The sequence below is a fragment of the Cyprinodon tularosa genome, unplaced genomic scaffold (genome assembly GCF_016077235.1).
Source record: "Cyprinodon tularosa strain WSP-4 unplaced genomic scaffold, ASM1607723v1 ctg170, whole genome shotgun sequence".
NCBI classification, from domain to species: Eukaryota; Metazoa; Chordata; class Actinopteri; order Cyprinodontiformes; family Cyprinodontidae; genus Cyprinodon; species Cyprinodon tularosa.
Window position 1 is genome coordinate 162,376 of NW_024038532.1, and position 144,179 is coordinate 306,554.

At 39.7% G+C, this 144,179-nt stretch overlaps 1 protein-coding gene across 1 annotated transcript; it reads left to right on the plus strand.

The window, feature by feature from the left end:
- The first annotated feature begins 600 nt into the window (after positions 1 to 600).
- Positions 601 to 84,886, plus strand: vwc2 (von Willebrand factor C domain containing 2). The gene is made up of 5 exons (XM_038281399.1): positions 601 to 847; positions 937 to 1,019; positions 30,931 to 31,648; positions 36,386 to 36,515; positions 83,335 to 84,886. The coding sequence occupies exons 3-5, from the start codon at positions 31,010 to 31,012 to the stop codon at positions 83,475 to 83,477; spliced, it is 912 nt and encodes a 303-aa protein (XP_038137327.1). The 5' UTR covers positions 601 to 847; positions 937 to 1,019; positions 30,931 to 31,009; the 3' UTR covers positions 83,478 to 84,886.
- Positions 84,887 to 144,179: the final 59,293 nt, after the last annotated feature.

Consider the following 144,179-nt stretch of genomic DNA (forward strand, 5'->3'; position numbering starts at 1 on the left):
GGCAGAGAGAAATAAACAGCGGCGAAGAAATAACTAAGGTAAAAAAATACAAAGGAAGAATAAAACAGACAAAAATATAATAACATGCACATAAATAAATACTTAAAAATATAAGTAATTAAAAAATAAAGTTGAAGATTATAAAGGACAGAAAAATAAATAAGGTAAATATTACAAAGGCAAATAAATAAAGAAGCTAATTAACAGTTATATACATTTATGTCTCACTTTTTTGTTGGCAATTAATTGTATGCTTATACATTTATTGAGCATTTATTTATTTCTGTATTTATTTTTAAATATGGCAGAGTTGGTCCTTCATACACATCTCTCCACAAAACACGTGCAAATAATTTTGCATCAATATTGCCCCCATAAGTGAACTACTGAACAGTCTGGTGTCTCGGTGCGCTTTTCATATCTAACAGTTGACTTCCGCTCCTGCTTATAAATTTTCTCTCCAGCTCTTTGGGCCACCAGCTGATTCATGTGTCTCTGCAGGAGCTCACAATTATCACAATTATCTACATTTCTCAGAGCTCATTTTTCTGGCCTTTTGTCAGTCTGCACCAAATTAACCCTTTGACCAAGCTGCGTGACGTGATGCGGCTCTCTAATTCCGGATAATTATGCAAAGCAGTTAATCACAGCGGTGTGTGAACCACCTAATTGACTGCCTGCTCGCGCTTCCCTGCGCCACCTAGTGGCCGCTTTAAGCCCCCCATCCTCCTATCCTATTTAATAAATTATTTTTCCGCCGGGAGAAATAAAGTGCCCGTGCAAGCGGAGCGGGGACATCGGTGGCTCTTTGGAACCGCGGCGCATCGCTTTCATTCCCGTGACTGCGGTGATTAAAGTTCAGCTGCTCGCAGACGCGCTTCCTCGCGGGAAACTGCGCGTTTTAATGAGCGTCAGTTTTCCATTTCTCCACTTCAGATCATTTGTTGCTGTCCTACAGTCGGAGAGCTGCGTCTCAGCCCAGCGCACTGACGGATACGGACCGACTTCAAGGATCACAGGTACAGTTGATTCATTTGGATTGATCTGAACGCATTTAGATGGATTCCACTGGCTTCACATCAACTTTTACCACTGCGTTTCAACTCTTTTTTTAATGCTACAATAGTCACTCTAAAATTAGTGTAAAATTCAGTGGCACGGTGGAAATAATGTTAAAAAAAAAAAGCAGAATGAGCTCCATGCATGTTGGTGGAACCTGCGGAAGAGGATGCACCTGTGGAGGCGGCATCAGAGTGACCGAACTGTGTCTTTATAAGCTCCATAAGAAAAGGAGATTTTTTTTTTCTGAGAAGCATCTGAGGTTTCATTGAGCACTTCAGGGCGCAGCATCCACCCAGCAAAGAGAGCAGACAACATGCAACATGTTCATAAAACCAGCTCAGATAGTCCAGCTAAGCAGATGGTTTCTTTATGATACAGTCCAACTCTGCTTTTCTGTATTGTGTGTTTATTATTTTATATTTCTGGCATGCTGCTGCAATATCACAGCTTTTTTTCTTTCCTGTCCATCACTGTCAGACATTCATCTCTCTGCTTCCTGCTGGTTTTAACCTCTCTCCATCTCCTCCATGCGTTCTGACTCTTCCTGCCAGGCACTGTGTATGAGCAAATGTTCACCTTGCTGCACTGCACATAATCCTGAGATTATGTGACAGTTCTGCAAGGGTTTGGGTTTTTTTTTGTGTTGTGGGATGTTTAGGCAAACTTTTGTCCGATTTGGGTCACTTGGAAGATTTACAGTCAGAAGATAAAATATAATTAGACAGCCCTGCAGCATTCTGTAGTTGCTGGCAGATGGCTTAATACTCTTGGATCGTTTCTCGGTGTCCCTTAATGCTCTAATTGGGTTTCATCACTTCATGATGTGTGTACACATGAAGAAAAGAGATTTAAAACACTGTTGATTCAATCCTAACTCAGCCTTATCAGGTCCAACTCGGCTTTCTAAATATTTCACATCTAATCCCCTGTAATTTCCTTCAAATGAATGTGAAATCCTACTGTAAATAGCTTCATCGCTGTATTTTGCCTTCTAGATGTGGTGTTGGGGTTCGGCTCAGTGAAGTTGCAAGGACTCTATAACGTGCAGCCAATGAACTGTGCACCCTGGTCAGGGCATATTTGTCTCTCCGAGTTACTTCCAGCCCAAGGAGATGGTTTTCCCTCTGAAGGACATCCACTCAGTGTTCAGAGGGACATCTGTAGCAGTTTTACTGCGAGTTGATAGGAATCGGATTACTCCATGTGGAATAAATGCTTCCTGTCACCAGAAGGTTTTGTCAGTTTGATCATTCTTCCATCAGGAGCATTGCAACCTGGATTCAGATGAGGATACTAGATTATGTCTAAATTCAGTTAACATTTAGATTAAGCCACATTGTTACATGCATTGGCCACTTTGTTAGGTACACCATGTAGTTACTAGTTGCTTCCGCTTCAGGATTTTTTATGGCAAATATGACAACATCACATTTTTGGTGATTATTTTTTTAAGCTTTACTCCCTTGATGCATATCTGCTGCTCATTACATCCCAAAGGTCTTCATTTAGACTGATCTGGTGACTTTGGAGGTTTTAGGAGAATAGAAAACCCTCTGAAAAGTTTAAGACATGGTGCATGAACCTGCAGGAAGAAACTATCAGAAGCTCTGCTCTTAAATGTAATTACTTGGTCAGGAATAATGTAGTGGTGTGGAAAGTGTAAAGGATTCAAATAGTGTCAAGGAAGTTAACTCATACCATTATACTACCACCAGGCTTAACTGCTTATACTAGGCAGAACCATGTTGTGTTGTTTATGCCCATTTCTGACCCTGCTATCTGAATGTTGCAGATTCATAGGTAGAGCTTTTTTTGCAAATTGTTTCGAGTTCTTAGCGGACAACTTGGCCGCCGTTGGGGTTTTCTTCTGCTGTACATACCTCATCCACTTCAAGGTTTCTATGTGCTGTGTTTTCAGACATGGTCTTCTGGTTATAAAAAAAAAAGCGTATTTTAGGGAGTTTTTCCTCTCTACTGTCGCTACAAGCATGCTTAGTGTGAGGGGTAATCTTTGAGTCAATGAGTCGATGCAATCAACTGGTTTTCCTTGGATAGAAAACTTTGAATCAGTTTGACTATGATCTGGGTGAACTGTAAAGTGCCTTGAGATGACATGATGTGAATTGGAGCTATATACTGTATATAAACTGAATTGAAATTGAATCGGATTTTAGCTTCTGTTTTCTTTGCATCCCTGTGATGCGACCTGTCCAGGTTGTCCACCCCTCGCGAACCTGCTTGGGATAAGTGTGACAGAAAATGGAGGGATAGATAGATGTCTTTGTATCCTACCCAATCTCCTTTGATCTCTTAAATCAAACATATTTTGATCCCCTCAAATGCGTCTTGCTGGATCATTACTAGTTGTTCCAATATTCTAGAGAGTAGATCAGTAGTTTCCAAATGCTCAGAAGGACCCATCTCGCACAACGCTCGTTTTCAACTCCAGCAGTTTTCTTCTACATGTCTAGATGCCTTAATCCTTTTAGACGTAGATATTTGTGAGTTAATTAAATGTTTGAGCCGTCATTGGGTTTCATCCATACTCTATATGCATGCCCTTGCAGGGACACTGAGAACAAGCCACAATGCACTCACCTTAAACCTCACTGCAAATTAGAGAGACCAATAAACCCAGCAGGTTTTTTTATTTATTGTGGTTAGAAGGCTTGAGTCGACAGAAGGAGAACATGCAAACACAAAAAGGTGTGCGATCTTCCTGCTAAAGTGCAACAGTGCAACTTCTGAATCACCCGGAAGCCCCATGATTGAACATACATTATGTACTTAACCCTATAATGCCAAATGTTTCATATTTGATACATACGGTTTCTGAAATTTTTGGGTCTGACACCTTTTGCATAATTTAATGGTAAAAACTTTGCTTAAAATCCTATTGTACACAATCAGATATACCTGATAACAGCCAGTGGAAGACTACACAAAAAATAATCTTGACTTATCGCATAGTAATAAATTATTAATATCAAAAATTTATTTCTGTTTTTTCTTTTTACATATTTTGTTAAAAGGCCAAATAAGGACTTCAAACCAAAAAAAAGTAATTATCTGCTTTGTTTTATTCTTGGATCGGGCTTTAAAGGGTTAATATAGTAGACTGTTATTTTATATGAAATTGATTGTTTAAAAAGTCGTGAGGACCGTAAATAAAGTTTGTAAAACACACAATACCAGCAAGCACATAATAATATTTGATAATATTGTTTAATTTATTCAGGAGTTCAAATGTAACATCTCAGCATTTGGGTTTTGTTTTTTTTCTAAATCCACGTTAATCTTAATTATAATAGCAATTAAACATGTGAAACATTTTAAAAAAAAATTAGCCGTCTGAGTTTCATCCTTGACGTTTCAGACATAGACTTGATGTCAGCTAAAAAATGCTCACTGGGTTGTGAGATGGAGCCCATTTGTCTGTTTTTTTTTCTTTTTTATCAGGACACGGATCATGAGTATGAAAAGCTGTAAATGTTTCTGAACAAGCTTTGGAAGGAAGCATGTTGTGTCACAGCAGGTTTTGTTCCAAACTTCCTTTTCTTCCAAAGTTCTTCCCTCCAGGTAGGCAGTAAACATTTACCTGGATGGCCCTGGGAATCAGACTAAGGCCCCGTCTACACAAAGTCAAAACGAACACTAAACGCTAATATTTTCCAGAACGTTTGTCGTAAAGATGGAGACGTAAAATAAATGTGATCGTCCACACAAATGCAAGAAAACGCTGCAAAGTGTATGCCAGGCCTGTAGTGGCGCTGTGGTGCCAAAGCAAAAATAGCAGACGAAATGTTGGGCATGCGCACTAATATTTATACATGGTTGCCCTGCGGGTCCATTTTCGTGGTTCAGTCAAATTCAGGTGCTGAACTATGTGGTCGATATTGCTCTGTTCTTCCTGGAGATATTCCAGAAGAAGAAGATTCTGTTGTAAGCCCGACAGCAGGGTGAGTAGCATGAGCAGCAACCATTCAACACAGTACGGCGCAATTGTTGTTGTGATACTGTGTCGCGCATGCGTGTTTAGAGGCGACGCTATGACGCATGCGTGTAAGAAAAAAATGCGGCTAGAGCTTAAAGATGGAAACGCGAAAACGGCGTTTCAAAATCTTCCCACTCTGAAGGCTTAATAAAAAAAAGATTGTTTACAGACCCCCGAAACGCCGGCTTCGTATGGATGAGAGGCTGGTTTGGTGAAAAATTTGTGCGTTTAGGCCAAGGTTTGACTTCGTGTGGACTGGGCCTAAGCCGCCTTGATAAGCCATAGTTTTTTTTTGTTTTTGGTGATAGACAGGGCTCAGCCTGACACCCTGACTGGTCTGCAGCCAGAGCAGAGGCAACCACTTCAGCTATATTACCTCTCCTTTTGAATCGAAACACAAAGACCAGCACTTCTGGTTTGCAAATCTAAAGGGCTGGTTATCCTCCTGCAGCAGTGTGTCGCAGTGAGCTTGTCACAGATATTTTTGATTTATGCCCAATATTGAAGCGTTCTCTGCGCTATGTTATTCCAGGCCACAATGCAAGAGGGGCAATCACGAACTAGCTGTGGGTCTAGATACGGATGAGGCTGTGAGAAAGTGGGGGCAAGTTTGAAAAAAAAAGAGCAGGGATCCAGGTGGAAAAAGGGTCCCAGCGTTCTCACGCACCTCGCTCTTCTAGCTGGTCCATCTTCAAGAATTGTTTTCCACAATGGCGGTCATACAAACAAAACAAGCCGGTAAGATACCAAAGAGGAAATACACATAGTGTATAGCAGATGTAGATCTGACCAATCAGAGGCCTCCTGTCTACGGAACTGTCTGCGGTCACCTACAAATTTTGTGGAGGTGCAGCAGAGTGTCTGCGGCGGGGGCGGGGCATATCTGCGTTAACTGCGACACGCACGCAGACGACTTGGCTTCTGAGTATAAATCAGTCTTAATTGATAATCACCAGTAGCCTCGTGAGACCATCCTGATCTCGCGAGCTTTCAAGGTTTCACTCGCTAATCAGTCTGGAGACTCTCCGTTGAAGAAAATTTGGAGCCGTTCACCAAACGAATATCCAATCAGCGTTGGCTTTGAGGCGGGTTGAGGTGTGACGCAACGAGAAGCGCAACAGTTCAATCTAAAGAACATGGCGGCTTCAGCCAATGACACTAGCGTTAGCGTGGCTATCGAGCAAGTTTTATTGGAATTACAGAGTATTTCTTCACTGAAAGAAGAGCAAAACACTGCTCTGGAGGCTTTTCTCAGAGGAAAAGATGTTTTTGCTCTTTTCCAGACTGGTTTAGGCAAGAGTTTGATCTATTAATTGGCTCCTCTTCGTCGTCGCTCTGTTAGTACGTCATATGCTTCGTTGATCTGATTGGTTTATTTGGCCCATCTATCACCAACATAGGCCAATCAGCTAACCAGTATTTTCGCCCCTTCCCAAAATTACTCCAACGGAAGGTTTCCAGATGGATATGCGGAGCAAATCCATCTGGCGGAGTCAGGTTAAATCACCAGTAGAGTCTTGGTGCAGACCTGGTAAAAAAAAAAAAAAACAGCAATTCACTCCTGTTTTAAAGTTTCTCAGATCCTTTCCTTTATTATCCTGCTGCATTTAATCTAACAACAGGTGCAGTGATGAAGAGATGATCAGGATTATTCACTTGACCTGTCAGTGATCATATTATTATGCCTCATAATTTTAAATCAGGCTTTGCTCCTTAAAATCCATGACTATAAACCAAGACTAAATAGTAATTATGAATTTATAAATGGGTGGAAACGCTTATTCTGAAGTGTGGAAAATTCCTGAAGATGAAAGCACTGCCTCAGTGCATTTTGCTCCTATTTATAGCGTTATTGTGTCAGTGTAGGAGCCATCAACCTCGCTGGAAGAAACCTCCCTGAGTGACATCAGAGATGAAAGAGGGTGGCAGGTCAGTGTTTACTCAACTTGATTGCTGCCGTTTATGTTGGCCAATTCTTGCCGGTTTACTTTTATATGAACAAGAAGGCAATTTAAACCCAAAGCAAGATCTTAGGCTGTTTTGTCGAGACGTATCGTCCAGATTAAATTTGCTCCGCAGTAAAAATGACAATAATTCCTGAGTCACACGTCTGTCGGACGGATGGCGTCACTGAAAGGCTGACCTGGAAGCCAGGTTGAATCCTCATGCTTGATTAAACTCTGCTGCCGCGCTGTGGGTGGTCAGGCGCTTTCTGATCCGCCATCGGAGCGTTGATGGGAGACTGGCCTTTGACAGAGGGATTTATGAGAGCAGTGGCTCCAGCTGCCGAACGCTGAGGCCGATGTTGAGTTCATTCCTCTGCTAGAAGCAGAGACATTTAAATGTCAGTTGTAAGTGGAAACATTGTTGGTTCTCAGAGATAATAGCAGAGGGACTGGCAGCATTTAAATGCGCAATGTTAATGGGGGAGCAGAATAATAGAATGCATTTTGTATACTGGATTATGATTATAATTTTATCTTACTGCATAGTCTAAATTCCAGCTTTTATCATGGAGAATAAATGATGATAATTGTCTAGAGGGTAAAAACGGTGCAGTGGATAGTGATATTTGAGAATTATAAGGTCAAATTACTTTGAGATCTTCAATTTAATACCAGAAAACTTAAATTCAGTTTCTACTACCGTAGCAGCAAAACCCTTTTTTATTCAGAGAATTCAACATTTAATCTAAGTTCACTTATTTTTTTAGGGGGGGAAATATGCTAAAAATTACTTGACTTTGAACAAATTACTGGTGTTGCGATAATTGCAACTCAAACAAAATTTGTCAGATAAATTTAATTGGGGCATTTTTTATTAATGCTCCCCTTTTTTTTAAAATTAATCACAGTTTCTAGGAACTTTTGATTAGTAATCCATGAATTTGTTTCCTGGGGCATAAACTGACGTGACACACAGGTCCATTTACTTCAGCCAAAGGCAATAAAATCTGAATGTCATTGATGAAAGTGTTGATGGATGATGAGAATAATGAAAGAGGTTAAACATGTCTCTAAAGCTCACTGTTAAAGATGGGCAGCAAAGAGGGGGCTTTTGGGGTCACCAAGTTTCCATCACAACTATTAGATGCTGTTTACACATGGACAAAAGAAAATGTGTACCCCTCATTTAATGAAGGAAAACCCAGAATGGTAAAAGAAATAATTTGAATCAGGCAAAATGTCTAAGAACTAAAAAAAAGCATCAGAGCGCAGACCTCCACCAAGCAGCAAATTTTGCCCGATTTTGTGACTTAAAGCTATAGCTAAAAGTTGCATATGCTCTGGATCATTACCCTATTTTAATGGATTGTTCCTTGGCATTAGGTACACCTCTGATAAAAATTTCATTAAATCTGTCTATAACTTTTTAAGCTATCCTACAGACAGACAGACAGACAGACAGACAGACAGACACACACATATCAGTCGTTCTGCCATCGTAGTGAGGATCATGTGTTGACTTCCATTGATTTTTTTTTGTGTCATTTTAAACCCTTTCTATGCACTAACCCTAAAACTAACCCTAAACCTAACCGTTACCAATGCATACCTCACTGTGAGGGACCAAACTTAAAGGAACAGTACACCCAAAACATGATTAGCCTTCATTTTCTACTCACCCCCATGCTGAACAACACTCTGGAGTACTTTTTTGATATCTCAAATGCATCTGGAGATCTGGGAGGCTTCTTGCTGTCTGCTGACATTCAAATAATGGAGGTCTATGGCGCCCGAGGCAGAAAGGTCCATAAAAGTCCACAAAAAACGTGTCAATATTCCTCCATACTGCTCGTCCAATGTATTCCAAGTGTCCTGAGTGGGTAGCATCCAGAATTTACTCAAAACGAAGTCATTTAGAATGTTTTTAAAGCATAAACAGTAGTGTATAGGATTTCCTAAAAGCGCGTTCACGAGTCTACGGAAACCGCGGCAGACCAAACCAGAGGAAAGTGCGCATTCAGCTCGGCAAAGAACTCATGCTCTTCCTCAACACTGAAGTCCTCAGACATTTTTCTTTCGTTGTTTCTTTCTTTGCACAGGTAAACAGCACATTTCTTCTTCTACACTTGCATTATCGGCAGAGCAGACGCTGAATGCGCGCTTAGATCTGGTTTGTTCTGCCAGAGTGTTGTTCAGCATGGGGGTGAGTAGAAAATGAAGGCTAATCATGTTTTGGGTGTACTATTCCTTTAAATGAGGACAAAAGGTGTTCAAAAATTGAAAAAATGCTTTCATTTAATTGTGTCAAAATGGTTAACAAAGGCTCAAAAGCAATACAAAATAACTTAAATACAAAATAACATGGATCTGGGCCCAACTTAACTGAGGTCAACTGAGGATTCAACTTAAACAAAAAACTGACCTGCAAACAAAGAACTAAAGGCTGCTTAAAAAGGGATGGAGTAACCCAAGTCAGGATGAGGGATATGAGGGAAGCACCTCAAACTAGGGATACACGATATAATCGGCCCCCTATCGGTATCGGCCTTAAAACTGAATATCGGACATCGGCCACCCTACCGATATTTAACCCGATATTTGATCAGCTTCTGAGTTTCTAAAGTCAAATTTTTTTTTTTATAAATACTACTTCTTCTTCTTCCTCAAAAACTTATTTTTTACAGACTTAAAAACTTCTAAAGACGAGGGAAAAAATATTGATGCATTAAAATATCCCAATATCTTCATATGCTGATATATTGCCATTTAAAAACACCATATCAATCTCTTTTACTAATGAAATATTGCTATATGTCATCGTTACGCTACGAAGTCCCCCGAAAATTCACAAAATTTTGCCGTATTTTTATATGTTGATATATTGACGCGGTATCGACCTATTTTACTAACACAATCTCACAAGAATTTGCAAAATATCACGAGAGTTTGTAAGAGATTTTGAAAGTAAAATAGATCGATACCGCATTTTTAAAAATCTATTTGATATCAGCATATGAAAATATATCTGAGTATATTATTTTTCAAAGTGTCAGAAATGGATAACAAAACTGCTATTTTCAATGACTACTTATTTTTGTCCAGCTTTAACATCGGTATCGATATCGGTTATCAGCTACATGAGTTTTAAAATATCGGCATATCGGATATCGGCCAAAATCCCAATATCGTGCATCCCTACCTCAAACAAAAGAACAAGTGTAAATAAACCATTCAGACAGACATTAACTAAAGTGTGCACCCATTAAAAAAAATACCTGTCTAAAAGAAATAACCAACTTAAACAGAAATTGTATTATAATATAAAACAAGAAAAGAAAATACTAACACGATGTGGTGGTGGGAAGATCATCCACCACCCTCACCCTAATTCGATTGACACCTTAGCCCTTAACTTAACCATTTGCAAAATAGCTTGTGAGGACCGGCAAAATATCCTGAATTTGATGGTGAAATTGGAAAAATTGTCCTCACTCTTAGGGCTACAAAGGTGCCCACAGACCCACACAGACACACACACTCTCCTAAAAACAAACTCCTTGGTAGAGGTAGTTAATCTGTCATACTCAGTACTCAAGTTGAGGGGGGATGAGGGGGGACGGCATCCCCCTTCTTAAATGATCATCACCCCCATACCATCCCCTGTGACATTTTATTACTGAATGTGTAAAATTTGTACTGTATGTTAACAGCAATAGCAATAATATTGCCTTTTCGACATTTTGCTGCCTGTGGGTTTACGAGTTTATTTATTTATTATTTATTGTTTATTTGAAAGGGGACAGTGTACATTTATCAACATTAAAACAATGAAAATATACCAGAGTTAGCTAAGGAGTGCTAATTTTCATCGGTAGTCCCCCAGCCAGGTATAAAAAAGGCAACCTTAGAAATAAACACAAGTATAAAATCACAAGATAAAATTACAATACCAATTACATAAAAACTGCCTCGGTCAAGGTCAATGACCGGCGTACCTGACATGTACAGTAGCAACCATATGCATAGTGCTTTAGGTTAATGGACTATATTAATTAGGCTATGCATGCTTCCAAAAATAATAAATACAACTACTCATAGTTCAATAGAAGGGAATGTCCAGGAGACCTTGACAAAGATGACGGTACCCTTAACTTAACATTAAGTTGCACAGACTTTTGAGGCGATAACTGCATTAAAATGATTCCTGTATCTGTCAGTGAGACCTCTGCTCCTCTCCACGGGAATTGTCCCACTTCTCATCAGCAAACTGCTCCAGTTGTCTCAGGTTTTAAGGCTGCGGTTTCCATATGGCCTGTTTCAGCTCATTACAAAGATGCTCAGTAAGATTCATTTAAGGTAAATGCGCTCACAGAAAGCCACTTCAGAATAGTCCATTATTTTAATCTTAGCCATTCTAGGTTGTTTCTAACTGTGTGATTTGGGTCATTATACTGTGGAGGACCCGTGACCTGCGACTGAGACCAAGCTTTCTGACACTGAACAGCACATTCCTCTCTAGAAACCATTGATAGTCTTCAGATTTCGTTGTACCCTGCAGAGCCCTGAGTGCCAGAAGGATTAAGCAGCCCAGAGCATAACAGAGCTTCCTCCATGGCCGCTTTACCACTGGAAACCAGGGTTTTTCAAAACTTGTTGGACTTGCTAACAATGGGCATTTGGCTCTTTTTGCATTTTGACCGAAAAGCAGAGTCTGACTAACCTGACTCCGCCAGATGGATTTGCACCGCATATCCATCTGGAAACCTTCCGTTGAAGTAATTTTGGGAAGGGGCGAAAATACTGTTTAGCTGATTGGCCTATGTTGGTGCTAGACGGGCCAAATAAACCAATCAGATCAACGAAGCATATGACGTACTAACAGACCGACGACGAAAACACAAGCCTGGCTACTCTTGCCGAAACCAGTCGGGAGAAGAGCAAAAACATCTTTTCCTCTGAGAAAAGCCTCCAGAGCAGTGTTTTGCTCTTCTTTCAGTGAAGAAATACTCTGTAATTCCGATAAAATTTGCTCGATAGCCACGCTAACGCGTTTCATCGGCTGAAGCCGCCATGTTCTTTAGACTGAACTGTCGCGCTTCTCGTTGCGTAACACCTCAACCCGCCTCAAAGCCAACGCTGATTGGACGTTCGTTTGGTGAACTGCTCCAAATTTTCTTTAACGGAGAGTCTCCAGACTGATTAGCGAGTGAAATATTGAAAGCTCGCGAGATCAGGATGGTCTCACAAGGCTAGAGTCTGACCCCCTGCTGGTAAGCTGCATTGCAACTGTCCCCCACCACCTCATGTCTAATGATGGCATCACGCTAGGTGAGAATTGATGATGTCAGGGAAGTAAATAATGGAGAGCAACATGGATGGGAGCCACAGCATAGTCGGCATTCTTTATTGTTTTTCTCTTTTATCTGTCCGAATCCCCATAAACAGAGTTGTTCCGGCTTGTTATACCACTAGCGTCTGGTGCGGTGTGCTGATGTTTGTACATAGAACTCAATGGTGTCACGTAATTTACTGGTGTTCACGCAGCATGCCGATCAGAGCCGAGGCACTTTTAATACGGGTCGCTTACCGAGTCATTGGACCCAGGTAGACGTGTGTCAGTGAGCTGTTCACACTGCCACTAAATGCCGATTGTCCCCAGGTTGATATGGTCTTTTCAGCCAGTGTGAAAGGGGTATATGTTTGACAGAAGACGCAGTGTTCTTTTCTTGATATGCGTCATTTTTCCATCTGTGAACATAAAGCTGATGTGCCTTCACAAAAAGTCAATTTTTTTGTCATCTGTCCAGAGGACGTTCCCCAGGAGCTCTGTCGCTTGTCAACATGTAGTTTGGCAAATTTCAGTCTGGCGTTTTTATGATTTGTTTTTCTGGGGTGGCACCCTCCTTTGTTGTTTCCCATTAAGTCCATTTTGGTTCAAACAAGGACTTATGGTACGATCACTGATGTTCCTTAAGGTTGAAGTTTGACTCTAACCTCCGGTGACCCAGTGGATCTTAGGGCTCTTTTGTTACCTTATCCATCAGGAGGAAAACTGAAGACAAATCCCTTGATTTGTTATCAGGTTTCCTCCTGCAACCACATCCAGGGAGGTTGGCTACTGTCCCGTGGATCTTAAATGTCTGAATAATATGTGCAGCTGCAGCCACAGGAAGATCAAGCTGCTTGGAGATGGTCTTATAACCAATACCTTTAACATGCTGATCGATAATGTTATTTCTATTGTGCTGAGAAAACTCTTTCCTTCTCTAACTCTAGTCCATGTTGAGTGTGTTACACACCATGTCACCAAACAGCACAGTGTCTACATGTAGCCCGATATATAGGCCCTCTGACTCATTATAAGATTGTAGACCATTGCGAAACTAATTAATGGACACACCTTGATTTAACTTTCCAATTGTTTACTTTTTCAGTCTTTTAGACTTTAAAGAGTCTCTAAAGTAATAAGCTATGTAGTTAGAGGTTATAATGTTAATCGTTCTTCTTCTAAGAGTACTATCATTTTTGTCAAGGGTTGTTTTATAAGTGTATTTTTTTTATAGCACTCTGTTGAAGCAGTGTTGAAAAGCTTTGACTTTTATTTGTTCATTCTCATAAAAATTTTATTTATTATTGATTTTCTTAGATTGAAGTTATTTCTGTTACCATTGTGGGGTTTTTTCTTTCATTAAACAAGGTGTAACAACAAAATGTGTGAAAGCCAACTGGTTGTAAGCACATGGAATATCTGCTGGGACTTTAACTGGATTTCTTGTTGAGATAAAATAAAGACTGATGACTGTGAAACAAGATGAACTTACACGATGCCCTATGTTAAGCAAAGAGGAACATGTTTTGATTCTATTGGTCAGTTTTCTTTCCAAATGCCCTACTTTAATCCAAATATTTGGGATCATGAATATTTTAAATTACATTAATAGTTTAGATCAACTCTGACAGCTTCAGACGGGAAATTGCAAACAAGTCATCAATGGGTCCTTCTGCAGGATTATGATTCAACACATAAATTCAACGCCAAATCAGTACAGAAATAGTCCAATAAACATACAATCAACTTTCTTGAGACCCTACAGCTAAATACTAAAAATAAATAAAAGGATGAAATAATCTAAGAAGAAAAGCACATTGTAAAGATCTCTGGGTGCTGGATCAGGGGTCCTGTGACGTTTTTTAAGCATCCCTTCTCGGGTAAACCTGAATCAAGTGGTTAAATTAATTCCTCAGCATGTCATCATGTTCTGCAGAGACCTGCTAATGAGATGTTTATTTGATTTAGGTGTTGGAACAAGGATCCACTGAAATGTTATAAGAATGTGGCTCTGAAGGACTGGAGTTGGAGACCCCCAATGTGGAATCATCAAACGTCCCTCGCTCTGTATGATCCAACCTTATGAAATGTTGGAGAGAAGACAGGATGTTCTGCTCGCATAAGGAGAGAAAAAATATTAACAGCAGGAGGGAAAATAATTATACCATCTACAAGCAAGTAAAAAAACTGAAAAAGTATTTTTTTTTTTCTATCTTTGGATTTAAGTTTCCCTGTAAAGGTTTGCTTTTTCTTAAACTTTCAAGGTGAGATTAATTAAATGCAGTAAAAGATAGCTGTATTTGATTTGGTTTGATTTTGGTTTTTCCTCTTCTTCATTAGGCTTCTCCAATAAACGTATTTGGCCTTTTCAAGGTGTTTGTAAAAGAATAATCATCTTAAAAAAAAAGAAAAGAATATCAAAAGACTTCTTGGAAAACTGATTTAAAATTATGCTAAACGTATAACGCTGTGTAAGATTTATTCTTATACCGTATAATGAGTATCAATTAAACAAAACAAATAACAGCAGGAGGGAAAATAGTTATACCATCTGCAATCATGTAAAAAATAGAAAAAATTTTTTTCCCCATCTTTGGAATTTAATTTAATTCAATTTTGCTGTATTTGATTTGGTGTTTTTCCACTTCTTCATTAGGGTTCACCAATAAACGTGGCCATCACATTGAAGTATTTGGCCTTTTCTAGCTGTTTGTGAAAGAATAATCTCAAAAAAAAAAAGAAAAAAGAAAAAAATTATAATATTGAAGGACTTTTTGGAAAATTCAATTAAAATGATGCTAAAAGACTGAATAAGACTTAGTCTTATACCCTATAATGAGTATACATTAAAACGAAATCTGAAAGCTTAACACAAAAACCTGCTTAATTATTTAATGGTTTAAAACAACAATAAAAATACATCATTTTGTTTGTGATCTCAAATAAAAGCAGAAGAATTACATTAATTACCGCTGAGCATTGCAAAGCATGGCATTAGTTTTACCGTGTCATTTACAAGATCAGGTAATTAATTTGGCAAAGATGCTCAAGTGAAAAAGCAATCCCCACTAAATGTCGAAAGCATTTAGAGAACTTAAATGTTAATTACTATATAATATATTCACATTGTAAAAGTACATCTGCATCATTTTTTTCTGACTCATGAGTTTCTTCCCTTTTTTTTGTTGCTTATATCAGATTGAATTTTTATGGAAATTGGCTGTGATTGACCGTTGATCGACCTGTCAGGTACCAGATTTGAATGGACCACATTTCAATCCCCGGTTCAAGTGCCAGCTGGCTCAGCGGTGCAGGAAACACAACATAATGCTGCGTAATTTAAAACGCTGGTGGAGCTTAGTCATTAATCTCTAATGATATGATCGGACAGTGTGCACTATTAGCCTCTGTTTTGTTTTGCAGGGTTTGTTTGCTGGTTTGTTAGGCTCACGGCAGTTACTTGAAGCATTATTTATTAATCAAAGATGTTTTCAAAAACAGCGTTGGATAACAGCTTTTTGAGGCAACACAGGGGTCAGGGTTGAAAAAAAATGGTGTGAGGACATTAAAATGACATCTGGCCCTTACTAGGGTGTTCAAATGAGGTAAACAACAGGTGTTTCACTCTCATCTCTTTGATGGGAATAAAGAAGGTAAATAGCCGTCTTGTAATGAAAACCGGATGCATTTGTACAAGCGATCATCTATAACTGTAAACAAACCTATAAAAGGAGGAAATCCAGGGATGGAACAAGTGAAGCAAAATCCTTCGCAGGTCAGTAAATATGCATAAATTAAAAACTAAAAACACAAGGACACTGCAGGTGTCTTAGCTTATTTAACAGGATGTTTGCAAAAAACAGCAACAAGGATTTGTTTTTTCTGAGTAATACTTTAGCAAACCACAAGAGACGTTCATAAAATTCTTAGGATATCCCCTAAAAAGTGGAGACATCTGACATTAATGCCAAATCCATAGGTTGCAAATAATGGGGTGGTACATAGAATGATTACACATGCAATGTACCACCTCTGAGATTCCAGAGGTGGTACATAGATTTTGTGGGAAATCTACAAATATTACTATGCAAAATGGAGAACATAGTGTGCCATAGGCATTTTGAGGGCAGCAGTAACTGAAAGATGAGGTTATAAGCTATATAGTTAGAGGTTACAATGTTAAACATTCTTTGATAATACATTATTTAAAGTGCCCTTTACATAGTTTGTCTATCTCAAATGGCTAAGAACAAAAGTTTTTGAAAATAAAATTGACATGTGCACTTTCGTCTGGTTTGGTCTGCCGCGGTTTCCGTAGACTCGTGAACGCGCTTTTAAGGAAATCCTATACACTACTGTTTATGCTCTAAAAACATTCTAAATGACTTCGTTTCGAGTAAATTATGAACGCTACCCACTCAGGACACTTGGAATACATTGGACGAGCAGTATGGAGGAATACTGACACGTTTTTTGTGGACTTTTATGGACCTTTCTGTCTCGGGCGCCATAGACCTCCATTATTTGAATGTCAGCAGACAGCAAGAAGCCTCCCAGATCTCCAGATGCATTTGAGATATCAAAAAAGTACTCCAGAGTGTTGTTCAGCATGGGGGTGAGTAGAAAATGAAGGCTAATCATGTTTTGGGTGTACTATTCCTTTAAGAACATTAAGAAATATAGTTCAGTTGCTGTTGATAAAAGTGTCAGCGACAAAAACTTCAGAAAACTGCTTTCTTTGCTTCTACATACCCGGAGCTGTATTAGTTTTGTTCCTTCAAGAATCAAAGTATTTCATAAGATGAGTTAAAGAAGTTATCCAGAAATGTTGACCTGCTGAAAGTTGTGAATGAATACATCCGTGTAGAGCAGCATGAAGGTGGTCAGCCTGTGGTTCTGCTTAAACCCCATAGAGTTTCTATGGGCTAAGGTGAAGCCAGTTCTCCAGCCATTCAGGTTTAAGCGGTTTGGCAATCTGGGCTGGTGCCAAATCCTGCTGGAAAAGGTAAAAATGAAACAAACCATCTCACTAGACCTTGTTAGTGGAGTCAAGCAAGAGTGCTCTTAAATTTCCAAGTATGTGACGTTGGACTTAAGGAAACTCAGTGATCTGACACCAGCAGATGACATGATACCCTAGATCATGGCTGACAAAAAAAGCCAAACTGGACCTAAATCGAATTGCATTCTTTTCCTCTCCGCTTTACCTCCAGACTCTGGGACATTGGGAAATTTTACTTTGAGTTAAACTAGAAATGTATAACCTGTGAGCAACAGCTCCTTTTTCTAATGTTGTCTTTGGTTCAGCAGTGGCTCACCCTGCTGTTGTCTAAACCAGCAGTCCCCAACCTTTTTTGCACCACGGACCGCTATATGTCAGACAATATTTTCACGGACGGGCCGGGGGGGGGGGGGGGGGGGGTATGATCAAGTAAAATGATACGACATCAAATACAAACAGCATAAAAATAAAACAACAAGCCGGGCCCATCTAGGCGTAATCGGAGAAAATGACGGACGAAGTGTGCTCCTGATGTCCAGTCTGCTCCGTAGCTTTGTTTTGGTCGCTGTAACCGCAGAAAATCCCGCTTCACAAAGATAGGATGTTATAGACAGGATGAGTCTTGAACTGAATTAACCTGTGTCAAGAGGCACAGATGCACCGACTGATGTAATTGGGAGAGAATACCGCAATTTTTTATATTTTTCAAAATAAAACATCACTCAGACTCTGATCGTCGATAAATTTTATATATATATATATATATATATATATATATATATATATATATATATATATATATATATATATATATTAGGGATGCACGATATTGGGATTTTGGCCGATATCCGATATGCCGATATTTTTAAACTCATGTAGCCGATAACCAATATCGATACCGATGTTATAGCTGGACAAAAATAAGTAGAAATGAAAATAGCAGTTTTGTTATCCATTTCTGACACTCTGAAAAATAATAAACTCAAATATATTTTCATATGCTGATATCAAATTTATTTTTAAAAACGCGGTATCGATCTATTTTACTTCTCGTGAAATTTCATCGTTCTGTTACAAACTCTCGTGATATTTTGCAAATTCTTGTGAGATTTTGTTAGTAAAATAGATCGATACCGCATCAATATATCAACATATAAAAATATGGCAAAATTTTGTGAATTTTCGGGGGATTTCGTAGCATAACGATGACATATAGCAATATTTCATTAGTAAAAGAGATTGATATGGTGTTTTTAAATGGCAATATATCAGCATATGAAGATATTGGGATATTTTAATGTATCAATATTTTTTCCCTCGTCTTTAGAAGTTTTTAAGTCTGTAAAAAATAAGTTTTTTAGGAAGAAGAAGAAGTAGTATTTATTTTTTTTTTTTAGACTTTAGAAACTCAGAAGCTGATCAAATATCGGGTTAAATATCGGTGGGGTGGCCGATGTCCGATATTCAGTTTTAAGGCCGATACCGATAGGGGGCCGATTATATCATGCATCCCTAATAAATATATATATATATATATATATATATATATATATATATATATACTTTTTTCTGTGCGGCCTGGTACCGCGGCCCGGTGGTTGGGGACCGCTGGTCTAAACCTTATAATATTCCAGAAGCTCTTCCCTCCACTAAATTTTACGCTAATATACTTACATCAAATTGTAATCACCCTTTGCGGCTTACTGTTGTATTAGACTCTAATACAACAGTAAGCCGCAGTACTTTCCTCTAATAATTAGAGGAAAGTCATTACAGGATTTTGTTTCTAATATCTTATTTTTTGGTCTTATATTATTTAAAAAAAATATGATTATTGTTTGCGACATTTGATATTAAATTGAATATCAATTTAAATGCTTATATTACTCTGTGTAATTAACCTATTCACCTATTTTACCACTTTAGTTGAAAGACTAACATGTCATTTTGCACATCTCTGATGTTGCTGCTATTTGCAAATATCCATTACTGTACAAATTTCCACAGCCAGTTTTTATATTGTTAAAACACTTTACAGGACAGAATTTTATTGTTCATCTTTTAACTCTTCATATGTTATTTACATTTTTTTAAGGTCCACATTTCTGTGACAATTTTTTTCTATAAACTTTTTGCTGCTTTAAACACCAGGATTTCCCAATTGTGGGACAATAAAGAGGTTTTTCTATTCTATTTTAAAATGGTTTCTCTTTACTCCAGTGGATTTATATTTTACCATGGACAAGAAATAACCTGATGGTTTATTAATGTATAGCTGAGTTTGCATTCCAATATTCATGAGCCTATAGAAATGTAATTTTATTCTTACAGTGAGGAGTTAGGTTTGTGGGAACAGTGAAAGCCCTGCATTGCTCTGCGTGGTTAAAAAGGTGTCTGATGGTAATTGTCTAGCATTAACAAGTATTTGTTTTCCAGAGATCATTATCAGAGTAGCCGAGTGTTAATTGGAGAGATGTTTTTCCACTCACATACCTGAGTTTTTTTTTTATCTATGAAGTGGGTGTTTAAATGTGTCACTAGCACAAATGAACTCGATGATGCCTGCTTATGTAAATTTAAGCGTGCCTACAGAGCCATGGCTTCAGCCAGACCTCGGCATCACTTCTACTCCACGAGGACACCATGCAAATTATGTGTGGGTTAGGACAAGGAGGTCACTTCATATATGCAGTAATCCTCCAAGAGATCACAGGAGCAAGGTTGCAATTTATTTCATACTGGAAAATGATTCCACAGAAAAGACTTGAGCTAATTTTACATACTCTGTTGTGTCTTCAAGTCACTCCAGACTTGCTTTTTGTGACTTCTCTTTCAAAATGTCCTTGAGAGCCTTGAATATAGAGCAGATGAGCAAAGGAAAAGTCTTTGTGGAGCTTTGGGGCAGAGATAAATCGCTGACCTTTTACCAGATGGCTTATATACAAGAATATAAATAAAAGAGTGTTTGAACATGAAGAAAGGGGGAAAGAATTATCTGCAAACAATCTTAATAAGATTTTACTGCACAAGACTATAGAGGGGAAATACCTGCGTTTTCATTTAAATCTACCCTTTTTATGGCACCGGCTGGACAGTATTCTGAAAAGTGGAAATTATTTAAACATTTAGTGGAGATAAGCTCTGCATTAAAGCGAAGAGATTGCTTATGGATAGAGTGTGCTGTGGGGGAAAGGGGGTAGAGATTTATATTTGTTGTGTTTTATTTTCTATTTCTTTATTGCCAACACATGCAAACTGAAAGCAGGAGCCGCTGGTCTGTGCAGGAAGTGTAATTTGGTTGCAGTTCAAAGTGAAATTGCACGGTTTTAAAGAATGTATGCCTCAGCTGTCAGTTCTCAAAGAGAAAAAGTAAACAAGTGAGAGAAAAAGAAAATCTGCATAATTAATAATCATATTAGTCACATTTCTGTCACTTTCCCAAACCGGATAAACAACCGATGGGTGTAAACTCTCACAGTCTCACAGAAATGAAAGAAACTGTCACCCATCTGTTGATTTCTACACATTTTCTCTTTTTAATGCTTTGTAATAAATGCATATCAGATTATATTTTGAGCGATATGTTTAGAACAAAGTGAGTAAAATCTGTATTTGGAGAGCAAGTGAAGTGGAGAATGAAATACCCCGGAGTCTTTCTTGGGAGTGATTAACAATTAAATGATCTTGCAACGCAGGATTATTGAGCTTCAAGGTAAATGCTCTGTCTGGTTCAGGCTCACGACTGTTTCAAGGGGAAAAAATTTGTTTAAAAAAGTGAGTTTGATTTAATGGGTAAACTAAATATGAATACTAATGCATTTCTATGCCTCTATATAGTAACCACCAGGTTAAAGGGGAATGCCGTTTTTTTTTTTTTTTTTTTTACAATGGCCCCTTGATTTTACGTTATTACATCATGTTCTACTCACCCATATTAGTTTTGTGTCATTTGGAGCAGGGACGGATTTACCATTAGGCAAAACTAGGCAGCTGCCTAGGGCCCCAAGTTCATGGGGGCCCCATAAACCTCCTTTTACATGTATGGTTAATACAGGCATTACTCATTTGTGCACAATTATGTTTTTGATACAAATCCTTTCTCTAAAATGCCATCAGAATGCTTGTAAAAGTAAGTCCCCCTTCCCGACAACCCCTTATTGTCCACCACATTGGATCAGTCTATTTGCTGCACAAGTGCAGCAAAGCATTTGAAAACAAACGGTGCCAAGAGTACTGTTGCAAGCTTTGCGCTTTTGTCGCTTTATTAAGCAACTTTTCAGACCCCTCTATCACTTTTAAAAAAAAGTGCTTATCTATAAATAATAAAAGTTAAGATAGAATTATTTATCTGTATAATGGGTCTGTTTTATGTGTTGTCTTTTATATTCAAGGGGCCCTATGCATGTCTTTGCCTAGGGCCCCAAATTTCCTAAATCCGCCCCTGATTTGGAGCCGTTCTGAAGATATTCCGTTAGGTTATATCCAAGTAACGTCTTCCTATGGGCAACGACTTGAAGGCACAAACTAAACTGTTGATAATTTATTCTTTATGGTACACCAGCATTCATAACATGTAGGCGAATCTCTGTCCCTCAGACATCTGTGGTTATATTTTTTATATTTCTTTTAAACAAATTGCCGCGTGTATGACGTCATCTGCGTGCGCGCCGGCTACCGTTGATTCATCCTGTCCGCTGAACCGCTGCTAGTTTTCCTCACATGCCTGGAAGATGTCTAGTGCTACTACCACAGATGATCTCGCTCTCCAAATGGAATTGAACGATTCAGATTAGCTAGACAATTTAATAGGAGTAGAGCGTAGCCACCTGTGGCCCAGGCTGCCTCTTACGACTTCAGTCCGACGCGCTGATGATGTCATACACACTCCGCTTTGTTTTAAATCTGCAGGGTTTCCTGGAGATTACAGAACTTTTGACCACATTTTTAAACGTTTAACTTTTATGGCACCTCCTGAAAGGTAACAGGTTTTACTATGACCATCTGAATCTAAATGTGTTCTTTTTTTCACCTAACTTGATTAACAAGTTTGAACAATGAACTCACAATTACACATAAGAACTATAAAAAGTACAGTACTCCAAGGAAATTAAAATACACTATATTGCCAAAAGTATTTGCTCACCCATCCAAATTATTGGAATCAGGTGTTCCAATCACTTCCATGGCCACAGGTGTATAAATTCAAGCACCTAGGCATGCAGACTGTTTTTACAAACATTTGTGAAAGAATGGGTCGCTCTCAGGAGCTCAGTGAATTCCAGCGTGGAACTGTGATAGGATGCCACCTGTGCAACAAATCCAGTCGTGAAATTTCCTCGCTCCTAAATATTCCACAGTCAACTGTCAGCTGTATTATAAGAAAATGGAAGTGTTTGGGAACGACAGCAACTCAGCCACGAAGTGGTAGGCCACGTAAACTGACGGAGCGGGGTCAGCGGATGCTGACGCGCATAGTGCGAAGAGGTCGCCAACTTTCTGCAGAGTCAATCACTACAGACCTCCAAACTTCATGTGGCCTTCAGATTAGCTCAAGAACAGTGCGCAGAGAGCTTCATGGAATGGGTTTCCATGGTCGAGCAGCTGCATCCAAGCCATACATCACCAAGTGCAATGCAAAGCGTCGGATGCGGTGGTGTAAAGCACGCCGCCACTGGACTCTAGAGCAGTGGAGACGCGTTCTCTGGAGTGACGAATCGCGCTTCTCCATCTGGCAATCTGATGGACGGGTCTGGGTTTGGCGGTTGCCAGGAGAACGGTACTTGTCTGACTGCATTGTGCCAAGTGTAAAGTTTGGTGGAGGGGGGATTATGGTGTGGGGTTGTTTTTCAGGAGCTGGGCTTGGCCCCTTAGTTCCAGTGAAAGGAACTCTGAATGCTTCAGCATACCAAGACATTTTGGACAATTCCATGCTCCCAACTTTGTGGGAACAGTTTGGAGCTGGCCCCTTCCTCTTCCAACATGACTGTGCACCAGTGCACAAAGCAAGGTCCATAAAGACATGGATGACAGAGTCTGGTGTGGATGAACTTGACTGGCCTGCACAGAGTCCTGACCTCAACCCGATAGAACACCTTTGGGATGAATTAGAGCGGAGACTGAGAGCCAGGCCTTCTCGTCCAACATCAGTGTGCGACCTCACAAATGCGCTTCTGGAAGAATGGTCAAAAATTCCCATAAACACACTCCTAAACCTTGTGGACAGCCTTCCCAGAAGAGTTGAAGCTGTTCTAGCTGCAAAGGGTGGACCGACGTCATATTGAACCCTATGGATTAGGAACGGGATGTCACTTAAGCTCATATGTGAGTCAAGGCAGGTGAGCAAATACTTTTGGCAATATAGTGTACATTTCACTGAACAAAAACTTAAAGGGGAACACTTTAAGTTTTTTTTTTACATTGGGCCCTTGATTTTATGTTATTACATAATGTTCTACTCACCCATATGAGTTTTGCAAACTCCGCTTTGTTTTTAAAAACATATAAATATAAAAAATATATTTATATCCTGTCTGGGGGACAGTGATTCGCCAACATGTTATGAATGCTGGGTACCATAAATGCTAAATTATGAACAGTTTAGTTTGTGCCTTTAGGTCGTTGCCCATAGGAAGACGTCACTTGAATATCATGTTTTGAACGTGTAACTCTGAATGGGCGCAATAACTGAGACAGTAGGTATAGTTGAAAAGTTTATTGAAATAATGGAGATGAACTAGATTCAATTTCAGCTGGTCGGGGGTCTTGTGAGCTCTGCAGGGAAAGATAGGGAGGATGGTGAAAAACTTTAGCATTGGGATTGGTGAAAATATTTCTGTATGATAAACTCACTGATGTGGTTACTGTTTGGGTTTGTTGGAGGGTGGACAGGAAGGCGAGCACAGGTAGGAGGGCTGACCGATGGATCAGGTGTTCTTCTCAGGTATGAGAATGTTCCAGGAGTCTTTTGATTCAGATCCCCAGGTGTGGGTTTCCAGGTCTTTCACTGGATGGTTTTCTAGAAGGAAACGACAAGGACGAGGTTAGGATAAGTTCGAACAGAAAATAGGGTTAACAAGGAGTAGGTCTGTACCACGCTGAAGCGTAAACGAACTGACGCCCTCCTGGTTTCAGCTCCGTATGAAGGCTGGTAATTAGCTCTGATGGAACGCACCTGCCCGTCCAGCCCTGCAGAGGAGGGAGAGAAAGAAAAAACAGACTTGCACCTAGACCACAGAGTATGACAGATATAACCTAACCGAATATCCTCAGAACAGCTCTAAATGACACAAAACTCATATGGGTGAGTAGAACATGATGTAATAACGTAAAATCAAGGCGTCAATGTAAAAAAACTGCCGTTCCCCTTTAATCAGAGGAAATTGCAATGACTATAACAAGAAGATAAAAAACAACAGAAAATACAAATATATGCATATAAAAGATGTACGGAAGAGGATTAGGGGCACTGGAACAAAAAAAAAAAAAGGTTTACTGATTTTAAAATTTTATTTCAATTTAGTATGGGAAACAAGTCAGAATTCTGACTTTAATCTCAGAATTCTGACTTTTTTTTCTCAGAATTCTTAATTTAATCTCAGAATTCTGACTTTTTTCTCAGAATTCTTAATTTAATCTCAGAATTCTGACTTTAAACTCAGAATTCTGACTTTTTTTCTCAGAATTCTTCTAAAGAATTTCTCAGAATTCTTAATTTAATCTCAGAATTCTGACTTTTTTCTCAGAATTCTTCTAAAGAATTTCTCAGAATTCTTAATTTAATCTCAGAATTCTGACTTTAAACTCAGAATTCTGACTTTTTTTCTCAGAATTCTTAATTTAATCTCAGAATTCTGACTTTAAACTCAGAGTTCTGACTTTAATCTCAGAATTCTGGATCTTAATGTAGATGGGCACCGTGAAGGAAGAGATGTGGAGCACTCAGCTTCACTGACAAAGATGTGAGTTGTTTGAGGTGGCCAGTGACACATTGGTGGAAAATGACGGAATTAGGCAACTTTTTACGTGGCCGAGGGGTCCCCTCATTAATGGAGGAGCAGAAGGTCAATCAAACAAGAGAGCTAGTCTCTAAAACAGACATGGCTATGGCTTGATGCTAACATGTTTGTTATCTGTCAGAATTCTGGGATTAAAGTCAGAATTCTGAGGAAAAAGTCAGAATTCTGACTTTTTTCCCATACTAAACTAAAATAAAATTTAAAAATCAGTTTACTTATTTTTTTTTTCAGTGGCCCTAATCCTCTTCCATATAACAGTGGTAGCTAATACAATCCATACTAATCAGATATATGTGAAAGTCTCGACTTGAATGTGTCCAGGTCAGATATCCGTCTTATTTTATCCAAAGTCTGTTAGCCGCCACAGAAATCCCCCTATTACCTCTATTAAACCTAGCCTCCTCCAGTAGCTGCTGATTTGAGGTTTAAAGGCTCGGTCATGCACTCCGACAGTAAAAAGAGCAAATACCATGGGGCCAAACCATTTAGAGCTTTAAAAGCAAGCATTCAAAGTTTAAGCGACTGTCTGAGTCAAAGATTTGATAAATATACTGAGAGAGGAAGTTATTCCACAGAGCCGAGCATTTAAACTGACCTCTACTTTTATTGGTAGCTGTTGTAAAGAACAAATCCATCTTTTTTTCCCCGCAGTAACAGAATTTATATTGTTTTGATTTATTCAGTGGAGGAAAAAAAAAATCCCACATTCAAAAATAATTTGTGTGGGTTTGGAACTGGACCAAAGCAGAGAGAGGAACTGGGAGGGGAACTGATCCACACGGATGGAGCTGAACTAAAACACAAAGAAACTCTTTGATCAAGCGCAGGAGACCACTAAAATTCTTACAGAAACGAATCCAAATGTGCAAAGAAAAAAACACAAAGAAGTACCTATGGTTAAACCTTTTACATTACAATGTGCAATAAAAATAATTAGAAAGCAAAAACTGATGGATCATGACATTTTTTTTTATCAATTCAAGCCCTATTTATAAGCGCCCCTGAAAATTCCAATAAAAGCATATTTTTATTTCTTATTTTTGTGTTGATTAGCAATCCGTCTCGTGTTTTCATCTTTCTACTGCTGTAAATGAACACGTAAAGGCAAGACCTTTTGCTCTCAGCCTCGTAGTCGCGGTTTAATTTAAAAGGAAAATAACATTTTTAAAGCTCTGAATAGCATTTCTTGTCTTTATTCAGAGTGTCTATGAAACAGGCAAGGTGACAGTGATGGGTTGGCAGCATCAGAGTCTAAAACATGAAGAAGAAAAAACATTTTGCTTTCTAGCTGTAATCTTTTCCTTTGGATCCAGCACACATTTCAGATCAACAAGTCGTTTTTTGTCGAGTGCTCGGCTTATTTTCCAAGTGGGCTGTTTTATATTTTCTTTTCCAATTTACAGTTTTAAAGTGCATTACTCAAACTTGTTACTCAGCCAGCCATGACACTAACATGCACTCAGGGGACATTTTGACATGAATTTGTGGCACAAGAAGCTGCTGTAAACTGTCTGCTTTCCCATTACGAGGCAAAGCTAAAAAAGACACAAGCCGTGAGAAAACCGGTTAGTTATTTATCGTCAGCGTCGTGCTGCAGAGGCCAGTTTACCTCCTCTTGCCAACCACCCTGAGGGCCACCCGGAGCTCCATCCTGAGAGCATAGCAGCAGCAGTGGCGGCGATGGCGACAGTATTAGAGTGACAGCTCATAACAGCTGTTAGGGTTGAGAGGTGAGGCTGAGAAAAGACAAATGAGGTCCTTTTACTAATGAGGCAAGAGCTCATCCCTCCCCGTCCCTCTCAGCTGCAGCGGCGTTATCGGTATGCATCTCGCTCTGCTTCCTCTTTGTTTCCCGCCGCCTCCGAGGATTCTGCCTCCAGCATGGCAGCTCAGAGGAAAACTCCTAAAAAAACCAGCGGTGTGATGGCAGTGACGTTTGAATGAAGCCTGGTTCTTTATTATCAAAAGGCGCCACTTTAAACATATGGAGGAAATCTGATTTGCTTCGTTCACACAGAATCTGTGTCTCATGACGTCTGCTTTGTTTCTCTCCATGTAGCTAAATGTGTTTGCTGACTGGTCACCTTATGCTAAGCTGCCCTTTGATGCATCTACACATGCATCACGCTAAAGTACTGAAACCCATTAAGCCCTTTCACCTATTCTTTAGCTATGAATACAAACTTTGTGACAGATCCACATAAAGAGGGAAATGATTCAAGATTTTTGAAATATTTTACTTCCAAGTGCATTTTTATTCTGTCCTTCAGAGTAAATGCTTTGAAATTACTGCCTTGCTATTATATTACAATTGCAAATAATTTGTAAATAAGTAGTTTCTGTCTACCAGCTTTGCACATTTAGATTCAGATTATTTTCTATTCTTTTGCCAAATTATAATAAAGAGAGAACTTGGTGAACATCAACTCTTGCCATAGATCTTAACTGGATTTAGGCCTGGACTTTGACTAGGTCTAAACTAGATCTAAACCAGTCCATTGCAGTCCTTTTGAAAGCCTCTAAGGTTTTCTTCCAGTACCATCCTATGTTAAGTGTAATGATCTTGGTTCTGTTGGTTTTCTCTAAGTTTACAGTTTCATGTTTCTTTTCTAGCTTTATTGATGTGTTTTGGATTTATTTTAGTTTCTTAGGTTTTTCATCGCTTGTCCTCTGTTGCCCCCTTGTGTTTTCTTTTTCCTTGGCTTCCTCGTCAGCCCAACTCACACCTGCTCCTTATCAGCTCGTTAGTCCTGCCCTTTTTTTCAGTCAGCCATAAATACACTCCCTGTTCAGTCCCTCAGTGCTGGTTCCTCGTCTTACTTCGTCTCACCCTGGCTCCTTGTGATGGTTATCCCTTGATGTCTCCATGGTTCTGGTTTGTGTTTTCTTTTTATGTTGGATTTTTGGATACCTGTTTTTGTTGCCTGATCTTTCATTAAATACCGTAAATTCTCTAATATAGGCCCGGGCCTTTATTTCACTCAAGTGCATCGCGGTCCAGGCCTTTATTGAATAGAGGCCAGAATTAGAGACAGCCCTCTATTGCTATTTGAGCAAAACAGACTACCAGTGGAATGAATAAAAATGAGATTTTGTGTCTATTTGAACCTATAAAACACTAGGTTCATTTATTGAAAAAGTACAGTTACCATGTCTCGCTTGGTTTGAACTAAAAAAAAAAAAAAAATCCTCCAATTCTGTTTAATTCTCCTCCTCAGTTTTTCTCCTCCTCTTCATCTCCCCCTTTAATCTCCTCATCACTCACGCTCCTCCTGTTCTGCTGCGTGTCTGTTCTCTTCCTCGCGCCGACGGGCAGCAGTCAGGGCCTGTCGTCCAGCTGCGCAGGGCTGTGGTACTTGTATGTTACTTACTACCACAAGTATAATGTTGAGGTATGCCCAGAAAAAACGTTTATAGCCCCGGCCTGTATTAGAGACCGGCCATTATTTACCTCCTCTGACAGCGAGACCGGCCAATGTTAGAGTCCCGGCCGCTATTGGAATACAGGCCAATATTAGAGAATTTACGGTATTTAAAGAACTCACCCCTGCCTGTTAGTCTCTGCATTTGGGTCTTCACAAAATCCTCCAAACAAATCGTAATGTTTCACCGTGTCTTACGGTTGTAGTTCTAAATGGCATGTAGTTTTTAATTTTTTTTTTATTTCGGCCAAACGGTTCAGTTTTTGGCTGATATGGCCAGAACATCTCACTCCAAAAGTTTGTTGTGTTTTAAGCATAGCATGTGGCAATCCTCGAAACCTATGTCATGTGTTTCTGCCCTTTAACCCTTGCTTTTCTCTTCCCACTCTTCTGTAAAAGCCAAATTTGTGAAATGAAACACTAACAGCTGTTCAACCTTTAATTTTCTCTTCCCGAGTTCTTAATCTCTGCAGCTCCCCCAGAGTTACCGTGGGTCTCTTGGCTGCTTCCTGAATCATTTTAAGAGACACTTTTGCCTTTTATTAAAGCCAAAAAGGGTGTTTAGTGCCACAGAAAAAAAGCATGACTGTAGATTTTTGTTTAGATTTTTAAATGAAGGAACAAGAGTTTTTGATTTAATGCATTTTCTTTAATGGGACATTTACTAATTAGAATAAAATGGCATCGAAAGAAGCATATACCATGCTATTAATGAAGTAACCTTAATTAAAATATATCGTTTCTTTGAAATGTAATATACAATTTGCATAGAAATGTCTGGAGAAATAAAACGCTAAAATAGATTTCTTTTAATGACTTTTATATTTGAAAACAACGCTCAGCCCTTCATGAACTTTCGTGACAGAGGTCTTAAGAGTCATACAGGAGGCTCTAGAGTTTGCAACCACTGGTCTAGCTGGTTGCCAGACCTCCATAGGTTGTAGACAATGGATTGCAATGTTGTTTTTTTTAAACAAATCTTCCAATAAATGTGTGAAAACCTGTCTGCACTACTTCTTGGTCTTTCTGAACTTTTTCTGTATAAAAATGAGAATACAAGAGTCTGATTATAAATGAAGATCTGCATTTTATTTGTATAACCTTTTTAAAATCACTAATCATTTTACTTCGATTTTGTATTGGTCTATTCGTTAAATTACTTTTTTTTAATTAAGTCTGTTCTAACTAGATACAGGTTTTCATTATTTCAAGTGATATGAGAGATAGGAACATTTCTGCCAGGAACTATAGGGACCCCATTTAGGAATGGCTGTCCTTTGTTAATAACTTGTCATTCACAGGCTTAGATACAATTTTGCAGTTAATAGTTTGGTTCTGTCTGTGCAGAGTAATGTATTTTTTCTGCAAAATAAGTTGTGCGTCAAACTGACTGCAGCCCATTAAGGGGAGCTCAGCGATCACGGCAAACATTGGGTGTGAAGGAATTAAATGAAAGTAGGCCACCAGACACAGCAACGCATCATAGGAGGCATTTGAATTTCCAGGCGCTGCAGTAAATCAAGTTAAGCAGCAGAGAAAAACAAAAACCGACCGTACTGCTTTTTAAAAATGTGCAGTCTCTGCAGCTGATCCGCGGGCTTTTAGTCGGCGTATGTCAAATCCTCTGTGCTGAAAGTCGTTTAGAAAGTGACATTTTACAAAATGGTGGAGCAGATTGGCTTTTATTTTGAAATTGACTGTGCTGCTCTTCTGTCCCTGAGAGCTGTTGTAAAGTTATCTTTCCAGAACTGCATTATGCACTATTTTCAAATCAATCTCTCTTTATGTACCATTGGCTGTGATTCATTTAAAAGAATCAGATATTGATCCCAGCTCTCTTGTCCATGAGATGCTTAGCAGGGTGACATTCAGTTCCCTCATTGCCCATTTTCCCCTAACTCTAACACTGCAGAGACGGATTGATGCTGCGAAGTGTTACAGTACCAAGCGTTATCGATTTCCTAACAGAGCTTTGTGTCTACTTCTTTTCCTGATGATCCAATTCACTGATGCTACATGCTTTCCTCACACCCGGTGGATTGTTTGCTTGACGAAACGAGACTCATGCAGCTCCAGAGGCTGAGCGAGGCCGAGTCAAAGCTGGGATAAAAAGTGTCAGAGTACAGAGCGCATAACCCCAGTTTAATTTTCTCTTTCCAGATGGACTGGCTCGCACCTGAGATGTGAACTGTGTTATGTGAGCCGAGGTGTTTTCCCACCTTGCCGGTGGTGGGAAGAGATGCTGCGCGCCGTTACCATGGCAGCAGAAGTTCTACTTCTTCTTGGGTTCCTGATGAGCGGCACGCTGTGCAATCCCATAGCGACCCTACCGGTGAGCCGGGATCGTCTTGAGAAGGCGCTGACCCAATCCAGGGACGACAAACAGCAGGACAAGCAGGGCCCCGAGGAGTCTCTGGAATATGCTGCTCAGGAAAGAAATACCTTTGGCCCCAACAGGACTGCCCTGGATCTCAGCAGGCCGAACTTTAGCTCCCTGACACAAGGGTCCAAAGTCAGTACATCCCAGGAACAGTGGACCGAGCAGGACGCTCTAAACCAAATAGATGAGGGCCCCACCAGCGACGTTGCCCGGTCCCTGGATGCCATTGACGAGTATGCCTACCCAGACTACAGAGGGAAAGGCTGCATGGACGAGAGCGGCTTTGTGTTTGCCATCGGCGAGGAGTTTACCCCGGGCCCTTCAACATGCCCTTGCCTCTGCACAGACGAGGGCCCTCTCTGCACCCAGCCCGAATGTCCCAAGGTTCACCCTCGCTGCATTAAAGTGGACACCAGTCAGTGCTGCCCTCTGTGCAAAGAGAAAAAGAACTACTGCGAGTTTCGAGGCAAGGTCTACGCCTCGCTTGAAGAGTTTAAGGTGAGCTCTTTTTAACGCTTTTCCTCCTCGTTCACATGCTCCGACCCGAAAGAATTGCTGACCAAACGCTCCACGCTATCAATGGAGTTTATCGCCGGCACTACACAGAAACAAGTAACCTTGCCTTCCAGCATACAAGCAAGCACTCAGGCAGATTTATAATGGCAAAGGTCAGCACATGCTTTTTTCTTCTTCTTTTTTTTTGTTCCCCCTCACAAAATGTTACCGGAGGCTGAATTTAGCCACGCAGCTTCAGCAGAGTGTTTCCATATTCAGTTAGTCGATCCAAAGGGTTACAGCGCCCATAATGTTCCAGCTCTGCAGGGCACACTCATACGTGTGGGTGTTTGGGAAAGACACTGAGACACATCACTGAGGTCTTTACTCTTTTATCTTCTGTCACGTCTTTATAAAGAAGCTTGACTCTGGATTGCACCACTGTCTCAGTGCTATGTCTTTTATGAGGCAATAGATTTAACCCTAATGCTCCTTTTTATGTATGTAGCGTCTCCACAGATGGTTAAGCCTAATATGGAAAATCTGCCTCTAAATCTGCCCCGCTGGCATCTCTTCGTTAAGTCTCAGCTCAGGGGATTCTAACAGAGGGCTCTACTTCCAAAAGCAGCATACGTCAGGCTTTGGGCTGTGTGTAGGGGAGGTTCAACAGGCTGTTTTTTTTATGCTTGATTGCTACGTTCTGGGGCATTGTGCTAAGTGCTACCTCACTCCATTTTTCACAGTGGAGTGCCGTGCGGAGGCACAAGCTTCAGCAATCTGCAGCAGCGCTGGCAGAGTGAGTCTGTTTTTAGGACTAGAGGTGTATGACTTCATATAAGCAGCTGCAAAATGAAAGCTGCACGCACTGAATGTAAATCAAACTGTACCCCCTACACCCCCCCCGACCCCCAGCCTTTGTTTCACCTTTTCTCCCCCTTTTTTCAGACACACCGAAACACTCGGATGGCCGATTCTGTCAACGCTCAGGGGAAATGGAAAGCATCTCTCTATTGTTTCCCAGTTCCTATTGATTTCTCCTTATCTTCTGATTGAATAGCGTAGTTCAATTCTCGGTTCGGCCCTCTCAAAAATGAGGCGCTCATTGGCAATAAAGCTGAGAGAACTGAGACTCCCCGATAGATGTAGCTTTCTGATGTTGAAAGCATACTTTCTTAAACAACAAAGGCAGCTGGGAATTTTTATTTCTTCGTGTGTTTTCAGGAGCATTAGATACACATCCTTAGGGGGACCTTCACATCCCTCGAACTTTAACACATTTGGTCACGTTTCTATTAGAGGTAGACAGTTCCATCAGCCGGCTGATATTTTTGGCCGATATTAGTGTTCTGTTTTTTTTGTATTGACATCGTCTGCCATGTGCATGCTTTCACTTATTCGTTAGAGCGTTCAGTGTTGCTGCTCCATACATCTGCTTGTTAACTTTTTGTTTGATTTGTTAACAAATGTTATTTTTGTTCAGATTGAGACTTGTGTAACATTTGTTATTATTTTGGCAATAGGAGCTTCAAAAATAGGCCCAAATATACACAAACAAGTATAACTGTTCTATAAAGGTGGCATTTTTTTATTTGACGGAGATGTAGTTTATTTTATATTTATATATAAAATAAACAATGAGCAATAGATATTTCTTTTTATTTGGGTATTATTTTATGTTAAATAATATTTTATTTTAAGATATTATTTTATACCGTGTGTGTGTGTGTGTGCGTGTGTGTGTGTGTGTGTGTGTGTGTGTTTATATATACATTTATATATATATATATATGTATATGTATATGTATGTATATGTATATATGTATGTATATGTATATATATGTATATATGTATGTATATGTATATATATGTATATATATACACACATATATATGTGTGTGTATATATATATGTGTGTGATAGCAGTGTTTAATTATTCACAGTAAAATAAATGGAGGGATATTGTAGTTTTTTTTATAGCAGTATGCAGTTTAATGCAGTTGACTTTTTCTTTGTTCAGCTGTTGAAAAGCTTGGTTGTGCAGCCGAGAAGATTTGTGAAAATGTTGTTGTAAACTAAAGTGAGACCAAGTAAGAAAAACTTTGTGTTAGGCTGATAATAAAATAATCAGCATCCTCATAGCATCCGCACTCGATCGACCAATTGATCTATGATGACAGCACCAAACTTTAAAGTCCAAAGAGTTTAATCTAAAAAAGGCCTTGTGTATTTATACTTCGCCTCCATTATTCTGTCACCTCTAAATAAAATCAACCTCAACCAATCACCTTCACAAGCCTCACAGGGAATTTTTATTTTTTTCCCATAGACGGCCACCCTAAAGTGCCAGATTGGGAAACATCCCCACCTGGCAGCACGTAAGATGGTAAATGTTAGCCTCTAAATCCCATCATGCACCACATATTTTTACAAGATATTCAAACATAAATTTGCCAAATATAAGAGGAACATCATAGTTTGGTTTAAAGAAAGCATTTTAGTTTCATTATAATTTAGTTTGTTGCAAGGATTTCACAGATTGAAGAAATAGAAAATTACACCATATGCCAACCGTCACAAGGATGTGCATGACAAGGAAGGGCTATATATACTAGCCTCGTGAGACCATCCTGATCTCGCGAGCTTTCAAGGTTTTACTTGCAAATCAGTCTGGAGACTCTCCGTTAAAGAAAATTTGGATCCGTTCACCAAACGAACGTCCAATCAGCGTTGGCTTTGAGGCGGGTTGAGGTGTGACGCAACGAGAAGCGCGACAGTTCAGTCTAAGGAACATGGCGGCTTCAGCCGATGAAACTAGCGTTAGCGTGGCTATCGAGCAAGTTTTATCGGAATTACAGAGTATTTCTTCACTGAAAGAAGAGCAAAACACTGCTCTGGAGGCTTTTCTCAGAGGAAAAGATGTTTTTGCTCTTCTCCCGACTTGTTTCATCAAGAGTAGCCTGGCTTGTGGTTGTGTTTTCGTCGTTGCTCTGTTAGTACGTCATATGCTTTGTTGTTCTGATTGGTTTATTTGGCCCGTCTATCACCAACATAGGCCAATCAGCTAACCAGTATTTTCGCCCCTTCCCAAAATTACTTCAACGGAAGGTTTCCAGATGGATATGCGGAGCAAATCCATCTGGCGGAGTCAGGTTATATACAGTATATATACTGGATGCATCATTTTGGTAGGTAAAGTTGTATTACTACTTAAGTTATCTACTGTCACAGGTAGGTGCTTTGGCTGGAGATGAAGTGTTGGGGCCGGTATGATTCAAGGAGGGCCGGCCCTCGCATGCTGAAATTAGTAGCGGCCCATCGGGCATATGCCCGGTATCACCGATTACCACTCCAAGCTGGCCGTCCACCTTCACTGACATGCTGATTGAATAGAGAGTCTGTAGAAAACTCTCCATATACCTCCAACTGAGCTGCTTAACCATCATGGACAACAACACAATCACATTTCTGCTATTTCAGGCACTGCTGAACACATTACACTCAGGTGTCTCCAGGTTTATCAGACCATCACAGGTGATGTTATTTACCATCTATACAGGCAAAGAGAAAACATAAAGCAGGATTTCTTCCAGAAATATCAGTGCAGTTTTGGATCAATGATAAATTATCAGCATATCTCTCTTCAATGTGTCTCCCAGACATATATATTTTTGTACTTCCTTTCTGTTCATGATCTGTTCATGATCTGAGCATTTTTATGTAGTGTGTTTGGTGCTCACTATACCACTTTAAATGTCAGGTTGGTCACTGAAATCTGCTGTGGTGGGCACAAAATGCATATTAGGCCCGCCTCAAAATGTTGCTGCATGCCCCCTGAACAGACCTTTCCCATGATAAAGCACGGCGGTGGCAGCATCATTTTGTGTGAGGCTTTTTATTTATGATGGAAAGAAGGGTGGAGCTAAATTAATAGTTACCCTTGGGGCGTGAGGACGATCCTAGACATGCAGCCAGAGCTACCAAGGAAGGATTGAGATCAAACACATTTATGTTAATAGATGTTCACGATCCTTGATAATTTTTTTTTTGACAAGGCAGTTTACAAAGTCTTACTTAAAAAAAACTCTGATTTAGTTTTCAGCTATTTGACAAATAAACAGGTGAAAAATGTTTAAACTATAGTTGTGCAAAGGTGGTAGAGAAATGGCATGAAAATTTTTATTTATTTTATTTTTTTTACAGTGTCCTGTCTGGCAATGTGGCAATAAGAATTATTGTCTTGATGCCAAAAAGAGCCCAACAGATTTTACTTTCACAAGTGTAGCAGTATGGCAATTGCCATACTGCTCCACTTGTTTCATGCATATAAATTGCTTTATTATAATTATGCAGGGAGTTTTACAGTTTATATTGACACTGCAATGTAAATAGAACAGAACAGGGAAAAACAGAAGAAGAAAAAGAAAAAAAAAAGAGAAAAGATGAAAGAAAGGAGATCGAAAGGAGACAATGACAAAACATTTTCAGTCTGCTTCATCAACTGCAACGAGATGCAAAAAGAATTGCAGGAGACGTACAATAAAGCAACACCTTGAAACTATCGCTGAAGTAGTAATATTTAGTCTGGCATGAAAGATTTTAAGCTTGACTTGCAGGAAGGTGAACATAAAAGATACTTTCTTGGAGGGAAGATGTAAAAAACTTCTTGTTTTGTCCCACTTAAGCTCTACTTAATTATCTTTAATCGTGTTGGTTTTCTGCTTGTTTGTCGCTGTTATCCAGGTGTCTCCATGTGAAAAGTGCAGGTGTGAGCCCAGTGGAGAGGTGCTGTGCTCGGTGTCTGCCTGTCCTCAGACGGAGTGCGTGGATCCTGAGTACGAGCCCGACCAGTGCTGTCCCATCTGCAAGAGCGGTAAGTGACGTCTCTGTCAACAAGTGGTGAGGTTGAAGGCTGGACTTCAGCTCCACAAGCCTCCTAGTGGAGCACAGAGCAGAATGCAATGCTTTTTTTTTTTTTTTTTTGTTGCTCAGGGGCACTTCAGCTGCAGTAATGAGTGCTTTGTAGCTCAGTGTTCATTCTGCTGACACAGAAACACAGCATGCTGCACTGCAGTGTGCAACATCTTACCATATCAGGTTAGGTTTACTCTACAGGAGCCAGGCTAACCTTTATCTAACGAGGCATGCTATTCTTTTTGGAGAATAAATTTATATAGATGTCAGTTGGTCTCTTCCTTTAATATCTAGATTCAGACTTTCAAATACAACGGAGCAGGGGTTGTTTGGTATGTTTGCATCCCGTGTTCCTGTTTAATGATCTCAGAAAGCCTTAGCCTCTCTGAGAAAGAGGAATTCTGCATCTCAGAGTCGATTAGCTGGAAATGTTTCCGATGATTCCCGACAGCTTGTCCTAGATTATGTCCCCTTGTTTTCGTGGTGTGACTGTAATGCAACATGGCAATGTCAGCAACGCTGCTTCCTTCAGCAAAAAGAATGATGACTTGCGATATGTATCTCTGACTTTGAATCTTAAAGGGGTGTGGGCTGTTTGACATAAACAACAGCAAACAATTTGCATGAAGAGAAAGGAGGTGGAAAAAAGGCTCCTGCTGCTTGGAGTGAAGTGCTTTGGATGGCTAATGTAGATTTCTTTTTATTTTTTAGCTTGTTTGTTGTTTTTTTTTATTTCACTGTATACAGATTAAAGTATAAACTCTCCAGGATGTGAATTAGAGGCTGTTTTTTAAGGGTTGTCAGTAAAAATAAGTGGATTAAATGCATAAAACAGTCACTCAGTGACTTATTCAGCACGTGACATGCATCCACTTCCTTTAACTACACCCAAAAAAATTGCATTAGGATGATTTATATTAACTCAGAAAACATTTGCATCTAATGAATGCTCATGATGAGGTAATAATCAGACGTTGTTCTGCTCTTAATTAAAGGCTGCATCACAACCTTCACTGATAACAAGTAGGAAAAAAAAAGAATAAAATATTGGACGTCACTGTGTATTATGCACTCTATTAATATGTGCCTCCTGTAATCTCGGGGATACGTATTGGTCCCTTTTCCCATTTTTTTTTTTTTTTTTTTTTTTTTTTTTTTTTTCTGCTGTACACTGACTTTTTACATATGCACATATTGATCATGCTGAGGGAGCTTTGCACAGAGCTTGGCCCGTGCTCCATCTTTCCTCCTTTGAAATGCCCAGTGGATTTGCAGGGTCGTGTTCCAAGACTCATCAGTCTAGCAGACACATCAGGATACGATGCAATATTGTGCAGGGAGGGCATGCATTCGTCTTCCAGTAGATCCCCTCCCAAATCCATGAGCTCAATCACCCGTCAAGGATTTTCAGACAGCGTCAGTTGTTGTTAGCATAAAATTAGCACAGTTTACCATAAACAGAACTCGCCACGTCAAAGAGGCCAGGTTACATGACCACGACGAGCACCGCCATGCAGGAATGCATACAATCCTGGATTCTATGCTTAGAAGATTTCAGCAGAGTTTTAACAAATTGGCCTGAACCAACAGCTGCTTCTTGTCACTTCAAATTTATGCCCTGATAACCTCATCTGACTCATGCTATTCGGGGTTTTTGACACTTTCCATTTAATCTGGAAATAAAACTGCATTGTACAGAAAGTTTAATTTATAATTAGCTAACTTTTTTCCAGACAGGTAAGACTGGAAGGAGTTGTATAAGGGGGGGGGGCTGCTGGTTGAAGCTGTTTTAAAATATGATACATTATAGCAGTGGTTTAGTGTGGGGTGATCTCCAGAATGGAAGTATGTGTTTGAAAATGTTGCCATAAAAGGCATATGGTTACAAAATTATTTAGAATAAGAGATGTTTAAAAACTTAAAAATGAAAAGAGGAACCAGTTAAACAAAAAAAAAAAATCTAATTTCTATCTACTGCTGAATAACACCAAAAGGAAAATAAATATTAAGACAAATAAACATGCAACTAATGCTAATTTAATCAATTTAAAAAATATAACTGGAGTATAACTATGAACACCTTTTTGACTGGTGAAGGGAAGCAGTTTGACATAATTAAAATAATTTCTACAGTGCAAAAAATAGAAATCTCAATAAGTTATTTTTTCTTAAAATAAGTGCTTTTTCCTTGAATTGAGGAGATAAGTAAGACACTTTGCCAATGGAACAAGACAATTTCCTTTTAAAATAAGAAAAAACTATTTTATCGTCTTATTTCAAGTAAATATTATCTAACTATCTTATTTTAAGAGTAAAAATACTCATTCCATTGGCAGATCATCTTAAATTTCTGCTCAAATTAAGGGTAAATATACTTAATTTAAGAATTTTTTTTACTTATTTCTGGATTGTTTTTGCAGTGTAAACATTATTCAGTTTAATTTTCTTAGGTTTTCTTTCATACCTAGATGTAATTTTGTTCCAAAGGATGAGGACATTTCCACCTATAGCTTCGTAGTTTAGCTATGGTTTCTGCTCCAACCAGAAACACAGCAGCAGGTGCAAAAATGATCAGTGAGATCAAGAGAAAAATATTTCCTCAGAGAGAACTCCAATTGCTGGCCTCACCTGCAGAGCTCAGTGGTAACAGGTCTTCATGGCAGAGTTAATTTATTCCAGCTTATTAACCTGAGCATGCCCGGCTCTTTCAGCTGGATGGTTCCAGAACCATAGCCTTTATAAATTCAATTAGAGAAATCATTCTTGAACATATTATGCTCACGCCAAAGGGAATGAGAGGATCGTTTCTACCTTCTCTGACATCTCTGCCCTGTTTGTTTTTTGTTTTATAAAGCGGCATTACGGCAGGTTGCCTTCCTCCCTTTCTTCATCCTACAACATTAACACCAGCTTTCAGTTGAGAGCTTTATTTCCACCAATATTTATGCCACCAACGATGCAGATTGATTTGGACTATTTGCGCTAACCATCATTTGCATAAGTACACAGAGATTTGCGTGGATCTTCCACTAAACAAACCCTAATACCTTATTAGAATTTGTGCAGCTCAGAGGAACACTATTTATTCAATAGTAGAATTTTACAAACAGCTCATGCTTTCAACGTTGTTTAAATAATCACAAACTTTTGCTTTTGCTTATCAAACTCTCACAAATATCTTTTTGAAGCACTTCAAACCAAACCATTTTATGCTGCTGGAGTCTGTTTTAGTGGTATTGACTCTGTTAGACACAAATGAGTTAAACTATCTGATGCCTGTTTCCTAAATGTACTCAACATGATGCAAAAAACCCCCAAAAAACAGGTGATTTTGCACAAACATTAGTTTGGTCGTGGTCGTTGTGATCTTTTGCTGTTTTGCTGCATGGGAAGCAGGTACCTTAAATCAAATTATTCAAAACAGATTTTACCTCTTATGAAGGGCAATGCTTAAAATGACCTGTATCTAGATAAGTCAGGGACGTTGCAGATTATCTGAACAAAACCCGTCTAGATGAATTTGCTGACAGATTAAATTTTCCTTTCAAACAACCTCATATGAGAAACCTGCAACAAATAACATCCAAACCAGCTGGTTTAATCTCAGGGTACTGATGCTTCTGTAATGAGTTCAGAACATAGGACCCAATATTCAAGGTGAGACAGACCGTAGCAAGATTGAAAAAAAACGTTTATTAAAATCAGAAGGATACGCAGAGCTGTGGATCTGCGGCGGCTGTGGGGGAAGGCGGGGCACCGCTAATCACTGGCAACTCTGGTTTGAGAGAAAAACAGGTAAGTGACCATGATAATCAGACAGAAGAGGATTATCCTTGTGAGTCTCTAACCCGGTTTAACAGTTCAGTCCATCTCCTTAGAGCTAGGTAAAATCCAGCCGATGGACTGCCAACGAGATGCTGCAGCCCCTGTGAGCGGGCAGGTATCTGAGCCAGGTCAGGGAAACAGTTATGAACCGGAAGGATCAGAGATCCGGGAGTCCGTAGCCCGGTCAGCGGTTCCAATCAGAACAGGAACAGGCAGGTTCAGGGTTCCAAGATTCTAACAGAAAGTTCAGGCAGAACATGCAGATAGGAACAGGCAACCCCAGTAGTTGAGAGGCAGAACAAGGCATGATAACAGGAAAACTATGGAATGCTACAAACAAGCTTGTTCCACTGAGCCAAGACAGGAACAGCTCAATGGATAAGAGACAGGACATGATCAGGAACTCTGTGATACATTAGAAACCTCTCGGCACTGGCCTCAGAGAAAGAGAATATGAACTATGGCCTCATCAATAGTCTTAAACTAAAGTCAAACACAAAGTCAATGATCTGGGCCCCAATAGCTGGGAATAAACCGTCTATAAAGCAGCAGGAGCAGGTGGATAACATGAGTGATAATTAGTAACCAGAGTTAAGCAGGTGAGTGAAAAGAGCAATTAGGTCAGCCATCAGAGTCATGATCATGACAGCTTCTTACACAAACTCTCATTGGATACGTTCACACTGCAGGCCTTGATGCTCAATTCTCATTTTTTTGTGAAATCCTATTTTTTTCCGTTGCCGTTCACATTTCCAAATATATGCAACTTGTATGTGATCTCCTGTGTGAACTGCTGCCATACAACGCAATTGTCCCGCATGTGCAGTAGAGGACGCAATGACGTCACAGGCCAGCGTGCTCTGTGTTCACAGAACTAAACATGATTGTAGTGCTGGAGCGTATCTGGTGATCTTTCCCAACTATAAAAACACAATCTTTTCTAGATGGTTAAACATAAATACTGCTTTCCGCATCATCGCCTGCCATGGTTGTTGTTTTTGTTTGCCGTTTCTTCATAGCAAAACCCAGAATAGTGACCTTTGTCGGGTATTAAGGTCGGATGAATGTGACCTGGCCGTTCAGACACAGGTCGCATTTGAAAAGATCAGATTCGTATCGGATTCAGGACCACATAGCCAAGTGGCCTGGGTCGGATTGGAAAAAATCGGATGCTGTTCCATGCAGTGTTGTACAGTAATGAAGTAAAAACACTTCACTATTGTACTTAAGTATATTTTGGAGTACTTTATACTTTCCAAGAGTATACATTTTTTTGAGAACTTTCACTTTTACTTCACTACATTTACAAACTTAATTGCGACAGAGCGAGAGAAACGCAAGTGTTTTGACCCCACCTACTGACTACAAAGTAGGGTCTTGCCTGGGCTTGTTCATCAACACCAAAAGGATACACCTGTTTCGCAAAGCCAGTCTAAATTTATCCTACACTTGGGCCCCGTCCACACGAAGTCAAACCCTGGCCTAAACGCACAAATTTTTCACCAAACCAGCCTCTCATCCATACGAAGCCGGCGTTTCGGGGGTCTGTAAACTATCTTTTTTTTATTAAGCCTTCAGAGTGGGAAGATTTTGAAACGCAGTTTTCGCGTTTCCATCTTTAAGCTCTAACCGCATTTTTTTTCTTAGACGCATGCGTCATAGCGTCGCCTCTAAACACGCATGCGCGACACAGTATCACAACAACAATGGCGCCGTACTGTGTTGAATGGTTGCTGCTCATGCTACTCTCCCTGCTGTCGGGCTTACAACAGAATCTTCTTCTTCTGGAATATCTCCAGGAAGAACAGAGCAATATCGACGACATAGTTCAGCACCTGAATTTGACTGAACCACGAAAATGGACCCGCAGGGCAACCATGTATAAATATTACTGCGCATGCCCAACATTTCGTTGCCTGTTTTCGCCTATTTTTGCTTTGGCACCACAGCGCCACTTACAGGCCTGGCATACAGGTGCTGGTCATAAAATTAGAATATCATGAAAAAGTAGATTGATTTCAGTAATTCCATTTAAAAAGTGAAACTTGTATATTATATTCATACATTACATACAAACTCATATATTTCAGATGTTTATTTTGTTTAATTTTGATGATTACAAATGACAACAAATGAAAATCTCAAATTCATCATATCAGAAAATTAGAATATTGTGAAAAGGTTCAAAATTGATGGCCCCTGGTGCCACACTCTAATCAGCTAATTAACTCAAACCACCTGCAAAAGCCTTTAAATGGTCTTTCAGTCTAGTTCTATAGGCTACACAATCATGGGGAAGACTGCTGACTTGACAGTTGTCCAAAAGACGACCATCGACACCTTGCACAAGGAGGGCAAGACACAAAAGGTCATCGCTAAAGAGGCTGGCTGTTCACAGAGCTCAGTGTCCAAGCACATTAATAGAGAGGCGAAGGGAAGGAAAAGATGTGGTCGAAAAAAGTGTACAAGCAAGAGAGATAACCGCACCCTGGAGAGGATTGTGAAACAAAACCCATTCAAAAATGTGGGGGAGATTCACAAAGAGTGGACTGCAGCTGGAGTGAGTGCTTCAAGAACCACCACACACAGACGTATGAAAGACATGGGTTTCTGCTGTCGCATTCCTTGTGTCAAGCCACTCTTGAACCACAGACAGCGTCAGAAGCGTCTTGCCTGGGCTAAAGAGAAACAGGACTGGACTGCTGGTGAGTGGTCCAAAGTCATGTTCTCTGATGAAAGTAAATTTTGCATTTCCTTTGGAAATCAAGGTCCCAGAGTCTGGAGGAAAAGAAGAGAGGCACTTCATCCACGTTGCTTGAAGTCCAGTGTAAAGTTTCCACAGTCAGTGATGGTTTGGGGTGCCATGTCATCTGCTGGTGTTGGTCCATTGTGTTTTCTGAGGTCCAGGGTCAACGCAGCCACATACCAGGAAGTTTTAGAGCACTTCATGCTTCCTGCAGCTGACCAACTTTTTGGAGATGCAGATTTCATTTTCCAACAGGACTTGGCACCTGCACACAGTGCCAAAGCTACCAGTACCTGGTTGAAGGACCATGGTATCCCTGTTCTTAATTGGCCAGCAAACTCTCCTGACCTTAACCCCATAGAAAATCTATGGGGTATTGTGAAGAAGAAGATGCAATACACCAGACCCAACAATTCAGAAGAGCTAAAAGCCACTATTAGAGCAACCTGGGCTATCATAACACCTGAGCAGTGCCACAGACTGATCGACTCCATGCCACGCCGCATTGCTGCAGTAATACAGGCCAAAGGAGGCCCAACTAAATACTGAGTGCTGTACATGCTCATACTTTTCATGTTCATACTTTTCAGTTGGCCAACATTTCTATAAATCCTTTGTTTTTATTGGTCTTCAGTAATATTCTAATTTTCTGATATGATGAATTTGAGATTTTCATTTGTTATTTGTAATCATCAAAATTAAACAAAATAAACATCTGAAATATATGAGTTTGTATGTAATGTATGAATATAATATACAAGTTTCACTTTTTAAATGGAATTACTGAAATCAATCTACTTTTTCATGATATTCTAATTTTATGACCAGCACCTGTACATTTTGCAGCGTTTTCATGCATTCGTGTGGTCGATCACATTTATTTTACGTCTCCGTCTTTACGAGAAACGTTCTGGAAAATATTAGCGTTTCGTGTTCGTTTTGACTTCGTGTGGACGGGGCCTTGGTATTTTATATTATTTTAAGTGAATTTAACCTTCAAAGTTTACTAAAATGTAAAAAAAAATGTCATTCAAACTGCATTTACTTTTCACTACATTACTTGAGTACATCTATTTTTACAGTAATTCTTCTACTTAAGTACATTTCAGATACTTTAAGACTTTTACTCCAGTAACATTTCAGTGACTTGGACTTTTACCAAAGTCATATTTTGGAGACGTACTTATACTTTTACTGGACTCCAACATTTCAGTACTTTATACAACACTGGTTCCATGTTGTTCAGACTGCCATGAAAAGATCAGATACAGGTAGCATATGGGCAAAAAAATCGGATTAGGGTCACTTTAGGCTGCAGTGTGAACTTAGCTATTAAAAACATCTACCTTTTTAAGATGTTTCCCTCTAAAAAGAAAAAAAAATTGATGAAATTATCTTTCTTTCTCAGCATTTTGTATAAATCAACCATTGAAGCCGTTCCATCAATAATACAAAAACATTATCAGCTTCCATCTTTTGTTATTTCGCCCTGTCCTTTTACATCTTTGGTCACTTTTCCTGCTAATGTTTATTTAGGAGTGTTAAAGGAAAGGAGATGAAAGGAGCCATGTAGCAGATAAATATGTTATTTGTAAAGATTGTACAAACATGCCACCCTGTAATATTATAGCAATCGTATACCTGCAGTTTCCTTACAAGTTCCCATCAGTGTGCTAAGCACGCTCTGAAGCTTTGTAAATTCAAAGCAGCTGTGAGTGGAAGATGCGGACAATATCAGTTTTCCACATGTTTAAGCTTTTTAAAGCGAGCTTTACTCTCCCCAGGGTTTAATTGGTCTTCTACAACATTTTTTTTTTCTAATCTGAAGCAAAATGTGATTTCTCTCTCCTTACTTCACCTATGGGCAAAAGAAGGGGCTTGCACCACCACTCAGAATTCTGCACACCCTTCCTGACTTACATTTTGCTCATAACAACACATCAGTTTTCCATAAAATTAAATTTCAAGCTAAGAGGCAAGCAGCATTGTGGTAAACAAAATGATGGAGGACAGGAGCGGTTGAAAATATTTATTTGCAATCAGAAGAGCAAATTACTACGCAGCCGCTCCAAAACTTTTAATCAAAGTTGTCTCCCATTTGTTTCACTCAGACAGTGAAAATATGGCAAGGTGCTGCAGGTAACAAGTTGAGGGTAAAACAAGGAGAACAATTATTTAGACATGGCAGCTCTCTATTTAATGATAGGATTAGTGTTGGTTTTTCTGTAAAGTTTCTTAAATGAAATCAATCTTAATGAATCTCTAGATAAATCCCATCAGCGTTGATGTCATGTAGAATATCCCATTATGAAAATCAACCTAGGCTGTCGGAACTCGTGTTTGGAACATTACGCCTAATGATGCCAAATAACAAAAGATTTCACTTAGAAAAGATATATTTCTTGCAGATTGTTGTGCTTCATGACTTACTGATTTTTATTAAAAATGTCCCACATGTCAGCTTTCAAGATGAAACCTAATCCAAGGGTAAGGATGGAGAAACAGACACACAGCATCATAGATCCTTCACTGTAATTAAAAGGTTAAAAATGTCCATCTGTTGTTGGAAATCTCACAATGACTCTAACGCTCTGGAAATGGTACTGGTTTGTGATTCCATATGTCATGTTAGGGTCTAGTCTTCTAACCCACATGCAGAAAACACTCAAGAGACTGGAAAAACAATTATGAGATTTATTGACAATATTTTAAGAAAAGGTGATGGTTGTCTTGGTTCGTCAGGCTGATCACAGGCATGATAATCCAGGCAGCGAGAGTTTTGTCTTGAAGTTGGCTGATCTCCAGATATTTCAGGATCTGAGAGGCAGAAAAACAGAGTCAGGTGGGTTCAAAATCAGGAAGCAGTTCTGGGTTGAGCAGGCTCAACCTTTGCCGGTACCGCTACTGGCAAAACACTCTGGAAGAGAAGTGTCAGCCTCCTCCTCCTTAAAAAGCCTCCAAACGAGCAGATGGGGAGCAGGTGTGCAGAAGTCGGCTCATGCCCTCAGGAGGAAGATCTCAGGCTCCCTCTGGTGGAGAAAAGTTGACAGACCTCTGGACCTCAACACCATATTTATTTGGATATTTTACTCTCTTCACAATCACTGAAGCTGAATCAGAGTCTTGATGTATCAATATTCACTGGAAGCTGCTGGTCCTTGGTTTTCTAGTTCTCTTGTCTTGTATTTTGGTTTAAAGTAGATGGCTAAAAGTTTCTCCTTCTGGCCAGTAGGTGGCGCGCTCACCAGCTCTCGTTCCGACCTTTAACGGTATTCTTTACCAGCTGGTTGCAAGGTCTGCCGATGCTTTGGTTAGCGCTAGTGACCATTTACTTTTCCCGTCCACAAGGAAAGCTTTGCTTCCTGAAGCACAAATTATAGAATGCTTAACTGAAGTTTTTGTTTTTTTTTGTCTAGAAACTGAAAAATGGCTTCAATTTCTCAACTATCTTGGATCGACTAGGATCTGCATGAGCTCTGCTATGCAGGTGCTATTAGTGCAGAATCTTTCATGTAATTTTAGCTTTATAACCAGAGATAAATATTTGTATATTTAGAAAATGTATAAAACAATTATTTAAAGCCAATGCTGTATATTTTCCTTTAAGTGATGCTTTAACGATCACCCATAAATTCTGTGGATGTGTTATATTTGAAAAATGAACCGTTTTGGTGAAAAAGTTGTCTCTAGAATGGTTAGATACTTACAGTATACTTATTCCAAAAGGGATGGTTCGGTGTACTATTTGTTCTAAGATGTTTTACAGATATTAAGGTATAAATTATATTATATATGTAAATATATAATGGGGCTTTTCTCTCCATCTCTTACCTATCTTTCTCTCTTTACACAACTACTTTATAACATAGTTTGATTCTTGTTGTAAATAAAAGGCTAAATAAATTCATGTAAAGCTTATATGATAAATGCCAATACTCAGATCATTCAAATTGAAGGTATTGTATTTAATTTTATAATTATTAGAACATAAGAGTGTTTCTTCCTAGCATGACCTCCACTGATGTAACTGCAGTGTCTCCATCCAGCCAAATGTCTGTGTGCACAAGTATATCCCTAAAGAACAAGCAATGTTTAGGTTTCCTTCCTGTTTTTTTGCTTTTTTGCCTGCAGCTTTCTGGTTGTCATTTGGGCCAGATGTTGCCAGATGTTGTAAATGTAATATTGAACTAGTTGTTTGCAAAATAATCCCAAACATGCTCCTAAAAAGCAGAGCTGCTGTTTAATACATCGATTTGCCATCTTGTGTTGTAAAAATTAGGTTTTTATATAACTAGGCCTAAAACTCCAGGTTACTTTGGCCGACCCTCACAGTCAACCCACTGCACTGTTGTAGCTGAACAGTTAAGCTATTCTTCATTCAGCTGTTCAGACAAAATGACCAAGTTATAGATATAATGTAATTATATAGATCATTAATTAAATATCATGGATTGTTTGAAATCAAGTTTTAAAGTTATTCGTTCATTTAGAGTTCCTTAACTTTGATAAAAATCTATGCTTTTTTCTGCTGTAAGCTTCTTTGACTTTGTTGTGTTTAGAATATGCTGTTTGCTTACAACTGTCATATTTGGATGAAGCTAGTGTGCTAACTAATGTTGGTATCAAAAGTGATACAACCTCCAGTTGTCATTAGAATTTTAAAAGAACTGTTAAATGTTGTCAAAAAGAGAAAAAATGGTATTAGATTTGTTTTTATTTGCTTAATCAGGCTACAAAAGCATAACTTTGTCAGCAGGTCACATTAACCGTCTGAGAAAAATGAAGAGGTTTTCAGGGTTGAGCTTCTGTTAAGTTGAGGTTGTAATTTTATTTTACAACATCAACGGCATTAACAGCAATGTTCTTGACGCCAAGTATCGATTATTAATTTTAAAAAATGAATAAATAAAATTGCATGAACGGTTGGTGAACATCAGCCAAAAACAAGTGTAATACAACTTCCAGTCCAGTAGATGTCGCTGCGGATGTGTTGACGCACGCTGCCTTGTGTCACAAGCCCTTCTGGCCACAGGATCCTGCGCTGAGTCATTTAAAAACAAAACATGGAGGAGATTGAGAAACTTCGTCCGGCTTATCACATTTCAAATCCGATGTTTGGAAGTATTTTGGTTTTAAAGGTATACTATGCAACCGGTGTTGATTTTCCAGCGAGGCTCCCCCCAGAGGGCGAAAGTAAAAGTGCACTGTCGTAAATATGCTCAGCTGTTCTCCTGGTTTCTCCGTCAAGCCAGGCACGGTTGTTTTGAGCTTAGCAGCGAATGACTAATGCTGCGTTCACACTGGACGTAGCTGGCGCGACAGAAGCAGCGAGTTTACATGCAAAGTCAATGGTTGACGCGCGTCAAGGCGCAGCAAAAGGTCCAGCGGCGCGTTTTGAGCAGCACGCGCAGCACGTCTGAGCAGCTGAAGCAGCGCATCGGGCGCGTTTAACGCAGGGAGAGAGACACAGCGCTGATGATCACTCCTCTTAAACAGTTTATTGACGCCTAAATTAACTTAAAATGCAGAAATCTGCCGGCAGAATATGCAGTTTGGATTATTTAGATGAAAAACACCTACCAGCTGCCGTGGTGAACCGCTGCTGATGAAGGGATCCATACTGTCGGCGCATCCCTGCTATGTGGGGGTCTGAGCGGCTCCGACAGAAAAAATATTGAAGGCAGGATAATAATCTGAATGAACTGACTGCACTGATTACGTTTTCAGGTGTATTTTCTCACTTAAACACATATTAAAACTACTTTATTCCCACTGATCACAGCAAATATAGCTGCAAGGCAGAGAAAGGTTAGTGAAGCTCCGCCCAATGCGCCTCAGACACACTTTTGCACCGCGCAGCCAGAGCAGCAAAGCTGCTTCAGCCGCGCGTCAGAACTAACTGGTACAAGCAGCAAAAATGAAGCAGCAGACGTGCTTTTGCTGCGTGAACGTAGCATTACTGCACAAAGATTGCCACTGTGCTAGCAACGAGAATGCTTTTAACTGGGGGGTGTAGCAGTTCTCGCCGTAAAGCAAGACTGACTCTCACGAGACTTCTGAGCCTGTGGGTGCGGGTCGGTGCTCCTGCAGTTGCAAGTGCAGTATTTCCCCCACAGACCACCAGGGCGGCCGAGAATACCTTTGTTCAACCTGAAATGACTCATTTAATCATCCATAACGTTATGGAACACATTAATTAACTGAAAAATGTTGCATAGTGTGCCTTTAAAAACAAAGGTAAAAATAAGGTTGATATATTGTTACAGTAATATTTGTTTTCATGGCAATACATCCAAAAGTCATTTCAATAAATACAGCTATGTATGAATGCAGTTGCTTTCAGTTATTTATCAATTGAAAGACACTACCCAGATCATACTCAGCCAGTCAGCCATTGGTAATGGCTGTATTTTTTTCTAACGGTGTTCAGTGAAAATATTGCAATGCATCGCAAGAATTCAAGTATCGTGATGCATCGTGATAGAATCGCATCGTGGCATGTGAATCGTGATTCAAATCGAATCGTGACTTCTTTGGCAATACCCACCCCTACTTAGAACTTTATCGCCAAATGTTTTTCCATCTCTCATTTAGTGCATTAACTTTTTAGGAAAAGCAAGCCTTTTTTTTTTTTTGCAGAATTAAGTTATTTGGAATCCTCCTCATTTCCATCAAAGTTTCTAATGCGATTCTTTAAAAGCATTGATGGAAACACAGCCAGTCTTGTTAGGGTGTTGGGCTGATCTTGTGTTGCTTTTTACTAATGGAAGTTTAGGCTTAAAGCCAAAGGAATGTTGCAGACTAAAATTATCATTCTCCAAACAGCTGCAGAAGAATTTGTCATATTTGACAGATTTGTTGAAGGTTGGACAGGCATAGCTCATTATGCTGTAGGTGCAGAGGCTACAGACTGCTGCTCATCGAGGCATCCGTGGAGATTAAAATAAAAATAAAAAAACAGCTATTTATTCTACTCTTTATGAAAACATTTGGAGCCTTAAAATTAGTGTCGGATTTTTACAATTGGGACATTTGAGGTGAGACCTGAGTGCTGCCAGCAACAGGAAGGCTAATTTTAATCATCTTTATTTCAACCTGAGGTCCTGTTGGAAATCTTTCCCAAGAGGTAGGAATAGCAGTAATGACCCAACTGTTGTTAAACTCAGTGAAACAAAAAATGTAGCCACCATATCCTCCTTAGCTCGTTACATTTAAACAGCAAACTTCTATTATTTCGATCAGTTTGGTGATATTTCTCTAAATCCTTGACATGCACCCACAGTATGTTATTTTTGTACATAGTTAATATGTAATTACATTTCAAAGTAGAAAGGTTTGCTAGTTTGTACTCTTATAGCACTGTGCATGTAATTGTAATTATATGCACAGTTGTGTCTTTGTAGGAAGGAAAATAACGTTAAAGCTACAGTGTGTAATTTTTAGCGACATCTAACGTCCAGACTGCAGACCGCAGCAACATGAACATCTCCCCTCCACCGCTTCTCCCCCCCAACAGTACGGCGAGCATTACGGGAAAAAATGTCTTCCACGACGTCCACATCACCTACCTTCTCAAGTGATGAGGTTTGTTTACATAGATAATTTTAATACTGCCATCTATTGTTCAGTACCGTCTCAGTTCATCTCTCTCAACTTGCCGTAGTTACTTTTGAGCGTAATGGGCAATCTCGCAATCGCTAGTTTGTTGGCTCTGCGCTGCCGTAGCGCAAAGATGTCTGCCTCCATGGCTGCGAGACCCGCTCCTATGTAATTATAAATAACGAATTCTAAGGCAACGCAAATATTAAGGTTAAGAGGCTGAGCTCGTAGATGATGATAAATAACATAGTTATGTATAATATATTACATTTCTGACTGTATATCCCTGTAATTATTACACACTGTAGCTTTAAGAAAGAGAATAAAAAAAGGTTAAAGAGACTAGAAGTATGTTAAAAAAAATTCCTCTTCTTGTGCATTTATAACTCATGACATTTTTTTATTTCTTTATTTTGAATCAAAACAATCTGGTTGACACATTTTTTTTAGCTATACTGTACTTAGTTTTCATTAAACACCCTTGTTTATAGATACTGGAGATCGGCCTGTTTTCCAGTGCGGTCCTGTTTCTCTGACCGTGACTGGATGGATGTGCTCTCTTCGTCCTCATGGGAGCTGGCTCAGTGCACGGCCTGGCTGTGTGTTTCCTGGCCTGGGCCGCCTTTTGCAGCTGCTTTTTGTATCTCTGCTTCTGTCTCCTTGAACCCCAGTCGGCCTCAGCAGATGGCCGCTCACACTGAGCCTGGTTCTGCTGGAGGTTTCTTCCTGTTAAAAGGGAGTTTTTCCTCTCCACTGTCGCTACAAGCATGCTTAGTGTGATGGATTGCATTTGAGTCAATGAGTCGATGCAATCAACTGGTTTTCCTTAGATAGAAAACTTTGAATCAATTTGACTGGATGATCTGGTTGAACTGTAAAGTGCCCTGAGATGACATGTGTTGTGAATTTGGCGCTATAGAAATAAACTGAATTGAAAATTAAATTGAATTAAATTAAAACCTCTTGGTCAGCGTTGGAGCATAGCGCCAGTGATGAACACTTTGCAGGGTGTGGAGATGGTTAAGATCTGCTCTGAATGCAGCACAGGGCCTGGGACACACGGGGACGCTTTGGGACAGGTGAGGGACTAGAACATTACCCTGGGATGAGTTGTGCTTTCACAAAAGAGCCCAATAACATCCCTATATTTGTTAGTAGCTGTTTATTTTATAATTGCTGTGTGCATCTAAATGTTTGCTGAGCTTGAATTTGTTGTGCCCAGGGCCAAATGTACAAAGCTTATGAAACTGGTAAAACCAAATTTTTATTATATATACACTACCATTCAAAAGTTCATTCACATTGAAATGTCCTTATTTTTGAAGGAAAAGCACTGTACTTTTCAATGAAGATAACTTTAAACTAGTCTTAACTTTAAAGAAATACAGTCTATACATTGCTAATGTGGTAAATGACTATTCTAGCTGCAAATGTCTGGTTTTTGGTGCAATATCTACATAGGTGTATAGAGGCCCATTTCCAGCAACTATCACTCCAGTGTTCTAATGGTACAATGTGTTTGCTCATTGGCTCAGAAGGCTAATTGATGATTAGAAAACCCTTGAGCAATCATGTTCACACATCTGAAAACAGTTTAGCTCATTACAGAAGCTACAAAACTGACCTTCCTTTGAGAAGATTGAGTTTCTGGAGCATCACATTTATGGGGTCAATTAAACGCTCAAAATGGCCAGAAAAAGAGAACTTTCATCTGAAACTCGATAGTCTATTCTTGTTCTTAGAAATGAAGGCTATTCTATGTGAGAAATTGCTAAGAAATTGAAGATTTCCAATAACGGTGTGTACCTATCCCTTTCAGAGGACAGCACAAACAGGCTCTGACCAGAATAGAAAAAGAAGTGGGAGGCCGTGTTGCACAACTGAGCAAGAAGATAAGTACATTAGAGTCTCTAGTTTGAGAAACGGATGCCTCACAGGTTCCCAACTGGCATCTTCATTAAATAGTACCCGCAAAACACCAGTGTCAACATCTACAGTGAAGAGGCAGCTGCGGGATTCTGGGCTTCAGGGCAGAAGCAGTTTTAACATATATTGCATGGTTGAGACGGAGCGTTATGGAATGAAGATGAACAAACCTTACCGCTTAGTGTAAGCTTAGTCACCCCACAATTTACACTGTGTCCGTTTCTGCTCCACTCAGCTGCAAACTCCACAGCAAATACTCAGCCGTTATAATTAATGAGGACATTAACGCTGCCCCTGCACAGCGGCGACCAGATGGGCAGCCGGAACAGGGAGACTTGATGCTGTTGTTGGTTGACGCCGGAGCAGCTCTGCAGTAACTTTGCAGGAATCACATCACACCAAAGGCTGTGTGGTGGAGCAGTGTGTAGCACTGCTGCCTTGCAGCAAGAAGGTCCTGGGTTTGATTCCCGGCCTGGGATCTTTCTGCATGGAGGCTGAATGTTCTCCCTGTGCATATGTAAGTACATTCTGGGTACTCTGGCTACCTCTAATTATACAGAAACAAGACTGTTTATTGGTTACTCTAAAATAGGTTTAGATGTAAGTGTGTGTTTGGGTATGATTGCATGTCTCTGTGTTGCCTTGTGATACAATGGTAACCTGACAGACAAACAGCTGAAGATGGAATAGGAGCTTTGCTTTGATTGTATGTGCTGGGTTCTGTAGACACATCAGATATGGGTTATCTAAGGTCCAGAGCAATTTGGTTTAGGTATTGCTGATGAGAAAGGGCCAGAGGTTTTCTTCTTTGCTTGTTCTGAAGTGACGTGTTTCTTTCTTTGTTTAATGGAAATTGGAAGAAGGTAAATTGATTCTGTGGGGGAAACAGATCTACAGACTATATCTGAAAAAAAAGATGAACATGGTGAAATTTAACTGTGTCCATATGAAAATGAAGGCAATCCAATAATCAGAACCCAGTAGCACCATTAGTACTGGACTACTCGGTGCAGCTGGAGGTATGGATGGACATCACACTAACAGGAAATCAAACAATCTCAGCATCAGGATTTTCAAAATAATTAGCTATACACAGGATAGATTTAAAGAGCACACTATATTAATATATTTAGAAGCATAGATATATGATTATTTATATATATATATATATATATATATATATATATATATATATATATATATATATATATATATATATATATATATATATATATATATATATATATATATATATATATATTATACATACACACACACAGACAATTAGTAAGTTCAAGTGGTAAGTAAGTCGTCCTGGAAAGAGGAAGCCTGGGTTCATGCCCCAGCTGGGGGGAATGAGCTGCTAGTGTGGGTCCTTAGGCAAGACCATTCAGGCTAATGCCTAGAATCCTGAGGCTCTGAGCTCAAGCCCCACTCCCACGGACTGCCACTGGCTTCCTGAGCAAGACTCTTGAGTCCCGCACAATGGCAGCCCACTGCAGAGAGTTAATTTCGTTGCTCTGTACTTGTGACAGTGTAATGGAGCCTTGGCAGAAATTCATCTGAAGAAACTCATTGCTTTTTCATACCTCCACCTGCAACACAGCCAATCAGCTTTGAAACACACCTCCACGAAAGCCAATCTGCATCCAAAGCTCATCTTAAAAGGCCTCCGATACGCACCTGTCTGCTCCTGTGCACAGGCAGCGGATGCGCTCCACCTCCATCCCCTCCTCCACCATCGTAGCTAAAGCTTCATCGGAGCGTCATTCCTTCGGACTCTCACTGCGTTCCCTGTCTCATCTTAACCGGTCTGGCAGAAGACCGCCATGTTGAGCCTGGTTCTGCCAGAGGTTTCTTCCCAAAGGGGAGTTTTTCCTCTCCACTGTCGCTTCATGCTTGCTCATCATGGACAGGTTCTCTCAACCTGTGTTATCCAACTGGACTTCCATCTTCCAGCTCCCTGACTGAAGCTCTAGTATCAGCTCACGCAGCCCACTGGATCTCCCCATAAAGCTCAGCAGACCGTCTCTCTAACCAGCAGTCTACAGACTGACCAACTTCATCTATCTCCACTCCACCACCAGTTTCAGGCCTGCGGGAAACAGCCCTATTCTTTACTCCTGGTCATGCATATCTATCTAAATTCAGTGCTATGTTTCCTGCCGAGGTCTGAGCGCCAAAGACGAAGTAATTGTATCAATAAATTCCTCCTAATTGTCTTTTTCTTTTCTTGTCTTTGTTCTTTTTTTGTGAGTTTTTCAGATTGAAATGTCAATAAAACGCTGGAAAAAAGAAAAAAGAAAAAAATGGCAATTATGCTAATTAGATCAGTGTGTTGCTATATATATCAACGTAGGTAAACAAAATGTACTGATTAAACATTAAGTGCACCAAAACAAGCAACAGATATGGCTTCGCTGCACTTGGTGTGCTCACCCTTTGTACAAGATAAATGGTGAAAATATCTGGATCACAGAAGCGGAAATTGAAGCAGTTTTAAACATTTAAAAATCCAATGGTTTGGTCTGACTACTTCATTCATCACTGACTTTTCCTGTATGATCTGTGCATGCTGCTTGGAGCTCCTCTGTTCTTCACATCACAGCGTGGTGGAGCACAAGTGGCAAAAATTAGGGGAGAACTGCTTTCTTTGGGGGTTTGTTACACATCAGCCTGGGCCCTGTGACAAATGAAGTAAAGATACCTATGATATAGCTACAGTTCTTTTATGGTTTAATTATATTAGCTTAATGTTGCAAAAGTAAAAATAAAAGCATGAAAGTTATGTATAAATACATCTCTTTTAAAATATCTAGTTGGATTTCTAAATACTAATAAAATAAGATGATCTTCAATTGAACAATGCAGTTTTTTGCAATTTTCCTATAATTTTCTATGGGCCTGGAAATGAAATTTTGCCATTTTGAGTTACTTCCTCTTCCCTTTTCTTTCATTTTTCTTAGATCTCCAACTGGGTATTTGTTTATTACTTTGCAGCATTACCTTCAGAGGTGCAGCGAGGGTAGAAGAAAGAGAAATAGCCTTTGGCAGCATTTATGACTCATTTGTGATTGTTTTTTTTAATCTACAGCAGGTGAGACTGACTGTATTTTTAGGACTGTTCAAAGCTTTTAGTGTATCTGCTTCTTAAGCTTGTCTCCTGGTGGCGTTTTCACGTGTTCTGCAGCTGTTAGCAACAAAACTTGAGGTGTTGATTAGGATCTGTTGTGACTATGTGCATCAGTATGTTTTTTCAGCAACTTCTTATCACAGGGTAGATATTTTTGTCTGTGAATTCATTGATGCAATGCTTGGCAGGCTTATCGTGGTGTTAACAGGAAGTGTAAACACCCCGCTCAATCAACTGAACAATCTATGTAGGGGTCAGTCTGCTGTTCACCTTCTATAGTGTGGATGTGTGTGTGAGAGACAGACAAGTAATTGCCCCTTAAACTTGATGTCAAAATTGTCTTTCATTACAATAGCTGCCATCAGGTGTTTGTGATTGTTTTTAATCCCTGTGGAAACATTTTGGACCATTCTTTGCAGAATTTGTTTTAATTTAGCTGCTAATTTAACAAGCATGAACCTGTTTATCATTTAGTTACCCATTGGCTTTTTTCGGCTCTACCATAGTATCTTAGGCTGCCTTTCACACACTTTTAACCATACTAGAGTCCAGTTTCTGTAGTCGATTTGTTAACCCAAGTCATGACTCTCAAATGCACCCAGGAACGGTTATGACTGCTGGTAGTGCGAATGCACGATATTGCTGTGTAATAAAGAGCAGAAAGACACTATGTGATGATACAGAGGTGCATTATAATAGACGTAATTGTTTGATTTCTCATGGGGAAGCTGCCTGCCAGCTGCCTGAAGTAAGGGTGCAGGGAGATAATTACATTTAAACAGCAAAGTAGAAACAAAAATGCCATGAGAGAGACTTTCTTATTTGTGCTTCTTATTTACTTGATCACTTCAAAACTGCCCCCCAGAAAACATCGGTTGGAAGTGCTTGATCATGTCTGGCCTGTTTTAAAGTTTTCAGTTGCCTCATTTACACAACCACTCTGAAAACGATCCGTACCAGGTTTGGTTCCTTACGACCATTTACACGTTAGGCTAGCACGGTTCCTCGCCTCATAAATGACGATCTACGGTACTACTGCTCTCTAGAGGGGAATCAAGCAGATGAAAATGGCGGTGCCTGTAACATTCAGGAAGTTTGGTTATAGTTGTGATATTTCGTTGTTTGTGGAGAGTCAAGCGAGTGAGGCAGCCTTTGGTGAATTTACTTGACAGAGTCGGCTTTTGGGAAGTGGATACGACAAACGATAGTCTAATCAGGGCTTACAGACGCAGGAAACATCGACAGACATTGAGGTTCATCACACCGCTAAGCAGAATAATCACTGGAAATCGTGTGGCACGCTAAGGAAGCTTGTATTTTTATGAATGTTAGAAATTTTATGATTACGAAGGCTGACTTTAAGGAGATGACACAGTCTGCTCATGCACTCTTTGTTATCTGAGAACTGAGCCAGAACTGAACCGTTCCAAGCCCTACTGATGAACTTGTACCAGTTTAGCACGGTTCAGTTGTGTCTGGCACGGTCCATTTCAGTTTTGCGTGCCATTTACCCTCAACAGTTATTTCGGTTACCATGCTCGGACTGATCTTGGCATGGTTTCAAAAAGGTAGTGTAAATGGGGCTAAAAGAGTGAATGAGCAGACTGCATCATTTCCTGTTTACAGTCAGCTGACTCATTTCACGAGTTTTCTGGCTTTCTCCAGTTTTGCATTTCACAGATTCCTTCACCTGTTCACAACATGAACTTCTCAGCTTATTAACAATAAATAGCATTTAAAGAGCGTGGTGTGACCTGGGATGATGCAGAGACTGAGGGTCCCATTGAAATTTGGGCAGAGGACCCCATCCAGGCACATAAGTTCCTGAATGTTTTGGGTGCTGCCATTTTTGTTGATAGGAGGAAATGTGCTAGTGCGATATATAAATGGTCGTAAGAACCAGGCTCGGCAACGGTTACCTGATCCAAACTTGGTCCAGAATTGGCACGGATCAGTTTCAGAGGGGTAGTCTAAATGGGGCAAAGGAATGAACTCGGTCTAATTTGAATCCCGCATTTGAGGAGACCACTTTAAAACTTTTATTTTCATTTTGTCAGAAGTTCAGAGACTGACTTTATTGTTTGCTTTTGAATATTTTCCTGCCTTAAAATTCAAGTGTGTGTATAAAAAAAAAAAAAAAAAAAAAAAAAAAAAAAGGTCACATACTATTTATCCACAGGTTCCATCAGGATGCATGTCTCAGAAAATATTCCTTATTTTCTTGTCAGCATTGAATTTCTTTCTGGAATAGGTCTTGAGGATCTTCAACATGTTTCTTACAAATTGTTAGAACGGGTGAATAATCACTCTTTTTGTCTTGGAGACCATTTTCCCAATCCCTTTTTTTATAGTTGATTCATGTGTCTGACCTTAACTGTGGTAAATGAGGCTTGCAGAGCTTAAGGTGTTATTTGTGGCCTCCTGTAGGATGTTAATGTGCTCTTGGAGTTATTTTGATTGTCAGTTGGGAAAATTCTCCATTGTTGCATTAGATTGTTTCTTATCTGTTACTGAATTTGATCAGATCAGGACATGTTTTGTTGCTCCTTTAGATATTTTAACCTATTTTGAATTGTCAGAAAGGTTATATTCAAGTTATCTCTTGATTTTTAATTCATTTCAGTTTATTACTATAGCGCTAATTCACAACACATGTCATCTCAAGGCACTTTACAGTTTACCAGATCATCCAGTCATATTTTGTTTTCTATCTTAAGTAAAACCAATTAATTGTATTGACTCATTGACTCAAATGCTATCCCTCACACTAAGCATGCTTGTAGCGACAGTGGAGAGGAAAAACTCCCTTTTAACAGGAAGAAACCTCCAGCAAAAACAGGCTCAGTGTGAGCGGCCATCTGCCGAGGTCGACTGGAGCCATCAGGGACTGTAAAATGTGGTTTTACAGTGACTGGTAAAACAAACTTAATCAAATTAAAGTTAATTTCTGATTCAACGTCTGCAATTAGATTTTCAAACCATTTTATTTAATTCATCACAAATAAAAAAAAAAAAAACATAAACAAAGAATACCATAAGATCACCCCAAAAAGTATTCTGTAACACAAATTAGTTGTTTAAGAAATGGACTAGGAAGAAGCTATTGCTTATCCAATCCTGTCCTTAAAGGAATAGTACACCCAAAACATGATTAGCCTTCATTTTCTATCGAAGTCAGACATAGCGCAACCACCGCCTTTAGGTAGCAGACTGAGATATGGATTTGGAGACCTTTTAAGATGAACTATGGATGCTGATTGGCCTTCATGGAGGTATGGTTTCTTCATTGTTTCTTCAGTTGAACTTCTGCCTCGGCTCCATATAGTGTCAGCTATGGCTGATTCAACATGATTGTCAAAGACCAAATCTGTGTTAAAAAAAAAAAAAAACATGTTTCAACATATATTCCATATTTCAACCTTTTTTCACTCATTTTACTCTCAGGGTAAGAAAATAAACTTGATTTTAGATCAATTTAAAGATCATCTATTTCTGTCAAACCAACATTTAACATCCGAAAAAAGCTTCTTTAAATCCTTTCATGAACAAAGAACAAAAATTATGCCAGAGTGAATGAAATTAACCTTTTTTGTTGTCGTGTAACTCTAATATATAATATTTTATGTTATAGTATATATGCTGTATTGCTGTGTAATATATTTTCCTATACATATCTGATTGATTATTTTACTTATAGGACCCACATTGCACCTCTACAATCCTTCACCAGTGTCCACCCCCCCAGGTGATGCTTTCCTTTTACACACTGCAGAAAATAAAGGCGTCTTGCCAGAAAATACTCAGAACAATGTTCCACTAAGGATATAATTGCTACCAGATTGCATTAGCATTCTATTTCACACAAGACTCTGCAACATAACGCAAACAATTAAAAGATAAAGTACTTAGCAGGTATCCAATGAAATACCTGGATATAAACAGAAGTAAATGAGACATCAGTCCAAACAGCATCACTGAAAAAGCCCTGAGCTCCTATTCACATCAAAGTGGTTACATAACGCTTTTCACTTTGTCTTTTATTCATGATGTTCTCTTTGCCAGATGCCTCAGATTTAAATGATGAGGACCATTGATTGTCAGCCTCCATCTTTGATCACACAGCAATCAGCATGAGACGGTGCAGAAGAGATGAAATACTGCTGATATAGTTATTAGAGGTCGCTTCTGGTTCTGATGTTTTTCTACAGATGTTGTTTGACTGTAGGCAGATGTTGAGACCTCCGAGGATCTCCTTAGCCTCCGATGTGTTGCATCAAAGCCGAGATTGCTAATGGGAAGTAATTAAACAGTCTTCCAGATGTGCAGTGTCACCAAAGAGGAAAGAGGCTCACTTTGTGTGTGACGAAAAGGCAAAGAAAAGGGTTATTTAAAGAAAAAGAAAAAAATCAGTCCAAGAAGAAATCCATTTAGATGCGTTCCATTACTCTTTACCATTTTCCACACTGTTGATATAAATCACAATGCAGTATTTTAACGCATGATAAGCTTATCAATTATGCACGGGCATTACCTTGGCCTTTTCAGGCTTGCAAAATCAATGCTTATGCCAACGCACCCTGCCTCAGATGTGTTCCTTGCATGCAAGAAGACACTTGGGGAAGAGCCAGGGGAGGGAGATGAAAGTAAGAGGTATCGCTAACATCCACCCCAGACATTTGTTCATGAATATCAAAGAACAGCTGTGAATGGAGGCAGGTTCTCATCATTTTTTACTCATTATCTTCAAGCACTGGAACACATTGCAATTAAATGGTTTCATAACCTCTGAAAAGTTTGGGACTATCACTCACTCACTGCCATAAAGTTCACTTTACAACATCCTGCAGAGAACTTGTAGTAAATGTGAAAAGAGAGCAGGCTCTATCTGTGTTGAAGTTTTTCTCCTTCCCTTCATAACGCAACGGTAATAGAGGTGTTGTTTTTCGACATGTAGGTGAAGACAAGGAAGTGTTGCATGTGCTTTTGAGGAATGCTCAGGGAAGGAAAATCAATGCTAAAGAAGTCTGTTGTCTGCACCTCTGCAGCAGAGCCATCCCTCCCGTCCACTTCCCTCGAAGGGTATCGCCTTGGCAACGGACGGGGAAACAAATGGTGCTCTGCGAGCCTCAGACATTAGGGTCAACACTAATCTAGAAGAGACGTGATAAACAGTCTGAACTCGAGCCAAAATCACTTCAGACAGAGCGACGCAGGCCACGGTAGCCTGGTTGCCAAGAGAAATTGAGGCTTGTGTAAATTAAGAGGGGCAAGATTGATAGGACGCCTTTTAAGATGTGACAGGTTTTACTTTAGAAAGAAACACATCAAAACACACTTGTTAAAAGGAAATTGTATGTGTGTATATTTATATATATATATATCATGTATGACACAGATAAATTGAAATGGATAATTTAAAAACAATGCAGCATATTTCTTAGCTACTTTAGATATGATCTGGTTAAATTATAATGAAATAGAAGAGATAATAAAATGAACTGGTTCTTCTGGCTTTGAGGATGTGAAAATGAGACAAATGATAAAGCATGATCATAAGACGTCTAGCGATTTATCTCCATTTTACATCAAATTATTCACGTTTTTCCCACAGCTACTTTTTTGTAATGATAGATCTTTTTAATGCACTTATCACACATATCCACTGATTTTCCCTGACACGTGTGACATAGGATGCCACTTAGCAGGAAATTTAACATTTGCCACCAAAACTAGACGTTAACAGAGTGGAAGACACCAGCAGATGCCTCCCAAATACCAGGCTCAATCTAACACACTGGAAAAAATCCAAATCTAGATAAGTCATTTTTTCTTAGAATAAGTGCATTTGTTCTTGGATTGAGGAGGTAAAGGAAACATTTTGCCAATGGAACAAGAAAATTTACACTTAAAATTAGAAAACACAATTGCATTGTCTTATTTCAAGTGCATATTATCTAAATATCTGATTTTAAGAGTAAAATTGGTCATTCCGTTGGCAAACTATCTCATTTACCTGCTCAAATTAAGGGTAAATACACTTAATTTAAGACATTTTTTACACATTTTTAGACCGTTTTTGCAGTGTGTGATCTGAATACTGGAAATTGTAGCTCCTAACTCCTCCTCCTGCTCACAGGGTCAACGGTAAGAACACCATCGAGGCTAGGAGAGGAGCTCCAGACCGCTGTGCTGAATCTAGTGAGCCTTCGGCCTTATAGACATAAGAGAGACACACACATGAATGGCGCTGGTGAAGTTGGAACCATTGCCCCTGACGTCTTTTAAGATGCTCTGGGAAGACGAGTTGGGTGAACAAATCACAGAGGATTAGGGCTGGGTATTTTCGCCAATAGATTTCACTAAATCGATTTCAAAATACTCATGTATTGATTTTTTTCCTGTCACATTAAACACAAAGTGAAAACTTCTAAATCAGACAGTTTAAACATGAGATGTGAACAAAAGTGCAAACTTGTTTGTGAAAAGTGAAAAATTGAAGCCTCGCTCGAGCAAGCAGACGTGACACAGCAGACATGCATGAGCTGCATTATCTCCACTTAACAAACCATATTTGCGGCGTTTTCTGTAACAACTATAGGGTGTTTTCTGGTCAGCCCCCATTTGTTAATGTCTTCAGTCGACCTATTGGCTATATTTGCAACTGTCTAGCTTGAAGTAATCTTGAATGCATCTTTCCTGCTTATTTGAATGTGAACGTCACGCGGGTCACTATAAAATGAATCGATCTCGTTCCCTAGACATTGATTTTGCAAAAATGTAAAGGAATCTATTCAAAATTGATTAAATCGATTTTTTTTAACCCAGCCCTACATAGGATATGTGGAAAAAGGTGCTTTTGAAAGTACATGAATCATCTGTTTGAATGTTCCCAAACATTCATTCAGTGCAAAATGTTGCACCGTGTTCACCTGACAAAGGTTAGCTTCTCAAAAATGTTTATGGATGTGGACCCTGTCTGTGATTTCCATGGTCTAGCACCTGCAACTCATGCGCATATGCTCTGGTCATGCCCTATCTTGAGTTCTTAAAGGGGAGAGGTCTTTGATTCTTTATCTAAAACCAACAGGAAATGCATTGAACCGTGTGCTGGAGTGCTGGACTCCTTCAATGACTAACCGAACTGGACTACTCTAACGATCGGGATTAAAGCACTTATTTAATCTAAATGAGAGCATTTTATTTGTTTTTGTCTGTTACTACTGTTGTTCCTTTTTTTGTACCTTTTTATATATATTTGCAAATTTCACTGTGTGATTTAAATTTTCTTAGGTAAAAGTTAAGGTAGTTTGGTCTACCTGCAAGTTAATGTTTGCAGGTAAACCAAACAGTAACTTGCAGAGATTAAAGGATCGGCGTACCAGATTTGCTTTGTGATAGCAGTGGGTAATTCTGGCTAAACTTAAGATTTACCCACTGCTCTCTGTATGATTCTTTAGCTGTATAAACAAAAGCAACAAGAAGGGAAGTGGAAAACTCAGATACCATTTTTTTTTTCTCGTGCCTGCTGGTTAATAGAGTAGAATAGAAAAAAGCAGCAAATTAAAAGGCAATTTGCACAAACATGACAAAAAGTAAGAATAGGAATTGCACACTCATAAGGGCTGGAAAAAATAATCGGATTAATCGTGAATAATTTATTATTTGATTTATCAATTATTATGAAATAATGGTCAACTAATTTAATAATTGATCAATCGTTAAATGGAGCATATAGACTATAAAGCATGCCTTTTATTTGACAGAGCAACCCACCTTGAGCAGCAATTATCCCAAAATTGTTAACAAAATATGTAAACATTTTGCATGTATGATAAAAAAAAAAAAAACGTTTTCATCTGTCAATGTGCTCTATCCAGAACTCCTCAAGTGGAAAAGTTTTAGTTTCACCTGGTTTATTTTCTTCTTTAGGGAATCGGATTAATCGATTAATCAAAAAAATAATCATCAGGTTAATTGATTTGCAAAATAATTGTTAGTTGCAACCCTACTACTCATATTAAACAACTATTTAACTGAGTAGGATAATTTAAAAATGGGACAACTGTGTGTGTGTTCTTTACTTCTAGGATAAAGTTATAATTAAGGCTTAAAATAATGTAATTTCAAATCAACTGAACTTTTTGTCTTAATTTTGTTCAAATTAAGACAAAAATTACTAAATAAGTGCATAAAATGTTTGAGAGAAAATGAAAAGAAAGCAAAGTTTTGCTGCCTGTTCAACCTAATTTGGCTGTAATAACTGAGGGGTGCTCTAGTTCAAATTGCCTTAAAGAACTAGATAATTTTAAGGGAATGCTGGGTGCTTTTTTCTTATTTTGTTCCTTTTTATGTAGTCCTTTCATTAGACTGCTATTTTTGTGTTATTGAAAGGCCATTTTGTGTCCCTGGACATTGAAAGTTTGATTACAGTAGCGAAAGGTCACACTAATGAAGGTAATATTCGCATTATGTCTTAACCATTATACTCCTGCAGGGCTCAGTAAATGGGTCCAAGCTTTGGTCCGCTTGTTAAATGTTATTTTTCTCAATTTTCATTTGAATTATAGTGTGATTCTGACTTCAAAACACATAGTATAGACAAAAGAAAAGATTAAGTTAAAGAAGAAAGAAGAAGAAAAAATTGTGTCAGCATTATAGATTCTGAGCATTAAGTTCAGAGTCCATTGCACCCTAGACGTAAAGAATAATCCAACTTTTAATTTAAAGTTCAATTGTCAGTGGGGAAAAAGAATCACATATAAACAAAAAAAGGTCAAAACAGAGCCAGAGAAGTTAAGAGTCGGTATCAAGTCGTGCTTAACACGCAGAAGAAAAAAAACAACTTCAGAATCATCTTGAACTTGTGCCTTAAAGACTTGACATGGACTTGTTGCCTGAAAGTTGAGTCTCAGCAACAGTTTTTATCTAATCTTCTCATGATTTTGGCACTGATGACTGGCTTAATGGTTCATTCCATTCACCTGCCTAGCTCTGCCCAGTTTGTCATTCCTGTTCATCTCAACCACCTGCTCCTGCCTCTGTTTAAGCTGCTCGCTCCCAGTCATCAGTGCCAGATTATTCGAGCCTTCGATAAGAGTTCTCTAGTGTACCTGTTGTTCTTATTACCTGATCCTGACCATTTCTGCCCTCAGACCTTTGATCTTGCCTGTTTCTGTTTCGGATTTATTTGCCTGACCCGTCTTTGGATTCATGCTGGTTTCTGCCTGTGGACAACCTGGATCTGCCTCCTGATTTCGATTTGAATTTCTCTTTGGTACCTCTTCAACACCGGCTTTGGCTTTGCCCTCTGGAAACTCCTGCCTTCCTTTTGTCTGCTTAGGACTGCTTGTCTGCCAGTTTAGCAGCCTTTAGGCTCCGGCTCCTGGAACTCTTAGGGCGGCATTCGGCGTGTGCTGTTGTTAGCCATCCAGCTGGATTCTACTCCTTCTTCTTGGCAAAGTCTGAACTCTAGTTAGTGACTCACACACTTGTAATCGCGCTCCATCAGATTTACGTGGTCACTAAACTGAAATTTCCCTCTACAGATTCCAGCCTTTGACGCCCTCACTGCAGATCCGACGTACGTTAATAAACACTTTTGTGAATTACACTAATCTGTCTGCTTCGAATTCTGGGCACCTCAGTTCTGAGCCTTGACACATTTAATGAATGAGGAAGCCGGTATGTTGAGCCACAGACTGCAGCTGCATTCCATGCCAGTGAAGGATGTCAGTGACTCATAACTCTGTCAGTTTTGACCAGTGAGGTTCTTAATGTTTAATGTGAGGGTATGAAAATAAAATAAGGGTAGAGGTGGATTTATTATTTGAAGTGGAGGTCATGTGGACACCGACCCCATCACATCCTGACAGCAAATATCTGCTTTTTATACCCTCTACCAAGAAAACAAGAAATAAACAACATCTACAAAAAAATCTAACAGCCTCAATAAACCTTACCAATAGAAGCTTACACAGATAAATGATGAAAACAAAACCAATATAAACTCTATCAAAAGATGAAATTAAAGTGGACAAGAATAGAGAGGCTGGTAAAAAATAAAAGCACTCTTCAAAATAAAAACCTACAAATATATGAGTAAACCATTCTTCTCTCTACCAGCACCTGCTTTAGTCAAAAGACACCATCATTGATATTTATTACAATAAAAGCTTAAAAATGTCAACGTGTGGTTGGAGGTTGGTTGAGGACCCAAATGCAGAGCATGATGGAGGCAGAGTTGAGTTCCTGCAGGTTTATTGAAATAACTAAAATACAAATACAAAAAAACGAAAAATATCAGGGAAAACTCACGTGGGGAGCCAGATACAGAGAAGCAACTAACAAGGAGCCAGCAGTGAAGAACTGCACAGAGAGAGCATATATGGGAGACAGAAAAAGACTGGGGTAATCAGCTGATATGGAGCAGGTGTGGATTGAAGTGACTAGGAGGAGCTAGGGGGAAGGAGAGTAAGTAAAGACTGCTTAAATATAACACAAAAAGGAAAATAGACCTAAGATCAACATAACAGAATTACTTAGATAATGAAAAATGAAATTATAAGCTCAAAGTCCCAAAAGGGGAGAACCATAACAAAAAATATATATTAAGAAGCGCCTCATCAACAATGTTTAGTACAATGCAGGATCTGTTTTGCTTTGGCTGTTTCTCTTTCAAATTACATAGGAATTCTATTACAGTGCATAAAATCCTAAACTCTACAGAATATGATTTTTCTAAAAATTATCTTGTTGCATCTTACGTTTGAGTCTTTAATCCAAAACACGTGGATCAATTTCAACTAAACCAAGACAGAAATAACTCCAGATGCTAAGTCCCCAATCTTCCATGGTCATCCCAATGACCAATGGAAAATTCATGCTCACTTTAGGGAGATTACTGCAAAGTAAAGAAAAAAAGGCAAGAGACTGTCTTCTGTCGCTCCATGCTCATGCCATTCAATCTGCTTGGCTTCCTTAGATGGAAAACTTTTTACCCAACCTGTCTGCATGAGATGAACACAGTTGGGCTTGTGCATGAAGAATTACTCGAGTAAGATTACCACTAACACTGTACCCAATTAAAAGTACAAAAAGGAAATCACTAGAGTAAAAAAGGCATTTGGTAAAAAGGCAACCGAACTACATAATGTCTAGCCTCGTGAGACCTTCCTGATCTCGCGAGCTTTCAAGGTTTCTCGCAGATCAGTCTGGAGACTCTCCGTTAAAGAAAATTTGGCGCCGTTCACCAAACGAACGTCCAATCAGCGTTGGCTTTGAGGCGGGTTGAGGTGTGACGCAACAAGAAGCAGGACAGTTCAGTCTTAAGAACATGGCGGCTTCAGCCGATGAAATTAGCCTTAGCGTGGCTATCGAGCAAGTTTTATCGGAATTACAGAGTATTTCTTCACTGAAAGAAAAGCAAAACACTGCTCTGGAGGCTTTTCTCAGAGGAAAAGATGTTTTTGCTCTTCTCCCGACTGGTTTCGACAAGAGTTTGATCTATCAATTGGCTCCTCTTCATCGTCGCTCTGTTACGTCATATGCTTCGTTGATCTGATTGGTTTATTTGGCCCGTCTATCACCAACAAAAGCCAATCAGCTAACCAGTATTTTCGCGCCGTCCCAAAATGACTTCAACCGAAGGTTTCCAGATGGATATGCGGAGCAAATCCATCTGGCGGAGTCAGGTTACATAATGTCTGCTTTATTATATAAAACTGTGTAATATGGCTGACTTTAAATAAAATAACTAATACCAATGCAAAAAGAAAAAAAAATGAAAATAAACTCAAGTAAACCACTTTTTTTTTTTTTTTTTACATAAAACATAGGTTTGTAATGTTCATTTGATAGAACAGGGTAAACTACCTCAAGAGACAATATCTACATTTTACTATGTATTCCCTATAACATCATGTTATCGGAGGCTAAGTAGACAAAAATTAGCTTGTGTACAACAAACAAAAATTTTAATGAAACGAAACTGTCAGCGTATGAAGCATTTAGATGAAAATGTTCTTGTTCTTCATTTAGTAAAGTTACTCAGTGGGTATAGTAGCAAAAGATTTTCCTCCAAAAGAGTGCCGATACTACCCCGCCTCACACCCATTGACAGCTGGAGATAGTCAAGAAAGAATCCGATGTTAAGGACTCAAGAGAAATGTGGAGGAATTGTGCAGTGAGAAATAGTCATAGATCCCTCTCTCTTGCCAACACTGTGAAAAGATATAGAAGATCTGCTTAGTGGAAGAAATGTTTTGCTGTTGGTAAAACAGGGATTGAACAAGTAGTAACAGGGTGCCAGTAATTATGCCACCAGGGGGTTTGTTAAAAAACGTTTTATTAATATTCTCCCACTGAATAAATTATAGTGTTCAAAATTTCATGGCCTTGGTTAATACCACTGCAACAGAGGAGGAATTCATTCAAAGTTGATTCAAACACCTTTAGCTGCAGCATTACTGAGCGTGAAGGACTCTGTAAATAGAGGTTTCCTTCATGGGCAGGATTGTCATGGCTAAGTCGAAGTTCAGGCTGTCTTCCTGCCAAGGACATTAATATTGTAGTTTCCTTATTTGCGTGAGTTGCATAAGTTCAGCTACAAATATCACCATAAACACCGGAGCTCATAACATATGCATACAGACACTGGTATAGGATGGCTCCTGCAGAACACCTTACAGCCTGGCTCCTCAACACGAAGCAGAGCGTCCTCCAGGGAAATGATTTTGTTGCAAGTTCCTCTACTTCCTGTCTTTACCCAGCTCGGCCATCTTTATTCAACATTCATTTTGCAAATGTACACAAGAAGTCCATTAGGGTGAGTGCTTCCTGCTAATTTTACCTTTCAGTGCAGATCAGCAGGAGTTAACGGATTAGGTGCTGTGAATATCCAGTCATGTCGTAATTTTTCTGTCCATTGTCTACCTCTGCTTCAGAGCCGAAAAGCTGAAGCTATCTTTACCCGTTCTAACTTTAAACACACGCTGCAGCGACAGGTTTGGTCTGACTGCTCAGGCACATGAACTGTCCATTTGTCTCAGCATCATCAGGTGTTGCTGAAAGGCTTTTCCTGCACTTGTAACCTTCTTCCCCAGTAGAAGCACAGATAATTATGCCGATATGGGGCATATCATATTAATGAAGAGATGACAGAAACGTAGGCGTGAACTTTGTGGCAGGGTGATAGGGTGACATCAATAAATAGGCATATGGATGTCAGATCCATGCATTTAATTACCATAGAACGGGTGTCCTGCAGCTGACTGGGCTCTAGAATGAACTTTGTGTTTATCCCGAGGATTACAGGATTATTTTATCTCTCCTAACACATCCTTGACCTGAGCATCTTTTCTTGTTCCTCAGCCTAGCTAATGATGATGAATCAGTAGCGACAGCAGCCCCGGCCACGGGATGAGTTGTTATTCAGATAAGCTGTGCATGCGTTCATTTCAAGACTTATAAATGCGTTGGGACTGGCGTTTTGACGGCCTTCGGCAAACTGCTCGGGCTGATTGATGTGGTCAGGGTGCTCCTACTGTCGGCCAATGAAATGCACCGGCTGAAGCTGAAAGACTCCCCATTTATCAGCACCTTAATTATACAACACAGTGGCTCAGTACTCTTTATTCTAAGAGAAGTAGCAATTGTTATGCTAGGCTTGTACCGAGAAAGCAATTCACACTATGTTGATATTTTGCTGGTTGACTCAAGAGATAATAGGTGATTTATTAGCACTTTTCCTCCAAACTGCTGGGTGAGAACTGGATCCATTTACTTGACAAAACGCTGCAAATCTCACAAGCTGTATATCATTCAAAATTACATATATGATTTTAAAAATACATTTCCATGTAGGCCTGTGTTTAAAAAAAAGACTTTCAATTCAGGATCATACTAATACTAATTCTCAAAGATCATTCATACAACCAAAGAATGTTTAAAAAAAAGTAAATTTTCAACATTAACCACCATTCTTACAACCATTATTTTGTATATATTTGCTTTTAAAAGTATTGATATGTTGCAAAAACTGCACAGTTATGTAATTCAGGTAAGAAAAAGGGGACATCAGTAACTGAATATAAGTTTGGATCAGATCAGATATACATTTTAATTCTAAAATATTGATTATCAGAATAGAATGCATTCTTAAGGCCTCTTTGTGAATGTGCGCTTCAATGTGTTTTATTTTGCAGAAAAGGACGTGCATTTGTGTTTAGCATCATTTAATCTGATATTCCTGGAAAAAAACCAGGTCATTCCAACCGCCTAATGTAAAGCAGACAGGTCAGTCAAGAAGTTGTGGAGATATTAGAACAGGGTATAATAAGAAATTGGCATCATGAGTGTTGAACATCTTCAATTCGTCATCTGATTCTACACTCACCGGCCACTTTATTAGGTACCCCATGCTAGTAACGGGTTGGACCCCCTTTTGCCTTCAGAACTGCCTCAATTCTTCGTGGCATAGATTCAACAAGGTGCTGGAAGCATTCCTCAGGAAGTTTGGTCCATATTGACATGATGGCATCACACAGTTGCCGCAGATTTGTCGGCTGCACATCCATGATGCGAATCTCCCGTTCCACCACATCCCAAAGATGCTCTATTGGATTGAGATCTGGTGACTGTGGAGGCCATTTGAGTACAGTGAACTCATTGTCATGTTCAAGAAACCAGTCTGAGATGATTCCAGCTTTATGACATGGCGCATTATCCTGCTGAAAGTAGCCATCAGAAGTTGGGTACATTGTGGTCATAAAGGGATGGACATGGTCAGCAACAATACTCAGGTAGGCTTTGGCGTTGCAACGATGCTCAATTGGTACCAAGGGGCCCAAAGAGTGCCAAGAAAATATTCCCCACACCATGACACCACCAGCCTGAACCGTTGATACAAGGCAGGATGGATCCATGATTTCATGTTGTAGACGCCAAATTCTGACCCTACCATCCGAATGTCGCAGCAGAAATCGAGACTCATCAGACCAGGCAACGTTTTTCCAATCTTCTATTGTCCAATTTCGATTAGCTTGTGCAAATTGTAGCCTCAGTTTCCTGTTCTTAGCTGAAAGGAGTGGCACCCGGTGTGGTCTTCTGCTGCTGTAGACCATCTGCCTCAAAGTTTGACGTACTGTGCGTTCAGAGATGCTCTTCTGCCCACCTTGGTTGTAACGGTATTTGAGTCACTGTTGCCCTTCTATCAGCTCGAACCAGTCTGGCCATTCTCCTCTGACCTCTGGCATCAACAAGGCATTTCCGCCCACAGAACTGCCGCTCACTGGATGTTTTTTCTTTTTCGGACCATTCTCTGTAAACCCTAGAGATGGTTGCGTGTGAAAATCCCAGTAGATCAGCAGTTTCTGAAAAACTCAGACCAGCCCTTCTGGCACCAAAAATCACGCCACGTTCAAAGTCACTCAAATCACCTTTCTTCCCCATACTGATGCTCGGTTTGAACTGCAGGAGATTGTCTTGACCATGTCTACATGCCTAAATGCACTGAGTTGCCGCCATGTGATTGGCTGCTTAGAAATTAAGTGTTAACGTGCAGTTGGACAGGTGTACCTAATAAAGTGGCCGGTGAGTGTAGAACAAAGATGATACAACTTCCAGTTAACCTGATTATGCCCTCCCCACTGTGAAACAGGGTGGTGGTAGAATCATTCTGAGAGGAACTACTTCATTAATTTCCAAGGTGCACCAAGAGGGAAAAAAAGTCTTCTAATTCCATTAATCATCTTTTTCTATTTAAGAACAATTTTCTTTGTCATGGCCCTATGGAAGGCCACACTCTGACAATCCATCAACAAAGTCGATCTTTCAGTACATCAGGTGTTGCTCTGCATCTTTGATGGGGAGATGGATTGAGATAAATGGAGGGCAATGATGGGAGAAAAACTGTGTGGTGGTGATGTTGGGGGGAAAAAAGTATTCAACTATGCACTCCTGTTAAATAAACAGAGATCGATGGATTTCACTCAGTCGGCATTTTATTACATCTTTGCAAAAAGAGAACAAGACATCGTACAGCCCTTATTGGTTGGTAATCAGCCCTGTTCTGATCTGGTCAATGTTTGTCAACCTTACTTACAATAATGGAAAGTAGTCAGAGTCAAAACAAATTACAGATACTTTGGTTAAACAGTAACATGTTATGAATAAACCTTGGATTGTTATGGGAATAAGTATTTCTTGTATCCAAACACTCCTCATTCAGACATGAGGAGGTCGAAAACAAAACAAAAAATGAAACACTTATAAGGCGGCGTAGCAGAAACACCACAGCAGGCTTTGCTACAGTCATAGTTCCGTTGTTTTGCATTTTTCTCATCCACTTTTCTGAGCTCTGTTCTCACCAGCAGCTTCCAAACATCAAAACTTCAATTAGCAGGAACCAATTTCCTGCAGTGTTGGAAAAAAAAAAAAAAAAAAACAGTCCCTTGGGCTGCACTTCAGAACTTTATTAAAGCACTGTGCAACACTTCTTAATTTGACTTTTTCTTTTACACTTTTCAACCTTTAGGTCTTTGGAGGATAGAAGCCGCCCTTTGCAGGATATGTGCTTTACTGCTGTGGAACAACGCGTAATTGAAAACCTGTAAGATGCCATCCCAAATCTGAAGCCGTCGTTCAATAAATGTTTAAGCTAAACGTTTGAATTCCAGAATGAGGAGGGGATAAATGGTCCTTAAGAATTCAGCGTAATCTCTGTAAATCCCAGATGGATCCCTTCCTCCTGCTGGGAGCTCACGCTCTCCCTGTAAATATGCTCCGCTGCATAAATCTTGAACGGTCATTCAGCAGTATGAAGGACATGATAATGAAGGCCAATGAAAAAATCTATTTTAGGCAGATTCGAGGCGACTGATTAATTAAGAGACTGAGAAAATGTGATACATTTTGTCTTTAAGGGGACCCAGTGGAAAGATTCCTGCATGTTAGACGTGCTCAGCATTGAGGAACAGAAACATAGCTGCTGTGTGAAATGTGCACCGTCTCTATCGAGTTTGCTACAACACCTCTGGTCTGCTGTATCCAATGCTTCTGTTCCTCCTTTCATATTCCTTTTACCAGGAAGCAATCGATGACAGCTCACATGTGAGAACCTATTTTCCACTGGAACAAATAAATAAAATGGGGCAGCATGTCCAGTCTGCTACATTTAGCCTCATTTTTGACTGATATAGATAAGCTTGCTGGCTTTTTATGAAAAGAGATCACAGAACTCGGCAGCAGATCTGAACGTTACGCTAAGAAAACAACTGAAGTTCTTCCCTGTTTTTAGACTCGTGTCTCTGATGTTGTGTTGGATAATTTAGAAAAAAAGAACAAAAGCCAATTCAGGCAACAGTGTTTTTGGAAAACCTAAAATAGTCTCATTTGCCAAACCTTACTTATTAATGATGTAGTTGGTAAAACTCTCATTCCGAAAAGTCAGGGGCTTGCTCAGTGATGGGTTCCAGCACCCACCCCACACTGAGGTTATTTCTTAAATAAAGGAAGCCAAAATGGAAAAATAAAGAGTGATAAAACTAAAAATAGTTTTGGTTGTTTTCTGCTTGGCTTCAACAGCCTCTCGCAACATTGCAAAGTAATGTTGGCTCACCCTGCTTTACCACATTGCATCAGTTTACTGATGTTTGCAGACATTTGTTTCTTCACAGCTCGCAGAAGCCGCATCCAGCTTTTCAACAGCTTCAGAAGAGCTCATGGTTTGCTTCTCAGACCTCAGTCAGTTGTGGCATGATGGCCGTCCTTACTGAGCTTTATTTTGCTGGATGTTTCTTCTTTTTGGAGGTGATTTTTCTTTTCTCTCGTCGCTACACGAATGCTAGGTGTGGGAGATTGCTGCAAAGACTGTCCACCGTCGATTCATTCCGACACGACTGGAGGAGTGAATGACTTAATGCAATCTGCTGCCCATGCTTAGATAGAAAGCTTAAAACGTTTTTAAAAATGACGGGACTTGATCTAAATAGTTTGACAAGTCTAGTCCATTAAAATAATGTAGCTGACTTGGAATCCCTCTCATTGATTTAAGGCATTAAAATGAACTAAACTGAAGCTCCTCAGCCAAATCCAGTCTATGCAATCTTGGAGTGATTTTCGATGAGGGGATGTCCCTTGCGCTACAATCAAAACAACTGATCAGGAACTGTTACTTCCATCTGCGCAATATCTCCAAGGTAAGGAAAATCATCTCACACGATGATTTGGAGAGAATCATCCATGCTTTCGTTTCCTCAAGACTGGATTACTGTAACAGTCTGCTTACCTGTCTGAGCAAGAAGGAGCTGGGTCGCCTACAACTTGTCCAGAACTCTGCTGCAAGACTCCTGACCCGCACAAATAGGACAGGCCATGTTAATCCTTTCCTGAAGTCCCTACATTGGCTTACTGTTGCCTCCAGGATAAATTTTAAAATCCTGGTCCTTACCTTCAGGGCCCTTCATGGACAGGCGCCTGGCTACATGACAGGTCTGATCCAGCCGTATGCTTCGGTCCGTAGCCTAAGGTCTTCAGGTCAAAACCTGCTTATGGTTCCTCGGACCCGTTTTAAAACCCGAGGAGACCGGTCCTTTAAAGCGGTGGCACCCCGTCTCTGGAATGAAGTCCCCATGTCCCTGCGTTCTCTGGACTCGGTGGATATCTTTAAAAAGCAGCTAAAAACACACCTGTTTTCACAAGCCTTCCAAAGCACATAGCTTATTGTTTTATTCACTTACTTATTTTAGCTTTTATTGCATTTAATCTGTTTTTACTTGTGTTGTTTATATGTTATCATGTGAAGCACTTTGTGACTTTGTCTGTGAAAAGTGCTATACAAATAAAGTTTACTTACTTACTTAAAAACTAGATCAAATCATTTAAACCAACCCAAACTGTAACTAGAGTTCAGAAATCAAACAGAAAGTGCTTAGTTTTCTTTTGTGTCTTTATAATTATGCTATAAAATGAGGTCTAATCTGCTGCCTCTAATTTGACTTGTTGTCATTGTTCCGCATCACGCCAGCAGATGGCAGGTACGGCAGTCAGGTTATTGGTGTTGCTGCAGCAGTCTGCCCTTATCTGGGTTTTTTATTTCTATTATTTATTTCTGCGTTAATTTTAGTGTGTCTTCAGGTATTTGAGACTTATTACATAAAAAACTTAAACTGTAACCAAAACTAATAAAAAACTAAACTGCAACTAAGCATTTTTCTTTTAATTAAAACTAAATTTAACAAATACAAAAAGTGAATTAAGTAAATACAGAATTAAAAATCAGAAGTCGATAATGAATAAAAATAAAAGGCAATGAAAATTGCTAAATATTTTAAATCTTGGTAAGATTGGTTCAAATTGATTTACTCCTTGTATGTTTCAGGAGATGCCTCGATTCAATCAGTGTCGACCCTGACATGTTCCCAAACATCTCTTGATGAAGGCAGAACTCTGCCTAAAGTACAAATGCACAACAAATATGATCATTTTCATGTAAAACACTAGTCTCCAAAAGACGCCCATATGTCACAAGTAATAGTGAACGCTCAGTAGTGTAGTGGTCCCTGCAGAAGTGAGTATATTTGCATGCTCCTTCTCTGCACTCATGGCTTTCTCAGGTTGGTTCCTCTGAGTTGGAGAGAATCTACAGCGTGTGGAAGCCAAGCCATGAGTGCAGAAAAGGAGTATGCAATTATGCACGTAACATATTAGAGAATTGTGGTATTGAATTTGCATGGGTAAAACTTGTAAAATATGTGTCGAAAGTGGTTTATATATATGTCACGATTTGTATGGAGGTTGGTTGAGGACCCAAATGCAAAGACCAGGAGAGGCAGAGGTAGTGATATGATATGAGCGGAGGCTTCGAGGCGTGTGTCGAATACTAGAGGGGGCGTTTCCCGAAGCGGGTGTCGAGGCGTTATTCATTTAGAGGAGGGGACAAAATTGATGACGTCCGAGGCCTCGCTACCATGAGACCAGTTGACCGCTTCTGGAAGCGGTTCAGGAAGCACAAGAATTTTGACAGGCATTTAAACAGCCTCAGTATTCAGTCAAGATGATGGAGTTTGGAGGAGAGCTGCTGTCAGCTGGATAAAGTTTGGATAGATTCTAAGTATAGATTGGTTGGGAAAAAAAACAATCTAGTTCCTTAAAATTATTTTGGTGAGAATAAACAATGTAATGATCAAAATCTGAGCAGGCTCTCTCTCTAGAGGTTGATGGTTCAAGACCTGCCCTTAATTTTTGAAAGATGTAATCATCTTTAATTATTTTGGCTTACGAGACTTATTTGCATTGGTTTGCCCTTGTAAAAATATAGTTTGGGTAAAAATGCTGCCAAATTAGGTCGGTTTAGCCAAAAGATTGGTTGAACGCAACTTTGATTAAAACCAAAAAATGCAGAAAAACTATTATGTTTGAATAAAAATGACTTACATCTTTCATTTTGCTCATCATTGCCCGAATTTCACTAACACTTTCACTGTCTGCTTGAGTTTATTTCACTAAAATGGCAGAAAAACTGTGATATGTAAATGATTGTTCTAAGAAATTTTACACTTAAAAAAAACTTACAAAAGATTTTATTATACACACCAACCATTAACAATTTCAAAGGAACTTAAAAGGGGAAAAAAAGTAAAACAATTGCAAAAAAAATCACTGATTTTATTACTAAATGTAGTTCTGTGCTGCACCATTAGATGGTGACATATTTACATGGAGCCTCATGAACTGTTAGCCTCGTGAGACCATCCTGATCTCGCGAGCTTTCAAGATTTCACTCGCTAATCAGTCTGGAGACTCTCCGTTGAAGAAAATTTGGAGCCGTTCACCAAACGAACGCCAATCAGCGTTGGCTTTGAGGCGGGTTGAGGTGTGACGCAACGAGAAGCGCGACATTTCAATCTAAAGAACATGGCAGCTTCAGCCGATGAAACGCGTTAGCGTGGCTATCGAGCAAATTTTATCGGAATTACAGAGTATTTCTTCACTGAAAGAAGAGCAAAACACTGCTCTGGATGCTTTTCTCAGAGGAAAAGATGTTTTTGCTCTTCTCCCGACTGGTTTCGGCAAGAGTTTGATCTATCAATTGGCTCCTCTTCATCGTCGCTCTCTTAGTACGTCATATGCTTCGTTGATCTGATTGGTTTATTTGGCCCGTCTATCACCAACATAGGCCAATCAGCTAACCAGTATTTTCGCCCCTTCCCAAAATTACTTCAACGGAAGGTTTCCAGATGGATATGTGGAGCAAATCCATCTGGCGGAGTCAGGTTAATGAACTGTGGGGATCGTTGAAGCAATTTGGCAAAATGGTTCAATGCCTCATGAGGCTTCATCTCAACATCACTAGGCAGAGGTGAATCTTGTAGATTTAATGAAAAAACAAAGGCAGACAACCAAAAATCCAAAATACTAAGAACCAAAAAACCCAGAAAGCATCAGGGAAAACTCACATGGGAAGCCGAGACGAGGTAACAACAAAACAAGGAACCAGCACTGAGTGACTGAAGAGTTAAAGCGTATACAAAGGATGGACTAATGAGCTTAATAAGGAGCAGGTGTGAGTGGAACTAACTAGAAGGAAGCCAAGGGGAAAGAAAAGAAGCACAAGGGGGCAGCAGAGAGTAACTAAAGACTGCTTAAATATATATTGGAAAATAAACAGAAGATCAACGAAACAGAATAACTGAAAACTAAAAACTTAGAGTCTCAAAAAGGGAGAACCACGACTGTAATAAAGTGCTCTTAATTATAGCAAGTGAAACCTTTTGGCAGAATTCTGACTTCATAATCACTATTTAGGTCTCGAATTTAGACCAACAGTAAGCCATGTTCTAACATGTCCAATTGTAGATGTAGTAACATAAGTTTATCAGCATAGAATAATAAAATGTCATATTTAACAAGCACCTGGGAAGATGGGCAATGATTTTAATTGTTTACTGCTTATAAATGCTTTTCCGACTCAATGCCTCACATTCAACTTCAAACTTTAAATATTTTTTATCAGCACTGATGATCAGCAACCACCGCCTCTTCAAGGTCATTGCTGATGTCTTTCTACTTTGGCTTTTTGTTTCATCCCAGCTGTATGCTTCAGAGCAGCAAATTGCCTCCTATAGAAGACTGATGATTATTATTCAAGCAGCAGAACCTGACTGCTGATATCATTGTTTCAGATTGTTGGTTTTTATTATGACTTGAAATGCAAAACTGTAAAACTGAAAGAGGGTGTACCTCCCTTTTAATATAAGTATTTTACTGAATATAAATCTATTCCAAGAAGATTTAAAATGAACTTGAGATTAATAGCCCTTCCAACAAAATGCATAACTACGTCTTGAAGACTTTCTGTGGATGCATGATGGACTCGTTTAAGCTTAATGCTGAAATGAAACAGGCTATCTTAAAATCGTAGGCAAGTCATATTTAAATGTCAAATCATTCTGGCTTAAACATGTATATAAATGTACTCTTTAAATAAAAAAAGGTATGAGGGAGGAGACTCATCCACGACTTCCGGCACAAAACTTTCCTCCTCTTGCATGTTCCCGCGGTCCATAGCGTTCCTTCACAGTGTTTCCAAATGGCCGATTATACTTCTTCATCTGCACACATTCAAATGTCGCTTGGGTCTAGTCGCGGATCAGTTTTGCTGGTATGCTTCTGCACCGTCGGCCTGGAATTTCTGGGGATGCACAGCAGTTTCCCTCCAAAGCGCAAGGGGGAGCCTATTCAGGAACTCGCGAGAACTTCGACGGATGGTCACGAGACGTTCGGCTGCGAAAGCGGGAGTGTTTATCTTCCAAAACAGCAATAGCGCATCTGCAAGATATCATGGTCACTGAGATGGATCTAGAGTAGCTAGAAATCGAAGAGGATATTTTTATTTATATAATTTATCTGAGGCATCGTACAAGTGGTTGTACTTCCGAACCTCCTCGATTTACCTTTCGCCGTAGTTGTCCATTCTTCCTCGGTTTTTAACAATGGCGCGCCCTGGCACCGAATCGAGAAGAACGACCACACAGACAGCTGAAAAGGCATACCAAGGACCAATAACAGCTGCTTTTTGTCTCCGTACCTCCACTTGAGGTCTGCGCAGATTTGTGACCATCCGGAATGTAGTCAGGTTTTTTTTGAGGTGCGCGATGACGGTTGCAGAACCTCTGCATGGGGGGGCAGGGTCACACGCAGAGACAGATTTGACGGGTGCATGTATAGAGTATGCGTCAGAAGCATAAATTGACCAATTTAGTGCTACTTGGTCCTAATGTAATTTCCCATTGGGAACCTACTACCACTAAGTTACTAACTGCTTAGCTAGATGCTTCTCAGAAACGGGCCACAATCTAACTTGCTTCCGAACCTTCCGCCACAACAATCCTGCCCCCTTGATAACCGACCAATCACATTCACTTTATTCACTTGTGTACAGTCATGCACTACTCTGGAGAATTCGGAACTGCAGCTGTTGGAACAGCGGCTTCCCTATGACTTTAATAAAGGCTAAGAACTTTTGGAAACTTTAGAATTGTGTGCATTTAAAAGGGATATATATGATTTTTTTTTATTGTATAACAATGATTTGAGCTTCTAAACTTGCACATATATCTAGTTTTGCCGCAACTTGTAGAAAGCAGAGCATTGTTTTGTGGAACAGAGTCAACATATCCAAGGGACAGTGGTGGTACAGGGGTCCATTTAGTCCCTGCAGGCTCAAATCTTCCTTGACTGAAATATGCCCCCTCCACACATCCAAATCCCCCAGTGTTATTATTTTAAATGAGGGTGATATAAGTTTGTGTTTTTCAGAGCATGAAATGGCCGACGCTTCAGAAACCAGGCTGTATGTTGTCAAACTAAAATATTTTTTCCAGTAAAATGTCGTATTGAATAGCCTCCACGTCCATCAGAGCATGTCTTAGATTTCCTCTTCTTCTCAAAAAGTTTTTTTCTTTTCCGTCCTGTTTTTGCAGTAGTCCGTATGGAGGACCAACTCTGGCGTTGTTAAAATTGAATGCATGAATAACAAATACTTAATAGATAAATAAAGCTTACAGTTAAAGGTACAAAACATACAGTAAATAAATAAATGTCGGTAGTAGTTATATTTTACAATGACAAAAACGTATATCTCTTTTGATTAGCTTGTTAATGTATTCACCTTTTTAATGAATACATTATAATCTGTTGTAATTTTTTTAACTGTATTCATTAATAACTTATTTTTTTATGGAGAAAAGTCCCTCTAAAGTGGATGTTTTTATTTTGAAAGTAGCCCAAAAACCAGAGTAATCATATTTTTTCCCCATGAAATTAACTATTCTCTATTGACAGTCAACAACACACAGTTAAATATGTTGAGTTACTTCAATGTGTACTGCTAGCTGTTCTACTCTAATGTCAAAACCCTTCAACCTTTATTAGCAATAACATGGTAGAAGTTAGCTTTAGCTATGTGCTCCTTTTCAAAAGCAAACATTCAGCAGTTGCTTCCTACAGGCCTGACCTCAGCCGGCAGGCGATAATTCGGGGCTCTGAAGCCGTTCCAAAGACCGCCTCCTCCTCTGCTTTTACATTTTCAGCTGCAGAAAAGCAAGAGGTGTAAAAAGGACCAGCATACATAAAAAAACACTGAAGGAATAAGTAGGGTACAATAAACAAAGGAAGAATGGAGCAGACACAAATATTTAACCATGGATAAAAATAAGTCATTATTACATAAAAATTTAAATTAGAATGGATAATAAAGAATAAATAATGCAATTATTTAAAATATGAATTAAGAGATAAGTTAATCAAAATGGTGCAGTAGGTAGTGCAGTTGGTTTCGGGTTCGATTCCCGAGCCGGGGTCTTTCTGCATGTTCTATGTGTATTCTCTCCCAATATACTGGCTTCCTCCCATAGTCCGAAAAAATGACTGTTAGATTATTTGGCATGTCTAAATGTCCTTAGGTGCAAGTGTGTGTGCATGGTTGTACGTCTCTATGTGTCTCAGTGTTGCTCCGAAACAGACTGGCGACCTGTCCAGTCTGTTGCATAGACTGCTGGAGATAGGCAACAGCCCCACCGCAACCCTGATGGAATACTGAGTGAAGATGGATAGATGCAAGTTAATTCAAATTTAATTTAATTGATTTATATAACGCCAACTCACCACAAATATCTCGAGGCGCTTTAAAGAGACGATTCAAACAGATCATACAGTCAGACAGGGTCAAAGTTTTCTATCTAAGGAAAACAGGCTAATAGCAATGACTCATTGGCTGGACAGCAATCCCTCACACCAAGCATGCAATGACAGTGGAGAGAAAAAACTCCCATTAACAGAAAGTTACCTCCAGCAGAACCAGGCTCAGGGTGGGCGGCCATCTGCTGAGGCAACTGGGGTTCAAGGAGACAGAAGCAGAAGCATTATAGGAGATGTAAAGTTATGTCTCATTGTATAATTTAGTCCTACATTTATTCATTTACTGTATTTATTTTTAATTGCCAGAGTCAGTCCTCTATAGTGTCAGAAGAGTTGTCTATTTATATTAATTAGTTTATTATTTATTTGATTTTAAAGCAAGCAAAAAAAGGCAGTTAGTATGGCTACATCTTATTAAGAGCTCTTATTAACACCAATACTAAATATTGCTATGCAGTTATCTGTCCTCCTGTTTACGAGTGTGGGAGTGGAAGAAAGAGATTTCTTTTGTTTCCTACTATTTTAAATGAACAGCAACATTCATAGACTCAGACCCTTTGGTTCAGACATTTGCTTCGTTCCGCAGACTCTCACTGCATGCATGCCAATGAGTGTTAAATGGAGTTATTAATTATTTATTTGAAGTGTAGTTTTTCCTGGATGGATTAAACAACAAACTTCAATGATTAAAAATGTACAAAAAAATCAGGAATGGATGCATAAGCTATACGTTTATAGCTAATTTCCTTAGGCGTAGGCGTGTGTGTGGGTATATATATATATATATACATGTAAATTGTTTTTGATGTGCCACTAAAGGGGCTAAAATGTCCTAACCTGGACCTTAGTAATCTTGGTTTTTATGCATGACTGGGGGAGTCAGTTTTCTAACCTCCAAGAGTGTTGGTCTAGTGGTTAGAGCAGTGCGCTTGTGCTCTGAGAAGGTTTCAAGTACCCGGATTGATTCCCACAGCCTGCTGCACTCAAGGTCCCTGAGCAAGACGCATAACCCCACACTGCTCCCCGTGCACCACACAATGGCAGCCCACTGCTCCCCAATGTGGATGGGTTAAATGCAGGGGTAAATTTCTCCAGTGTGAGATCAATAAAGTTTAATTATTATTATTATTAATGACTGATAGTTTTCCATGTTGCTGATTTTTTTTTTTAATTCATCAAAATGAACTAGGATTAAAAGCAATTAAAAAGAGATGAAGATTTGCTGAAGTGTGGAAAGTCTTTTGGAGCCATTTCTAAATAACTGCAGATGCTAAATCCATACTTACATCAGACCTAAGTGACACTGAGGAACTACCAAAGCTCAAACCTAGCATGAATGTGAAAGCGTTAGAAAACCAACAAGATTTTTTAATTTCCCAAATGACTTGTTGTGAAACATTTCATGGTCAAACAATATAAAACCTGAAATATGTTTAGGGAAGTAATTATGAGAATCTCTATAAAGCAGTAATTTTTTAAGTGGTTATGCATGTTGGTGGCAGTATCAGGCTGTGGGGCTATTGCATACGGCACTGTTCATTCTGTTTAGAGACAATATTAAGGTTAAATGCTTGTTGTTTATTCTTTATGTGAAGCAAAGTTTCCTTCAATAAACTCTTTAAATAAATAATCAAAAGCCTTAAATGAAAAGCAGATTGATGCCCATAATGGCAATTCCTGACTGTGGTGCTGCTGAACAGAAAGCAGTGAAAATAAAGAAAAATATTCTAATCTTCAGGTCAGATGTTCATATATTTTAATGAGTTTTGGGAGGTTTACAGGCTTGAAAGAATAAGTAATAGAGACAGATCCTTTCAACCAAAAGTATGAGATATTTATGTCATACTACACCTGCATCAAGGCTAGTGAAATTCAGTCAGCTTGGAGATTTTTAAACTGATTGGTGTCCTTCAGGCGGCAGATAGAAAGTGGCTTTAAATTGTGTGATCTGTCCTTATGCTACCTCTTCATACATTGAATGGTGTCCTTGGTTGGTCGTAAAGCTGAAAGCACAGACAGAGAAATTTTAAGGGGCTTGCAGCACCTGGCATTAAAAAGATATTCTGATTCTATATTCAGAGCTTAAGTAAAAAAAAAAAACATTAGCTGAAAAGTCATTATGTTTATGCTCATTTATTTTAACCCCGCTCACTTCCTTCTGCACATTACACCACAGGAGCTCAGGATGTTCATGCATTTTCAGTGCTCTGATTGAGAGTCTGACCTCGATAAAATGACACGGTGCCAGCAACACAAAGAAAGGGAGGAAAAATATGCAGGGTCCAGTGGAAATTTCATTTTCATGCACACCACAAAGCCAAAACTAGTTTCTCTGTTTCTTTGTGCCCCCCACAGGACCCAACTGCTACGCGGACACAGAGGTGATACCAGCCGGCCGAGAAGTGAAGATTGACGACTGCACAATCTGCTACTGTACGTACGAGGAGGGCACATGGCAAATTGAACGACAGGCCACCTGCAGTAAAAATGAGTGCTAACAAAGCTAAAGACTAGCACAGCTGAGGAGGGACGCCCTTTCCATTCCAAATGCACACAACCGGGCTGTCACCCAGTCCGCTGGTCATCAGGGGGATACAGTGGCACGACAACAAGTCTGCGTTCATACGGTGGTCACTCCTCTACAACTGAAAAACTTTTATGGACATTTCTAATCTTCACACAGATTATCTATTTATCTATGTATTCAATTATTTCTGAATATATAAAAATATATAAGGTCATGCTAATCTAGTGAGAAAAATATTTTTTATAGTTTCTGTATTTTAATAAGCAATGTACTGGACCAGAGGTCAAAATCATCAAAAGAATGTACAGAACACACACAGCTGTCTCTGGAGGTGAAAACCTCAATTCCTAAACATCTGGTATAGCCCTGACCTGTCCCAACTCCAGTGCAGAAAAAAAGGGCCAAAAACCAATCCTGACATCATTTCTGACACAGTCTATACACCAACCAGATTCCTGGACTGCAGCATTCCTGAGACATCTGTCCCAACACCTTGCATAACATCAGTCCCGATAAGAGTAGCAACACCAGTTCAGAAACCTTACCCAACTAACCCCATTCCAGGCCTGACTTAAGTCCTCAAAGCAGTTGGGCAAAAGTCCTGACACCAGTCCACTTGACCAAACTTCAGTCCTGGCAATCCCCTTACCTATTCATGCACAAATCCCTGATCTATCCATACCCCAGTCCCAACACTAGTCCTGACCAATCCATACACCAGTCTTGACCAATCCATACATAAGACCCTACACTAGTCCTGACCAATCCTTACACCAGTCTGGACCAATCCATACCCCAGTCCCAACACCAGTCCTGACCAATTCATACACGAGTCCTGACCAATCCATATCCCAGTCCCAACACCAGTCCTGACCAATCCATACCCCAGTCCCAACACCAGTCCTGACCAATCCATACCCCAGTCCCAACACCAGTCCTGACCAATTCATATACCAGTCCCAACACCAGTCCTGACTAATCCATACCCCAGTCCCAACACTAGTCCTGACCAATCCTAACACAAGTCTTGACCAATCCATACCCCAGTCCCAACACCAGTCCTGACCAATCCATACCCTAGTCCCAACACAAGTCCTGACTAATCCATATCCCAGTCCCAACACCAGTCCTGACCAATTCATATACCAGTCCTGACCAATCCATACCCCAGTCCCAACACTAGTCCTGACCAATCCATACCCCAGTCCCAACACTAGTCCTGACCAATCCATACCCCAATCCCAACACTAGTCCTGACCAATCAATACCCCAGTCCCAACACCAGTCCTGACCAATTCATACACCAGTCCTGACCAATCCATACCCCAGTCCCAACACAAGTCCTGAATAATCCATATCCCAGACCCAATAACAGTCCTGAGCAATCCATACAACAGTCTTGACCAGTACATGCACCAGTCCCAACACCAGTCCTGACTAATCCATACCCCAGTCCCAACACCAGTCCTGACTAATCCATACCCCAGTCCTCACCAATCCATACCCCAGTCCCAGCCACAGTCATGAGCAATCCATACAACAGTCTTGAACAATACATGCACCAGTTCCAACACCAGTCCTGTCCAAGCCATACACCAATCCATACACCAGTCCTGACTAATCCATACGACAGTTCCAACACTAATCCTGATGCCAGTCCTTACACTGCGTGCCCACATTCCCAATGACAGTCTTCACACACATTCCGACACTCCAAACACCAGTCAGCTCTACTCTAATTGCCAGTCCCATCACCAGTCCATACCACCAAAGTGCAGATCAGACCATCTTTTAAAAAAAAAACCAAAGATGGACAAATTTTTGCTGTATAAGATTATCAACTTAAATGCAGAGAACTGCAAAAGTATTCACACCCCCTGAACATTTCCATATATAGTCATCTCAGTGTTTTTTTATTGGGATTCAATGCGATAGACCAACACAAAATAAACCATGATAGGGCAAGAAAGAAAAGTCACTTGAGCAGTAAACAGAGACCATCCATGTGGATTTCATTTCAATCTCAGGATATCCCCAGGAGTCCCCTAAACACACCCCATAGCTTTGTTAGAGAATACTGGGGAGAAAACAGCACCATGAGGATGAAGGAACTCAGCAGGTCAGAGATGAAGCTGGGAGAGAAATAGAGATAACCGTAGGAAATCAGTTTGATCCACGGAAAAAAAAAATGGAGTGAAGATAGACACGGTTCTTGAGTGATACAAAAAATGTGAATGACCAATAGGCCGTAGATTCTTAGAAATTAGATTTTAACATTGGTTTCTCATTACATATCCAAAACAAACAATGTGTCTATGTAAAGAATAGGAAACATTTGAACCAATCAGAGGCAATTAGCCAAGAAAGAGACTGCAAAATACTCACCTGTCATCATTTTGACCCAGCAAATGTGTTCAATTCTATTAAGATTTTTGTTTAAAAAATGTGTTTAATTTTCTATCCACTTTACATATTATGTACCACATCATTTTACTCATTGGTCTATCATAAGAATATCCCAGTGAAACACTATGAAGGTTGTGGTTGTAACATGAAACATGTAAAAAAAAAAAAAAATCAAAGGGTGTGAATACTTGGGTGAGAAATTGTTGCAGTAGATAGAAACAGGATGGTTAGTGAAAACGACTCGACTGTTTCTGCATCTCTTTCATCATTTCTGGATGTTCAAATGTGCTCTGATTTGAAAGTGCTTTTTTTGTAATTCTCTTCGTATTGGTGTTCCTGTTTGAAATAAATGCCGATCTGTGCTCTGTAAATGCTCAAATAGCAACTTTTTATAGTCCATGTCGGTGGTGTTTTGTATTGACAGTCTTACAAAGGAATAAAAATGTTTCTGGTTTTATTCGAGTGAAATGAACTGATTGGACCTTTTTTTTTTTTTTTGGCCAGATTTCCCACAGTTCCCCTTTAATGTGATATAACTGAACAAATCCCCCCCTCTGGTGTATACATTTTCAGAAGTTTTGAAGTTCTGGGATTGGTTAGGTTTGTGTGAAAGCTGCAGGTAAATATTTAATGAGCTGTCGAGAGGATGTGAAGCTACCTGCTGCAGCTATATTTCCAGCTGCTCTAAGCATCACAGTATAAACAGGAAGCGCTAGCCAGGAGAATACTGATTGTCCTGAGCCGCCTTTGGATTTCTGAGTTCACTAATAAAGGCCAGACAGAAGGCTGCAACGCTGCTGATTCCAATTTAGTTCAAGAATTTCAACACAGAAAGGAGTTGCTTTACTTTCTTCTCGCCTTCCTATTCAATATCGGGTTGTGGAGTAATGAATGCAGCTTGTCGTGGCCCATCGACCAGCAGATCAAAATGAAAATGAATAATTTAAGTTGGGGTTATGAGCAGCCGTGGGCCGGCTGTGGTAAACGGATGCAGGTGTTGTGTTTCTGTTTCTCTCCTCTTATCCTTTGCATTAGTAGGGCAGCCTCTGTGTGTTGCCCCGTCTGCAATGTGCGGGCCATGCTGTAAAACTCTTTGATCGAGAGGTTGCCAGACAACCGGATGACCGTGCATCTCCAGCAGCGAGACGTGCCCGTCAGACAGACAGCAGGATTGAGGTAAATACGCCTAAGTGCATGTGCACGCTACATGACAGGCTTCTTTCAGAACAGCTGGGGAGCACAGATCTATTAAGATCTTAACTCCTCTGTCTCTTCTTACTGTAAGAGCTTCCATCAAAACAAATCCATTCATCCATGCTGTGCAGGATTTGGGCTTATTTTCTCTCTAATCCTTCTTTTGAATAGAATCGCTGCAATATTTCTATATTCGTTCATTTTTCCGAGATAATGTTTAATTTCCCATGCAGCTCACCTGCTGTGGGGTAATGATCATGAGCAGGGGGGCGGCTGTCTGCCACCACTGTCCCTGCCCTGGTCATTAAGAAGCTTCAGATCAGTCCATTTAACATACAGTAGAAACCAGACATGAATATAAACTTAATAAAAGGGCATTTCTTTGCCACACTTCTTTCTTCCAGTTGTATCACCCACTTCATTTTTATCTGCTATATAAATTTCATGTGATTGTTCAAATATTTTGGTATCATTCCTCAATAATTTGTCCCATTCCTTCAAACAGAACTGGCTTCACATCTGCCAGTAAATCTCCCAAGAGGCTAAGATCAGGGCTGGTCTCTCCAAAACTTTAAATGTATTCCTTAACTGACCTTATAACTAATTTGAAAGTGTAAACTGAATAGCCATTGTTGATGCTTTGAGATGTTCCTTCTTTCCCTTCATTTTCTTTCCTTATTGTGCTATCCTTCCTGCTGCAAAATACCCCCTTCAAACTTTACACATGGGATGGTGTTTTATGACTTGCAAGTTTCCCCTTTTAGGAAAGGAAGTATCCCTTTATAGTCATACAGTGAGGAATGTGCCGTCTCCTTTTACTCCATCCTTTGAAGGGATCCACAACGAGTTGAACATGTTGACCTAAATATTTTAGAATATTCCTATTACTTTACAATTATCATATGTGATAATAAAACCTTTTACTATATATAAAAAAATATCCTTTGTTAGATTTTTTCCCCTATGGAGGTCGCCATTTTTCTCCTGCGCAATGCATGCTGGGTTGATGATGTGTCTTACTAAACAGAAACCTGCAAGAGGGCTTTATAATACCAGTTGTTTTTAACATATTATGTTTGACTGGTGCAAGTTGAGACAATGTCACACTGCATCACTGCCGCAAAGTTTTCCTGAGCTGTTATACATAAGATATTTGTTGAAACAAGCAAATGGGATCAGCTTGTGATGTTTGCTACATTAGCTACAGCCAACACCATTAGCAGAAGCTAACTGAAAGCAACGTTAAATCAGCAGATAATGAAGTGAAGGCTCTTCCAAATTAGTTCACAATACTCGTTTCCATTAAACATCAATTTGTGTAAAATTGTAGTTGTGAAAATTTATTTAGAATAGTATAGAATAGAAAATCCATTTCTCACAATGGGGAAATTCTGGTGTTACAGCAGCAAAAAAGATTATAGCAAAAGTGGTCACACAAATGTGGACTTTAGAAAAGTTTATAAAATTAACATAATAGTGAAGAGTTCATAAGAAAATAAAATAAAATACTGTAATGTAAATAGTTTTTACAGTATAAATACTGTGCACCTGCAAAAATTAGCATTTATGTAAAAACTTATTGAGGTTGTTGGGAACAGTGATGGTTATAAAGTCTTCCAGCTGCTGGGAGGAAGGATCTGTGATAATGCTCCCTGGTGCATTTAGGGTCTAGCAGTCTGTGACTGAAGAAACTTTCCAGTTATGTAACATTTGTTAAATGGAAACACTGCAATTTCGAAAAAAAAGAACACAATTTTACAATATAAATTTTTGCAATTTAAAAAGAAAATCAAAATTTTAAACTATACATTTTTTTATGCTTTGATGTGGTGTTTTTCGGTCGTATCGAAATTCTTATATTTTTCAAAACTGCAATCACTTTACAGGAGTGGGCGATCTGCAGCTGAACCTTACTGCCTTAAAAAGACAAGACCAGAAGTAGTTGGAGGATGATGATGACCACTAGAGCCTTGGCTAAAATATGGATGTTACTTATATGTTTCCAGCACCGTTGCCATCTTGTTTTCAGAGTTATTTGTGTGTACTTTTAATTATTGGAAATAACTTAATTGGGTAAAAGTTCAAAAAAATATCCACTGGACTTGATTTCCAAGATTTGAAGACGTTTCGCCACCTCTCCAGAAAGCTTTCTCAATTCAAATGTCAATTCAACATCAAATGTTGTCAAATTCAACTTCAAATTCAAATGTTAATTGGGAACTTTGCATTTTCAAATCTTGCAGAATATCAACATAGTATTGTGCAAATTTGTAACGGATATGCATTTAATGGTTGGCTAAGGCTAAATGAATAATTGAAAGACATAATGAAATGGAGAAAAAAAAGCTTCATTTTAGTAGTATTCTGAAATTGAGCAAATTTAAAGCCGTGAATATGTCGTTTTAATTATACGTTTTTCAAATCAGAATAAGTGAATGACTCAACCATAGAAAAGCTGTGATTAAGAGAGGAAATGAAGCAAAGTCTTTCACTTTGAAATCAAATTCCCTGAGAACTATGCATCTAAACGGCATCAAAGACAGGCTATTAATTGGACACATCTGTTGGAGAGGCCCATAAGAGATTAGCCTGGTCTCTCCCAGAGCTGAAACCATGTAATTAGGCTACTGCCCCAGCCTGGACAATGCACACTGAGATGAAATGTGTTCATAATACAGAAGGTGATGAAATACATTATTAATTTACAGCAATCAGCCAGGTTCTGTCTTTTAAAATAGAGCATCATTTGAAATAATGTTTAGAGAACCCCTCAGAGTGGTCAACAAAGAGAAGAAGAAATTCAGCCAGCGCTGCTTCACAGAGAGCAAAGAAATAAGATGCAGCAATGAATGTCATGCAGACACAAAGGCTCCTTGTAAGAAGTTTGGAAAATAACCAATTCTGAACAAAAATGTGTTTTTAACAGAGAAGGTAGATAAAAAAAAAAAACCTGAAAATAAATAAACAGTCATTTTAAAGCTGTTGTTGCTGGACAAGACATTGTGCAAGGAGCAACAAGAGTGGAAATTCATGAATTTTGATCATGGAGATCATAACATAAACAGAAGGTTTGGGAGAGATGGAAAAAGTTGGACCATCTGTTTTGTTTTTGGTGAAGTATTCAAAAAAACTTGCATCTGGGATTACGTGCATAAGGGTGTATAGAGCAGCGAGTCACTCAGACATCTGTGAAGGCTCCATTAATGCTCAAAAATATATGCAAGGTTTTAAATATCTATGCTCCCATTCAGACTTGGTATTGAAAGCATTTCCTGATCATTTGGGCTGGATAATATCAAGCCACTTTCTGGAAGCATCGCCACAGCAGGGCTCCTTAGAACAGCTCCCATCCAGTGTCAGCTAGAAGAGACTCCAGTGAACTCTGAACAGCAGAAAGCAAGCCGGACTGTAGGGGAAAAGAGAAACTTTGCCCATTTGGCCTCAGGCATCAAAATCCTTCACATGCTGAACACCTTTCTGCTCTCCTGAAGGGGAAAGGCGACCATTCTGTGGTGTAGTTGTTTTCCTAGTTCTATCTTTTGAAGTTAAACAACACAGTTACAGAAAAAGGATATTTAAAAGCTTCCAGTTAAATAACAGGAAAACTAAGCATGCTCTTTGATCTAACACCTTGGAGAACCACCGCAAGTAGTCTTTAATAGTCTTTTTAATTTTTGGATTCTTTCAGTACGTTGATCTACTTTAAATCCTCGTTAGGGGTTTAAGTCTAGAATTTGACTAGTCTGCTGGAAAACTTTGAATATGTTCTTTTTACATCCATCCTGTACTATATTTGCAGCAAGAATTGGGATCACTGTCATGCTGATGATTCTTCATCCATTTTCCATCACGCTTATCCCAAGCATGGTCGCTATCTCCAGCTGTCAATGGGCGAGAGGCGGGGTCCACACTGGACAGGTCGCCAGTCCATCACAGGGCAACACAGAAACAAACAACCATTTCCACACACACTGACACACTTAACGATAATTTAGAGATGCCAATTAACCTAACAGTGCAGTGAGAGGAAGCCAGAGTACCCAGAGAGAACCAACGCATGCACAGGGAGAACATGCATATAGACCCAGGGTGGACTTGAACTCAGGATCTTCTTCCTGCAAGGCAAAAGTGCTACCTACTGCGACACCGTGCACACTCACGCCTAAGGAGAATTTAGAGAAGCCAATTAACCTCACAGCCATGTTTTTTACTATAAGAGGAAGCCAAAGTGCCCGGAGAAAACCCACACATGCTCAGGTAGAACATGCAAACTCCATGCACAAAGACCCCGGGCCGGGAATCAAACCCCTGTTCCACGATCCAGCTAAAACCAAACTTCAGCTATTTAACAAGATGCATCTCCAGCAGCTTTTTTTTAAGCGTTTTTTAGTATCACAAGAGAGCATTTTTGAGTCTACTTATTAAAGTTTTTATTCTCTTTTCAGGTGGATTTGCATAAAAAAAAAAAAAGTAAATGTGTTAAAGAGATTACGGAAATAATAAGTAATAAGTTCTGAAGTAGCGACTATTTGACTCTGATATCCCATTAGAATCCAGTTTCACGTTTGAAGCGTACAGATGGCATGTGCTAATGCCAAAACTAGGTAACATGTTTAAGGCAACTATTAAATTCAGTTCAGTTTATTTATATAGCGCCAAATTCACAACATATGTCATCTCAAGGCACTTTACAGTTCAACCAGATCATACAGTCAAATTGATACAAAGTTTTCTATCTAAGGAAAACCAGTTGATTGCATCGACTCAAATACAATCCCTCACACTAAGCATGCTTGTAGCGACAGTGGAGAGGAAAAACTCCCTTTTAACAGGAAGAAACCTCCAGCAGAACCAGGCTCAGTGTGAGCGGCCATCTGCTGAGGCCCACGGGGGTTCAAGGAGACAGAAGCAGAGATACAAAAAGCAGCTGTAAAAGGCGGCCCCGTCCAGGAAACACACAGCCAGGCAGAAAAGCTCCAAGGCAGCTCCCATGCCAGAGGACGAAGAGAGCACATCCATCCAGTCACGGTCAGAGAAACAGGACCACTCTGGAAAACAGGCCGATCTCCAACATCTATAAACAAGGGTGTTGATGGAAGCAGCACAGCTGATGTTTCTTTCCAGGATGACGTCACAGCCAAACAGGAACAGACGAGGCAAAGCTACTCTGAGGAAAAGCAGAGAGAACAGAAGGTTAGAGATTGAACTAACAGATTCTGCAGTTAGGAGAACAGAGAGAGAATGAAGCAGAATGATGAAATGGGGGTCCCTATGTCCTCCAAAAGTCTAAGCCTATAGCAGCATAACTATAGAGATAGCTCAGGATAACCTGAGCCACTCTAACTATAAGCGTTATCAAAAAGGAAAGTTTTAAGTCTAGCCTTAAAAGTAGACAGGGTGTCTGCCTCACGGACTAAAACTGGTAGTTGGTTCCACAGGAGAGGAGCCTGATAACTAAAAGACCTGCCTCCCATTCTACTTTTAGAAATTCTAGGAACCACTAGTAAACCTGCAGATTGAGAGCGAAGTGCTCTGTTAGGAACATAAGGAACAATCAGATCTCTGATATAAGATGGAGCTTGGCAATTTAAGGCTTTATATGTGAGAAGGAGGATTTTAAATTCTATTCTTGATTTAACAGGAAGCCAATGAAGAGAAGCCAGGATAGGCGAGATATGATCTCTCTTTTTAATTTTCATTAGAACTCTGGCTGCAGCATTTTGGATCAGCTGAAGGCTTTTAACTACAGTTTGTGGACTTCCTGATAGTAAAGAATTACAATAGTCCAGCCTTGAAGTAACAAATGCATGGACTAGTTTCTCAGCATCACCCCTGGACAGGATATTTCTAATTTTTGCAATGTTCCTCAGATGAAAGAAGGAAATTCTAGAAACCTCTTTGATATGGGATTTAAATGACAGGTCCTGATCAAAAATAACACCAAGATTTTTTACTTTATTATCTGAAATCAGTTTAATCCCATCCAAATGTAGTGACTGGCTAATCAGTTTCTTTTTCAGAGACTCTGGTCCAAAGACTATAACTTCTGTTTTATCTGCATTCAGAAGCAGAAAGTTAAGAGTCATCCAGGTTTTTATGTCTTCAAGACATGCCTGTAATCTATGTAATGGGTTAGCTTCATCTGGATTTATAGCCAGATATAGCTGGGTATCATCAGCATAACAGTGGAAATTAATCCCATGCTGTCTAATAACTCTACCAATTGGGAGCATGTATAAAGTAAAGAGAATTGGTCCTAGTACTGATCCCTGTGGTACTCCACAGGTAACCTTTGAGCGTGTTGAAGATCTATCATTAACATGAACAAACTGAATTCGATCAGATAGATAAGATTTAAACCAGTCTAGTGCTGTTCCTTTAATTCCAACAAAATATTCAAGTCTTTCTAAAAGAATATTATGGTCAACTGTATCAAATGCAGCACTAAGATCCAACAGGACGAGCACAGATACAAGTCCATTATCTGAGGCCATGAGAATATCATTAGTGACTTTCACCAGAGCTGTTTCAGTGCTATGATGAGCTCTAAAGCCAGACTGAAACTCTTCAAAAAGTTCATTATGGTGTAAGTGATCGCAAACTTGTTTGGCAACTACTTTCTAAAGAATTTTGGATAAGAAAGGAAGATTGGATATAGGTCTATAATTGACCAAGTCATCTGGGTCAAGAGACGGTTTCTTAAGCAGAGGTTTAATTACAGCAACCTTAAAAGCTTTAGGTACATATCCCTGTAACAGAGATAGATTAATCACATCTAAAATGGAGGAGGAGATCAAAGGGAATACCTCCTTAAATAACCTGGTTGGAACTGGATCTAACATACAAGTTGAAGGCTTAGATGAAGACAATAATTTTGCTAATTCAGAAAGTTCAATTGGATCAAAGCAGTCTAAACCCGGTTCAGATTCCATGACTACCTCAGGTACAATCGCGGATAGAGGAGTGCTTATGATCTTATTTTTAATAAGATCAATCTTATTTATAAAGAATCCCATAAAATCATTGCTGCTAAGAACAGGTGGAATGGACGGTTCAACAGAGCTATGGCTCTGGGTGAGTTTGGCAACTGTATTAAAAAGAAATCTAGGATTATTCTTATTCTCCTCTATTAATGAGGAGAAGTATGCTGCTCTTGCTTTACAAAGGGTCCTCTTATACAGCATTAAACCATTTTTCCAGACTAGGAAGGACTCCCGCAGGCCTGTGGAGCGATATTTTCTCTCCAGTTTCTTAACATTTTGCTTCAAAGTACGCAGCTCTGCATTAAACCAAGGAGCAAGCTTTCTATTTTTAACGGTTTTCATTTTCAAAGGAGCTGCGTTGTCTAAGGCAATACGCAGAGAACTAGCAACCCCATCAACAAAATCATCAACCTGTGAAGGGGAATAAGCTATGCTTTTGCACTCTGCAGCACTGCTCAGCGACACAGAGGAGAGAGAAAGTGAAGCAGATTCTTTAAAATTTATAACTGCACTTTCTGATAAAGATCTACTAAAATTGAACCTTCTTTTGGGGGAGGAGAACTCTGTTAAAGTAATCCTGAAGGTTATTGGAAAGTGGTCAGAGAGGACAGGGTTGTGAGGAAATACTGTTGTTTCTTCACATTCTATGCCGTATGTCAGCACAAGATCCAAAGTATGAAGATGAGAATGTGTGGGACTATTCACATTTTGAACAAAGCCAATAGTGTCTAAGATAGCATTAAAGGCTGCTCTTAAGCTATCGCCTTCAATGTCAGCATGGATGTTAAAATCTCCCACTATGATGACCCTGTCAGTATTTAATACCAAATCAGAAAGGAACTCTGAAAACTCATCTAAAAATTCAGAGTAAGGACCTGGTGGACGATACAAAGTTAAAAAAAGAAGAGGTTTTCTTGCCTTGAAATTTGGATCAGGGAAATTAAGGGTTAAATGTTCAAAAGAGTTGTAGGTATTAACTGTTTTGGGAGTAATCAGTAAGTCAGACTGGAAGATTGTTGCTACTCCCCCTCCTCGCCCAGAACTTCTGGGTATGTGAAAATTTAAATAGCTTGAAGGAGTTGCCTCATTTATGCTCACATAATCCTCTTGCTGCAGCCAGGTTTCTGTAAGGCAAAACAAGTCAATGTGATTATCACAAATCAAGTCATTAACTAGTAGACTTTTAGGGGAAAGCGATCTTATGTTAAACAGACCGCATTTAATTGTTTTAACTTTTTCCCCAATTGGAGTTATTTTGATTTTAATTAGATTATCATGATTTACTCCTCTGGGAATCTTTGCTAATTTATTAGATTTTGGTCGTGGACAAGACACTGTCTGGATGGAGTAAAGAGTGGGTAACAGTAGAGAAGCTGCAGAGAAGTGTGTTAAACTACAACTCTGCTTCCTGGTCTGCACCCTGGGTGGTCAGGGTTTTGGAGGACTAATAAATGTGGCCAGATTCCTAGAAAGAAGAGCTGCACCATCCAAAGTGGGATGGATGCCGTCTCTCCGAATCAGACCAGGCTTTCCCCAAAAGGATTGCCAATTATTAATGTAGCCCACGTTGTTTTCAGGACACCACCTAGACAACCAGCGGTTGAATGACGACATGCGGCTAAACATGTCATCACTGGTCAGATCAGGGAGGGGACCAGAGAAAATTACGGAGTCCGACATTTTTTTGGCAAACTTACACACCGAAGCAACACTAATTTTAGTGACCTCCGATCGGCGTAACCGGGTGTCATTACCACCAGCGTGAATAACAATCTTACTATATTTAACCTTATCCTTAGCCAGTAGTTTCAGGTAGGATTTGATGTCGCCCGTTCTGGCCCCCGGCAAACATTTGACTATGGTCCCTGGTGTCTCTAATGCCACGTTTCTGACTATGGAGCTGCCAATCACCAGAGTGGGCTTCTCAGTGGGTGTGTCACTGAGTGGGGAAAACCGGTTAGAAACGTGAACGGGTTGGTGGTGAACAGTGGGCAGAGATCCACGACTACGCTTTCTGCGTACAGTTACCCAATCGCCTGGCTGCTCAGGCACTTTTGGAGGACAGCTACGTGGGGGGCCTACTTTAACTCCTGGATGTTCAACAGCCTGAAGCCTGGATTCTAACTCTGACACCCTCGCCTCCAAAGCTATAAAAATACTGCACTTATTACACATCCCATTATCACTAAAGGAGGCAGAGGAATAACTGAACATCTGACACAGAGAGCAGGAGAGAGGAGAGGAAGAAGGAAGAGTTGGAAAAGAGTCAAGGGAGGGAGAGAGAGAAGCCATAGCAATGCTAAGCTAGCGCTAGCCTAGGCTAGCTACTCCTTGCTATCAGAAATAAAACCGTGTGAAACTGACAAGTGCTCAGTAGAAAAGTACAGCAGAAGGTGCTATGTTTTAAAGTAGTCAGTTAGAGTTACTTAGATACAGAGATATCACAGAGAAAATAACTTAACTTAAGATGGAGTTCCTCTGGACAGCTGCCTAGTTATATGGTCATAAATTAGGCCCAGATCATCAGCCCTCCACTACTTTGCATGACAGCATTGCAGAGTTTTGACCTGGCAACATGCCTTACAGCTACAAGTCCCACCTTGCTCCCAGTTTTGAAATGCTCTACAGTCATTTTGCTCCATTTGGATATTGCATTAAAAACCAGAGATATTCTCTCTAAAGATTAGAGACTTTCTACTTTACCATCTACCCTTGTTTTTTTTTTTTTTTTTTTTTTTTTTTATCCTTATTATAATGAGCTGTAACATTTCAAATGGTCGCTGGGTCCTCTGGTCGCTGCTATGGAGCGATTTATTAATTTATTGTAGTTTTTGAAATTTTTCAAATCATTGCACTGGAAAAACTATCTAAAAATAAGCAAAAATGTCTTAAATTAACTATATTTACACTTAGTTTGAGTAGGCAAATGAGATGATCTGCCAATGGAATGAGTATTTTTAACTGTTAAAATAAGATATTTAGATAAAATGCACTTGAAATAAGACAATGCAAATGTGTTTTCTTATTCTAAAGGTAAATCGTCTTGCTCCGTTGGCAAAATGTCTCTTTTACCTCCTAAATTCAAGAACAAATGCACTTATTTTAAGAAAAAAAATGACTTATCTAGATATTGATTCTTTCCAGTGTGCATGATCTCAACAAATGTAGAGTTTTGTACTAGTTACATTTAAAGTTTTAGGATTATTTGTTCTTTTTATAGGTTCCCTGCTCGTTTTTTTCAGTTAGCTAGAGGAAATTGGGTCAACACTCAAGATCATAAAGAATTCAAGTGCTCAATAAAAGAGAAAGGTCCATCTACAGTAGTCCCCCCTCCCAAAAAAATTATAATATGACTAAAAGTTTGAAGAGATAAGGTTGGTTTCCAACATTAGTCATGGAGTTGAAGGATTTCAGTTTAAACTGGTTAGGGATTAAGCTGTCAGCTCCATAAAAATCAAAGTTTGATAATTAGATTTTCTACAAAAAAGTGATATGAGATAAATTCTCTTTTTTGTGTAGTTATAATAAACTCCTCCAACAGAAAATGTTGTGATTGTACAGAAGAGAATTAGGGCCACTGGGAAAAAACAAAAAGTTTACTGATTTTAAAATTTTGTTTCAATTTAGTATTGGAAAAAAGTCAGAATTCTGACTTTAATCTCAGAATTCTGACTTTTTTCTCAGAATTCTGACTTTAATCTCAGAATTCTGACTTTAATCTCAATTCTGACTTTTTTCTCAGAATTCTGACTTTTTTCTCAAAATTCTGACTTTAATCTCAGAATTCTGACTTTTTTCTCAAAATTCTGACTTTAATCTCAGAATTCTGACTTTTTTCTCAGAATTCTGACTTTAATCTCAGAATTCTGACTTTAATCTCAGAATTCTGACTTTTTTCTCAAAATTCTGACTTTAATCTCAGAATTCTGACTTTAATCTCAGAATTCTGACTTTTTTCTCAGAATTCTGACTTTAATCTCAGAATTCTGACTTTTTTCTCAGAATTCTGAGATTAAAGTCAGAATTCTGAGATTAAAGAGAAAAAAGAATTCTGACTTTTTTCTCAGAATTCTGACTTTTTTCTCAGAATTCTCACTTTAATCTCAGAATTCTGACTTTAAGCTCAGAATTCTGACTTTAAGCTCAGAATTCTGACTTTAAGCTCAGAATTCTGACTTTAATCCCAGTTCTGACTGTTTTCTCAGAATTCTGACTGTTTTCTCAGAATTCTGACTTTTTTCTCAGAATTCTGACTTTAATCTCAGAATTCTCACTTTAATCTCAGAATTCTGACTTTAAGCTCAGAATTCTGACTTTTTTCTCAGAATTCAGACTTTAATCCCAGTTCTGACTGTTTTCTCAGAATTCTGACTTTTTTCTCAGAATTCTGACAGATAACAAACATGTTAGCATCAAGCTATAGCCATGTCTGTTTTAGAGACTAGCTCTGTTGTTTTAATGACCTTCTGCTCCTCCATTAATGAGGGGACCCCTAATAGAATAGCCTAACTAAATTGAAATAACTATTGAAATAACAGTAAACTTTTTTTTTTTCAGTGGCAATAATCCTCTTCCGTATGATAGCCTTAAGTTTCTGAAGGTTTTTTAAGGTATTTACTTAGGATTCTTTATTCTTTCTACGTTTGCTTTTGTCTTTGCTTGCTCAAAGAATCAGATCATCTTTTTTTTTTGTACCTTTGCTGAATTATTTATTATTGCAAATTATGAGCTAATGAAGAAAAACTACCCCATATTGTATTATTAATACAAAACACAGCTTAAAGTTGTCTTTCTGTAGCAATGGCCTTGGAAACGTATTATATCTTGTCACACAAAAAACACTAACCTTAATCTGTGTTGGTCGTTTGGGGGATTTTATGTGATGCACTGATACGGGGGTGTCAAACTGATTTTAAATGGAGCCACTTCTGCATCATCAAGCTTTAAAAGGTTCAGATGAGGCTGTATATTGGGCCACTGTTATTTACAATTTATGTAAATGGTCTTTGAGATAATTTATATGATGCTTTTCGTCACTTTTATGCTGATTATACAGTAATATCAAGTTCCTCTTTCTTAGCCTCAAAACCACAGGAGCTGTTACAGTCAGCTTTTAAAACTGTTCAGTTCTGTTTCTTTCAGCTTACCTTTCTGCTTAATACTGATAAATCAAAGCTTATAATCTTCTCTAATGACAAACATCTACTGTACCTTCTAACCTTCCCTGATTGTCAACTGTGCATGGGGTTGAAATTCAAATGGTCATTTCATGTTTTAACAGCACATTAACAAATTCATTTTCAAGATAAAATTATTTTAAGAGATAAACATTGTTTTATTTTGCAAGGTAGGAAACATTTGATCACCTTTTTACCTTCTGTGGACTATAGAGACCCTAAAATTCTGCATGTTTCAGGTCAGTTTTTATTGACACTGCATACTGTTTATAACCATTCATTGCGTTTTGTCACTGGTCTCAGTTATACTGTACATCACTGCCATATGCAATTACACATCCTTCATCCCTATATGCTCGTAGTTTCTCCCGCTGGCTGCCTGTTATCTACAAATCTATTCTTGGACTTCTACCCTATTTAAGGGAGCATACTTGTAGAAAATGTAATCGATATGGACTCATCTCAGGATATTATCTTGGTGGAGATTCTGAGAGTCAAAACTGAATTGGGAAAATAGGCCTTTAAATTCTGAGCCCCATCAACCTGGAATGACGTACAGGAGAACCTGAAATTGAGAACTCTTATATTCCTGAGGTTAAATCTATTATAAATAGCAGAGTAAAAAGCATTTTTGGGAGTTGTGACTGCATTTTATAAACTGATAATGTTTCTGTGCATGATATATGCATGAAGTTGCATGGCCAGGAAAAGAGGTTTTTAATCTGGGGTGCAAAGTGTGGCAGCGGTTAGCACTGTTGCTTTGCAGCAAGAAGGTCCTGAGTTTCAGTCCATCCTGGTTCTTTCTGCATGGAGTTTGCATGTTCTCCCTGTGCTTGCGTGGATTCTCTCCAGGTACTCTGGCTTCCTCCCACATTCTAAAAACATGACTGTTAGGTTAATTGGCTTCTCCAAAGTGTGTCAGTGTGTGTGTGAATTGTTTGTTTCTACGTTCTCCTGCAATAGACGGGCAACCTGTCCAGGGTGTGCCCCGCCTCTCGCCCATTGACCGCTAGAGATAGGCACCAGTAGCCCTCGCAATTTTTTCATCACGCTGGGATAAAGCGTGATGAAAAAATGGATGGGTGGAGTTTGTACCTTATTTAATGACACTTGGTTTCATCATTTAATTTACACAGAGGAACCTGCTATGGTATTATGATTTCACTCACATTCATTTTGCAGTTTTTTCCAGTTTGAAAATGTAAAGCTAACACATGTTTCTACTTTATGATGATATGTAAGCAAAAAAAATAATAAAGCGGATACAAATAAAAAATCTTACAAGTGTGGCAGGCAGTTGTTTTCAGCCCCTTAGTTAATACTGTACAGCTGATTTACTGTAGGTCTTAACTTTGACTAGGCCATTCTGATTAATTGATATGCTTTTGTTGCTTTGGCTCTATGTTTGGGGTGCCCTACTTAAAGGTATAGTGGAGGATTTTTGCTGGTTTTTGAAGAAATTAAGAAAAAAAATGCAAATGCACTACCCTGTACCTGCTCCCGGGAGGGAGCGCCTATTAAAAACACGTGCTAGAGCATGCACACTCTGTTTAAATGTTGCTTTTCCATACAAGCCTACTTTCCAATTTGTCCACCATGTCAGACTCACCACTGGTAAGAGAAAATGCGGACAACTACGTAGGACGGCCTTACATAAACATTACCAAAATGATTGACAATTAGGACGACCACTTATTTTGATGATCCACCAATAAAGAACATTCACCACTGTACTTTTAAAGATTAATGCTTGTCCCCGTTTCATGTCCCCTGGATGCTCTAACAGGTTTTCTTCCAGGATTTTCCTGCATTTAGTTCCATCTGTTCCTTTAAGGCTGCTACATATGAAGTGAGAAAGTTGGTCTTGCTCCCACTGTCACACCTTAGAGGTTCTTGCTGCATTTTTTTTCACACAATATCTTGGCAGACCCTTTTTTTAACCCTTTAAAGCGCGATCCAAGAATAAAACAAAACAGAAAATTACTTTTTTTTGGTTTGAATTCCTTATTTGCCCTTTTAACAAAATATGCAAAAAGAAAAAACAGAAATACATTTTTGATATTAATAATTTATTACTACGCGATAAGTCATGATTATTTTTGTGTAGTCTTCTACTGGCTGTTATCAGGTATATCTGATTGTGTACAATAGGATTTTTAACAAAGTTTTTACCATTAAATTATGCAAAAGGTGTCAGATGCAAAACATTTCAGTAACCGTATGTATCAAATACGATACATTTGGCATTATAGGGTTAAAGAGTGTCCAAGAAGAGTTTTGTTGAGTAGGAAAAGAACAAGATGATTTTCCTCTTTTGTTTCCCTTCTTAAAAAAAATTGAATCCTAACCGTAATCAGTTATCTCTTCTCTTCAAAATGCCTCCTCTGCCATCGTCCTGCTGTTGTGTTACATTTTGTAGGTGTGACCTAAGCTACAGGCGCTGCTACTTTTTTTCTTATACGGGTAAAATTTATTGGGTTAACTAAGTTTTCCTCCAACCTGAGTTCTGGATCTTTGCAGCTCATCCAGTTAGATCGAAGCCCATGTGATGGTAGGTTTGCGCTTCGTCATAGTCTCTCAGATAATGGACTAAACATTTGACATTATGACATTGATTGATAACTCATTCTCTTATACTCTTTAAAAAAAAAACTCTGAAACCTTCACTTCACAACCAGATTTAATCTGAGATTAAAAAAACATGCAGGAGGGATTTTCTGTGCTGGTTAGACGGCTTGATTGATGGCAGTGGGCTTTGTTCACAGAGCAGATGGGGTTGTACTTAAATGCATGCCACACTTTTCAGAACTGCATTTCTTTCCTTCTTTTATAACAGATCCTAACAAAACACATTAATCATTACTGATAATATGTTAAAAAAAAAATCAAACAAAAAGTAACTAAATGGGTAAGAAAATCTTATCACTATACATAACGGACTGCAGCCTCACCCTGTATTGTGTCCACAGACATAAAATGACAAAAAAGCTGATATGGCTGATCCCAAAATGTGTTTTTTAATCATTTTTAACTTTTTTTTTTTTTTCCTCCTACACTGAGATGAACTTATCCAAGGTCCTGTCTGTGAAGCCTTCTCGAGTACCAACTGTTGATATTACAACTCTTTATATTATCTCAGTGAATAAGCTTAACCTCTTCTAATCGACACAAAAAAGCAGAAGCAAAAGTAAAAGCTCGATGGTAAACGCATTCGACGCTCGTTCAGTTGTAAAAGCTCTGAGGGAAGACACAGCCTGATCGAAGCTTGAAATCAAAACACCTCTGAGTAAAATTCAATCAAAGCTTTGAAAGTATCCATCCCTCCTGCATAAATATTGAGACTGTGTCAGTGGCTCTGCTGTTTGCTGTCTTATCAAATGCATGGAGGGCTTTGAGAGATTCGACAGAGCGGGAAATGTTCCATGAGCTCACGAGACAGGAAAATAAGCACATCTTCTGACGCTACCTGTCTACACCTCCAGAGTTGGGAACTTTAGATTAACAGTATCTGCAGAAAGCAGCCACTGCAGCTCCTCATATCTACTTTTATCACCACAGCAGCAGGACATCGTTCAGCTGTGATGCCTAAGTGAGCTGCTTTTGTGCACTCCTCACTTATTAGAGGTGAATAATTATGTCGGGTTGTGCGTTCTTTTTTATATTATTAATACTCTTGCAGAGTTTATCTTGCAACAGGAAGAGCTCGATGACAGCTGAAGGTTATGAATATTTAATTCCATTTCGTTTCAATTTCAGTTTCAGTGGGAGCTCCGGGCTTTTAGCCCTTTGAATAGGAGAAAAGGCTTGTTATCTGTAAGTGCATTTAGGCTTTCTGCCTAATAAGGCACTGTTATCATCAGCAGCGTGGCTCATTAGTACATTCCTGATTGTTCTTTCAGGAAGTAGAACCCTTTGAATTTTAGCTGAGGAAATCCCTGGCTTCTGTTCCTCTGTTCTTCCAAATCCAACTGACTGTAACTGAAAGTTAATTTCACTGGACAGCTGTTAAATGATGCTAAGATGCTTTGTGGATTCTATTTGTGCCCTCTGAAATCATTTCAAAGCGCATCACCTAAAAATCCATTAAACCCACCTTTGAACCTCCAGACACTCCTCGGAGCCCGCCTGTAACATTCCCATGTGATTACGACGCTCCTTGATCAATCCGAGTGAATCACTTCATGATCGAGCGCTCGGGTCCCCAGCGTCTAGGGCCTGAAATTGTCCTTTATAGATTAGGTATTATATCTCCAGCTCGCCTCCTCTACCATTAGCAAGATATTCACTTTTTCAATTTCACCTCTCTGTCTCCTCTGGCCGCCAGATGACAGCGACAATTGCAATTGCACAATTGGAAAGCGAACTTTCTCCTCTGTTCTCACATGTGTGCCACACACCTCTCACACGGTGACAGATGTGCTCCGACTATCTCGGCATTACCGGAGCATTAGATGGAAATCAAACAACTTATGTGACTTTGTTTTGGAGTTAAGAGGTAATCCAAACCAGGGAGCAAGCAAATATCTCCTATTTTCTCTGAATGACTCAAGCTTGAGGGCCGACTGCTGGTTCAATCTTTCCCTTTCCATCACCGGCTGTTAAAGGCCAGGTAGCTGAGTGATAAGGCTTTAGAGCATCTCAGAGGACACTGTTACAATTTCATCCGGCGCAGACAGACGATGCAATGTGACCTGTTTGCAGAAGACTTTTATTTTTTTTATTTTTTTCAAGAGGCAGAGCCGCAGTGAACCGGGCACATCTGCATAAGCTGTTGTTAGACAACAGATACTGAAGCCGATGGTCGGGCTATCATAAAGAGGCAGCTCTTCTCTCGGCCCTGTGGAATACTAAGTGTTTGTATTTGCAGCGCAACATTCATCTTGTAGGGTTTTTTGTTTTTTTTTCACAGCCTTCAAACTGTAATTTATCATAAAGGCCGTGATACAGAGAGTCTGGTCTTACTGCATTAGCCACCGGCTCACATGCTGCAGCACATCGCCTCGGGTTATACAACAACTACACCAGGGGTTATATTAAGATAACAAAAAAAATGAATAAAAACCATCTTCTTTTTATTTTGGTATTTTATTTCCTGCTTGAGAGAAGAAAAGTGAAGGTATACTGTAGAAATAGATGAATTTGTCGATAATCCAGGTGTAAAACCCTGTAAAGCCGGGCATACACTATGATTTTTTTGCCTTTTCAGGCTGACTTTCCAGTGGTGCCAGAATCTCTCAACAGGGCCGACTTTGAGCCTGATTTTGCGTTGTTTAGTGTACAGGGGGTAATGAGGGGCGATCAGTACGGTGGCCCTGAAGTGCAAACTACAACTACAAATCTAGAAGCGCAACTACATTAAGGAAATCACAACTACATAAAGCAAAGCGCAACTACATTAAGGAAATCACAACTACATAAAGCAAAGCGCAACTACATTAAGGAAAACAAAACTACATAAAGCAAAGCGCAACTACATTAAGGGAATTGCAACTACATAAAGCAAAGCGCAACTACATTAAGAAAAACAAAACTACATAAAGCAAAGGGCAACTACATTAAGAAAAACAAAACTACATAAAGCAAAGCGCAACTACCTTAAGGGAATTGCAACTACATAAAGCAAAGCAAAACTACATTAAGGGAATTGCAACTACATAAAGCAAAGCACAACTACATTAAGAAAAACAAAACTACATAAAGCAAAGCGCAACTACATTAAGGGAATTACAACTACATAAAGCAAAGCGCAACTACATTAAGAAAAACAAAACTACATAAAGCAAAGCGCAACTACATTAAGAAAAACAAAACTACATAAAGAAAAGCGCAACTACATTAAGAAAAACAAAACTACATAAAGCAAAGCGCAACCACATTAAGAAAAACAAAACTACATAGAGCAAAGCGCAACTACATTAAGGAAAACAAAACTACATAAATCAAAGCGCAACTACATTAAGGGAATTGCAACTACATAAAGCAAAGCGCAACTACATTAAGGGAATTGCAACTACATAAAGCAAAGCGCAACTACATTAAGGGAATTGCAACTACATAAAGCAAAGCGCAACTACATTAAGGGAATTGCAACTACATAAAGCAAAGCGCAACTACATTAAGGGAATTGCAACTACATAAAGCAAAGCGCAACTACATTAAGGGAATTGCAACTACATAAAGCAAAGCGCAACTACATTAAGAAAAACAAAACTACATAAAGCAAAGCGCAACTACCTTAAGGGAATTGCAACTACATAAAGCAAAGCAAAACTACATTAAGGGAATTGCAACTACATAAAGCAAAGCACAACTACATTAAGAAAAACAAAACTACATAAAGCAAAGCGCAACTACAATAAGGGAATTACAACTACATAAAGCAAAGCGCAACTACATTAAGAAAAACAAAACTACATAAAGCAAAGCGCAACTACATTAAGAAAAACAAAACTACATAAAGAAAAGCGCAACTACATTAAGAAAAACAAAACTACATAAAGCAAAGCGCAACCACATTAAGAAAAACAAAACTACATAGAGCAAAGCGCAACTACATTAAGGAAAACAAAACTACATAAATCAAAGCGCAACTACATTAAGGGAATTGCAACTACATAAAGCAAAGCGCAACTACATTAAGGGAATTGCAACTACATAAAGCAAAGCGCAACTACATTAAGGGAATTGCAACTACATAAAGCAAAGCGCAACTACATTAAGGGAATTGCAACTACATAAAGCAAAGCGCAACTACCTTAAGGGAATTGCAACTACATAAAGCAAAGCGCAACTACATTAAGGGAATTGCAACTACATAAAGCAAAGCGCAACTACATTAAGAAAAACAAAAATACATAAAGCAAAGCGCAACTACATTAAGAAAAACAAAACTACATAAAGCAAAGCGCAACTACATTAAGAAAAACAAAACTACATAAAGCAAAGCGCAACTACATTAAGAAAAACAAAACTACATAAAGCAAAGCGCAGCTATATTAAGGAAAACAAAACTACATAAAGCAAAGCGCAACTACATTAAGGAAATCGCAACTACATAAAGCAAAGCGCAACTACATTAAGAAAAACAAAACTACATAAAGCAAAGCGCAACTACATTAAGAAAAACAAAACTACATAAAGCAAAGCGCAACTACATTAAGAAAAACAAAACTACATAAAGCAAAGCGCAGCTATATTAAGGAAAACAAAACTACATAAAGCAAAGCGCAACTACATTAAGGAAAACAAAACTACATAAAGCAAAGCGCAACTACATTAAGAAAAACACAATTCCATTAACCTACTGGAAAAGGTAGGTACCAGTGGGAAACATGAGACATCGCTGATTGGACGACGGCGCCGTTTGACCCTTGAACCGGAAATTGCATCGTCTGAACAGTCCAGCTTCTTTTAAGTGTGTCTTCAGTGTACGCAAACTAACTGAAATTTGGGGATTAGTCTTGAGCATATCCAGTATCACCTCGTACATATGTCCTGATTCAAAATATTCCTGGATAACGGCAGCTATGTTTGGGGCGCCGACAATATCCATGTTTTCAAAAGCCGCAGCAGGCAGAAGGACTTCCGGTTCAAGGGTCAAACGGCGTCGTCGTCCAATCAGTGATGTCTCATGTTTCCCACTGGTACCTACCTTTTCCGGTAGGTTAATGTAATTGTGTTTTCCTTAATGTAGTTGCGCTTTTAGATTTGTAGTTGCAGTTTGCACTTCAGGGCCACCGTAGATCAGCCTCTCACAACGACCTCCCCATCAGGAATCGTGAGGTGGGGAGAGAATCAAACATGTTTAAAATTCAGTCGACCACCGTAAGGTGTTCATGGGCAAATCGCTCAATGGGCAAACAAGGATTCTTCTTCTTCCTCTCAGATGAAAACTTAAAAGCATGGCGGGGGTGGGAGTGAAATGTTCTTTCTGTAAAATTGACAAACCGTAGTAGCCACTTTTGCTCAGCCATGTCTTTGTCCAAATACGTCGTCGCCTTTTCCTTTAATGGCTGTCCGCACAAAACTGCACAAATTGCCAAGGCAGCGCGTTTCACTCTTGTGAGCTTCATATTCCTCTTCTACTCATTTGGCTTTTGGCTCAAACTGTACGTTTTTGGACGTAAAGTGTGAGCAGGTAGATCACATCAGAGCGTCAGGCTGTACATACATTGTGAGCTGTGAACTCACACTGTACGACAAAATCCTGCGTTTTCACCGTACAGTGTGAGCTGTAGCTGCGTGCAACGATTGAAAAAAATCGCACAGTGAATGCCCGGCTTAAAGTACTTTACATACTTTTTACTGCAATAATATAAATGTACACATTTGTTTAATCCAGTTTTTACTTTTCCATTTTCCATTTCCTCCTGCATTATCCGGGGCCGGGTCGCCGAGGCAGCAGTCTAAACAGAGATGCCCAGACTTCCCGATGCACAGCTGCTCTAGGGGGGGGACCTCGAGGCGCGCCAGGCCCAAGCTCCTTCCGGGTAACTTAGCTCCTCACCCGATCTTGAAAGGTGCGCCCAGCCACTGTGCAAAGGAAACTCATTTCGGCCGCTTGTATTTATGATCTTGTCCTTTATATCATTATCCCGGCCCATAGGTGAGGGTGGGAGGAGTTTAGGTATCTCGGGGTCTTTTTCACGAGTGAGGGACGGATGAAGCGTGAGATTGATAGCCGGATCGGTGCAGCATCGGCAGTGATGCGGTCGCTGTGTCGGACTGTCGTGGTGAAGAGGGAGCTGAGTCAGTGGGCAAAGCTCCCGATTTACCGATCAATCTACGTTCCCACCCTCACTAGATTTAACTTTTAATAAATATATTCAGTGTAGGAGGACAGCAAACCTCACAATATTGTTTTATTTAAATAAATAAATAGACAACAATTTGCTATACTGTAAGTTAGAACAACATTTAATTTGATTTTAAAACTGCTAGTACCAGAAATTTCTGGTTTTTCTGCAAGCCCTCCCCCCTCTACACATTTGTGTATTCACCCCCACCAAGCTAACTGTCATTATCGTAATGCTAGTAACCTTTAAAATGACCAACCAATGTACATGAGATTGAAGAAAGACGGACACAAACTAGCCTCTTCCTTACCTACCCCTGCAACATCATACCTTCTTGCAGTGATACATTACGTCCTATCTAAATGTTTTATTAAGGGAAACTTGTTGAAAAACCAGATTTCATTTTATGTCTAAAGCACACCTTAGTAACAATAAATATATTATCTCGTCTTGCCTTGTCTTATCATTCACTATTTCAGCTTAGAAAATTACAGTTTATCCCCCTGTCTGTCTGTCTGAAGATTATTTTTTATTTAATTCAACTAAATATGCAAGTAAAGTTACACATTTGTAGTTTTTTTTTTTTACTCATTTTTCAGATTGGAGGTTTATGTTTATGTCCCTTTTTTATTTCCTTATGTTTCCTGTCTCTATTCCACTCGGCCAATTTTCAGCTGTGTCCATTTATGGTTATGCTGTTTAGTTTTTGCTCAGTGACAGGTCCCATCTTGACTAATAGAATATATACTATCAAAAGGAATATAAGACTGATTATAAGAATTTTACGGACCACAGGGGTCAAACCGAACACTCTGGCTGTTACTGTGAGCACATTTAGAATATACAGGTGCTGGTCATAAAATTAGAATATCATGAAAAAGTAGATTGATTTCAGTAATTCCATTTAAAAAGTGAAACTTGTATATTATATTCATACATTACATACAAACTCATATATTTGAGATGTTTATTTTGTTTAATTTTGATGATTACAAATGACAACAAATGAAAATCTCAAATTCATCATATCAGAAAATTAGAATATTACTGAAGACCAATAAAAACAAAGGATTTATAGAAATGTTGGCCAACTGAAAAGTATGAACATGAAAAGTATGAGCATGTACAGCACTCAGTATTTAGTTGGGCCTCCTTTGGCCTGTATTACTGCAGCAATGCGGCGTGGCATGGAGTCGATCAGTCTGTGGCACTGCTCAGGTGTTATGATAGCCCAGGTTGCTCTAATAGTGGCTTTTAGCTCTTCTGAATTGTTGGGTCTGGTGTATTGCATCTTCTTCTTCACAATACCCCATAGATTTTCTATGGGGTTAAGGTCAGGAGAGTTTGCTGGCCAATTAAGAACAGGGATACCATGGTCCTTCAACCAGGTACTGGTAGCTTTGGCACTGTGTGCAGGTGCCAAGTCCTGTTGGAAAATGAAATCTGCATCTCCAAAAAGTTGGTCAGCTGCAGGAAGCATGAAGTGCTCTAAAACTTCCTGGTATGTGGCTGCGTTGACCCTGGACCTCAGAAAACACAATGGACCAACACCAGCAGATGACATGGCACCCCAAACCATCACTGACTGTGGAAACTTTACACTGGACTTCAAGCAACGTGGATGAAGTGCCTCTCTTCTTTTCCTCCAGACTCTGGGACCTTGATTTCCAAAGGAAATGCAAAATTTACTTTCATCAGAGAACATGACTTTGGACCACTCACCAGCAGTCCAGTCCTGTTTCTCTTTAGCCCAGGCAAGACGCTTCTGACGCTGTCTGTGGTTCAAGAGTGGCTTGACACAAGGAATGCGACAGCAGAAACCCATGTCTTTCATACGTCTGTATGTGGTGGTTCTTGAAGCACTCACTCCAGCTGCAGTCCACTCTTTGTGAATCTCCCCCACATTTTTGAATGGGTTTTGTTTCACAATCCTCTCCAGGGTGCGGTTATCTCTCTTGCTTGTACACTTTTTTCGACCACATCTTTTCCTTCCCTTCGCCTCTCTATTAATGTGCTTGGACACTGAGCTCTGTGAACAGCCAGCCTCTTTAGCGATGACCTTTTGTGTCTTGCCCTCCTTGTGCAAGGTGTCGATGGTCGTCTTTTGGACAACTGTCAAGTCAGCAGTCTTCCCCATGATTGTGTAGCCTATAGAACTAGACTGAAAGACCATTTAAAGGCTTTTGCAGGTGGTTTGAGTTAATTAGCTGATTAGAGTGTGGCACCAGGGGCCATCAATTTTGAACCTTTTCACAATATTCTAATTTTCTGATATGATGAATTTGAGATTTTCCATTTGTTGTCATTTGTAATCATCAAAATTAAACAAAATAAACATCTGAAATATATGAGTTTGTATGTAATGTATGAATATAATATACAAGTTTCACTTTTTAAATGGAATTACTGAAATCAATCTACTTTTTCATGATATTCTAATTTTATGACCAGCACCTGTACTGAGCACAGTATGGACGTTCCATCAGCGACTTTCCTTTCTGTAGAATCTCAAGAAGCACAACTTCCCTCAGTTTTTCCTGTGTTCATCCATCACTGTACAGTTGGGCTCATTCACAAAACAGAATTACAAAGAAAAATCAGGTCTACAGAGATCCATGACTGTAGTTCTGGGGCCGATAACAGAGCTGCTAAAATCTGTGCAGATCCCAGACGTGCTGGACACAAAATCTTTAGAGTTTTACCTTTAGGTCAGAGCTCTATTTACAAAAACCAGTGGAGAAAGTGTCTTCCCCAGTTTCTCATTGATAAACACAACAGCTTCAGCCGAGTAGTCAGTTTCTGTGAAACGAAGCCTTCAACCTGATTCTCTGTAAAAAAAAAAAAAACTGAATGGACTTAAACTTATATTTTATTTCATGTAAAGTTTGTGTATTCATGTTTAACGTGTGTACGCTGAAAGCATTTGCACTAAAGCCAAATGTGTTTGTGAGCACTTTTGGCTAATTTAGCATATTCTGATTGTAAGATTCTAGCTGTTCCCCATACACCATTACACATATATTGATAAAAGTAGACCACAACTCGTTGCAGCTTTTATAATAAAGCAGGTAGGTTCACCTCGGTCAAAGCACAAGGAAACAGCCTTGTAGGGGGATGGGGGCGTTGAGCTGGAGGGGATTAATAATAAAAACGAGGTCTCAAAGGAACAAGTCTATCTGTCTCTGCAACTGAAAAAGCCCATTACTTTTAGTGTTTCTTTGGCTAATGCAGCATCCTGAACGTAATTGAAAATCTGAGTTGTGTTATTATGCACAGATCAATAGCAGGAATGTGGAGTGGGGGCTCTTATGTCTCTTTTAGAGCACAGAAAATGTTCCTAAAAGTAGAATTGATGTATTGTTAAAGAGCCTTTTATGCCGGATCCCGCTTTCCTCTCACATGAGCTCCTAATCCACTGCCTCTCCATGCGTTAGTTTCATTTCAAACTCCTCTTTTTCTAGGGCTTCCTGTCACAAGGTCTGGCAGTTCTCACCAATGCGAGCATATCCAATGTTATTTTCAGAGGGCTTCTATACCTTCGCTGCATGAGCGACTGCATGGTGTTTCTTAGACTTGAACGGATGCATTTGTTTGCTTCATTTTCTGTGCCTTTTTTTTTTTTTACAACCATTTAAATAACAGCAGTGGGGTTGGAAGATTGTTATTTGCTTTTTTATTACATTTTAAAGTTCAGATAAGAAGCAGTGCTAGGTCTCTTATAAAGCCCAAGGTTATTTATTTTTGGATCAAAGGGTTGTGTTAGGTAATGGTGCATTTGTAGGTGGTTTGAAACCTTTTACACATCAAAATATCCAGATTTTAGGTGGTTTCTAAAACCCTGCAGTAGTTTCCCTTTAAAACATATGATAGAATGGGACCAAGCATTTGCAAATATCCTTAGATTCCTGGGAATTGAACCCCAGATGGCTTCATGGAGAGAGGACTGATGGCCTCTAGATATGGTGCGCCTGCTGTTCCTCTGCCCAAAACACAGCTCTGCATGCATTAACCTCAAATTTGATCACAGATTTTTCACGAAGAAGAAAAACAAATTAATTCAGTATTTGGAATGGATGTTGTTGTTCAGAAATTACAGGCACAGCACTCACTGGCATCCCTGCTGTCAATATTTTTCACATGACCCCCTCTGCTAGTTGGACAGCACTTAGTCATCAAATTGGAGTATAAAGAGAAAGCACTCGTTAACTGTTCCTCCTTGCACAATGTCTACGGCAGGTCTTCTCATCTCTTGTCTTGTCTTTTAGTTTGCATTTTGATAAACACATAATGCACATATTGAAACAAGGCAGCAAAAACAGCCCACAGCCGTACAGATCCAAAACCGTACAGTGTTTGTTGTTCAAAAGCTTAACATTGTATTCTGAAGAAAATGCCCACATCTCCAGATAGATCCAGTTTCTAAGGCTACGTTCACACTGCAACCTGAAGTGACCCAAATCCGATATTTTGGCCCATATACGACCTGGATCTGATCTTTTCATGGCTGTCTGAACAACACAGATTGATTTTTTCCAATGCGACCAAGGCCGCTTGGTTATGAGGTCCTGAATCCGATACGAATCTGATCTTTTCAAATGCGATCTGTGTCTGAACGGACAGGTCGCATGCATCCGACCTGAACGCCATTAATACCCGAAAAAGGTCACTATTCTGGGTCTTGCTATGAAGAAGCGGCAAGAAAAACAACAACCATGGCAGACAATGATGCGGAGAGCAGTATTTATGTTTAACCGTATAGAAAAGTTTGAGTTTTTATGGTTGGGAAAGCACTAGCATCCATGTTTACTTGGCACGCTGGCCTGTGATGTCATTGCGTTCTCTACTGCGCAAGCAGGACACTTGTGTTGTATGACTGCAGTTCACACAGGAGATTACTAACAAGTTACATTTTTTTCGAAATATGGACGGCAATGCAAAAAAAATCGGATTTCACAAAAAAAAATCGGAATTGAGCATCAAGGCCTGCAGTTTGAACGTAGCCTAAGTTTCAAACTGTCACAGTCTTTGTTCTGTTAAGTTTTCTTTTAAGTATTCAGTTTCACTTTGATCCATGTTTTTTCTTTGTTTTATAATTTTATTGGTTTAATTCCTATTTTGTTGTGTTTTGTGGATATATTTGACTTCTTAGGTTTTTCTTGGTTTCCCTTCGGTTGGTCTACTTTTCCCTAGCTCCTTCTAGAATCCTCTGTTCACACCTGCTCCCAATCAGCTCATTAGTCCTGTCTTTGTTCAGTCTCCCATATATACTCTCCCTCTGCTGGTTCCTTGTCCTTTCTTGGCTCCCCATGTGAATTTTCCCATGAAGTTGTCTGGTTTTTGGTCCCATGTATTGTGTACTTTGGTTTTAGGATTTTTCCACCAGTTTATTAATTAAATCTAGAATAACTCTCCTCTGGCTCTTCACCTCTGCATTTGGGTCCTCAAAACTTCAACCAAACCCTGACACAAACATTTTGGCATATTTTTTATTCTGGGATATCTCCAAACACTTAGCATGTAGCCTAATGGTAGTTATTGAGACTTGATGAGTGTTAGAAGCCAAATTAATTGCAACTCTAACATTTTTTCAGCTCCTTTAACCATCCTCCTCTCACAAGCCTAAGCTTAAACAGCTTATTCTGAAAAACTCCAGAATCCAAGAAAAATGAATCACAAAAACACCCAACAATTTAATTCTGTTTTTGAAACGCACTCAAACCAACCTCTTTATCTGTAATGTGGGCGTTAATGTCAGGTTGAATGTGACTCAGGTGTAAAACTCATGGCTGCAACCAGTTCAGTTATTTGTATTTTATTTATTTTTTTGTATTTCAATTTTTATCTCTGCCACATGTGTCCTAAAATGCTAAGGAAACAGGATGGAGAAAAACAAGACTTCCAGTGCAAATAAACAGATGTGTTTCCATCTGTGCAACATGCAGAATCACATACATTTAAAGGGACTAATGTCATCCACCTGTTGTCTTTAATCAATCTGCCTGCAGCTCCTCATGTGAAGCTGGATGCAGTCCAGTTACTCTGTTTAATCTGAAAATTAGAAAATTATTTACAGCTAGAAAATAACAGATATGATAAATTTGCTTCATGGTAAGGTGATACACATAGAAAAATGTACAGCAGACAGAAATTAGCTTGGAAATATATTCTGTGTAATAAACTCATGCAAACTTTATAGGAATATTTCTGTTTTTCTTGAACATTTACACGCATTATCTGAGAATATGGCTCACATTCTCAGAACTCTGGAGACAATTTAAAAAAAAACCTACAAACACAATCTTCAAATCCCTCAATTTTCTCAAAAAATCAAAATTATGTAACAATATAAAAAAACATTTATAAAAACAACATGAACACTCAGTGTGAAAGACTGTGATGAACTGAAATCTCAAATCATGACTTAGATCTGTTTTTCTTCAGAGTAATGCTTGCTGCAGACAGTGGATAAGTTGTGCGCTTTTTTCATCATTTTTTCCTCCCAAACTCAGAACTATAAATAGTATATCTTATTTTCTGTAAAATATTTAATTTTTCCCATAAAAGCCCATCAAACCAACAGAAATGTATTGTTGATGCTGCGCATAAAAAACTGAAAGTATTATATATTTGGTCACAGTAAAAAAACAAACAACGCTTCCAATGTTGGCCTCCATTGCATGAAAACAGAAGGTCTCACTTAAGGCTAATTTTTGCTCCTGCTAAATGTAAAAGGTGACGAGCCGTGCGCAAATTTAACATTTCCTGGGAAAAACATAATGAACTAGAAATTGTCTCTAATGCATTAGAAATGTATAAATGTTTTGATAAATATGCATTTTAAAGCTAAATCTAGAGAGGAGAGCAGGAATAGAATTTGCAATTCATCAGAACTGGTTCAAAAGGTCGGTGCATGAGTTACATGCTGTGGTCTTTGCTCCTCAAGTACCAGTTTTTTCTGAAAAACTATATGAAATGAGAAAAAAAATTGTGTATTTTACAGAGGGAGAGTATAATGGTGAATATCAAAAATAAAAAAATTATGTAATTGAATAAAATATTTTTGAGTTTTCTGTAGCATTTGCAACGCAATAGTGTCAGTCAGGCTCTTAACCTAAATGAAAAGGGGAGGTACATTAGAGCAACTGGTAGCTTTGCAACTACTTACGTAATTTTTTTTTTTTTTGGGGGGGGGGGTTGAATTATGCACTTGTGCAACAGTATACAGACAATCGTTGAGCCCTAGGACCAACCGGAAAACCGCAGTTTAAACTGAAGCCCGCTTCCCTGAGTTTATTGATTGGCAACCAAACACATTTGTACAAGGCAAATTAATCATTCAATGAACCAAACATTACCTGTGACATAGGTGACTCAATTATCATTTCAATAAAAAAAAAATAGGTTCAGTCATTTCAGACGAAAATATTCACAATATTTGCTTTAAAAACTTGTATGATATCAAGGTGTACTTACAAATTTCGCCGCTATTTTTTGTTTTTCCTCCGAGATTGTGGCATATTTATAGGGCTTGCTTGGTCTCGCAATGAATCCTGGGTAAACCAAGGATACCGAGGATACATCGGACCCGTCCTTCAAATCCGGCAAAAAGAAGGACGCATTTTAAGGCCGCATAACAAGGACTCTTGGAATCCAACCAGACCTCGGCGCCGCGCTATAACGTAATCGTCCTTCGAATCTGGCCTTCTAAGGACGCGTCCTAGGTTTTCGAACAGAGCATATTTCTGCCGCAGCATCAATAACATGCACATCACCTCCTGTGGCAGATTATGCTAATTAGCCAATAGCTACTTTCCTTACTGAGGAGTTGGCAACACTGAGCACTTTGCATGTCATACCAATGTGCACGCCCAGTGAATCAAGTCCAAATAACTTTATAATAAAGGGAGGGAGCGCTACTAAATAAAGGATATTGAGAAAATCGCTGATGACAATTTTTCTTTATCCAGCCAAATAGCTTTGTTAAAGCTATTTCTAATATGTATATTAATGTTAATTTTATGTTTTTGCTCGTACTTTTTCTTGCAGATAAGTTTTTATTCTGCTTTGAGTTGTAGCCTTTAGTGCAGCTTCTGTTTTTCACAACTTAAAGCTATAGTGGATGGTTTTCTTTTTCCAGGTGAATCATCTAAATAAATGATCTTCCTAATTGTTAATCATTTTGGCGATATGTTTACGTAAGGCCGTCCTACGTGCTCGTCCCCATTTTCACTTACCGGTGGTGAGTCTGACATAGTGGGAAAATTGCAAGTCTTCTAAGCTTGTATGAGCAATGCAAACTTGTATGAGCGATACAAACAGAAACTTTTAAACAGAGTGTGCATGAGGAGAAATGTGCTTGTGCATGCTCTCGCACGAGATTAATATGCGTTCCCTGTCGGGAGCTGGTACAGGGTTGTGCATGTGCATTTTTTCAAAGTGGAGAGGGCGGGTCTTTTCAAAAAATCACAAAAATCCTCCACTATACCTTTAAGTTTCTAATTGTGTTGGTACTTTGGTTACTTTCTGTACAAAGTTATGTTTATGTGCTCTGTTCCTGTTAAAACTTGTATCTCAGTTGTCCTCTTTTTTCCCATTTGGTGTGGGGTTTAGATTAAGTCTCAGGGTTTTTTCTGTTTCTACAGTTTCCTGGTGTCTGTGTTAGTTTTCCTCAATGTTTGATTCATTCGGTCCAGCCCAGTTTTCTCAGTCAGGCGTCTCTCAGCTGTTTCAGTTCAGTAACCACCTCCCACCTGTTTCGTGTCTGGGTTATCTTTCTCTCAAGACACATACCTCCCTGGTGCAGACATTCGCTGCAGGTTCCTGCTGTTGAACTGACCCACTGCTGTCTTTGGGTCTCTGCTGTGATGCCAACAATGTGGGATTATTTTTCCCAAACTCCATTTTTTACATCTACTCCACATGCTGTCTGTCTGCCTTGCAGTCTGAACCAAATGCAGAAAGAGAGCCTTTGTATCGACTGGGCAGAGCGGTAAAAGCCTCCATGTTCTGGCAATGCAAAGCTGCAGCATCATCTTTCCCAGGTTCTAATTATGCATTAGCATAACAAATAGTCAAAAATTTAGACATTACCCAATCATTTCAATGGTTATTGCTTATCTTTCATGTTGAATAATCCAGCATATTGGGAAATTTGACGGCTTGTTTCCAGGTCTGTGAACCACTTACTCAAGTGGCTGACTCGGCCACTTCTTCTCTACCTGCAACTCCGCTTTCTCTCAAAAACGAGCAGGTGCTTTAATCCAAACACAGCCCTGATTTTCAGCTGATTGTATATGTGCTGCAGTCAACATGTTCATCACTGAAAGTGACATTGCGTTGTGCTGACTCCCCCCATGGGGAATGTTAACATTAAACATCGTGCCCATGCAGCATCATGATAGCCCGGAGGCTGCGTTGCGGGGAGGCGGCGTGTGAAGACTTCCATATTAAAGGCATTATAAGGAGCAGATTTTTCTCTCCCACCTCCCTCATGAAAAATGTACGGCGGCGTATTCATTACTTCACTGAGCTAAGTGAGTGTGACAAGCGGGGAGCTGAAGCCACCGAGGGCTAAGACGCAGCGCTGCACTAAGGCCCTGGGCCAGTCTCCGGCTTTCTCTCTGCGTTCTGTTTGGATTTTTCCAAATGGTTGAAGGTGCCACACACGGCATGAGACTGAGTGGATGTCAGCCAGTTCTCCCTCTAATCTTATGCATGCACGCTCATTGGACAGTAATCAATTCTGTCTTTTACAGTGTGATGCATATGACCCCTGATCCACACCTAAGGGCATTTATGCTATTAATAAACTCATGCATTATCATCGTTTGACAAGACAAATGGACTGAAAGCTGGCTGTGCATGCTGTATGTAATGAGTAGGCAAGATGAAACTCACTGTATCAGCTTTACTGCATATCACAGAGTTATAATGAAATATTAGTCTGTAATAGGCCTTTATTTACAGTACCCTGTAAATACATTTATTCTGCTTTAACTTTTGCATAATTTGTGATATTTTGATCACAAACTATAAACTGTTTTAATTTGATTTTATGTTGTGGACCACAATATTATGTAATTGTCTAGTGGTAGATAAATAAATAAAAATGTTTGCTTTTCATTTTAAATAAAAATCAAAAAAGTGTGTCAAGTTCTCGTTTTCTTTCTCAGATATTAAGGCCAGATGTAAGCAAGCTGGCTGTGTGTTTTAGGATCATTGTCCTGCTGGAAGGTCAGGCTCTTGTTTAATCTTTAGTGTTTCTTAGTCAGGTTTTCTTCCACGATTGTCCTGCATTTAGCTGCACCATCTCCCATCTAACTAACAGCATCCAGATCTCTGCTGAAGAAAAGCATTGCATAAGAATTATACTTCATATTTAGCTGCAGGTACTGTTTAGTATTGGCCTGATCTGCCAAAATCATCTTTTTTTATCTAGCTTTTTTGATCTTTCTTTCAAGAATAGGTCTCTCTTTGACATTCCCCCTGCAGGTGGATCATAGACTTGCTGAAAGACAGAAACAGATCTGAAAGACAGAAGCAGATGACTCCTCCCTCATTGAGACTCATCCAGCCTGCCAACAGCTTGGAGATTGATCATCTGGTGACCTGGTGCAGCCAGGACAGTCTGGAACTCAACGCTCTGAAAACAGTGAAGACGGTCACTGACTTCAGAAAGAGCACAGCCCAGCCCTCCCCCATCTACCTGGGAGACTCTCCATCATCCTTTCCCTTCATGGGCACCATCATTGATTGGCTGAAGTGTGTCTTCCCTTAAGAAACTGTACACCTTCAAGAAATGGATGCAAGCAAGAAAGAAGATGATGATGAGAAAGATGTGATTTTATATTTCTATATTTGTCATTTTGTTCTGTCTCTGCAAAAAGCTGTAGTGATAAATTTATTCTTAAAACCTTCCTATACAACTTTATTTTTCATTTATTTACTTCAAAATGTAAATAATGCCAACTGTACGTCTGTCTTTGTGTAGCAACCTGCTACCAAAATAAATTACTCGTACATGTGAAACACTACTTGTAAAGTAGGTACCCATTTTGTCCTGGTAGCTTATTTAAATAATGCCGTCCTTGTCCAGTCTGTCAGTTTGGCAGATTCTATCAAAATGAATTTTGTTTTGCAGTACGACCCAAGTGAAGATAAGAACAAGGGAATAGGGGAGGTATGGTTTATTAAATGAGCAGATTTGCAGAAGATAGTACAAGAAAAAGCCGGAGAAACCATCAGGGCATTGGAGTGAGAAGGGAAGCACACATGTGTTATGCCATAAGTCATGATATTAACGTTGAACATTGGTGGGGCAAATGCTTGCTCGCGTCTCTAAGCTACTGTACCACCCAGTCTCCAAAACACTCCAAGAGACACATTGCAGGGACATTACATACTCCAGTATAAGTCTATGCTGTTCTTTCCCCTGCTTTGCTCAAATGTTTGCAAAGACTACATAGGAATAGAACAAAGATAACATGGCCAAGGGACCACAATCTCAAGCCTGCTCAATTTAGGTGTCGTGTTGGCTGTTTCAGAATCAGATTGCTGCAAAACACTTTTTGTGGTTCTACAAGAATTACTCGGAGGTGCCAGAAGGATCCAGAACCAGGAGACCACAAAGGACACACCTAGCTTCCGGGTTAGGCTATCTAACACACACCCATCAAACACAGCCTTGGCTTACTTTCCCTAACTGTCAGACGCCTCCGCTTCCCCGATAAAAATACAGAAGATCTTACTGGTCTGGAAAGCTTAAGAAAAGAGTTATCAGCGTTTAATGATTTCTGATCATTTCATATGTTTTATTGTTGAGTAAAGCAAGCCAACTAGGAAAGCAAGGAACCTCAAGAACTTGTTTATAAAACTTTTACTTTGCCTGCTGTGTTGTTGGCCTGCTTGAGATCCTTGTCACAGCAGGTTGGCCCAAGTTTGCATTTATGCAGAAGGTGTTCAATGGTCTGAGGATCTACTCCGCAGGGGCTACACCGAACTTGCAGATTTACCCCATCTCAGCATGTTGTCACCTGTCCTACCTTTGCTCTGGCTCTGTTGAACATGACCCATTTGCCCATCTTGGTAGGTCTGCTCCAGGGGGAAGTGTCTCGCTAGGGGTGGCAAAGCCTTATTGTTGTTTCAATCATTGTCTTTCCACCTTTTCACCCTAGACGTCTCTGATAGAACTGCTCAGAGGCCTTGAACTGTCATAAAGCTGTGATCTCAGCAGTCGGGGGCCCCCTCGATGTGTGTTTAGTGGGTCTCTGGGGTTGTTCAGTTGCTTGTCAGGCTCTCTTCTTGCTTGGGATTCTCGGCATATACCAGGTGGGCAAATATCTGATCGTTTGTAAAGTGCAGGCACGGTGGTACCTTTCAGGGTGCCTGTGATGGTAAGACAGGCTCTGTTGAGCTCTACATCAATCTTGGGAGCATGATCTGACTTCTCCCCACGCTGCAGCGCGGTACTCAGCTGTTGAGTAGCACATTGGCAGTGCAGACTGTTCTAGGGCGTTGGGGTCGGCACCCTAGCTGGAGTTGGCAATGTTGTCCAGAAGGTTGTTGCGAGTGAATACTTTCCCCCGGAACTTAGCAACATGCTTTTTGAAGGACAACGTCCTGTTAAGGGTTATGCCCAGGTACAGCGGGTAGGGTGTATTCTCTAGTTCTTTCCCTTCAAATACGATTCTGAGTTTTCTAGATGTGGCTCGGTTGTTTATTTGAAAGGTGCAGACGTTTGTCTTGCCAGGTTAGCATTGAGGAGCCATGGTCTCTGGTATCCTGTTAGTGGATAAAAGGCTAAAACACTGACACTAATATATTTCAACATTACTTTTTATGATTTTCCTGATGTGCTCATCATATTTTACTGCTAAAAAGTGACCAAAAAGTCCTCTATAATGAGTCCCCATGTGTCTGCTAATTGATAGCTTGAAATAAAGAGCCTAGCTGACATAGCTAAACCATAGGCCATAAGGGTCCTTACCTTCAGGAACATTCACAGAACATTAAAGATTAATAATCTACATGGTGTCTGATTTCTGATTTAGGAAAGTTGTGAAATAAATAATATTTCACCTAATAATGTTTTATTTTCCTCTGGATTTGCATCATGAAAGAAGCTTTCTGATTCAACTGCTGATGGTTCTTAAGTAGGAGTTCTGAACTGAATGCTAATGTGCACCAAGCCTGCCTGAAGGATCCATGCTGTGTGTCACTGTCACCTTAATTTCCTTTTTTTTTTCATTTATTTGAAGACTACTAAGGTTGGACTGGCTCGCATTGTTTGCTCCCAGCTACCTCGTTGTGGGCCATATGGACGCAGCCATTTTGTGAGTCCTCTAACTCCTATGTCCTGTGCCAGCTGAATTAAACCATTCTTTCCAGTCTTACTGTTGTCATGCAATCCTTGGCCATTGTTAATTTTTAAAAGGACACATTAAATGCATTATGCTTTAAAACTTGAATAATTCTCATAGAATCATGAAAGGACTCTTGAAACCCCATTTCCCCTTTTCATTAGCTTTTCATTTAATTGAGCTTTTTCTTATTCGTGTTTAGTACTTGCATAGATACAATAATACTGTAATGGGGATTATTAGCTAATAAAGGTATCAATTGTATTGATGTAGTTGCTTTATTAATCTCACAGTGGAGAAATTTACTCGTTACATCAGCTCAAATAGTAAAAAGAGAAGTAGATGGTGGTGGTGTTGTCCATGATACTGCATTTTAACCTGTGATTTTTTTTTTTGGCGGTTATTTGTGCAGTGAACAAATTATCACTCAGGCCACATCAACCCTAACCTGACTCCGCCAGATGGATTTGCTCCGCATATCCATCTGGAAACCTTCCGTTGAAGTAATTTTGGGAAGGGGTGAAAATACTGGTTAGCTGATTGGCCTATGTTGGTGATAGACGGGCCAAATAAACCAATCAGATCAACGAAGCATATGATGTACTAACAGAGCGAGGACGAAGAGGAGCCAATTGATAGATCAAACTCTTGCCAAAACCAGTCGGGAGAAGAGCAAAAACATCTTTTCCTCTGAGAAAAGCCTCCAGAGCAGTGTTTGGCTCTTCTTTCAGTGAAGAAATACTCTGTAATTCCGATAAAACTTGCTCGATAGCCACGCTAATGCTAGTTTCATCGGCTGAAGCCACCATGTTCTTTAGACTGAACTGTTGCGCTTCTCGTTGCGGCACACCTCAACCCGCCTCAAAGCCAACGCTGATTGGATGTTCGTTAGGTGAACGGCTCCAAATTTTCTTTAACGGAGAGTCTCCAGACTGATTTGTGAGTGAAACCTTGAAAGCTCATGAGATCAGGATGGTCTCAGTCTCACGAGGCTACATCCACCCTCCTTTGGTTAACATTTGAATGAACAGGGACAATTTCTTTGGTTGGTGATTAAAAATCCTGCTGATAGCCATAGTCTAAATTATTAAATTGGTGAAAGCAACTGGATTCTAACAGCCAATCCAATATTCCAACCTTTATGTAAAGACTAAGAACCTTGCTGAGTAAGCAAAATGCAATTATAATAATCTAACTAATAATCATTGATTGGTTTTACCCTCATTTTGAATGACCTATTAATTACCTATACCTTCCAGTTAGTTAGTTAGTTAGTTTACTAATATATTCATCATCTTCTGGCAAAGTTGCACAATAGAAGGTAATGGTGAAAGGAGGTTGAATGGAAGACTACAGCAGAGAATGAAACCTAGACTTTCTGTCAGCCAATTTAATGTATCTTTAGATTAGTATCACCTTTCTGAAACACTTAAGTTTTTAATTTACTGACTACATCACCCACACCTGGACTCAATTTACAAATCAGGTGACTCCAGGAGAATAATTATATGCACTGGATTTTGTATATTGGTAACAGAGTATGTGTAACTAACAATGAAAACACTTTCCAGATGTTGTTTTGTCCCATTTTTTCCATCCAATTTACCTTCTACTTTGTCTTGGTTCCTTACTAAAAAAATTGCAACAGAATGCATTCCATGCTTTTAGTTATAATTCAGCAAAGTGCAGAGAAGTTTCCTTCTCCGATACTGAAACTTTTCTTGTTAGAGCCTAATAACTCAAACAACTCTTTCTGTTTTCTTAATTTTAGGCTATTTTCCCAGCAGGAATAGACACCATATCTGCTTAATTCTAAATCTCATTCTGGTTGAGATGTTTCTCAGTTTTTCAGACCGCCGGCTCTTCTCCAGGCCAATCCGCTCTCCGTGCCATGACACCCTGATCTGCCTGTGGCCTCAATATACATACAAAACCCAGCTCAGAACAGCTTTCGCTCATTCTGTCCTCACACAACCAAAGCTACGGCTGCTTTGGTTCCCAGCAGCAGCAGCAACAACAACGCCTCTCAATCCGGAGCAACAGTTTCTCTCAGATGAATTCAGCCTGTGCAAATTAGTGGCTGCTTGTGCTGCAGCAATGTAAAGTTGGGCCTGGCACCGTGGGCAAGATATGAGATCTAAATAATTTCTAAGACTGTGGAGGAGTCTGGAGAACAGCAGACAAGCTGACTAATAACACAGGATACAGTAACAAGGTCTGCTCCTTTGGTAATGATTCCAGAAATATCTGATCCCCTGCTAAAGGAAAAGAAAACACAGACGACTCCGACTGAGGCTGCTATACAAAACGTTAGAACTGCATAAGAAAAGTTGGATATATAGCAGATGGGGAATAATGTGATGAATAAAAAAAATCTGATAAAGGAATCATCAATGGATTTTAGAGGCAATAAATCCTTTGGACTTCTGCAGCTGCGTTTATTAGAGGGATTTGCCTCAAACTCTTCGGAGCTACACCATGATGCAACACTGCATGGTTTTTAGCTCAAGTGCAATTTAAAACTGCATCTGATCATTGCTGCTCTCATTTTTGGGAGGCTGGGGGTGTGGGTGGGGGGCATTGTGTGGGAGTTGTGGGCATATTCACAACTCAGTCATCAGAATAACTCTAATTAGGCTATTTTTACTCCTGCTTTTCAACGGCTCTTGGGTGTTTACATTTGCTAATGAAGGCTTGAGTTTAAAAAAAAAATCTTCTATCAGCATGCATCAGCATCATTCCCTCTGACACATTAACTTCAGCAAAAATAAATAAATGAATACTAAAAAAAATGCCACCAATCGGGATGCTTTCACAATTCACAGAAGCCTTTGTCTGCGTCTGTGTGTTTAAACTGTATATTTCTTTGTTTTACATTAATTTCACACAACAAAAGCAGCCTAATTAGTAGACAGTGAGGCGTATAATATTTTTGTTTTCTTTGCATCATTAAATGTAAGACAGCTCTTTCAAGTCTGCTCCTTCAGCAGATTACTCCCTTTATTTAAAAACATTTTTTGCCTTCATGCTATTTGCATAATTGTCATTCAGTTTGTAAACAACTTTAAAACAACTTGCATTTCAACTAAAACCAACTTCTTTAGCCAGTGCCCACATAGAAAACTCACTTTTACAATATAATTCTTCAGAGAGGAGCCTGATAGGCTCTGGAATTATCTAAATGATTTTGTTTTAAAATTCCAAACATCATTTGGTGACATTTTCCTGCTTGGCTGATTTTCTGCAACTGAACAACAGATCAACAGGTTGAAATTAATTTCTGACATGATTATATTCTCACCACACAGGATCTAGTGCTCCATCTAGTGTTGCTATAGGCGAACTGCAGGCATCGTTTTAAAATGCCAGACAAAAACCCTGAGGCAGGGTCAAGCCTTCTGTTTATCATTTGCCACCAAAACACATTTTTGTGTAGTAGTTTTCTGTGGGTAATGATTGCTTCTCGCTAAAGCAACAAGCTTTCCTCACTATGATGGATTAGTCGCTGCAGGTTGTGGAAATATAACGGCTCTAATCGAAGCTGTCGTTTAGAAAGGGTTTTTTTTTTTGGCAAACAGACATGTGGTGCAGCAGAACTGATGAGCTACATTAATCTTTATTAATGTACAAAAATTCATCGGTCTCATCCAATTAAATATCTATGATAGAAGAGCTGTCTTGTCACATATGTTATACCAGGAATAAGTGGATTTGGTGGTTTTTGTATTATTTTTAGTCCAGCTATTTAGACATAATAAATTACCAGTTTTATTTTAAATTATGTCAGGCTCCATTTCATAGCTAAATTAAGAAACAAAGTGTAAAAAACTGCAACTTGGATTTTCAGAGCAAAACGTACAGATTAATCTATTGTTGTTTTTTAGGGATTAAATATTGTTACAAAAGAAAAGCGGAGGAAAAAACAGTATCCCATCTTAAATCATTTGGCTTGGCCATGATTGAATGCCTCATGATAAGACCCCTAATCTGTGGTCCTATATTGGTTGTTAAAACCCCTTTCTGGGAGCTGGCCTTTAACAGGGGTTCCAATAACACTCAGCTCTTAAAGCTCAGCATACAGGAAAAATCCAAACATGCAGCTCCTGTATGGACTTTTAACCTGACTCCGCCAGATGGATTTGCTCCGCATATCCATCTGGAAGTAATTTTGGGAAGGGGCGAAAATACTGGTTAGCTGATTGGCCTATGTTGGTGATAGACGGGCCAAATAAACCAATCAGATCAACGAAGCATACGACGTACTAACAGAGCGACGACGAAGAGGAGCCAATTAATAGATCAAACTCTTGCCAAAACCAGTCGGGAGAAGAGCAAAAACATCTTTTCCTCTGAGAAAAGCCTCCAGAGCAGTGTTTTGCTCTTCTTTCAGTGATGAAATACTCTGTAATTCCGATAAAACTTGCTCGACAGCCACGCTAACCCTAGTTTCATCGGCTAAAGCCGCCATGTTCTTTAGACTGAACTGTCGCGCTTCTCGTTGCGTCACACCTCAACCCGCCTCAAAGCCAACGCTGATTTGACGTTCGTTTGGTGAACAGCTCCAAAGTTTCTTCAACGGAGAGTCTCCAGACTGATTTGAGAGTGAAAATCTTGAAAGCTCGCGAGATCAGGATGGTCTCACGAGGCTAATGGACTTTAGGGTAAACCTCAAACCTGTTGGTGGTCTCCTCTAATACTGGCTTTGTATATTTTGGTAGCATACCATCACAGCTGTAATGCTTTGATGGTATAATGATGCCGGCGTTGTATTTGTCTGTACCTGTTACACTCTGTGATTATTACTATAACGCCACAGAATCAATCTGCTGTGAGGATACAACAGGGGTCCAGTCATATACTATGATTGTGATCAATGGTGTCAAAAGTTCACACATTTGTTACCTAAGTAGAAGTATAGATACTGCAGTTTAAAAACACTCTGGTAAAAGTTGAAGTATCAACTTGACCTCTTTACTCCAGTAAAAGGGAAAAAGTATTTGCTCCAAAAGCTACTTAAAGTATAAAAGTATAAAGCAACCTTTAAAAAAAAAACAGCCAGATGCCACTATACAGTATGAATTAAAAGCTCAATTTTTCGACTATTTTGAAAAATTCTTTGAGATAGGGCCAAGGATGAGGGAGGTCTTGTTGGTCTCCGTCTCCCGATACGCTCTCGCCTGTGTCCAACCTTTCAGACATTTCAACATCTTTTTCTGAATCCGACATTGTGGCATAGACAATTCACGTTTGCAGTTTGAAGAACACCTGCTTGCTTCTGATGATTTCCTTTGGCGTCAAAACAAACGTGACGAATAGCTAACCATTGAGTGTTTGCATTAGGGGTGGAACGGTTCACAAAATCCACAGTTCGGTTCGGTTCACGGTTTCGTGGTCATGGTTTTCGGTTCGGTTCGGTATATGTTGGTTGTTACACCGAAATCCCATAAAAATTTATGAAAAAATCCCCAAAAAGTTAATGAATTGTAATTATTTTTAATGATCCGCGGAAACCCTGGGTAATTTTCTGCTTTGAATTTAATCATCTCGCACGTGCCCTCTACGATCTCCAAGGAACTCAGAGCGGAGCGGACGGGAGCCACAGTGGAGGCTGTAGGCTTTGCTTTGTGCAGGCGGTCTGGTGGGGAGCATGACGGAGTATGTGGGATTTCGGGGTTAGCCTGACATGTTGGTCAAAAAAAAATAAAAAATGACATGTTGGTCATGTTGTTGTTAGCATAAACAAAACGTGTTGCACAATGCTTGCACACTGTTGCACTTTTATCCACAACTTTCTTTCCGCCGTCATCGTAGGTCACTCTAAATGCAAAGTGGTCCCATACAGCAGATCTATAAAAATGCTGCTGCCTTGTCTTCCAACTCCTGTTCTTTCCCACTCGCCATACCCACACAATTCTCCACAACAACAGATTTTTTTCCCTGTAGCAGGGAAAAAAATTAGAGTTGTTCTGGAGTGTAATCGCTTCGCCTATGAGAAAAAGGAGCAGCGCATGAACCGAACGCAACACACACAAACCGAACCGAGACAGTCGAACAGAACGGTTCGGACGGTTTTCATAAACCGTTCCATCCCTAGTTTGCATTATATGACTCATGCAATTACACTAGTTCTCACTAGATGTAGATGGCACCAATGAGCTGCATTGGATGGAGCAAAAATATATATATATATTTATAAACATTAATCCGAAGCCAAGAGTAACGAATAAAGTTTGTTTTCAAAATGTAAGAAATAGAAAGTACAGATAATTTTTGTGAAAATGTAATGAGTAGAAGTCAGAAGTAGGAAGAAAAATAAGTAATGGAGTAAAGTATAGATACCTAAAAAGTGTACTTAAGTACAGTAACGAAGTATTTGTACTTTGTTACTTGACACCTCTGATTATGATACCCTGTTGAGTGATTGTGTTTTATACCTGATTTACATTTGTTTTGCTATACTTTTTCTAACTTAAGCGTTTTCAGTATTTCCCTTTAAAGGGTCCACATAACAGGAGCTATAACTTCTAGATGAGGTGTGAAAATGAAAATAGTTAGATGGCAAGAGATGAGGTAGCTAAAGTGGTCTAAGCTGCCAATTGGATGGGAGAGTTGGTAAGTACTGCCAGGAGATGGCGAAGGCGTGCAACACTGTTTATTTCAGCTTATTGGACAAAGTGCAAATATTCTTTTCAGCTAGAAAGAACTAAGTAAACACTATCGTGATAATTTTTAAATGCACAAAAAAAATTTTAATTTTAATTTTTTATAATCATAGTAGAGGAGTAGGCTGTTTTTTACCCTTTACTTTTTTAGAAATTCTATTAATAACAGGACTAAAATCTTACAAGACCAGAGTTGGTTATTTCATATAAAACTCATGCAAACTGACTGCATTCACCTCTTAGAGAAGAAGGTGGAAGCAGAAGTGCTGCTGAGCATAGCCAAGATAGTGGAGTTAGTGAAGCTGATTACCTCAGGTTAATTACAATGGATCAGGTTAATTAGAGCTTTGGGTAAAACGTTTTGACAGGTTATATTAGTGGCTTCTGGTAAAGTAAAACGCCTGATCAGACACTCAGGCGCACAACCTTTGACAGGGTTTTTTTTTTTTATTATTATTTTATGTGTTGAAAAAAGACAAGTTTGCATTTCAAATTTATAGCTAATCATAATAGGAAAACTATTACTTTTTATTTTTTTTACAAGTTAATGGATAAAAATGGATATATAACAGGCATTTGGCAAACAGATTTTGATTCTCACAGCTGAGCAAGGTCATAAAAAACTATATTTCAGACTTAAGGTTGCTGCATGTGAATAATAAGTTTTCTTGATCTTTGATTGTTGATCTTTCAAGGTAAAACAGAAAAAAATCCCAAAGAATTCCTAAAGGGTTTGGCCTGAGGAGTTTACATGCACCAGATGTGCAGCGGTAGTACCTTCACTGCCTCCCTGTCATTTGATCAGTGGAGAAAACAACAGAGGTCTCTGGGCAGCGTGCGCCTCACAGAAACACAAGCATCCAATTGCTTTCTCCGCTGTCAAGAATGGCTACAGTTTTGGATAACTTTGAGCCTTTTTTTAAAGAAGTAAGATTAATAAAGAGGCTGAACTCCAGTCTTTGCAGGTCAGGAAGGAGGAATGACCCAGGAACTGGATTCATAGGCCCTCAGCGGCATGTCGCTCTGGCGGCCAAAATTCATAGATCAGGGGGCATCTTCACGATGGCAACCGGCAGGGCCTGGAAAAAGGCCTCAAACTGCTCCCAACCCTTCAGGTACCAATTCTCATCAGACAGAAGACAAACACTGATACAGAAAAAAAGCAACACTGAGTGGTCAAATAATTAGTTTGGGTTATCTACTGGGAATTTATGTAGGATTCATCAAGTTGGTAAAAATATCCATCCAAAAAAAGGCATTGCTGACATTTTGCTTAGACCTTTTGCAAGCTGTTGGAAACCACAGTATTTTTCTTTTGTCTAAAGTACTAAACTGAGATTCCATCTAGCACCCCCAACCACACAGCAACACATTTTGAATTCTAAATCCAAATCAGAAAAAAGCAGAGGCAGAATGCAAATGGAATGATAAAAAGAGAGATGTATAACTGGGCTGAAAAAGCAACAATTCACTGAGCTCACTCTCTGGCTGCACCTATAATCGCACCCATTAATGCTAATGGCTGCTCCATCCGGAGAATTCAGAACAGGAGAAAAAAAGAAAACACAAAACTTCAGGGGGACACATTTTCCTCCAATCCTATAACAGATAAAACAACACCTAAAGGTTATTTTAAAACTCTGACTTTCATTTTGCTCCAACATGCCCTTCCTGTTATTTGCTCCAGGCTCTTCTTGGTACGTAAATTGACTTTCCGCTCAGTTTCTGCCATTTATGATCATAATTCACAATTCGTCGCAGTGACTTGAACACTGTTATTTTTTCCAAGGTTCAGCCGTTCCCATTAGCATTCAGCTGCAGTCACAGAGGACATCAGCGAAAGCCGCAACCCACAACAGTCTCCCTGATAAACACGGCGGACATCTGGTGAGTAATGACTGAACTGGCTTCCCAGCTATGAAATGTGTTTGTTCTGTCAGATGGAGAAACTTAAAAGTCTTTTAACTGTTTTACAGTTTACTGCTGGTCAGACACTACAATTTATTTGTTATTTTTACTGCTCTGCTGAAGTAATCACTTATGTTTTATAGCAGGAGAGAAGTATTATCCATAAAATATCCTCAGCAGCATCCTGTCAGTGGACCTGTAAAGAGTCAAGCGCTTCCTTTGATAATATTATTGACAGTAAATTTAGAATGGTACCCATGGGGTATTTATAGGATGTTTATGGTACTAATCAGAAAGCTTTTCACAGATACTAATAGTAAACTTACAAGTTACCAAACAGGTACTTACAGATTACCTGATGTAAGCAAAAAATATGTATAATTTAGCGTTACAAGTTTAGGTATACTGTAATATAATTTCATACATCCACAATATCAGCTACTTAACGAATGCTCTCAACAGTACTCACAGTGCAACTTATTGGATACTCATGTCAATATTTAAAAGGTGTTTGCTGAGAACATAATGTTGCCCTTTGGGGGACTTTAGGTGACGGAACTTTTGCACAAGCTTTGGCTCCCATGAGGGCAGGTGACGGCACTTTAGCATGAGCTTTGGCTCCCATGAGGGCAGGTGACGGCACTTTAGCACGAGCTTTGGCTCCCATGAGGGCAGGTGAGGGCACTTTAGCACAAGCTTTGGCTCCTATGAGGGCAGGTGAAGGCACCTTAGCACAAGCTTTGGCTCCCATGAGGGCAGGTGACGGCACCTTAGCACAAGCTTTGGCTCCTATGAGGGCAGGTGAAGGCACCTTAGCACAAGCTTTGGCTCCCATGAGGGCAGGTGACGGCACCTTAGCACAAGCTTTGGCTCCTATGAGGGCAGGTGAAGGCACCTTAGCACAAGCTTTGGCTCCTATGAGGGCAGGTGAGGGCACTTTAGCACAAGCTTTGGCTCCCATGAGGGCAGGTGACAGCACTTTAACACAAGCTTTGGCTCCAATGAGGGCAGGTGAGGGCACTTTAGCACAAGCTTTGGCTCCCATGAGGGCAGGTGACAGCACTTTAGCACAAGCTTTGGCTCCTATGAGGGCAGGTGACGGCACTTTAGCACAAGCTTTGGCTCCCATGAGGGCAGGTGAGGGCACTTTAGCACAAGCTTTGGCTCCTATGAGGGCAGGTGAAGGCACCTTAGCACAAGCTTTGGCTCCCATGAGGGCAGGTGACGGCACCTTAGCACAAGCTTTGGCTCCTATGAGGGCAGGTGAAGGCACCTTAGCACAAGCTTTGGCTCCCATGAGGGCAGGTGACGGCACCTTAGCACAAGCTTTGGCTCCTATGAGGGCAGGTGAAGGCACCTTAGCACAAGCTTTGGCTCCTATGAGGGCAGGTGAGGGCACTTTAGCACAAGCTTTGGCTCCCATGAGGGCAGGTGACAGCACTTTAACACAAGCTTTGGCTCCAATGAGGGCAGGTGAGGGCACTTTAGCACAAGCTTTGGCTCCCATGAGGGCAGGTGACAGCACTTTAGCACAAGCTTTGGCTCCTATGAGGGCAGGTGACGGCACTTTAGCACAAGCTTTGGCTCCTATGAGGGCAGGTGACGGCACTTTAGCACAAGCTTTGGCTCCCATGAGGGCAGGTGACAGCACTTTAGCATGAGCTTTGGCTCCCATGAGGGCAGGTGACGGCACTTTAGCATGAGCTTTGGCTCCCATGAGGGCAGGTGACGGCACTTTAGCACGAGCTTTGGCTCCCATGAGGGCAGGTGACGGCACTTTAGCACGAGCTTTGGCTCCCATGAGGGCAGGTGACGGCACTTTAGCATGAGCTTTGGCTCCCATGAGGGCAGGTGACGGCACTTTAGCACGAGCTTTGGCTCCCATGAGGGCAGGTGAGGGCACTTTAGCACAAGCTTTGGCTCCTATGAGGGCAGGTGAAGGCACCTTAGCACAAGCTTTGGCTCCCATGAGGGCAGGTGACGGCACCTTAGCACAAGCTTTGGCTCCTATGAGGGCAGGTGAAGGCACCTTAGCACAAGCTTTGGCTCCCGTGAGGGCAGGTGACGGCACCTTAGCACAAGCTTTGGCTCCTATGAGGGCAGGTGAAGGCACCTTAGCACAAGCTTTGGCTCCTATGAGGGCAGGTGAGGGCACTTTAGCACAAGCTTTGGCTCCCATGAGGGCAGGTGACAGCACTTTAACACAAGCTTTGGCTCCAATGAGGGCAGGTGAGGGCACTTTAGCACAAGCTTTGGCTCCCATGAGGGCAGGTGACAGCACTTTAGCACAAGCTTTGGCTCCTATGAGGGCAGGTGACGGCACTTTAGCACAATAGCACAAGCTTTGGCTCCCATGAGGGCAGGTGAGGGCACTTTACCACAAGCTTTGGCTCCCATGAGGGCAGGTGATGGCACTTTAGCACGAGCTTTGGCTCCTATGAGGACAGGTGACGGCACTTTAGCACAAGCTTTGGCTCCTATGAGGGCAGGGTGACGGCACTTTAGCACGAGCTTTGGCTCCCATGAGGGCAGGTGACGGCACTTTAGCACAAGCTTTGGCTCCTATGAGGGCAGGTGATGGCACTTTAGCAGGAGCTTTGGCTCCCATGAGGGCAGGTGACGGCACCTTAGCACAAGCTTTGGCTCCCATGAGGGCAGGTGAGGGCACTTTAGCCCAAGCTTTGGCTCCCATGAGGGCAGGTGACGGCACCTTAGCACACACTTTGACTCCCTAGAGGTCAAGTGAGAGCACTTCAGCACACATTCTAGCTCCCATGGGGGTAAGTAAGGGCAATTTAGCAAACACTTTGGCTCCCCATGAGGGAAGGTGATGGCATTTAAACACACACTTTGGCTCCCCATGGGGGCAGGTGAGGGCACTTTAGCACAAGCTTTGGCTCCCTAGAGGTCAAGTGAGGGCACTTCACATACTGCACGCTTTGGCTCCCTTTAGGGCAGGTGAGGGCACTTAAGCACACACTATGGCTCCCATGAGACTAGTTGAGAGCAGTTTAGCACAGATATTTCAACAAGTGGACCCCTAGGAGGCGGAGGCAACTGCTGTGTTTTCATGGTACTTACATAGTGCTTAAGAGTAGTTTTTAAGTATTTTTATGGTTCCTTAATTAGTATTTTGAGGATGCCTAAGAATAGGCTAACTATACTGGTACCTACAATGAAAAATGGATGGATGGATGGATGGATGGATGGATGGATGGATGGATGGATGGATGGATGGATGGATGGATGGATGGATGGATGGATGGATGGATGGATGGATGGACGTAAAAGTGACACCTCCTTAACGATGCTGTCTTCTCCATCAGCCCTCCTGCCCTGACAAGAGCGTATGGCGAGATGACTCAGCAGCAGTTCAAAGCTACATTTACACTTCTGCCACGCAGAGGTCAGAAAACATCAACATTTAATAATAAAGTCAAACAAAGCTCCCCTCCCACATAGTCCATTATGTAAAGCCTCCACAGTGCCATTTTGTTTTAAGAGTAACTCAGAGTGGATAGGTTAAATTCTTTGATGCCATTTCTTATGTAATTTGCAAACTGTATAGCCTTTGTTTGTGTTAGGAGCTGTGCATAGAAATCATGCAGATAAAATGCATTTTAGCTGACTGCCTCGAGCAAAATCAGATCATCGCTTTTACAGTTTTATCAGGATTATGCAATGAGGGGCGCAAAAGAGCTCGATAATAACAGAAAACTGTCTGTGCAGGTAAATAGACCCAAACCGTCAGGCTGAACTACCTGTGTCTTGACCGGGGCTATGAGGAAGTACACCCAACTAAGACCTTCCCTAGATCCTTAAATCCAGCTGAGGAGGTTCTGGAAAGACTAGCAGACCCAGTAAGTGACCGGGCCTCTGGGCGGCGCTACAACAGCAGGCCTCAGCTGTGGCAGGTGAACCATGGAGAGGAAACAAACGCTGCCAAGGCTGCAGTTTAGCTGTTTACATCTGTCCTGGTGCCAACTGAAATTATTAGAAAAATCCTCCCTTGTCCCTCTTCCCTTTCTCTTAAAGAACACAGAAAAGCTCAATATTTGATGCTCTCTTACATGAGCTACAGCTAACCTGCAGCTGATTGGTGAAAATTATCTACTTGAGGAATTTATGTAGAGAATAAAAAAACAGACAAAAGTAACAATGAAATCCTGGGTTTCTAATCAGGATTAAACTGCAGGAACATATTTAGAATGAAAAGGCGCTCCAGATGTTTGTCTGCACCAAAACCAACAGGCACCAAATAACTTTATATTAGGAACTGTTTTCAAAAAAGGGTTTTCATTTTCAATCAAATCAGCAGCTGAGCTGAAATGCTTTCTGCTCACTGCACTAATCAAGTTGGTGCAGAGCTACTTGAATTACAATCGTCTGATATAGAATAGAAAAGAAAATCCCTTTATTGTCCCACAATGGGGACATTCTGGTGTTTACAGCAGGAAAAAAATTACAGAAAAAAATGGTCACACAAATGTGGACCTTAGAAAAATGTATAGTAATAGCATACTACAGAAGAGTTAAAAGATAAACCATTAAATACTGTACTGTGAAGTGTTTTAAAAATATAAAACTGTGCATCTGGAGAATAAATGACCAATATACGGCGATGGACATTTTTACAGTAATGGATAATAAAAATAGCAGCAACATCAGAGATGCGCAAAATCCCAGCAGCATGTTATTTTTGTCACAGTCTTGGTTTGTTAGTTCCTGTTTTCTTGGTTTTCCATTTGTTGTCCTCTGCTGCCCCCTTGTGTCCTCTTTCCCTTGCTCTGTTTTCTGTTCTGCCCTCACCTGTTTTCAATCCCCTCGTTAGCCCTCTCTTTGTCTCTGTCCCCTTTAAAAGCCTCCCTCTTCAGTTCCTGGTTGCTGGATCCTCGTCTAACGTCTGCTTTCCTCGTCTCTCCCTGGCTCCTAGAGTTTTGCTTTTTCCCTGATGTCTCCTTGGTTCTGGTGTGTTTGTTATTTTCTGTTTTGGATTTTTGATTCCTGCCTCAGTTCCTGTGAACATCATTAAACCCACCTAAATTCACCTCTGCCTACCTGCTTCTGCATTTGGGTCCTCCAAACCAACACCAAACGCTGACAATTTTACTGACTGAATCAGAAATTGTGCAAAAATCAGCATTAATGTAACAATTTATTCAGGTTGTTGGGAAAAGTGATGGTTATAGAGTTTTATTGCTGCTGGGAGGAAGGATCTGTGATAACGCTCCCTGGTGCATTTAGGGGGCAGCAGTCTGTCACTGAAGGAGCTCTCCAGATCTGCAAAAGCTTCATGCATGGGGGAAGACATTAACCAACAGAGATGTTAATTTAGTGAGGATCCTTTTGTTTCCGACCTCCTGCACTGAGTCCAGAGGGCATCCAATCAGAGAACTGGCCTTCCTGTTCAGCTCATCCACCTGCTTTCTCTCAGCTACAGTACAAATAAGCCACTGCTCCAACAGAGAGCTCAATAGAAGATGGCTGAGGAGACTGAGTTCTTTAGGAGCGCCCCCTGCCCTCCAAAAGAGCTCAGTCTCCTCGACATGAAGAGTCTGCTCTGACCCTTCTTATCCACAGCCTCAGTGTTGTGATTCCAGTCCAGTTTGTTATTCAGGTGAACACCTAGATACTAATAAAAGTCTAATTTCACAGTATCTGTTCCCTGGATTCCAAGTTTTTATCTCTTTCCACCTCTTACCACCTTTCAGTGGAAAAAAATAGTTCTCCGGTTATCTTCAGTACTCTGAATCAATGTTTTAATCTCCAAAGTAAAATGTTTCTCAAATGCTCGTTTCATATATTTTGTTACTGTTCTTTTAAAGTCTATAGGTGTGGACGCCAAGGAACCCATTTCATTGTACGCTTTTATCTTTGGGGAATCAGAATTTCAATACGAATCTTTATTTTCTATATTAAGTCCAAGTTTTCTTTATTTTTATTTTTTTCTCGCAGCTGCAGTAGATATGCAAGATCAGGTCAAATCCCTTCATACATGTGAGTTTTGAAACTTTACCTGTTTATGAAGACATGTGCATCCCTGCTGCTTTATCTGCTCATCAGCTGCTGATATCTTAGTTAGATAAAGATTTGTTGCTAGCCAGCTCCAAACTGCTTGAAATCCATTTTCCCAGTGAAAGATGGTTCACAACCCCAGATTCTAAGAAATAAGAAACGTCTTGCAGTTACTCTCTTTAGGCCTCTGTTGATGGGAGGGCAATTAAAAAAAGGCTGACTTGAAGTTGTTTAGAACAATTAAATGAAAACGTTTTCTAACGACTTCTTTAAAAACTTCCTTTTTAAATAGGAGAGAAAAGACGAGATGTCTGATTATAACTCAGTGATATTTGGATTTAATTTACTTTTTACAACTTACGAGCATGATGGTAAAGCTGAGCTTTCTTTGCAGCCATTCATGGTCATCAAGTAATGAAATATTGTGAACTGGTTTGAGGAGGATCATCAAGTCTAAGTCATAATCAACAGAAAATCAAATGTGGTTCTGTTCAAAATGAGTCCAGATCTACGAGGTGGGTTCTTACCTAACCAGGATGTGTGTTTTGTTCTCAGCATTAATGCATATGATGAGGGGTCTCATGTGTTTACAGCGGTACAATCGGCTCAGAGAACATGGAGAACATTGACAACAGGGATGAAGATTTTCAACCACTAAGAAGAGGAGCGTCATACCATCGTACACTCTGACAGAACAGTGAGACATAAGCTGCTTCTTACATTTTGAACCATATTGCAAAATGAAGGAACCTGTAAAGAATTTGTGGAGACTGTTTGCATATATCTGTTTCTGTGTCCACCATCCCAGTCTGCACCCCTCCTACTCATCTTGATTCAAGATGCATGATTCAAGATTCATCAAGTTGCATGTATTAAGTTAGCATTCTCTGCCCACTGTTTTTCCAGCTGTCCTTTGGTATGACTCTTGATTATCAATAACATCCACTAGAGGGCGATGTGATGCTGTGAAACTGCGCTCACATTCACTTTAAACGCGACTCAGATTCATCAAGACTTCAATTAAACATTTTCTTTATTATTTGATGCTGAGAAAAACAAAATAAAAAAGTCTTCTAGAAACATCTGGTTCATATTCACTGCATCAGTGTGATTAATGTGTAGATTAAAGGGAGCAATGCTTTCTTTTCCTGAAAATAAAACTCCTGTAATGCAGCAATAACATTCGGTTAAATTGAGAACAAAAATATATTTAAAAAATTTAATAAATTTTTGAAAAATTGTGATTTTTTTTTCTGTATTGTTGTTAGGTAATAAGCATATTAACTTATGATTTTCTCTCTATACAATAGACATGTTTCATTAAATAAAATAAAAAATAATGGATTAATTGTACCTTCTTTGTTTACATTAATTTAAGAAATAACAGTTATTAGCCAGTTTGTACAACTATGGTATTTAAAACATTTTTAAATAAGAATAAAAAAAGAAGATGGATTAAAAACAATGAATCTCATCCCATGGAAATAGACAATTTATTTGTAGGAAGAAGCAAAAACAAACTGTATGACATAATTGGATGAATAAATCAATCAAATAAAGCTTTTTATGTCAGAAAACAGCTTCTTTTTACTTAATGAAAGAGATAACAGGTCTGCAGAGCAAACGGCGTTCCCCTCTGGGAGAGCTGGCTGTCTGTTGAGGAGGTGCAAACCTGTTTCCTAGCTGGGCCCCAGTTTAACAAACTTTACTGGCTTTTGGAGCAGGCATCTCCAGATGGCTGAATCCAGAGCAGCTCGTGGTAACGGTGGTTTTTCACAACCCAGATCCATTTTCCTGGTGCCTGACACCCTCCGAGGTCTGTTTCCTCTGCTGATTAGGCTGGCCTCCCAGCGTTTTTCCCCAAAACAGAAAAAAAGACAGGCGCTTGGATTGATTAACGGTCTTCAGTAACTATGACCTGGATGACTGAGAACCTTCATCAGCGTCTTCAGTAACTGTCAGACGCTCCCTGGGATTTCTGCTTCCTTCATGGTACAATCATTATAAACAGTGTTTAGCAGTTTTTTTCCTGCCTCTTTGACAAACATTTAATTCCAATGTCTGTTGATTTTTTGCACAAACGTCAACATTATTCTCCCTAAATTTGAAATTAATCAGAAGATCATCTGGATTAGTGGAGAACATGCCACGAAATATATGCGCTGTCATTAAAAATCAGGAATGTTCCACCAACTCTTGATTTTTAAACCCCTTTAGTAAAAATTATACGATTTTAAACCCTACTATTATTTCAAAACAGTATTATTTTAAGATTTGTCTGTATAATTTTCTGCTAAAATGAAGCACAAAATAAAAATATTCCTAAAAAAATAGGAAAAATATCCTCACATGTAGAGCTCATGGCATAATACTTCCACCACCATGTTTCACCATGGGGATGATGTTTGCTGCTTGCTTCCTTCAGTGGTGTTTAACATTTTATTTTTTTTTTTGTGATTCCAAAAACATGCTTTCCATATTTTCCCAGAGTGACCAGAGGAAGGGAGCATGCAGCATGGTGACCACCGTGATGCCTTGCAACCCCTACCTGAGAACCCGGCTTCCTGCCTGCAGGTTTAACACATGGAGAGACCTTAGCCCTGGGAAGATGAGAAAGTTTAGAAGCCTTCATCCTCCTTTTTATGCCATCCAATCAGTTTACATGAATAGGTCTATAACTATGTGATGTCAGTGACTGATTCGGCGTCAGTTGGAGAATAATGAGTTTCACCATTATCATAATTTCCCTGATTTACATGAGTGGTTTTCTAGTGAGCGTTTGCATTGTGCTCTTATACATTTGCTCTCTTACGGGGGCACTCAGTCGTTGCCTCTGTGGGTGTGTGTGTGTGTGTGCGATGGGGTGGGGGGTGTTGGGGTGAGCCAGTAAAGAACACCAAAATGGGGGATTAAGAGGAAGCAAAGCTTTGCCAATCTATTATATTTACGTTTACCTTCTATAGAGAAACAGCAGCAGGTTTGGAGACAGAGGCTTACACTCTGTCACACTTATTTTTATTTCACGGTAGCTGTTATGGAAGTCCCAAATCTCATTGTATCTGTCACAGAATATAATGACAATAAAGGCTTTTTGACTTTGACTTTTTGACTCATGCTAATCTTCACAATACTTACCAGCAAGCAGCTCCCTGCAGACACATCATTCTGAGGCAGACATATTGTGTAGAGATTATTATGAAGTTCCTGCCAGCTATATCTTTATGTCTGTGGTTTGCGCAGCTTCGCGCTTACACAGGAAATAGGAATGAGCTGGTTTTCCTGTTTCTCTTCATCTATAGTTTGTTTAGATTTGCACTTCGGGGGGATTTCTGCATGCACACTCTGGTGATTTGGTGAAGGCTCCGAGTGAATTTGGGTCTTTTTTAGAGCAAGGTATCCAGTTTCTGTAGCTGTGAGGAGGGATGAAAAGAGAAAAAGGTTGATGACCTCAAATAAAAAGGCTCTTTTCCTAATTCTTGTCTCCTGACTTTGGTAGCAATGTTTGAGTGGTTCACACTTTGCCCACAATAAAAAATTTTCATTAAACCTCACGAGTGTCAGCCTGAACCTGCTTTTGCAGGTTGTGCTGACCACAAATTGAATATCAAAAAAAAAAGCACCGGAGCTCTTTGATCCTGGGATTCACTGGTTTCAGTACCATTCGGAGATTAAGCCAACATCAATCTATTCCACGTGTCATCACGTCACAGCCTGTGACGTATTAGCAAATACAAATACGTTGATTTTCTTTAGAAATAAGAGTTAAATCCCTCTCCTATACCTTGTACCACATTTTACAGAGGTTACAGATTAAATGGAGCATGCATGCCAGAGATTTTTAAAGGAATAGTACACCCAAAACATGATTAGCCTTCATTTTCTACTCACCCCCATGCTGAACTACACTCTGGAGTACTTTTTTGATATCTCAAATGCATCTGGAGATCTGGGAGGCTTCTTGCTGTCTGCTGACATTCAAATAATGGAGGTCTATGGCGCCCGAGACAGAAAGGTCCATAAAAGTCCACAAAAAAACGTGTCAATATTCCTCCATACTGCTCGTCCAATGTATTCCAAGTGTCCTGAGTGGGTAGCGTCCATAATTTACTCGAAACGAAGTCATTTAGAATGTTTTTAGAGCATAAACAGTAGTGTATAGGATTTCCTAAAAGCGCGTTCACGACGCTATGGAAACCGCGGCGGACCAAACCAGATGAAAGTGCGCATTCATCGTCTGCTCTGCCAATAATGCAAGCGTAGAAGAAGAAATGTGCTGTTTACCATTGCAAAGAAAGAAACAACGAAAGAAAAATGTCTGAGGACTTCAGTGTTGAGGAAGAGCATGAGTTCTTTGCCGAGCTGAATGCGCACTTTCATCTTTCACACTTGGAATACATTGGACGAGCAGTATGGAGGAATATTGACACGTTTTTTGTGGACTTTTATGGACCTTTCTGTCTCGGGCGCTATGGACCTCAATTATTTGAATGTCAGCAGACAGCAAGAAGCCTCCCAGATCTCCAGATGCATTTGAGATATCATAAAAGTACTCCAGAGTGTTGTTCAGCATGGGGGTGAGTAGAAAATGAAGGCTAATCATGTTTTGGGTGTATTATTCCTTTAACTGCATCCAGTTCTTGTCTTTAATTAGGCCTTTCTTATACTTGACCATCTGAAGGGCATCCATGTCTTTTTCTGCTGTGGCCATTTAGACAAACACCTTCCCTCTGGGAAGAGTCAATAAAGGTCTAGAGACCAGACAAATGTTTCAGTGGACATGCATAGATGTCCAAATCTGAAGATTTTCTTTGAGCGATGCATATCTGAATAAATAGTTTTATAATCTGTTTTTATATTTAAAATAAAAAAAGTATTTTTAAGAGGTTAACATTTCTGCAAACATTCTGTCTGTTGCAGCAGAGCTGATCATTAAAAAGAAAAAAAGCCTGGATGAACTCATGCAAGAGTGAAGCTTTTATCATGCATCAAACTTCCTGTCTGCAAATTGAGTCTCCTTAGGCGCCCACCTCTACTGCATGCGGTCTTCTGCCATGCAGCCGCGTCTGCCTGCTTTGTTTTTAGGCTATTCTGAACTTATTTGCTGTTTTGTTAGAAGGCTACATTGGGAATCTGGTTTTGGAGCTGTATAGATTTTACATTCAGAGTTTGGTTGATTTCCATACAAGCTGTGGATAAATGGCATGATAAAACAATACTGTAACATTTATAAAAATATAAAATTTTTTTCTCCATCAATTTTAGATACTTGCTTCATCAATTTTCCAATCATCTCTGACTGACTCCTCCCTAAACAAAACCACAGCCTAATGCTGCCACCACCGTGTTACACAGAAGCTAAAACATGTTGAATAATAATGGTAATGATAAATTTATGGATGGATTTAATTATACAAGAATCATCTTAAAATGTGTATTCAGCCTTTATTTAATCAGGAAAATTCAGGTGAGATTTAAAAACTCCAAATTATTAAAATACTTCTTTTTATTTATTTGAATTTCATGAATAACTTGTAAAATAATACATTTAATAATATGTAATAGTCAAAGAATCTGAGACTATTTTAGTGAATGAAGGTATTTTTGTCAACTCTATTCAAAATATTTTAATTGAGAAATGTTAATAATTCATCCAAAACTGACATAAAATAAGATGTATAGAGCGTTAAATATCTGAATCCGCCTTGATCTGATTTACTTTCAATGATAATCTATATCAGTAATTATATAAAACACAGAGGCTCATTTAAACTTTATCTAAAATCAGAGACGAAGAATAAACATCTGTGATTCACAAAAATAAGATTTTAATCTGTCAGCCCTATGGGTTGTTGTTTTTTGTTTTTTCTTCTTCTTACTGTACAGGGTTCTTTTTTTGACAATGAAGAAAATAATCTCAACCATAATCAAGTTTGGCATCCGACTCAGACTGCTGAATCAGCGTTTTTCTAGATAAAATCTGCTTTCTAGGTCAAATGTGTAAACAAGCCTCCGAATCATAAAATGACCTGTTTACAACTTCAGATTTTTCCCTTAAACTTTGTCAATGTGTCAAAACATCTCATATTCCCTGGTTTGTACAATTATATAGTGTAATCGCAAAACTAGTGCATACATTATATAATTGTACAAAACAACAGATCGCACATATTTTGTTTTAGTTGAAAAAAAGGAATGAAATCAACACATTAACTAATAGTGTGTAGAAACTAAGGCCCCGTCCACATGAAGTCAAACCCTGGCCTAAACGCACAAATTTTTCACCAAACCAGCCTCTCATCCATACGAAGCCGGCGTTTCGGGGGTCTGTAAACGATCTTTTTTTTATTCAGCCTTCAGAGTGGGAAGATTTCGAAACGCCGTTTTCGCGTTTCCATCTTTACGCTCTAACCGCATTTTTTTTTACACGCATGCGTCATAGCGTCACCTCTAAACACGCATGCGCGACACAGTATCACAACAACAATGGCGCCGTACTGTGTTGAATGGTTGCTGCTCATGCTACTCACCCTGCTGTCGGGCTTACAACAGAATCTTCTTCTTCTGGAATATCTCCAGGAAGAACAGAGCAATATCGACGACATAGTTCAGCACCTGAATTTGACTGAACCACGAAAATGGACCCGCAGGGCAACCATGTATAAATATTAGTGCGCATGCCCAACATTTCGTCGCCTATTTTTGCTTTGGCACCACAGCGCCACTTACAGGCCTGGCATACATTTTGCAGCGTTTTCATGCATTCGTGTGGACGCTCACATTTATTTTACGTCTCCGTCTTTACGGCAAACGTTTTGGAAAATATCAGCGTTTCGTGTTCGTTTTGACTTCGTGTGGACGGGGCCTAAATGAACCCTTGTTGCATTCTTGTGATTTAGGAGGGAAATTAGCAGCTTTATCAACATGAAGGTGTGATTCCAGACAAGGCCAAGAAGGGAAGAGCCCAGCAATGAAGGGAAGCGATTGTTGTTTTCCTAAAATAATTTTTTTTAATCTTTCTTTGTTACATAGGAAAATATTATCTACCTATAGAAGTTCGCACAGCTGCCAACTTTCCAAGCAGACTGAGCCCAAAGTCAAAATAGAGATGCTCAGAGAAATGACACAAAATCTGCAGCCCTTCCTTAAACCCAGCAGGCCTTAGATGTTTATAATCAGACCAATGAGGAGCATCAAGCAGAGGATGGATTAGTGCAGCTTCTTTAAAACAGGTGGAGGAGAAAGCATTTTCTCTCATGCATGAATATGGTCGGTAAAGTTGCACTTCATGAATCACAAGACTTCTGGAAAAATTATTGTTAAACAGATGAGACCAGAGTAGAGAGCAGATTATTGAAACAATATTCAGAAACTGGGGGCTGCTGAGTTGAGCAGTGGGTAGCACTGCTGCCTTGCAGCAAGAAGGTTCCGGGTTCGATTCCTGCATGGAGTTTTCATGTTCTCCCTCAGCATTCCTGGGTTCTCTCTGGGTACTCCAGGTTAATTGGCTTCTCCAAATTCTCCTTAGGTGTGAGTGTGTGCATGAATGGTTGTTTGTCCCTGTGTTACCCTGCAATGGACTGCTGACCTGTCCAGGGTGGACCGCGCCTCTCGCCCATAGACAGCTGGAGATAGGCACCAGCACCGCTTGCTACCCTGCCTTGGATAAATGTGACGGAAAACGGAGGGATGGATATTCAGCAACCACGTTGAGGTGATGATTCGGGCTTTTAAAGCAGACTCAGGTCATCCAGTCACTATGCATCCACTGAACACTAAAGCCTTCCAGATGTTTCAGAAAACACCACCTAACTTTCTATGGGTTAAGGCCAAATCCAGAATCACTGCAAAAATGATCTAGAAATGAGTAAAAATGTCTTAACCTCTTACACCCTCAGGGGGTATAAATAAATTTCTGCCTGACAAAAACACACAAAAGTAAATCACTTATAGCCTCACAGCTATTAGATTTAAGAAGAAACTTTTGGTACGTCTGTAAAGGTAAGATGTCATAGAATGGTTTTCTGGTGTCAGCACCATTGTAGCTTTGACTCTGCCTGAAATATTAGGGACAAAATACAAAATATTTTGCATTTTTTGAACCTCGTCAAAATTTTCTTTGAAATAAACATTGCAAAACACTACCAAAATATTATTTATAGCACAAAAAAGTAGTAC

Excerpts from the sequence above, each read along its gene's own strand:
- vwc2 (XM_038281399.1), top strand. The coding sequence starts at position 31,010 with ATGCTGCGCGCCGTTACCATGGCAGCAGAAGTTCTACTTCTTCTTGGG. Across the intron at positions 31,649-36,385 it reads CCTCGCTTGAAGAGTTTAAG|GTGTCTCCATGTGAAAAGTG; the intron begins GTGAGCTCTTTT and ends GCTGTTATCCAG. Across the intron at positions 36,516-83,334 it reads CTGTCCCATCTGCAAGAGCG|GACCCAACTGCTACGCGGAC; the intron begins GTAAGTGACGTC and ends TGCCCCCCACAG.